The 144179-nt window shown below is 50.9% G+C and overlaps 1 protein-coding gene across 2 annotated transcripts; it reads left to right on the forward strand.

Moving 5' to 3' along the window:
- Nucleotides 1-22808: 22808 nt before the first annotated feature.
- ALAS2 (5'-aminolevulinate synthase 2) lies at nucleotides 22809-108679 on the forward strand. 2 transcript variants are annotated; one of them, XM_085629830.1, is made up of 11 exons: nucleotides 22809-22937; nucleotides 45172-45355; nucleotides 64839-65024; nucleotides 70431-70565; nucleotides 74258-74480; nucleotides 75554-75738; nucleotides 78475-78654; nucleotides 84237-84401; nucleotides 93708-93976; nucleotides 107854-108016; nucleotides 108211-108679. In XM_085629830.1, the coding sequence occupies exons 2-11, from the start codon at nucleotides 45172-45174 to the stop codon at nucleotides 108372-108374; spliced, it is 1854 nt and encodes a 617-aa protein (XP_085485956.1). In that variant the 5' UTR covers nucleotides 22809-22937; the 3' UTR covers nucleotides 108375-108679. The 2 variants fall into 2 exon arrangements, with proteins under 2 accessions (XP_085485956.1, XP_085485957.1); XM_085629831.1 differs by lacking the exon at nucleotides 22809-22937 and adding an exon at nucleotides 24575-24661.
- The last annotated feature ends 35500 nt before the right edge of the window (nucleotides 108680-144179 follow it).

Below are 144179 nucleotides of genomic sequence, written 5' to 3' on the forward strand. Positions count from 1 at the left end.
ACGTCCGGTGCGTGGGGCAGGGTGAGGGGTACATAGGTATCCCCCAACCCTTTCTCTGCCTCTTTGTGCACTGGACGCGCTGCGGACACCACACTTCCCTCACGCTCTCCCACCCTACCGCTTGCCCGGCGTGTTGGCAGTGGGAAGCATAGCTAGAACTTTGTAATGTTGTACTTTTTTGTTGCAGGCGGAGGTACAGGGCGATCTGGAAGCATAAGGGTACAAAACCGTACTGCTGCGCGGCACACAGGGGTGCCAGAGCTGAACCCCAGGAGCCTCATGGGAGGTTCACGGATTCTATGTCGGCGCCCCGTTAGTCCTTCGGGCGGTTGTGTGCCTGAGCAACCGGGGCCTTGCCTAGCTACGCTCCGTCCAGAAGGGCGTGAGTATAATGGACCTAGGGTGGTCAGGTGATCCAGGAAGGGGATCACCAGAAGGTGCAGTACTAAGTGGTTCGCCACGGTGCTGCTAGGCTCATCAGGCGGGCAGGTGGCGAGAAGGATGCCTGTCCTTGGATCGCCTGTAAGCTAACCCACCAGATTACATAACATTGTATGGAATAAACCTGCAGCAGTTTGTTTCCCAAGTATAAACTTGTGTGGTGTGTTTTATTTGCGGGCATGCATGCCTTGTGGGGGAGACTTTTGCCATGATGGTGCTACAAGCGCTACAACAAACCAACCTATAACATAAATGAGGGATAACACATGGTACAGCAGGGTGCATGTGTGTGAGGGTGCACAGGGTCACACACTTCCACTCACGCCCATCACTGCAGGGACCTCCCACTGACCATCTCTAAGGGTGGTTAATTACTCCAGGAACTCCAGTTACTCTTAGAATTACACAATTAGAGCGAAACACGTTTTCTTGCATTAAACCCTTGAAAGACGTAGGGACACACTGCGCGAGCACTGCAGGCAGTCTCCAGAGCTCACGCACATGCTCAAGGCCGCGCAGAGACAGCCACTGCCTACAGCCGCACACAGACACCAACAGAACACAGCACAATGGGTCTGTGGTCTAATGATGTCACTTCACCCTTCTAACACAAGTCCACACATAGAGATGCACAACCATAGACAGAAGGGTGTAGACACCACTCACTCTGTCTAGAGACACACACACTGGCAAAGACACACACTGACAGACACAGATACACACACACACACACACTCTCGCTCTCTCTGGAACTATACACACTGACAAAGACACACACTGACAGACACACACGTCCACTCTCGCTCTCTCTGGAACCACACACATACACACTGACAAAGACACACACTGACAGACACAGACACACGCACACACACTCGCTTTCTACAACAACACACTGACAAAGACACACACTGACAGAAATAGACACACACACACACACACTTGCTCTCTCTGGAACCACACACACATGCACACTGACAAAGACACACACTGACAGACATCCACACACACAAACACACATACACACAATTTCTCTTTCTCTACCAGCAGCTCACGAGCCACTTGATGGAGAACCACGGTTCACACTGATGGAGCGTAAAGCTACCAGCAGCTCACTGGCCACTCGATGGAGAACCAGGGTTCACACCGATGGAGCGTAAAGCTACCAGCAGCTCATGGACCACTCGATGGAGAACCAGGGTTCACACCGATGGAGTGTAAAGCTACCAGCAGCTCACGGGCCACTCGATGGAGAACCAGGGTTCACACAGATGGAGCGTAAAGCTACCAGCAGCTCACAAGCCACTCGATGGAGAACCCGGATTCACACCAATGGAGCGTAAAGCTACCAGCAGCTCACAAGTCACTCAATGGAGAACCAGGGTTCACACTGATGGAGCGTAATGCTACCCATAGTTCATGGGCCACTCGTTGGAGAACCAGGGTTCACACCGATGGAGAGTAAAGCTACCCGTAGCTCATGGGCCACTCGTTGGAGAACCAGGGTTCACACTGATGGAGCGTAAAGCTATCCACAGCTCACAGGCCACTTGATGGAGAACCAGGGTTCACACCGATAGAGCGTAATGCTACCCGTAGCTCACAGGCCACTCGTTGGAGGGCTAGGGTTTACACCGATGGAGCATAAAGCTACCAGTAGCTCACTGGCCACTCGATGGAGAACCAGGGTTCACACCGATAGAGCGTAAAGCTACCAGCAGCTCATGGGCCACTCGATGGAGAACCAGGGTTCACACCGATGGAGCGTAATGCTACCCATAGCTCACGGGCCACTCGTTGGAGAACCAGGGTTCACACCGATGGAGCGTATAGCTACCAGTAGGTCACGGGCCACTCATTGGAGAACCAGGGTTCACACAGATGGAGCGTAAAGCTACCAGTAGGTCACGAGCCACTCAAAGGAGAACCAGGCTTCACACCAATGGATCGTAAAGCTACCAGCAGCTCACAAGCCACTCGATGGAGAACCAGGGTTCACACCGATGGAGTGCAAAGCTACAAGTAGCTCACAGGCCACTCGTTGGAGAGCCGGGGTTCACACCGATGGAGCATAAAGCTACCAGTAGCTTATGAGCCACTCGATGGAGAACCAGGGTTCACACCGATGGAGCGTAAAGCTACCAGTAGCTCACGGGCCACTCAATGGAGAACCAGGGTTCACACCAATGAAGCGTAAAGCTACCAGCAGCTCACAAGCCACTCGATGGAGAACCAGGGTTCACACTGATGGAGCGTAATGCTACCCGTAGCTCACGGGCCACTCATTGGAGAACCAGGGTTCACACTGATGGAGCGTAAAGCTACCAGTAGGTCACGAGCCACTCAAAGGAGAACCAGGGTTCACACCAATGGAGCGTAAAGCTACCAGCAGCTCACAAGCCACTCGATGGAGAACCAGGGTTCACACTGATGGAGCATAAAGCTACCAGCAGCTCACTGGCTACTCGTTGAAAAACCAGGGTTCACACCGATGGAGCTGTCACTGCTGTGCCCTCTATTGACTCTAAACAGAGCGAGGGAACCACAATTGTGGCGTGGTGAGTGATTTACAGCAGTACTCCCAACCGGCCCAACATCTGAATAATACACTCGCTCCCTTACTACAAATCTCTGAATTTCATCTAAAACATCATCTACTAAACCTGAAGTGACTCCTCACATCCTAAAAATGTCATCCAGCAGCTACCCAACTGCTGCTTAACTACTGCATACTCTACTGTTTCTAGAGTGTGTATTCCTGCGGATTAAAATTCCAGAAGATATTCACTTGCACTACAGTGTTGCACAATATCTCATATTCATGTTGCCTCACAGGGGTCTGAGGTAGGCACCTCATTGGCCACCGGTACTTGCTGCATTCTTGTTATTATTGTCGTTAGCCTTGCTTCCTACAGATGCCAATATATTTACATGCCCGTCTAATGCACTGCTGCTGTATGAAAAACGGTATATCTCTTATGCGCCATCTTTTATGTGATCCAAATTAGAGTTAGGAACCTCAGAGTTATCTCCCACATATCTGCAATCCTCTGAGGCAGAGCAAAGGCCTTCATGAGAAGGTGTTGAGCACCACCATACAATGGTCAGTCTTTGTGTTGGAGAGAGGTAGGATGTAAGGACATTTATTGTATAGCAAGGGTTGTATCTGGGGGTCATTGTCCACTGGAGATGCTCCTGGGCCTTGCACCTTCACCAGCCGGTCATCCAAGTGTGGAAATACAAGGACTCCTGACCATCACAGTGAAGCCACCACAGCTACCAGCCTGGATTCCTTGGTTTAGTCGTGGAGGCTGCTGTGCTGGGGAGTTTACACCAAGAGCCTGCGCGTAGCTCGACTCTTCCTAAAGTGTTCCAGGAGCAGCCCGCTGTTACTCAAACAACGGCTTGGCATCAAAGACTGGGAATGTTTGCAGGAGTCCCTGGAGATCAGCGCTTACTGGGCTCCGTTTGTGTGGATCTGAGCTGTTTATCGCTGTTGTTCTGGGGCTCAACCCCACTATTGGACCCACAACTGGACACCAAGTATGTGACTCTCAAGGTGAGGAAATCAAGTGTCCAAGGCTTACTCAAGGAGGTGGCGAGCAAGCACCAGAGAACAATTAATGGATCCCCCCAGCTCTTTGGTTTATTAAAAGAAAAGTACTTTATTACACCTCATCCAGTGAAATACCGTGAATAACCAGCAGAGGGCATGTTCTTCAGTCACTAAGGGGAGCAGTGCCTATTGTAGTATGGGGGAGATGCGTATCCCTGTGGTTGTAAAGTGCATTGCCCGTTGCCCTATGAAGGAGAATCTCTAGGCACTAGGTGGATAATCTCTAGGCACTAGGTGGAGATTCTCTAGGCACTAGGTGGATAATCTCTAGGCACTAGGTGGAGATTCTCTAGGCACTAGGTGGAGATTCTCTAGGCACTCAGTGGATAATCTCTAGGCACTAGGTGGATAATCTCTAGGCACTAGGTGGAGAATCTCTAGGCACTAGGTGGAGCGCCTGTAGCTCAGTTCACTCAGTCACTAATTAGTGCCAATAGATCAACCTCCCCCCCACTCCGGTCTGTCCACCCAAGTTCATATAGTTCTTTTTGAGAAGTCTCTTCTCAGCAAGAGCAATCCATCTCCCAATGGGGACCTGGTATTCCATTCTATTACAAAACAACAGTTCTCAGGGGTCTCATTTTGAAGAATCATGTCACAGTGAAGTTCCTGTGTGCATTGAATTCTTATTCAAACATGATGGCCCAAACAAATTTTTGTCCTTAGAACAAATACCTGATACATGATACAACAAAGAGGGCCATAAGTGTGTCTCTAGTAAAAAAACGGCCACATTGGGGACCGAAGATTGACGTGTACACACGCCAAAGCACAAAACTGCACTATACTGAACTTGGATTTCAAGGAAGAAATGACTGCAGCGAACTTTTATGCACAGGACACACCCTTTCCTGATGGACCTATCTTTCATTCCCTGCCTGTATGGCCGGGACGGAATTATAACTGGTCACAAGGTTGAACCATCATCACATCATATTCATTAGCCCGGAGGTAGTCGCGGGTACGGATGTATGACGTAACAACGCGAGTCATTACAACGCGTGCAGTTACATCGCGGTCGTTACAACGACTGCGATGTTACTACGCTATGCCATTACAACGCAAGTCTTTACATCGACTTGCGCTAGATGGCGTGCTAACATTAGAAAAGCGTAATTTACTATTCCAACTCCAGTCCACTTAACAGTAGGGAAGGTGTTGGGATAGTAAACTACACTATTTGTAATGTTAGCACGCCATCTAGCGCAAGTCGATGTAAAGACTTGCGTTGTAATGGCATCGCGTGGTTACATCGCGTTCGTTGTAACGACCGCGATGTAACAGCATCGCGGTGTACTGAATGCGATGTAAACGATGTTTCCCCGCGGGTACTCCCGGGCGACGAAACACGTGTTGGCTGGACCAACGGAAAAAATAAAATTAAAGTGCAACCACTACGAAGTTGTCCTGTTTCATATTGTTATATGATAATAACCAGTATTTGATATTATATGTGTGCTCGGGTACGGAATCTACATTGTGTGTGATCCCTAGGGATTACAAATTGGAAGGGGTGGGTGACCCCTGTTCCTTTGAGCACCTACAGATCGACTTGCACGGATTAGATACCGGAAAGAGGAAGCGCCACTACCAACCAGGGACTTATCATCCATCCATTAAAGTTGATAGAATGTGTTTAGGTTATACAGGCGATTTTTTACGAATATTTGTAAGTTTGCAAAATCGAAACTTAGGTGCCGATTCAGATCCGGGTCGGAAAAGACTCCGACTGAGCCGGATCCGGAGTGTTTTCTGACCGAGCTGGAGTCCTGTTCTGACCGAGCGAGTACAATGCGGCCGTATGCTGTCGGACTCGGTTCGGTCGGACTCCCATAGAAGTCAATGGGAGCCGGTTGTAGGACGCGTACATGGGCTCCCATTGACTGAATGGGTACGTCGCGGACAAGTGCGCCCCCTACAGTGAGTACGCGTCTGTGCCATCCGCACCGTACATGCCTGTGTTGGGGGGACCCTTGGGTCTCCCCTGTGTCTGAGTCGTACGGCTGCGGGTGACAGGGGGTCCGACGCAGACCCCCAAAGGCAACAACCCGGACGATTTGCGAGCCAGACACTCCAGCTCCCACAGGCTGTCCGACACATGCATTGTACTGGCTTGGTCGTGAATCACACCCATTGCACGCCACGGTTAGCTTACGACCGAGACGTACGGAGCGGTTCGGGCCCGGAAACGACTCGGTCGGTGAATTTCATGTAGCTCGCATCGTACCTGCTCGCTCGTACAGCTGTATGAGTCAAGCGTACGGCTCGTAGTTTTTCTGGCCGGATCGCATTCGGTGCCCTTCTGACCCGGATCGGAATCGGCCCCCAAGAAGAAATTTCACAGAAAACTAGTCAATGGTTTCCTATGGGAGAAAGTTCAAGTTACCGGTAAAGTATGTTCTCGTTAGTTTTGTAATCCAGTGCTGGGCTCCTAGGCTCAGTACTGGGACATCTAGCTAAAACAGGTAAGTAATTAAGTTTTCACAGTTGGTATGATTTTTAAAGAATATTTGTAGTTTGCAATAATCGACAAGAAATTTCACAGAAAAACAGTCAATGGTTTCCTATGGAAGAAAATTGAGTTAGCGGTAAGTATGGTTTGTAATTACTTTTCAGGGTCAGTGGTGGGCACCAAGATCCAGCACTGGGATCTCTCCTAATAGCAGGTGAGTATTTCCGTTTTCGTTACTCGGTTGATTTTAGGTGAATATTTTAAAGTTTAGAAACTCCACACTTAGAAGAAATTTCAAGGGAAACCAGCCAATGTTACCCTATGGAAGAAAAGTGAGTTATTAGCTTTTGGGTAAGTACTCAGCTGGCAGAGTTAAGGTTCTGGGCATAGACTCAGGGGTCTCCCAGGGTCAGGTAAGTACAGTTGTTACACCCTCAGCGGCACAGGGGCAGCCAGGTGCAGAGTGAGTTAGGCCCATGTTATCCTATAGAAGGCAGGGGGCCCTTGGTTGGTGGCTGCTTGCTAGCAGGCTACGCGGCTGTGGGAGCTGGGCTCCTGGTCACTTGCTCAGTGCAAATGGGGAAGTAGATAGGAGTAGAAGTTGCACTGCCAGGCCCACTCGCACGGCTGGGTGCAGGGCGCTTTTGAGCCGTCGGGCGCTCATTTGATTGCAATGGAAAAGCTCAAGAACAAACAAAGGCTGCAAGCTCGGGGACGAAGATTCTTCAGATGCGACCACCACTTCGAGAGGTAATTTGGGTAGTTGGAGGATAGGTAGGTACCCAGGAGTTGGGCACAGGGGGCCGCAGGGTGCCGGGTGCAGGGGTGCCTTTTGGTGTCGGGAAATCTTACCCTCTGTTGATCGCGGTTGGGGGGGGTCCCTAGTTCTGAGGCTGCAGGCGTCGTCAGGAGCATCGAGGTGGGTCCTTGGGTGCCGGATTTGGGGTCACAGTCACTGGGGGGACGTCCTTGGGGTCTTTGTCCACTCCAGCACAGGCCAGGCTTAGCGGGTGCAGAGTGTGCAGGGTTCGCGGTTCCTGGCTGATGCCAGGGGTCAGTTCCTTGCTTTGAGCAGTGCTACTGCTTGTGGGAGTCCCAGATGCTCAGAGTCACAAGGTAGCCAGGTCCTCCGGGGTTTGTGAGGTTGTTGGCCACGGAAGATGCCGGGATTTAGCAGGAGCAGCCTCGAGGGTCAACAGGCCGGTAGGGCTGGGGCCAAAGCAGTTGGTGTCTTCCTCTTGTTAGCAGCTGAATGGCAGGTCTTCTTTCTTCTTGATCTTCTTTGCTGTTTCAGAATCTGTAATCTAAGGAAGGAAGGTTCAGGGTGCCCCTAAATACTAAATTTAGGGGCGTTACAGGTAGGTAAAGGGCAGGGACCACTGGGTCCCTGCCCTGGGGTGGGTACAGCCCCTATCCTGCCACTCTCCTGTGGGAGGGGGGCAGTGGCCTAGTCCTGATTGGGCAGGGCTCCCCATCTTCAAGATGGCGAGAGCCCGGAGATGTGCTTCACCTCGCCTCCCCCACCTGAGGGGTGGAGTTGGCAGAGGCTGGCACACCCCCTGTCCTTCCTTGGGGCTTCCGGCCAGTCTTCCCGCTAGAGTGGGGGTTTAGAACCGGTAGGGGCCAGTTGCTGAGTACAGCAGCAAGTGGCCTGAAAAAGCTCACAAAGGCGGCATGCCTTTGAAGCTTCCCCTGCCCATCCGGGGGGAGGAGACCTAGCACCTCGCCCAGGATGTGCATTGTTTCAGGCCCAGGAGAGCGGATGGCTCTCTACCCAGGGGTCCAGCAACATATCTGCTGTGTGGCAGCCTAGGCAGCTCCTCAGACCAGACGTGGATTGTAGGTTAGGTTCAGGGAGCATCTCTCTGATGCCCTCTGTCGTGCATTGCACATTAAATCCTGCACTGGCATCAGTGCGGGTTTAATGTGCTGTGAAGTTTGATACCAAACTTCTGAGTCTTCAGTGGAGCCATCATGGTGCTGTGGAGTTCGTGTTTGACGATCTCCCAGCGCCATATACTCTTAAATGGCAGCACTGCACTTACAATGCCCACGAATGGACCTGGGTACTGTAGGGGCACAGGGCTCATTCTCCTGTACCCACACCACTGGCATAGGGCACCCAGCTAGAGGGGTGGCTGATGTATGCCAGGGCAGTGTATGTTGTGGGCATGGCACACAGGGATGTGTGCCATGTCGACTCTCTGTTTTGTCCTATACCCAGACACTCAGCCTGCAAGGGCAGTGTGTTTGTGTCAGGGTACAGGGCCTTTAAGGGTGGCACAATAACTGCTGCAGCCCTGAGAGGCCTTCCCTGGTCACAAGGCCCTGGGTACCTAGTGTACCATTTACCAGGGGCTGACATGTGGCCAAGGTTTGCCAATTTGGGTTTTAGGTTTCAGCCCAGTTTTTAGGGAAGGAACATAGGCCCTGGGCACCTGATTGGCAGGAGCCCAGGGCACACTCAGTCAAAGTACATTCAGCAATTCAGCAAAAAGTGGGGGCATACCATGCAAGAAAGATGGCACTTTCTCACAATGTCTCATGAGGGTGTAATGATACAGTAAAATAACAAATAAAAAACACCAGTACAAAACATCCACATTCTGTAGTATTTTAGCATCTGTATCCTGTAGACAATAACAACCAAAAACACCAATACAAAACATCCAAATTTCGTAGTATTATAGCGTCCGTATCCTGTAGACAATAACAACCAAAAACACCAGTACAAAACATCCAAATTTCGTAGTATTATAGCGTCCGTATCCTGTAGACAATAACAACCAAAACCGTTAGTACAAACATCCACATTCTGTAGTATTATAGGATCCATATCCTGTAGACAATAACAACCAAAACCGTTAGTACAAACATCCACATTCTGTAGTATTATAGCATGTGTATCCTGTAGACAATAACAACCAAAATACTAGCACGCTCACAACTTTTTTCTGTAGTTCTACATCATCCATATACTGCAGTACAATAACATCCACATTCTGTAGTACAATAAAATCCATGCTCTGTAGTAAAACAATATCCCAATTCTGTAGTGCACTAATATCTATAATATGTAGTATTATAGCACCGGTATCCTGTACACAACTCCATCCAAAACACTAGCACACTCACATCCTTTGACTGTAATTCTACATCATCCATATCTTGTAGAACAATAGTATCTATCTTCTGAGGGATTTTAACATCCATATTCTCTGGTAGAATAATATCCATATCCCGTGATACAAAAACATGCATAGCCTGAAGAATACTAACATACATGTGTTGCGATACAATAGAGTCATATCCTCTCATACAATAACATTCATATGCCATAGTAAAAAGATATGCACAATTTGCAGGACAATACTATCCCTTGTCTGTGGTACAACCATACTTGCTACACTCATATCCTTAACCTGTGAACTACAGCATCCATATTATGTAGTACACTGTAGTACAATAACATCCATATACTGTGGTACAATACCATCAACATTCTGTACTACAACAAAATCCATGCTCTGTATTACAACAATATCCTCATTCTTTCTGAAGCACAATAACATCCATATACTGTAGTAAAATAGCATTTATATACTGTAGTACAATAACACCCACATTCAGTAGAGCAATAACATCCACATACTGTAGTACAATAACATCCACATTCTGTGGTACAATAACATTCATATACCGTAGTACAATAACATCCATATACCGTAGTACAATAGCATTCATATACTGTAGTACTATAACATCCATATACCTTACTACAATAACAACCACATTTTGTTGTACAATAACATCCATATACCGTAGTACAATAACATCTACATTCTGAAGTACAATAACATCCATATACTGTAGTACAATAACATCCACCTTCTGTAGTACAATAACATCCATATACTGTAGTACAATAACATCCACCTTCTGTAGTACAATAACATCCATATACTGTAGTACAATAACATCCACCTTCTGTAGTACAATAACATCCATATACTGTAGTACAATAACATCCACCTTTTGTAGTACAATAACATCCATATACTGTAGTACAACAACATCCACCTTCTGTAGTACACTAACATCCATATATGTAGTACAATAGTATTCATATACTGTAGTACAATAACATCCACATTCTGTAGTGCAATAACATCCATATACTGTAGTACAATAACATCCATATACCGTAGTACAATAACATTCACATTCTGTAGTACAATAATATCCATATACTGTCGTACAATAGCATTCATATTCTGTGGTACAATAACATCCATATACCATAGGACAATAGCATTCATATACTGTAATACAATAACATCCATATACCGTAGTACAATAACATCCACATTCTTTAGTACATTAACGTCCATATACTGTAGTACAATAGCATGAATATACTGTATTACAATAACATTCATACACCGTAGCACAATAGCATTTGTATACTGTAGTACAATAACATCCACATTCTGTAGTACAATAACATCCATATACTGTAGTACAATAACATCCACATTCTGTAGTATAATAACATTCATATACTGTGGTACAATAACATCCACATTCTGTAGTACAATAACATATATATACAGTAATACAATAGCATTTATATACTGTAGTACAATAACATCCATACACCGCAGTGCAATAGAATTCATATACTGTAGTACAATAACATCCACATTCTGTAGTACAATAACATCCATATACTGTAGTGCAATAGCATTCATATACTGTAGTACAAAAACATTCATACACCGTAGCACAATAGCATTCATATACTGTAGAACAATAACATCCACCTTCTGTAGTACAATAACATCCACATACTGTAGTACAATAACATCCACATTCTGAAGTACAATAACATCCATATACAGTAATACAATGGCATTTATACACTGTAGTACAATAACATCCATATACCGCAGTACAATTGCACTCCTATACTGTAGTACAATAACATCCACATTCTGTAATACAATAACATCCATATACTGTAGTGTAACAACATCCACATTCTGTAGTACAATAACATCCACATTCTGTAGTACAACAACATCCATATTCCGTAATACAATAGCATTCTTATACTGTAGTACAATAACATCCAGGTTCTGTAGTACAATAACATTTATATACTGTAGTAAAATAATATACACATTCCGTAGTACAATAAAACCCATGTTCTGTAGTACAACAATATCCCCATTCTGTAGTACACTATTATTTATAATCTGTAGTATTTTAGCATTCACATTGTGTAGTAGAACTATTCATATTTTGTGATACACTAACATACATGTTCCGTAGTACAATAAAATTGACATTCTGTAGTACAACAATATGCAAATTCCATGGTACAATTGCATCTATATCCTTTACTACAATAACATTCATATCCTTTAGTACAGTTACATTTACATTGTGTGGTACCATACAATCCCAATCCTGTTGAACAATATTACCCACAATCTGTAGTAAAGTAACATCCATACTCTGTACTACAATGGCATCTTTGTTCTGTAGTAGTTCTTTAGTACAATAACATTCATATCCTTTAGCACAGTTACATTTACATTGTTTGGTACCATACAATCCCAATCCTGTTGAACAATATTACCCACAATCTGTAGTAAAGTAACATCCATACTCTGTAGTACAATGGCATCTTTGTTCTGTAGTAGTTCTTTAGTACAATAATATCCATATCCTGTAATACAATATCATCCATATTCTGTATCACACTAACACCCTTTTCCTGAAGCACAATACTATTTATGTTATTTAGTAGTTTAGCATTGATATTCTGTGGTACAATAACAATTATAGCTGCTAGTACAAACACATCTATATCCTTTAATACTGCAGCATCCATATCCAGTAGTATAATAACACCCATGTAGTGCACTAACATCCATGTTCTGTAGTGCAATAGAATCTTTAGCGTGTGGTACAATAACGTTAATATCCGTTAGTACACTAACACAAGAGCTTTAAGTGGGCAGGTACTGTCCAGGACTGTGTACCTGCACTTGTTTAATTTGAATGGGAGAGTACCTGCACTTCTCAGCACTGCTATAACACATTAAATGGGAGAGTAACTGTACTTCTCAGGAGCAAACAGGTTCTCTAAATAGTGAGTACCCACACTTTTATATTTCTATTTATATTACTAACACCCATGTTTTAGCACAATACAATGCAAATCATAGGGTACAATAACACCAATATCCTGTAGTACAATAATAAACACACTCTGCAGGGCAATACTATCCATATTCTGTAGTACAACAGCAACAACCATATCTGTAATTGCACAGATATCTTTATTCTATATTGCTACAGCATCCATATTGTGTAGTACTGAATCCTCAATATAATTTAGTACAGTAGCATCCTTACACTGTAGTACAATAATATCCATATTCTGCAGTACAATAAAATCTGTGGTCTGAAGTACATCCATATCCACATTCTGTAATACGCTAACATCTATAATCTGTAATACTATATCATTCACATCCTGTAGCACAATGACAATCATATCTTGTAGTATGATAACATCTTTATTCAGTAGTACAACGGTATCCGTATTCTCTGGGATAATAATATCCATATTCTGTGGTAAAATAGCTTCCGCATCCTGTAATACAATAACATCCATATCCAGTAGTAAAATGATATCTACCTTGAGAAGAACAATACTATCCATATCCTGTAGCACAATAAGATCCACATTCTGTAGTACAATAACATCCATGTTCTGTGGTACAGCGATAGTAACACCCTGTCGTACAACTATATTTATATTCTGTAGTACAATATCATCCATGTCCTGTAGTACAATAACATTCACATCCGGTAGAACAGGGATACCTACATTGAGTAGTACAATACTACCCATATTCTGTAGTACAATATTATCCATATTTTATGGTATTACGATGGTCATACTGTGTAGGTAAACATCGCAGTACACTGATGCCCATAGTTTCTAGTTCAATGATGTTCATTTTCTGTAGTGCAACCATGTTCATAATGTGTAGTACTGCAATGTTCATGCTGTGTAGTACAGTGACCCTCATATTGTGTATTATGATGATGTTCATATTGTGCACTCCACTGGCTATTCATATTGTGTAGTCCAGTGGCACTCAGACTCTGTGGTGCAAAGCGTTCAGATTGTGCAGTACAGCGATGTTCTGGGGTGGGCGTAATACGTGTAATTCAGTGTAGCAGAATCATGCAGAAATACTTAAGCATTAAACACATTCTGCCTAATTATGCAAGAAGAGTAATTCTGTGTTTAGCGTTATTTCTTAGCACAAAAATGTCCTCTCACATCCAAAATCGATGCTAGAATGCATCTTGCGTTAAGAAATAGCTTTAAATGCAACAGAGCACAAATAGCGCACATGAGTGGCAGCTCGCACTCGCTAAATGTGCTCTCGGGATAGGAATGTTTCCCACCACATTACTCTTATGAGAGCTGGTGTAAGTGCATTATTATTGGTAATTCCGCATCAAAGAGTAATACAAAATGACTCTGATTACTTGTCATAATTGAAATTCCGCCCAAGCCTTTGTAGTGCAACGATGCTCATACAGAGTAGTACAACAAAGTTCATTTTGTGTAAAACAATGATTTTCATATTGTGTGGTGCTACAATGCTCATACTTTGTAGTGTAATGATGCTCATATAGTGTAATACAACATAGTTCATTTTCTGTAGTATGACAGTATTCTTATTGTGTAAAACAACGATGTTCGTATTGTGTTGTGCAACAAGGCTCCTATATTGTAGTACAGTAATGTTCATAATGTGTAGTACAACAATGTTTACATTGTGTAGTATAACGATGCTCATATTCTGTAGTAAAGTCATGTTCACATCTGTGGCACATTGAAGGCATATTATACACTGTGGTGCAATCACAGGGGGAAACAGCGTTTACAACGGTGTTGCCACAACGCAGTGCTATTACAACGAGGTTGTTACAACGACCGCGTTGTTAGTACGCAATACCTTTACATCGCAAGTCATTACAACGACTTGCTGTAGGGGACACAAAGGTATTCTGTAAGGAAGTGGGTTTCTTTTGCGGTAACCCACCTCACTTTTTGCCTGATGACTGATGCACTTTTCCTTGTTGTGCCCTGGGCTCCTGCCAATCAGGTGCCCAGGGCCTGTGTTCCTTCCCTAAAACTGCCTAACAGCCAAAACCCAATTGGAATCTCTGGTCACATGTCAGCCCCTGGTAAATGGTACCCTAGGTACCCAGGGCCTTGTGACCAGAGAAGGCCCCTAAGGGCAGCAGCACTTATTGTGCCACCCTTAGAGGCCCTGTGCCCCTGACACACACACACTGCCTTTTCAGGCTGAATGTCTTGGTGCAGAACAAAACAAAGAGTTGACATGGCACACATCCCTCTGTGCCATGCCCACAACACACACTGCCCTGGCATACCTCAGTCACCCCTCTAGCTGGGTGCCCTATGCCAGTGGTGTGGGCACAGGTGCATGAGCCCTGTGCCCCTGCAGTACCCAGGTCAGTTCCTGGGCACTGTAAGTGCAGTGCTGCCATTAAGAGTATATGGTGCTGGGAGGTCATCAACATGAACTCCACAGCACCATGATGGCTTCACTGAAGACTGAGAAGTTTAGTATCAAACTTCTCAGCACAGTAAACCCACACTGATGCCAGTGTGGGATTTACTGTAAGATGCACGACAGAGGTGCATCTTAGAGATGCCCCCTGAACCTAACCTACAGTCCACGTCTTGTCTGTGGGGCTGCCTAGGCTGCCACACAGCAGACATGTTGCTGGACCCCTGGGTAGAGAGCCACCTGCTCACCTGGGCCTGCAATAATGCACATCCTGGGTGAGGTGCTAAGTCTCCTCCCCCAGGATAGGCAGGAGAAGCTTCAAAGGCATTCCGCCTTTTTGAGCTTCTCCAGGCCACTTGCTGTACTCAGCAACTGGCCCCTACCGGTTCTGACCCCCACTCTGGCGGGAAGACTGGCCGGAAACCCCAAGGAAGAAAAGGGGGTGTGCCAGCCTCTGCCAAACTCACCCCTTAGGTGGGGGAGGCGAGGTGAAGCACATCTCTGGGCTCTCGCCATCTTGAAGATGGGAAGCCCTACCCTATCAGGACTAGGCTACTGCCCCCCTCCCACAGGAGAGGAGCAGGATAGGGGGTGTACCCACCCCAGGGCAGGGACCAATTACCTACCTGTAACTCCCCTAAATCTAGTATTTAGGGGCACCCTGAACCTTCCTTCCTTAGTTCCAGAAACCGAAACAAGAAAGAAGATCAAGGAACAAGAAGACCTGCCGTGCAGCTGCTAACAAGAGGAAGACACCAACTGATTTGGCCGCAGCCCTACCGGCCTGTTGACCCTCGAACCTGCTCCTGCTAAACCCCGGCGTCTCCAGTGGTCAGCAACCTCAAAAACCCTGGAGGACCTGACTGCCATGTGACTCTAACTAAATGGGACTCCCTCAAGCCGTGGTACTGCTCAAAACAAGCAACAAGCCCCTGGCATCAGCCAGGAACCGTGAACCCTGCACACTCTGCACCCGCCAAGCCTGGCCTGTGCCGGAGTGGACAAAGACCACGTGGATGTGCCCCCGGCGACTGTGACCCCGAATCCAGCCCCCAAGTACCCATCTTGACGCTCCTGACGACGCCTGCAGCCTCAGAACCAGGGACCCCTCCAACCGCGACCAGCAGGGGGTAAGATTTCCCGATGCCAAAAGGCACCCCTGCACCCGGCGCCATGCAGCCCCCTGTGCCCAACTCCTGGGTACCTACCTATCCCCCAACTACCCAACTTACCTCTCGAAGTAGTGGTCACACCTGAAGAATCTTCGTCCCTAGCTTGCAGCCTTTGTCCGTTCTTGAGCTTCTACATTGAAATACATTGAGCGCCCGACTGCTCAAAAGCACCCTGCACCCAGCTGCCCGAGTGCCCCTGGCTGTGCAAACTCTACTTCTACCACCTTCCCCATTTGCCCTTAGCAAGTCACCAGGAGCCCGGCTCCCACAGCCGTGTGGCCTGCCAGCCAGCAGCCACCAACCAAGGGTCCCCTGCCTTCTATAGGATAACATTGGGCCTAACTCACTCTGCACCCGGCTGCCCCTGTGCCGCTGAGGGTGTAACAACTGTACTTAACCGACCCTGGGAGACCCATGAGTCTATGCCCAGAACCTTTACTCTGCCGGCCGAGTACTTACCCAAAAGCCGATAACTCACTTTTCTTCCATAGGGTAACATTGGCTGGTTTCCTTTGAAATTTCTTCTAAGTGTGGAGTTTCTAAACTTGAAAATATTCACCTAAATTCAACCGAGTAATGAAAACGGAAATACTCACCTGCTATTAGGAGAGATCCCAGTGCTGGATCTTGGTGCCCAGCACTGACCCTGAAAAGTAATCAAAACCGTACTTACCGCTAACTCCATTTTCCTCCTTAGGAAACCATTGACTGTTTTTCTGTGAAATGTCTTCTAAGTGTCAATTTTTGCAAACTACAAATATTCGTAGCGCGCTGGCGTCTGGACAGGGCAGGTCTCTTGTGCCGACACCCGAGTTAAACCCCCAAGAAGGTGCGGGCACCCTACCCCTCTAGCTCAAGGAGCATTGTTAGCTTCCCCTTTAGGTCACGATCAAGAGGGCATACCTAACTCTTAGTCTTAGCCGCGACCCTGAATACAATATGGAGCGGTCCCCCCCTTGAAAATTGAGAGGGCTAATGGCACCCCTCTAATGTTACTACTTTCGTGCACTCACATCATACCAACTTCACCTCTGGTCCTGATGAAACACCTAGGATCTTTTAGACCGACATAGGCGTGAAACATGTCGACCTTACTGTAGTTATCCGGGCACATTACGCCTCCACTGGTAACTCACAACTTACAGGTTTTTTACCCTGCCACGGGTACCTCTTTATTAAACTCCTTTTTCGGTAACCATTAGGCAGTTTTAGTACGCACTGCACGCACAATATCACCTTTCACAGAGGACTTTTACCCACACACCCACATGTGCCCATCGACAGTTCTCTAAAAGATCTCCACTAAAGAGGCCCTTTGGGGGACCCGTAGGGCATTGGCCCGACGAGGAGCAACTGCCCAATGATGAAGCATGACATCCTTCGGGGTGTGTGAGGGCAACAAGAGACAATTTGTGTCTATCCCCACCTCTCTCACAAAGTCCTTGACCTCGTACCCTTCTTTCCAAATTCCGTTTCGGCTTTTTCTTTTTGTTCAGGGAGGGTTTGACTTTCTGCAACACTCACTCTGGAACAGTGCTCCCCCTTTGATTACTTCATGGTCTACTTTGGAGCACGGGCACTGGACCATTAACTAGCTCCTGGCCCCCCCCTCTCTTTTTGATTTGGTATATCTAACTTTAGCCTCTGACAAACCTCTGGGGACTGTGGACTCTGCACACACTGTACCTATTTGGGAACAGTATATACAGAGCCACTTTCTCACATATTCCCTGCTGTTGCGCAAACTGGAGTAGGAATATTAAATAACACTAATTCCTAAGTCCAGCGCGCCCTCCACAGCAAGTCATTGTAATGACTTGCTATGTAAAGGTATTGTGTACTAACAACACGGTTGTTGTAACGACTGCGTTGTAATAGCATGCAATGTATTTGCATGCGTTGTAACATGCTATATTCAATCATAGGTGTCCTGCCAGGTCCATGCCCAATTTATTTCTTCAAAAATGGTTCTTTGGCATGAGGGGTGATACACCTACCACTCTCCCCCCACACACACACACACACATACATCATCACCAGGGTGGGGAAACCAGACATTCTCCATTACCAGCAATAATTGTAAGAGCAGATCCTCGCTCTTCTGGACTGATGACGCCGCCTGCCTCTACGGCCTAGTCTTCCTACATGCATGCGTGGCCCCTGGTTATGGCTTCATGGCTATGCACCCCCTCCCCCCCAGGGCCTAGAGGTTCACCCAAATGAATGAAAGTTTTGGTTCAGACTAGGATGCCTTGGTTCAGGCTAGGATGCCTCGGTTATGGGTGGCAAGGCTGTGGCTGCATGGAGGGAGGAGGATTCCAAGGCTGAACGCGGGTCATGGCTAGAGTTATTGGATCCAGATGTCCCGATGGAGGTGATATGGCATGTTTTATGTGTTCCCGGGGAGGAGATTTGGCCTAAATATCCTAAAATATGGCTGATGTTGGTAGCCAGGGTGGCAAAACGTAATATAGCGAGGGCATGTGGTGTGGTCCACCCTCCTAAAGTTTCAAATCAGGAAGCAGATCTGGATTGGTGTCGGCAGGTTGAAAAGGTGGTCTATCAGAGCCGGGGATGCCCAAAAAAAATGGGAAAGGTATGGGGGGTATAGGGCCAACTGGGGGACGACTTGAAGGGGTTACGTGCATGTTAAAAATGAAGTCTGAGTCTTGACCTGACCAGTGTGGAGAGGTGTCTATTATATGATTATGAATCCTGGTTGTTCATGATTTTAACAGATATTGCAGAGGTGGTGTGTTGCACATTCTCTATTGCTAATCATGATTTGCATGTATGCATATGATCTTGTATGCTGAGCAATTGTTTAATTAAAAGATGTTTAAAAAAATGATTCCAAGGCTGACCACCACCCGCCACGCTATAATACTGATGCCAGACTGTATTTGTACTCACAGACAACCAGTGGCCTGGATCAGCATTCCTTAAGCTTTTGACTTCTGGGGAACCCCACTTAAGCATTATTGGAACCCGGGGACCCCAATTGAGTCATTACTGGAAGCCGGGAACCCTAATTTAAGGATTTCCAATGACTTAAACCACAAAACTATACAAAAAAGTACAGAAACAAGCATTCCTCAAACAAATACACAAATGATTAAATGTGTACTTTAATTCAGACACAGATATAAACGAAACAACAGTTTAACTTCAATTGGAAGGTCGCAGCGCTTCTACATTCAGTTGAGGCCGCTCATCGTCCACGGTGTATTCAGTTCGATGCACCCGCACTGCTCCCAAGAATCAATCTGAGGATGCGAACTTTAACCTCCAATTTCAAATCCCTTCACATTTGCATCACATTTTACATTTTTCAGTTGTACATTTAGCTTTTTTATTTATTTACACTTTATTAATCAGTTAATAGTGTTTACATTTCTAAGCAGTTTAAGATCACGTGAGTAGGATTCGTGAACCCCAAGGGTCCCAAGACCACAGGTTAGGAACGGATGTACTATAGGATTCTGAAGCTATGGTGCTGCCGGATATGGGTATTATTGTACTAGTGGTTTTTGTTGTTATTGTACTACAGGTTACGGATGCTGTGGAACTACAGGAAATGGACTTGTAGTGTTTGCTGTCATTGTACTACAGGATAAGGATATTATTGTGCTAGCGTTTTGGTTGTTATTGTCCTATAGGATGCGGAGGCTGTGGTTCTACAGGATGTGCATATTACGGTTCTAGCGGTTTTAGTTGTCATTATAGTACAGGATATAGATACCATGGTTCTACAGAACATTGATATTATTGAACTAGAGGTTTTAGTTGTCATTATACTACAGGATGCAGATGATATGGTATTACAGGAAATGGATGTTATTGTGCTAGCAGTTTCCTTGTGCTACAGGATACGGATGCTGTGGTACTACAGGAGATGGATGTTATTGATCTAGCGATTTCCTTCTGCTACAGTATTTGGACGCTGTGATACTACAGGAGATGAATGTCATTGAGCTAGTGGTTTAGTTGTCATTATACTCCAGGATATGGATGCTGTTGTACTGCAGGTTATGGATATTATTGTACAATCGGTTTCATGCTGCTATGGGATATGAATGCTGTGGCACTACAGGAAATGGATATTATTGTACTAGCGATTTCATTGTACCAAATTATATCGATGCTGTGGTACTACAGGAGATAGATATTACTGTACTAGCAGTTTTATTTTGCTACTGTGTACGGATGCTGTGGTACTACAGGACATAAATATTATTGTACTAGTGGTTTTGGCTGTCGTGCTACAGGATACAGATACTGTGGTACTACAGGAGATGGATAATATTGTACTAATTATATTAGCGGTTTCATTGTGCTACAGGCAAGACCACTGGAATAATGTGGCACAAGAGGGCCAAATTATGCAGCAGGGTTGAGTAAAGTGTGCTGCAAGAAAAGGCAAATTATGCTGCATATTACAGCACATTCTGTAATATTATTACATCATTATTTTGTCATTTTTAGGTCGAGCCTAGCGCAGCGCACAATCGGTGCTCTAGGAGATGACCTTTTGGAATCGGTCTGCACTTTTCCAACACTTGTGCGTGTGGCGGCATCCACCTTGCAGGAGCGAGCAGTGGCGTGCAGGGGCCATCTGTTCCTGATTTGCGTGGCCATACGCGGTTGTTTACATTTGCCTGTCTCGAAACAATCGGTGGCACGCTTCACTTTTCCTCTCTGGCCCCTAGCGCATGGTGAGCATTTTATCTCTTTACTTTAATTGTGCCCTGCTCGCGTTGCTTTCCTTTTAGTCCTCGCCCGCACCGCTCTCCGAGAAGCGGGACACCTCTTTTGTTCTCCATTGTGACTGCGAGCTCAAGACTTGGTTCAGTTCCCACGCTGCTCTGCCAGGGGCGGGAAAAGCCCTCCGTTTGGGTGTACTAGTTGCTGATCATGCTCTAAGTTGGGTCCCCAAGGCAGTACGCGGTGCACCTCGCCTTTTGGGAGACATAAAGTGGCCTTGCATTTTCAACGGTCAACTAGGAGAGATCACCGGAGGTCTCCGACGCATGCAGTTCGACCATTATTCCTACAACTCCTGCAGCTGCCGTGCACGCTCGCGGGCAGCTGCACGTGGCTTACTTGCACCTCGGGGATTTTCAGTGTCTGTGCCCTCCCCCCACCCACCCACTGTGCTGTGGCCATGCCTCTATGGCCATACCCTGGGGCACTTGAGGCACTAGGTCTTGTGGATACATGACTGGTGACTCCTCCACGGAGGCCCCGCGTCATCATATTGGGACTCAGTAACTACTACAGCCCATGTAGGAGGCGCCCAGAGGCTTCTGCAGGCTACATGGCGTATTGGGTACCGCAAAGGGTATAATAGAAGCGCAAGAGCGCTATGGCCTGTGTTTTTATGGTGATATATGCATTATGATTCACGTGTTCTTATTCCCTAAACTGCTGCATTCCATGCCCCGATACTATGACGCATATCGTTTTGATTCCTGTTTATTCAGGATAATGAGTACCATTTCCGAACCTGCGCCATGCTATTAATACACGGTGATTTATATTTTTTCTGCTATAATTATATATAAGGTAACAAAAATGCTTATAACGCTTTTTATTATAACTTTGCAACATGCTGCACAACAGCCACACGACTCTACAACATAGCTTAAATACACTGGCGAAGCCAATAGCTCTGACTAAACACTTATAAGATCCAAAAGGCGAGACCTATTGGCTATGCCAATGCTTGTTAAACTTGGTAACACTGTCTGGGTATTGGTTGCACCTCTTTAGAACCTATTTAACACCCAAATATAGCAATAAGCAACAGAAAGATGAGCAGTCCAGCTTTGCAAATGGCCTTCCACTGCGTGGTAACTCACGTCGCCTCATTTTTTACTAACTTTTGAACCATTTGAGCTAGAAACTAATGTTTTTGGGGATAAAATGTACCTATGATGTGGCAGTTGATGAATTGTGTGGTAAATGCGGCAAATCTGTAATCATGTGAAAATTCTCGCAGCAGCACAATCGCATAATTCCAGAGGCCCTGGTACAGGATATGGATGCTGTGGTCCTACAGGAGATTGATATCACTGTACTAATGGTTTTTGCAGTCATTGTGCTACAGGATACAGATGCTGCGGCACTACAGGAGAGGGATATGATTGTACTGGCGGTTTCCTTGTGCTACAGGATACGAATGCTGTGGCACTACAGGAGAGGGATATGATTGCTCTAGCGGTATGGCTGTTATTTTACTATAGGATATAAATGCTGTGGTACTACAGGTGATGGATATTATTGGACTAGCAGTTTCATTGTACCACAGGCTACATATGTTGTGGTACTACAGGAGATGTATATTATTATACTAGTGGTTTCCTTATGCTCCAGGCTACGGACGCTGTGGCACCACAGGAGATGTCCTCATGGTCACCCAGAATAAGACGTGTCTTGTAACTCCCACGGGCACTGCAGATGTCCACGCCGGCACAGGTTGTGAAGTTGAGAAGTGATGAAAGTGCAGCGGGAGGGGCGTGTTTGGGAGGCCCCCACCCGGCTCCTCCTCCGCCCCCCAGGGTAGAAAAGGCTGAGGCGGGGCCGCCGCTGTGTTCGTCCTCAGTGCAGGTCAACGGGAAGAGGTAGGAATCCTCGCGGCCTCCGCTGTCGCCTCGTCTCCCCCTCGTCTCTCTCTCTGGGGGGCTCTTTCCTTCTCTGGCTCCTCGTCTGCTCCTCGTCTCTCTCACTCTCTCTGTCTGGGGGTCTCTTTCCTTCTCTGGCTCCTCGTCTCTCTCACTCTCTCTCTCTGGGGGGCTCTTTCCTTCTGTGTCCCCTCGTCTGCTCCTTGTCTCTCTCACTCTCTCTGGGGGGCTCTTTCTCTCTCTGAAGCCTCCCCTCTCTTTCTTTACTCCCTTCCGTCCCCTTCGCATCTCTCTTAAGACAGTGTCTCTGGCTTTCTCTCTTTAGTCCTTCCCTACAGCCGGTGTCTTCCTCTGAACTGCGCTGTCCTTTCACTGCTGTCAAACTTCTTCTCCCGTCCTCTACTCGTCACGAGTCTGTCACTCTCCGACCTTTCACCCACCTCTCTCTCTCTCTTTCTCACTTTTATTCCTTTCTCTCTCTCCTGCTCTTTCTTTCTGTGCCTTTAATCCTTACTCTCTCTCCTTCTCTCTTTCTTCATTTGTGTTTCCTCCTCTTACTTCTAATCTTCCTCATTCTCTCGCTTCCTCCCTCCTCTCTCTCTCTTTCTACCTGTGTTTTGTCCTCCTCTTTTGTTCTTCTAATCTTCCTCTTTCTCTCGCTTTTCTCCATTTCTTGGCCTCTCTGTGTATCACCAGTCCCCTCTCTCTGTTGAGCAGCTCGTTTTGTTCCTTCTTCCTCTCTCTCTTCCTTTGTGTTTCCTCCTCTTTCGTTCTTATTATCTTTTTCTTTCTCTCTCGTTTTTCTCCATTTTTTTGTTCTATCTGTGTAACACTAATCCTGTCTTCCTGTCGGGCAGCTCGTTTTCTTCCTACTTCTCTCTCTGCCTCCGCTCTCTTTCTTGCTTTGTGTTTCCTCCTTCTCCTCTTACTCCATGTAATCTTCCTCTTTCTCTCGCTTTTTTTCTCCATTCTTTGATCTCTCTGTGTAACAGTAATCCTGTCTTCCTGTTGGACAGCTCGTTTTCTTCCTACTTCTCTCTCTGCCTCCGCTCTCTTTCTTGCTTTGTGTTTCCTCCTTCTCCTCTTACTCCATGTAATCTTTCTCTTTCTCTCGCGTTTTTCTCCATTCTTTGGTCTCTCTGTGTATCGCTACTCCCGTCTCCCTGTTGCGCAGCTCATTTTCTCCCTCCTTCTCTCTCTGTTTCGTGCTGTGTGTTTCCTCCTCTTCGTCTTTCGTTCTTATCATCCACTTCATTCTCTCGCTTTTTGCTCTATTTCTTGGTCTCTCTGTGTATCTCTCGTTTTCTTCTCTTTCTCCCGCACGCGCGTTATTTCCCCTCTCTCCATTTCTCCATTTCCTCTTCTCTCTCCACTTTCTACCTCTGCCACTCTCTTTTTCCTCTGCCTCTCTAAGGTCTCCGTCTCTTTCTCCGTCTCCCCTCCTTCACTCGTCCTCGCCCCCTCCTCTCCCTCTCTCCCCACCCTCCGCCGTGCCCCCCTCATAGATGTCACTCACATCTGTGGCACTTGGGAGTTCACGGACTGGGCTCTGTGCTTTTTGGCAGGTTGTGTGGTCGAGGGGGGGGGGGGAGGTGAGAAGGTGGGTATCACCCGCCCCCGCTTTTTGCTGCTTCATTGGGTGAGTGGGGGCTCCGTTCACGTCACCAGTTGACCCCCGCAGGCGCCCCGTTTAGACTGGGCAGTGAAGATGTATTTATTTGCAGGTACGCGGCGCTTTATTTGAGTGTCTGTGCAGCGCGTTATTCCTTCACACGGCGCTATATTTGAGTGAGTGCACGGTGCACAGAGAGGCTCCTGCGTCAGGTGTGGCGCCGTGGGTTGGAGCGGGGGCAGGAGACCAGAAGGCTCTTCTGAGAGGCGCTATCTTTTTCGGCCGGACACGACACGCTCGGCTGGGGGGCTGGTGGGGGTCTTTGGATCTATATTGCACCATAGCAGCGACGGGGAGGGGACGGCGTTGCACATATTACAGAAGTCTCCTCTCTGGGGGTCATCCGCCCCCCGCCGGCTCTTGGGGGCAGTCTGGGGGTCTGTGTGATAAGATCTGTAAAAGAGCTGTGTGCGGCAGGTACGATTCCTGCCCCTATATTCGGGGGTGCGGGGGCTTGTAGTGTGCGCCCTAGTAGACCAGGGTTGGGGCTCTCATAGCAGTGTCCATGGAAAAGGGGCTCCACCTGCCAGAGCTGGACCGGCCTCTAGCGCCTCGACAGGCTCCCGCCGGGTCAGTGAGGCTGGTTCAGTGCCAGCCTTGTGTCAGTTTATGCCTGGCTCGGGGCAGTGCCCCCTCCCCCCTCCCCACACGTCCCCGAGTACATATCACTCCCTTCGTCTGTCCTGCTCGGGCTGCACCCTCTCCACCCGCCTTCGGGACGGGGTCTGTAGTTGTGTTGGGGGGTGGGGGAGGGAGCAGTGGCGTAGGAAGGGGGGTGCGGTGGGTTCCGGCCGCCCTGGGTGTCATCACTGAGGGGGGTGACAAAAGGGCAAAAAGATGTGTTTTAAATACACATTTTTGGCATTTTGTCAAGTCAGGGGTGACATGAAATTACTCACCGGGTACCACCTGACCTTGCTACGCCACTGGGAGGGAGCGGTCGGGAGGAGGGAGCGGTCTGGGAGGGAGCGGTCGGGAGGTTCAGGGGCGTTTGTTACAAATAGTGGGGCAGATTTATGTTTGACTTGCGCCTCATTTACGCCGCCGCTGTGTCACTTTTTTGACGCAGTAGCGGCGCAAATCCTGCGCCATGGTGCGGGGTATTTACAACGTGACGCATCGGGGAGATGCGTCATGTTGTAAAGCCCTGCGCCACATGTAGGCGTTCCAGGGCAGGTGGGGGCGTTCCGGCGCAGGAACGCCTCCTAAAAGTGGCTGAGTGAAATCTACAAGATTTCACTCAGTCACTTTTGAGCCCATGCTGCGTCAAAACCCTGCGCCTGCTTGAAGAAGGCGTAAGGATTGACGCAGCATTGTGCAGATAGGGCCCCCCAGAGCATTGCTAGAGCTGCGTCGTGCTTGCGACGCAACTCCAGCAATGCGCCACTTTTACGGCATAGATGCGTGACGCATCTGTGCCGTTTTGCCCAATGGTGCGCCGCATTATAAATGTGGCTCATCCATGATGGCGGAGCTGGGGCGCAAAATAACTGGCGCATCCCTGCTGATATGCAGGGATGCGTCAGTTATTATAAATATGCCCCAGTGTTTCTGGTCGGCTAGGGTATGCGCCTAAGCCAGGTAGAACCCACCACTCCAGTCAGGGTAACGGGGTCACACCCCCAAGACAACCCCTGCTCACCTCCTTGGTTGCTTGGCGCAGAGCTGGCCGGCTTATCACAGAGGGAATGTGTAAAGCGTTTGCGCAAGACACACACCAGTGATACACTAGGCACACCACAAAAGAGACACCACGCAGCAGTAAATAAAATACGTATCTGTGTCGCTTGTTAACATAGAACAAAAACAAGAACCAGGAGCCACTTCGACAACGAGGCAATTGTCGTAACTTCAAAGTTAGAGCTGCTGTTGAAAAGCTTTATTCGAGTTCTTCAAGCGAGAATCACAAAAGCACAAAACAGATAATACATTAATATACACAATTTATACAATTAAAAAAGGAATCACATTTTTACCGTAAAAAAATCGGCTATTTTAGAGTTCATACACAATTATATTGTTATAGATTTCCTACATTTTACCACATTTTTCAAAAAATGTATCAGACAACATGTAACAAATTCATTATTTAAAAATTGCAAAGCTAAAAACGCGGGTCGGCATCTTTTAAAATCTAATTTCTTTAAAATTGGTAAGAGCCATTTTTTTCTTAGCAAAGTAGAACATTTACAGAAGAATTCAGAATGAACTGTAGACTGTCCTGATGTGTCGTCGCAAGGGCATAATTGCATCTCCTGCGTCCATTCCACCGTTTTTGGGAAACTTGTGATACGATGGAAGATGTCTAATCTAAATCTCGCTACAAGTAATCCTTCGTATTGGCTGGGTACAAGTATGAGGTCGGGCTGCATACCGTATGTAGTCATTGTCAGTCGGCGGTGCGCTGCAGGGGGCTTTGCTAGTTCTTTCGATAATCGTCGTGAGTCTAGTAGTGCCATACAACTTCTTTCCAGCTCTTTCCTAGATATCTCTCTCATGGTGCTGGGTTCATTACAGAAATGAGGATAACCGAAATCATTCAGAAAATCCCGGACATATCCTAACCACTTCAAGTTCAATACATTGGTCATTCCCATGACATCCTTAAAAACCTCCTGGTTTACAAGGGTTTCCTCATTTGTCCACAGCCCGTGCCACAGCATGACTGGTTCTGTTTTAATTAAATCGGTTAAAAATGGGACACCCAGTTCTGCATGGCAGATATAGGATGGTACACTTCTAGGAAGTGCCGATATGTATCTTAAAAACTGATTTTCTATCAGCTGAAGTGGTTGAGCATTACAATGCCCCCATAATCCAGAGCCATACATAGCTGTGGATTTGCATTTAGCCCTATACATTTGTAATAATATTTGCGGGGGCCTTGTGCCTAATTTCTTTAAGAAGTTAAATAGGGCAGCAGTAGTTTTTATAGAAGCGAGTCTTCTCATTTGCACCGCCTGGACCCATGTGGAGTTATAGTCAAATAGTGTGCCTAGGTAGCTAAAAGTATTAACAAAGTTCATTTTCTGTTTATCTATAAAGATGTCTCTACATTTTTTGCTCCCTATACCACATCTCGTAACAAAGGGTTTTGACGTATTTACCCTTAACCCCTTGCATGCCCGCCCCTTTCCCCGCCCAGTGCCGCGCCTTCCATTAGCGGGCGGAGTTCATGACGAGCTGGACTCGTCATGGGCACAGCGCCACCGCAGCCAATGACGAGTCCAGCTCGTCATGGGCACTGAAGGGGTTAAGTAGTATAAACAACAAAAGGGTGTCGCTTCTCGCCTTCTCGCAGGAAGAGCGCGCAGGAAGAATCTCTCTAGATTCTTTAAGAAGGCCCTCACTCACCAACCTGGTCGGTGACATGCTTCATCATGGGGCCCCACCAGGAGAGGCCGAGTGCCTCCCCGGGGTGCTGCGATTCCATGGGAAATAGCTGAACAATATATTCAGCCCTTTTTCCCACACTTTGTTTTTAGTGTGTCAGATTTGGCCATTTAATAAACCTTTTTTTGGACACAATCCTGACATGTTTAAAACACCTTATTACACCACCACTTGTCACCACATAGTCCAGCTCCGCAGTAATTCTGGCGTCGCAGCACGCCGGGGAGGCACTCGGCCACTCCCGGTGGGGCCCCATGATGAAGCATGTCACCGACCAGGTTGGTGAGTGAGGGCCCTCTTAAAGATTCTAGAGAGATTCTTCATGCGCGCTCGTCCTGTGAGAAGCGACACCCTTTTGTTGTTTATAGTACTTCGATTGGGGGACCGAGAGTGTTCCTATGTGCCATCCCTCACTCTCTTCTTGATACTTGGTATTTACCCTTAAACCCAGCCCACGCATAAATTCCACATAACCATCTAGTAATCTTTGTAACCCCACTTGAGTACGACACATTAAAACGGCGTCATTCGCATACATTAAAGATGGGATGGCTCGGCCATTAATTATTGGGAAATCTTGGCCTGTTTGGAGCAGTGCTTTTTCTAAGCCATTTGTGTAGAGATTAAAGAGATGGGGGGCCAGGACCCCCTTTTTTATTGGAAAAAATCCTGTACATTCTCCGTCATTGCCATATCGTACTCTGGCCTTGGCATTCTGATAAGTATCTTTCAGACTGTATATGATGGTATCATCCACCCCTAGTTCGTGAAGGACCCCCAAAGCCTTTCATGTACCACACAGTCGAAGGCTGCGGTTAGGTCTACGAAGGTTAGAAATAGCCTTCCTTTTTTTAGGTTGGCATACTTCCCAATTAGAGGGCTCAAATTAAGGCTTTGTTCAACGGTTCCCACACCTTTACGGAAACCGTATTGTAGATCTGACAGGATTTGTTTTTCCACACCCCATTCTTGTAATCTCCCTAATATAATACGCCCTACGATTTTCGCAGAGGAATCCAATAAGGATATTGGGTGATAACATGTCGGGTCATGTCTATTCCCCTTTTTAAAAATTGGGACTAGAATAGATTCAGTCCCGGTCTCAATGTACTTAGAGGAGAAGCTAGCCCTTAATTTCTGGGTCAACATCGGGCCCCATAGATCTACATTTGCCTAAGCAGGTCTACAGGAATCCCATCAGGGCCGGGTGCCTTACCCCCTTACTTGCCAATATTGCCCTGTTAACCTCTTCTAAGGTAATTTGGAGATTGTTTGTATGTGTTTGCTGTGGAGAATTAATCTTATCACCTCCCTCGTCTGTAATTTCTGTCAGGTTTATAGAATCGTGATTACTAAAGATTGTAGCGAAATGTTCAACCCACTGATCTTCCGTTATGGCTATTTCTATGTTTGGGATATCCCCTTGGTCCAAAAAGGGTGCCCGAACAGCCCTCCAGAAAGCCGCCCCATCCTTAGACTTAGCCGCTTCTTGTAGGGTTTGCCAGAGCTCCTCCCTAAGTTCCCTTTTACGTTCTTTTATTACATTTGTGTAGTCCTTCCTTGCCCCCCTCAGTGTAGTGGGGTTCCTTGGGATATTGTGGAACTCTTTTCTCGATATAGAGTACGCTTTAGTGCACTTTGAATCAAACCAGCCTTTATCTTTTTACACAGACTTATTATTCGTTTTCCATAGTGCTTCATTCATTACTCTGGTAATCTCTTGGAAAGATGCCAAGACTGTCTCGTAGGTTGCATTTTCCTTTAATATGGCTTCTATTGATGAAATACTTTTTACCACTACTTTTTGTGTTACTTCTAGTGCACCCACCAACTGCCATTTTAGAGCATAGCCATTTTTCCTCTTCATTTTCAGCTGTTCTGGGGGATATACAATGTTATGATCTTGGTTAGCTTTAATTGTCGGCAGGTTCAACGATAAACTCAACGGGAAGTGGTCACTCAGTATGATGTCATGTGTAACAAATTGGTTCGTATTTTATGCCAAATTCGTAGAAAGTAGAATATAATCTATTACACTAGGGCACCCTCTCCCATTAAATGTACTCCGAAAAGGCGCCGGATAATTACTTAGTTCGCTTGCATAGCCTACATCAAGCTCACATACCAATTCATTTAGAGCATTCCCATATTGTGTGAGTGTGAAATGCGCTTCACACTCTCCATCTTCGTTCATGATCCCACAAACATTGGTACCATTTTTTGAACATAATGCAATATTAAACCCCCCTCCCCCCCCAAATGATGTACATATCCCCTCTATCTTCTCTTCACATTTTTCTAGGACATTTAATAAGTTCATAAGAATTCCAACTATCTTATCCGGGGGTGCATTATTACAGAAGTTTATCAGTATCACTCTTTGCTTACTTCCCATACACATCTCCATCAGTTGGTAGTTTACATCTTCGAGTTTTAATATGATTTTCCCACTATTTATCATATTAGAGACATATATAACTAACCCTCCCTTTGCCCTCCCCTGTTTTCCTCCAACTGCGGGCATATGATAGGTACGGTAACCACTCAAATGTACGGGCTCCTTTAGCCACGTTTCTTGCAAACAAATAATTTGAAAGCCTGCTACAAATTCACGCCACTCCGGGATATCTATCTTCGTTTGTAAGCCTGCCACATTCCCAAACCTCACTTCACAAGGTTAGTGCAATAAAGTGAAGACTTATATTGTATTGTAATTGCATTTATATATCGCTTCCTTCCCCTGACGAGGCGTCAAAGCACTTATTCGGCAAGTTGCACGCTACTCCGGAACCCATAAAGGATTAGCGTTGAACTAGTATAGTGAAATATGAAAGTAATTTCAGTGGTGGATGTTAGTCAGTTATTTGGATTCAGAAGGATAGCGGAGGGATAGAAGAGGGAAAAAGGTTTGCATTTATATAGTGCTTATTACCCCTGATGGGGTGTTGAAGCGCTTTTTTCGGCAAGTAGCACGTTACTCTGGAACCCATAATGGATTAGTGGTGAATCAGTTTAGTGAACTACGAAATTTGAGAAGTGGACAAGTTAGTCTGTTATTTTGCTTGAAAAGGATAGTGGAGGGATAGAAGAGTGAAGGATTTAGACTTTTTTTTGGAGGTCCTAGCAGTAGGAAGAGGCTTTAGGATGAGTAAAAAGGGGTTGTGGAGGAGAAGAGTCAGAGGGAAGAGTTTAGAAAGGTTTGTTTTAGGGGATCGGAATAGTAAAAGAGGTGTCAGATGGTGCAAGGAGGGGTAGAGTAAGGTAGAGTCTAGAAAGGGCTATTTTGGGGATCATAGTAGTGGTATGGGGATTGAGATGAATGAGAGAGTGAGTGTAGATGATATATTGATAGATGTATAGGGTGAGAAATACGGTAGTGCATGGGATATGCTTTTTTTTAGGGGGGGTGTAGTAAATATATAGATCCAAGTTCATGGAAGGTATATAGAGGCATAAAGGAAGGAAGTATATGTAGATCAGTGATACTCAAAGTAGGGCCCGGGGGCCGCATGCGGCCTCCTGTCCTTTTTATGCGGCCCCCTGGGCAGCAGAAGCACCGGGTTGCCGTTTACTCGACTGAGCACTAACATGATAAAAAAGTTAAATATACTGCAAACACTTGCTTAAAGGTTCATTGCAGTTAGGGAAAGGTAGAAACGAGGCCCTTAACTTTAGGAACACCTTCATTTGTAGGATTTATCACCACTATTCTAAACATGCCAAACATGGCAACGCCGCTCCTTTCACAACAGAGATTACCACTGAAAACCTATCAGGGAATTTCCAATGCAAACCTATGAGAGGAGCCGCCTCACAGCAGTGAGAAACCTGGGGCCGTATTGCAGATGGTATCCCAAGGGGCGCAACGGGCGTTTGTGCCCACTTTGGGCACCCCCGGGGCACTTTTGTATTATAGAAGGGGACGCAGATGCTTGTGCGTCCCCTTCTATAATATCGATAGCCCTGGCACAGTTAAAGCGCCAGTGTTCTCAACAGAGGGTGTTCCCTCATTTGCATAGGGGCGTGCATTATGCAAATGAGGGCATTCCTTTCGCTCTGCGCCCGCGCCATATTACAGACTGGGGCGCAGAGTAAAAGAAGCCCTCAGGAGGCGCACTGACAGTGCACCATTTAAAAGGGGACGCATTGTCAGTGCGCCTCCTGACAGCAGCCCTCTGCACCCACCTGCAAGGGGATCTCTAAACCTCTTTGAAAGTGGTTTTCACATGAATGTGCTGCCCCCCGTGCAGCGCGAGTTCGCGGCTGGCCTTGGGGCAATGCATACACCATAACAGGGCGCATTATCACTGTTTGCATCCTGCGCACCTTTTGAAAGGTGCACTGGCTGCAAACAGTGATAATGTGTAATATGGCACCAAATTGGCTGCTTGTCACTACCGGGACATGCCACACATATAGGCAGGTGTCCCACCTTTTACTTACACAGCACCCTGCCCAGAGGGCTACCTAGGATACCTTAGGGGTGACTTATATGTAGTAAAGGGGGAGTTTCAGGCTTGGCAAACATTATAAAAGACACATCAATGTGGCAGTAAACTGTGCACGCAGGGCCTGCAGCGGCAGAGGCCGGAGACAGGTTTGTAAGTCTACGTCTGTGGGTGGCGCAAGTAGCGCTGAAAGCCCACCGGTAGCATTCAGTTCGCAGCGCCAGGGTACATAGGACACCACTGTACAAGGGACGTACAGGTAAATTAAACATGCCAAACAGGTGTAGACCAAACCTACCAAGTTTAAGGGAGAGAGGACATGCACTTTAGCACTCATCAGCAGTGGCAAAGTGCCCAGACTCATAATGACAACAAAAACAGGTCAGAAAAAATACAGGAGGAAGGCAAAAAAGGGCCCGGTCGAACAGCTTGTCCTCAACATAGCACAGGGCCCATACGTCACCAAAGCACCCCCTGAGTGTCAGGGTGCTCATAAAAGCATATGCGTCTCGGTAATCAGTGAACAGGCCCTTAGACTGCAAGATTACTGTTTGCCGTACACCTCCATAGGGTGTCAGTGTGCCGTACAGACATCCATGAAGTGTCAGTGTGCCGTACAGACATCCATGAAGTGTCAGTGTGCCGTACAGACCTCCATAGGGTGTCAGTGTGCCGTACAGATATCCATGAAGTGTCAGTGTGCCGTACAGACCTCCATAGGGTGTCAGTGTGCAAACAGACATCCATGAAGTGTCAGTGTGCCGTTTAGACCTCCATAGGGTGTCAGTGTGCCGTACAGACCTCCATAGGGTGTCAGTGTGCCGTACAGACATCCATGAAGTGTCAGTGTGCCGTACAGACCTCCATAGGGTGCCAGTGTGCAAACAGACATCCATGAAGTGTCAGTGTGCAGTACAGACATCCATGAAGTGTCAGTGTGCCGTACACCTACATTGGGAGTCAATGTGCCGTACAGACATCCATGAAGTGTCAGTGTGCCGTACAGACCTCCATAGGGTGTCAGTGTGCTGTACCGACCTCCATAGGGTGTCAGTGTGTCTTACAAACATCCATGAAGTGTCAGTGTGCTGTACAGACCTCCATAGGGTGTCACTGTGCCGTACAGGCATCCATGAAGTGCCAGTGTGTCGTACAGACCTCCATAGGGTGTCAGTGTGCCGTACAGACCTCCACTGAGTGTCAAGGTGCAATGTCTCTTACAGACCTCCACGGAGTGTTCAAGTGCAGAGTGTCTAACATACCTCCACTGAGTGTCCCAGTGCAGCGTGGATTACAGACCCCCATGACTGTCCTGGTGCAGAGTGCCATACAGACCTCCCCTGAGAGTCCAGGTGCAAGTGTCTCATACAGACAAATGGGGGATGGGAGCACACTGCCTCACCTCCCAGCACAGTTCGCCCCTTAGCATTGTGGTAAATGCAGTTCACAGTGATTTCTTACTTGAATTTTTGCTGTAGTGGTTCACCAAAGTTGGTGCAGGTTAGTGCTGTGAATCTCTAGACACATGTGTTTCTGGATATTATCCGTCTTCAGTAGAGATAAAAAACGAAAATTCCTTCTGGGGTTGCTGGAAAGGCTGCCATAGTCTCTCAGGTCTCAGTACCTCTCTCTGGCGCACAGGTGCATCGCCACAATGGTAAGGGGCGAACTCTGCTGGGAGGTGAGGCAGTGTGCTCCCATCCCCCATTTGCAAGTGTCTCATACAGACCTCCACTGAGTGTCCAAGTGCAGTGTGTCTTACAGACCTCCACTAAGTGTCCAGGGGCAGTGTCTTCAGACCTCCACTGAGTGTCCAGGTGCAGCGTATTTTACAGACCTCCACGAAGTGTCCAGGTGCAGTGTCTTACAGACCTCCTCAGAGTGCCCAGGTGCAGTGTTTCTTACAGACCTCCAATGAGTGTCCAGACCAGGTGCAGTGTGTCTTACAGATCTCCCCAGAGTGCCCAGGTGCAGTGTGTTGTACAGACCTCCACTGAGTGCCCAAGTGCAGCGTGTCTTACAGGCCTCCACTCAGTGTCCAGATGCAGTGTGTCTGACAGAGCTCCACTGAGTGTCCAAGTGGAGTGTGTCGTACAGACCTCCACTCAGTGTCCAGTCCAGGTACAGTGTGTCTTACAAACCTCCACTCAGTGTTCAGTCCAGGTACAGTGTGTCGTACAGACCTCCTCTCAGTGTTCATTCAGTCCAGGTACAGTGTGTCTTACAGACCTCCACTCAGTGTTCAGTCCAGGTACAGTGTGTCTTACAGACCTCCTCTCAGTGCTCAGTCCAGGTACAGTGTGTCGTACAGACCTCCACTCAGTGTTCAGTCCAGGTACAGAGTGTCCTACAGACCTCCACTGAGTGTCAGACAGGATGCACCAATGCGTAACGTTTTTACGCGTCTGACCTCCGCACGCTCTCCAAGCCCCCCCCCCCCCCACGCCTCCCCTCCCCCAAATCTCTCATATAAACGTCAGAACATGTCACCGTGTATGAGCTGGAATAGTTGTTACCAGTTCCGACAGTCCGAAACCCACCCCGTAAACTAAACTCCTGTGCTGGCGAAGGTCAAAGGGTCATGTCCAGGAGGCCGGATGCCCCCCATGCCATGGCTCAGAGTCCAGTTAATGGGGCAGCAGGGACCTGGGAGCCGGGGGCGCCAGTGAGAGACCAGTTGTGGCTCTACCTGGACTCGATGCTGGAGGGGGCACACACACACTGGCCCCCGGGGTGGTACCTGGAAGGGATGCTGCGTGGGCAGGAGCAGCCATAGGGCCCAGGTGCCCTCCTGGCACACAGGCTCGGCCAGTGGGGAGGAGAAGCGGGGCCTTGTTTTCATGTAAGTTCATCTGGTTGTCGATGAACATTGGAGGTGTCTGGGGATCTGTGCGTGCGCACGCACGGACGCACGCACTCACACACCTTTAACGCGGACAGTCTCAGGTGGGCCAGGTGCTAACAAGCTGGGGCGAGGAGCGCCCTGCGCTGGGCCAGGCGGACAACACCTGGCAACCACTGGCGCTTCCTACAATCACCCCCCCCCCCACCTGTCTTCTGACCGGGAGGGGGCCTTGGAACGGACCCTGCGGTTTCTACGTCTACCCCACCTTCTGACCCTCACTGTCTCTACACCTCTGATCTCCCTGGCACCCCTCCTGTCCCGGGGTGACTCTGTCATCCCTCACTGTCCCTACACCTCCGCTCTCCCTAGCGCCCCTCCTGTCCCTGGGTGACTCTGTCACCCCTCACTGTCCCCACACCTCTGCTCTCCCTGGCGCCCCTCCTGTCCCTGAGTGTCTCTGTGACCACTCACTGTCCCCACACCTCTGAACTCCCTGGCACCCCTCCTGTCCCGGGGTGTCTCTGTCATCCCTCACTGTCCCTACACCTCCGCTCTCCCTAGCGCCCCTCCTGTCCCTGGGTGACTCTGTCACCCCTCACTGTCCCCACACCTCTGATCTCCCTGGCACCCCTCCTGTCCCGGAGTGACTCTGTCATTGCTCACTGTCCCTACACCTCCGCTCTCCCTAGCGCCCCTCCTGTCCCTGGGTGTCTCTGTCACCCCTCACTGTCCCTACACCTCTGCTCTCCCTGGCAGCCCTCCTGTCCCGGGGTGTCTCTGTGACCCCTCACTGTCCCCACACCTCCGCTCTCCCTAGCGCCCCTCCTGTCCCTGGGTGACTGTCACCCCTCACTGTCCCCACACCTCCGCTCTCCCTAGCGACCCTCCTGTCCCTGGGTGACTGTCACCCCTCACTGTCCCCACACCTCTGCTCTCCCCATCACCCCTCCTGTCCTGGGGTGTCTCTGTCATCCCTCACTGTCCCTACACCTCCGCTCTCCCTAGCGCCCCTCCTGTCCCTGGGTGACTCTGTCACCCCTCACTGTCCCCACACCTCTGATCTCCCTGGCACCCCTCCTGTCCCGGAGTGACTCTGTCATCCCTCACTGTCCCTACACCTCCGCTCTCCCTAGCGCCCCTCCTGTCCCTGGGTGTCTCTGTCACCCCTCACTGTCCCCACACCTCTGCTCTCCCTGGCACCCCTCCTGTCCCGGGGTGTCTCTGTGACCCCTCACTGTGACACCTCTGCTCTCCCTGGCGCCCTCTTGTCCCCGAGGTGTCTCTGTGACCCCTCACTGTCCTCACACCTCTGCTCTCCCCATCGCCCCTCCTGTCCCTGAGTGTCTCTGTGACCCCTCACTGTCCTCACACATCTGCTCTCCCCATCGCCCCTCCTGTCCCTGGGTGTCTCTGTGACCCTTCACCGTCCTCATACCTCTGCTCTCCCCATCGCCCCTCCTGTCCCTGAGTGTCTCTGTGACCCCTCACTGTCCTCACATCTCTGCACTCCCTGGTGCCCATCCTGTCCCTGAGTGTTTCCGTGACCACTCACTGTCCCTACATCTCTGCTCTCCCTGGAACCTCTCTTGTCCCTGTGGTTCTCTGTGACCCTTCACTGTCACCACACCTCTGCTCTCCCTGGCGCCCCTCCTGTCCCTGGGTGTGTCTGTGACCCTTCACACCTCTGCTCTCCCTGGCACCCCCCCCCCCCCCGCCCTGTCTTTGGGTGTCTCCATGACCCTCACTGTCCCTGACACCCTGTCCTCAGACTGATGCGCCCCCTCTCGGGCCTTGAGAGCTCACTGGCGCGGCCCTGCTGTCCCCGACGCCCCCTTTTCTCCCTGGCACCGCACTCATCTTCTCTTATCCGGGGGTGTCTCTGTGACCTCTGCTCCGGAGGCACCCCCAGGTCTCCCTCTAGCCCGTGTCACCTCTGCCCTTTGACCCCTGCCTCTCTGAGCTCGCTGCTCCCCTTCCTCAGCTCAAGTCAGCCCCAGTCTCTACGTGCGCCAGCGCCCCCGGGCAGCGCTGCTGCTGGCACCCAGGGTGGGCACGGCCGACGCAGGGGCGCTGCTGGGACAGGCAGATAACTGTCCACCCCTTATCTGCAGCCGCACGCAGGGCTCGACCCTCCCAGATCTAGGGCACACCCCTCCCAGCCCCGCCAGCACCGCAGGAGCCTTCCTACCCCTGCACCCAGAGGCCCTCTCCCAGCGCTCACGGGAGACCCCGAGGACAGGGCCGATGAGGGTGGGAGGGGTAAGAGGTGCGTGGGGGGGAGTGGAAGAGACATGCATGCAGGCTCACACGTCACACCCCCTCTCAGCACCGCATGGCCCAGCCTGTCCCTGCACCCAGAGGCCCTCTCCCAGCGCTCACGGGAGACCCCGAGGACAGGGCCGAAGAGGGTGGGAGGGGTAAGAGGTGCGTGGGGGGGAGTGGAAGAGACATGCATGCAGGCTCACACGTCACACCCCCTCTCACAACCGCAGGGCCCAGCCTTTCCCTGCACCCAGATGCCCCTCTCAGAGCCCCCACCGCAGACCCAGAGCACAGGATTACCACAGTGGCCCAAAGCTCCTGGAGGCGTGTGTTTGGCGGCTCGGACAGGCCAATGGAGAAGGCTTTGTCGAGCATGGAGGGCACGGTAGATGCACCAGCCCCAGGCATCTTCTGGGGGCAGGAAGAGGCGTAGATGTCTGAGTGGGCTGCCGTGCTGATGGCATGTCCACCTGGCACTGAGGGGCATTTCTGAGCTGTGGGCACTGCGGCAGTGCCTTAGACCCCGTAAAACACTGGCCTTCCTTGCACACCGGAAGTCGTGCCAGTACAGTGATGCCAGCTGGCTCTGGAGGGGTCATCTGGGCTGAAGCTAGTTTGAAGGGAGTTGAGCCGAGGAGAGTTAATACCACCTAAGTGGGGCTAAGCTGAGCCGAGCGAGGGCTCGATTGAACTGACGTGAGTTCATATAACTATAGTAGGTGTGAACCCCCTTGGTGTGCCTTGACATGGGCTGATTTAAGCCCAGTTTATATAAACTGATATGAACTGAAGCCCCTTGACCTGGCTGGCGCCGCCCACCCAAGCACGCCATCGGTGGGTCGTCTCTGGGCTTAGTATAACTCCCACAGTGGTTGGTGAGACAGCTTTTCTAACTGCCCCTCCACACCTGGGCTCATGTGTGTGGACAGTTGGGTAGGTACCTTTGTTCTGTGTCGTTATCAACTTAACACAAATAAAACTTGATTCTAAAAAAAAGGATATGAATTGAGTGGAACTGAGCTGCGTTGATTCGAGCGGAGCTTTATTGCGACGAGCTGTTCTGGGTTGAGTTGAGCTGGTTTAAGCTGACTTAGGGTGAGCTGAGGTGGACTGAGATGAGATGCCTTAAATTGGTTTGGGTTTAGCTGAGTTGATTTGAACTGGGCTGGTTTGAGTTGAGTTGCATTGAACTGGGTTGAGTTGGTTGGTTTGTGTAGAGTTACGTGTGGTTCCGTTGAATTCTGTTGGACTGGTTTGAGTTTGGTTAAGGCGAGCTGAGTTGCCTGGAACTGGCTTGAGTTGTCTTAATCTGAGTTAGGCGGAGTCGAGTAGCAATGAATTGATTTGAGTCTAGCTGAGTTGAGTGTGGCTGCAATGAACTGGGTTGAGTTAGGGTGGTTTGAGTTGAGCTAAGTTGGGTTGGGTTGTGTTGAGCTGGGTTGAGTTGGGTTAAGTTGAGCTGAGTTGCAATGAGTTAGGTTGAGTTGAGTTTAGCTAGGTTGAGTTAGGTTGGGTTGATTTGATTTGTGTTAGGCTGGGTTGACCTGTGTTAACTTGAACTGAGTTGCCTTGAAATGGTTTGAGTTGATCCGAGTTGGGTTGTGCTGAATTGCAGTGAGTACATTTGAGTTGGATTGAACCGAGCTAATTTGAGTTGAGCTAGGTTGAGTCGAGCAGAGAGGCACTGAACTCGGGTGAGTTGGGTTGAGTTGATATGAGTTACACTAGGTTGAGATGATTTGAGTTGACCTGAGTTACATTGGATTAAGTTGAGTTGAGTTGCCCTGAACTGGTTTGAGCTGAGTTTGGCTGTGCTAAGCTGCAGTCAGTTGATTTGAGTTGCACTGAGTTGCACTGAGTTGAGTTGATTTGTGTTAGGCTAGACTGAGTTAGGTTGAGTTGAATTGAGTTACATGGGGTTGAGTTGACTTGAGTTGGACTGGGTTGCTTTGGGTTAAACTGAGCTGAGTTTCCTAGAACTGGTTTGAGTTGATCTGAGTGGGGCTATGCTGAGTTGCAATTAGTTGATTCGAGTTGGACTAGGTTAAACTGATTTGTGTTAGACATGGTTGAGTTAGGTTGGGATGGGTTGAGTTGAGTGCGTTGGGATGATTTGAGTTGGGCTGAGTTACATTGGATTCAGTTGAACTGAGTTGCCTTGAACTGGTTTGAGTTGAGTTGAGGTGAGAGGGGCTGTGCTGAGCTGCAATGAGTTGATTTGAGTTGGAATGGGTAAACTGACTTGTGTTAGACCTGGTTGAGTTAGGTGGGGTAGAGTTGAGTTGCGTTGGGATCATTTGAGTTGGATTGAACTGCACTGGATTAAGTTGTGCTGATTTACCTTGATCTGGTTAGAGTTGATCTGAGTTGGGCCGTGCTGAGCTGCAATGAGTTGATTCGAGTTGGAGTGGGTGAAGTTGATTTGTGTTAGACCTGGTTGAGTTAGGTTGGGATGGGTTGAGTTGAGTTGCGTTGGGATGATTTGAGTTGGACTGAGTTACATTGGATTAAGTTGACCTGAGTTGCCTTGAACTGGCTTGAGTTGAGCTGAGGTGAGTGGGGCTGTGCTGAGCTGCAATGAGTTGATTCGAGCTGGAGTGGGTGAAGTTGATTTGTGTTAGACCTGGTTGAATTAGGTTGGGTTGAGTTGAGTAACATTGGGTTGGGATGATTTGGTTTGGACTGAGTTACATTGGATTACGTTGAGCTGAGTTGCCTTGAACTGGCTTGAGTTGAGCTGAGGTGAGTGGAGCTGTGCTGAGCTGCAATGAGTTGATATTAGTTGGAGTGGGTGAAGTTGATTTGTGTTAGACCTGGTTGAGTTAGGTTGGGTTGAGTTACATTGGTTTGGGATGTTTTGTGTTGGACTGAGTTACATTGGATTACGTTGAGCTGAGTTGCCTTGATCTGGCTTGAGTTGAGCTGAGGTGAGTGGGGCTGTGCTGAGCTGCAATGAGTTGATTCGAGTTGGAGTGAGTGAAGTTGATTTGTGTTAGACCTGGTTGAGTTAGGTTGGGATGGGTTGAGTTGAGTTGCGTTGGGATGATTTGAGTTGGACTGAGTTACATTGGATTAAGTTGACCTGAGTTGCCTTGATCTGGCTTGAGTTGAGCTGAGGTGAGTGGGGCTGTGCTGAGCTGCAATGAGTTGATATGAGCTGGAGTGGGTGAAGTTGCTCTGAGTTCTGCTGATCTGACCTAACTCCTAGGCGCCTCCTCCTGGTGCTCGGGTGCTTAACAGAAGGAGAGTTTGGATGGGGAGTGATTGGTGGTGGATCTGGCCCGGGGTAACAGAAGGTCAGTTTTACTAACACTGAGTATCACAAGAGCCTTTCCATTCCCACAAACATGCTCTTTTGCAGGAGAATTGTCCATCGGTAACTGGTCTTTTCTTCTACATACTAAGTGCAGAGTTGTTTTACTCACTAATGCCACAGATTCTCCACCATAGACCTGGTAAAAGCTGGACTGGGTGGGACCAGTCTGTGCCACTAAAGTTAGAGACAGAGGACAGAATGATGCCAACCAGTGGGAAGGAGAGTATGTGGCCCTGGCAGCTCCCAGGAGGCGCAGCAGGGCCTCTGATGGAGGAGCAGGGACTGTGAGAACCAGGAGGACAGCGTCACACCCTAGGCTTCGAGGAGCTGCCCAGAGTTAGGGGAGAGCTGTTTCTGTGCCGCATCTAAGTAACAGCTGGGCGGGATGTGGGGATGGAGGCTGTGGTTGTTCAAGTGCGCCTAGAGGCATGAAGTGGGGATCAATGTGCTTTGTAGATCAAGGCTAAGTGTGTAAGTAACCATTTGAGGGTGGTACCCTTCAGGTGGTCAGAGCTCTTTCTAATTTAACTAATGTATTCAGCCAAGTCTAAACGTCCCATTCGGCAGTTGGTTTTGGTATTGTCAGGGGGATGTCAACCATTTTTATGAGATTTAGCACCAATAACTTCTTCTCTGTTCTCTCCAAGATGAACCTATCAGAGCCTGTGTGACGGCTGGTTGTGTAATGGCCCTTCCTATGGACCACATCTGGATGCTGCTGATGGTTCTTCACAGCATAAACCATAGCGGGCTGCACATTACCTTCTCCTATGGATCACTCCCAAGGGCCCCCTCGCAGCATAAACCATAGCTGGTTACATTATGCCTCTCCTATGGATCACACTTGGCTACTTATTTGGCTTTCTCACAGCCAAAACCATAGCGGGTTTCATATAATCCACCCCTATCGATCACTCGCGGACACCCCTGGGGCTTCTCAGTGCATAGACCATATCTGGTTGCATTGTCCTCACTCCTATGGATCACTCTTGGCCACTCTTAGGCTTCCGCAGAGCATAAACCATGGCTGGCTGCTTAATACCCCCTCCTATGCGTTGCATCTCTACCGGCTCTGGCTGTAATTCAAAGCACAAATGGTTTAAGAGATCAAATCTACACCACTAGAGGTACAACACTGACCTCTAGACCATACCACTTGACCGCTAGTCCTCCCACTCCACCTCCGGTCCCCACAACCTCGATCCGTACAACTCCACCTCTGGTCCATACCGCTTGACCACCGATCCTCCCACTCCTCCTCTGGTCAATGCCACTCCAATTCTGGTCCATACCACACCACCAATCCACCTCTGGACCATACCACTTGACCTCTAGTCCTCCCACTCCACCTCCAGTCCATACCACTCTACCACTCCACCACTCCACATCTGGACCATACCACTTGACCCTCTAGTCCTCCCACTCCACTTCCGGTCCATACAACCTTGGTCCATACAACTCCACCTCTGGTCCATACAACCTCGGTCCATACAACTCCACCTCTGGTCCATACCGCTCAACCACTGATCGTCCCACTCCTCCTCTGGTCAATTCCAATCCAATTCTGGTCCATACCACACCACCAATCCACCTCTGGACCATACCACTTGACCTCTAGTCCTCCAACTCCAGTCCATACCACTCCACCACTCCACATCTGGACCATACCACTTGACCTCTAGTCCTCCCACTCTACCTCCAGTCCATACCACTCCACCACTCCACATCTGGACCATACCACTTGACCTCTAGTCCTCCCACTCCACCTCTGGTCCATGCCACTCCACCTCTGGTCCATACCGCACCACCACACTCCACATCTGGACCATACCACTTGACCTCCGGTCCTCCCACACCACCTCTGGTCCATGCCACTCCACCTCTGGTCCATACCACACCACCACACTCCACATCTGGACCATACCACTTGACCTCCGGTCCTCCCACTCCACTTCTGGTCCATGTCACTCCACCTCTGGTCCATACCACTCCACATCTGGACCATACCACTTGACCTCCGGTCCTCCCACTCCACCTCTGGCCCATGCCACTCCACCTCTGGTCCATACCACTCCACCTCTGGACCATACCACTTGAACTCTAGTCCTCCCACGCCACCTCCGGTCCATACCACTCCACTTCCAGCTCATATCACTTCACCTACTCCAGTCCATAACAGTTAATGGCAGTTGATGGTCTAATATCAGGCAATAGTGGTAATCGATATACTCATAATCAGGGCAATAGTGGGGCGGGGGGGTTTAGATAGTCTCATCATCGCCAGTAGTGTGGGGAAGGCGAGAGATATTCTTATAATCAGGGTCACAAAGGTAAACAGCATTTTTCTAATCAGAGCAAGAGAAGTAATCAGTCGTCTCATAATCAGGGCATAAGTGGTAATTGATAGTTTCAAAATCAGGTCAATACAGGTAATCAATATTATTATAGTCAGGGCAACACTGATAATCAATATCCTTATACGCAGGGCTATGCTGGTAATCAATATTCTTACACTCAGATCTACACTCATAACCGATATTCTTATACTCAGAGCTACACTGATAATCAATGGACTTATAGTCAAAGATACACTGATAATCGATATTCTCACACTCAGGGTTACACTGTTAATCAATATTCTTATCCTCAGGGCTACACTGATAATCAATATTCTGGAGTACCTATTTTTGCAGGACGGTGTTTCTTGATGCTGGGGCATTCACCAGAACCAGGATCCTGACTCTAGACTGATGTGGGCCCTCACCAGAACCAGGGTCCTTACTCTAGACTGATGTGGGGCACTCGCCAGAACCAGGGTCCTGACTCTAGACTGATGTGGGCTCTCACCAGAACCAGGGTCCTGACTCTAGACTGATGTGGGCCCTCACCAGAACCAGGGTCCTGACTCTAGACTGATGTGGGCACTCACCAGAACCAGGGTCCTGACTCTAGACTGATGTGGGCCCTCACCAGAACCAGGGTCCTGACTCTAGACTGATGTGGGCACTCACCAGAACCAGGGTCCTGACTCTAGACTGATGTGGGCCCTCACCAGAACCAGGGTCCTGACTCTAGACTCATGTGGGCACTCACCAGAACCAGGGTCCTGACTCTAGACTGATGTGGGCCCTCACCAGAACCAGGGTCCTGACTCTAGACTGATGTGGGCCCTCACCAGAACCAGGGTCCTGACTCTAGACTGATGTGGGCCCTCACCAGAACCAGGGTTCTGACTCTAAACTGATGTGGGCCCTCACCAGAACCAGGGTCCTGACTCTAGACTGATGTGGGCACTCACCAGAACCAGGGTCCTGACTCTAGACTGATGTGGGCCCTCACCAGAACCAGGGTCCTGACTCTAGACTGATGTGGGCACTCACCAGAACCAGGGTCCTGAATCTACGCTGATGTGGGCACTCACCAAAACCAGGGTCCTGACTCTAGACTGATGTGGGCACTCGCCAGAACCAGGGTCCTGACTCTAGACTGATGTGGGGTACTCGCCAGAACCAGGGTCCTGACTCTAGACTGATGTGGGCACTCACCAGAACCAGGGTCCTGACTCTAGACTGATGTGGGTACTCACCAGAACCAGGGTCCAGACTCTAGACTGATGTGGGGCACTCGCCAGAACCAGGGCCCTGACTCTAGACTGATGTGGGGGACTCACCAGAACCAGGGTCCTGACTCTAGACTGATGTGGGTACTCACCAGAACCAGGGTCCTGACTCTAGACTGATGTGGGCCCTCACCAGAATCAGGGTCCTGACTCTAGACTGATGTGGGTACTCACCAGAACCAGGGTCCAGACTCTAGACTGATGTGGGGCACTCGCCAGAACAAGGGTCCTGACTCTAGACTGATGTGGGGCACTCGCCAGAACCAGGGTCCTGACTCTAGACTGATGTGGGTACTCACCAGAACCAGGGTCCAGACTCTAGACTGATGTGGGGCACTCGCCAGAACCAGGGTCCTGACTCTAGACTGATGTGGGGCACTCACCAGAACCAGGGTCCTGACTCTAGACTGATGTGGGCGCTCACCAGAACCAGGGTCCTGACTCTAGACTGATGTGGGCCCTCACCAGAACCAGGGTCCTGACTCTAGACTGATGTGGGGCGCTCGCCAGAACCAGGGTCCTGACTCTAGACTGATGTGGGCACTCACCAGAACCAGGGTCCTGCCTCTAGACTGATGTGGGCACTCACCAGAACCAGGGTCCTGACTCTAGACTGATGTGGGTACTCACCAGAACCAGAGTCCAGACTGATGTATGTTTGTATTTCACCCTCCCACAGATGGCCACCATGAGCACCATTCTGCAGCGATGCCCCTACCTCAACCGGGACCCCCGCATCTTCCTGCGTGCCATGCGCCCCATGTTGGTGCGCAGCGCCGAGAGGTGCCCTGTGATGGTGAGCCGCAGCCTGTCCGTCTCCAGCGTGGGCCAGCAGCGGAGCAAGGAGACCACGCCCGTCACCGGTGAGTGGGCACCGTGAGGGCACGCTGCCTGTGCCATGGGTGGGCAGGCAGGGTTGGATTGGGATTAACAATCGACCCGGGCATGCTAAAGAATAAGGGGCTCATATTTGCATATTGCCTTTCCGCAAAACACTGCTTCGGTGATATTTTATAAAAAAGGAGGGGGGGTGGTAACAAAAATGCACGGATTAGTTTACACTGGTGAAACACACCTGAAAACAATTGAGGCAACTTTTGCTCAGGCCCCCTGCCGCCTCTCAACATGCATACATTAATGGACCAGGCCAGCGAGAAAAAGAGAGTGACACCTCTGCCCGTCGATAAAGGGAGGTAATGGACGCCCATTTACCTCCAGAAAGGCCACTCGAGCACCTACTGGGCCGCTGGCGGCATCAAACAACGCAGAAACCGCCCAAATCGGCCCCAGGCTGCTAAAAAAAAGCAGCCCACAGCTGGAACTCGGATACGGGCCCCGCGGACACTGCCCGATGGCCCGCATTACCAATCCGACGCTGTGGGCAGGGTAGAGGGCAAAGCATCCCAGAGGTAGATCTGCAGACACTGGAAGATTCCCCAACAGGCCTGTGGTGCTGGGGCAGCCAGGTACCTAGCTATGCCACCCTGTCCACTAGCTCTGATGTGGTGCCAGCGGTTGTCACAACATCTGTGCCCAGGGTCCCCGGTGACTCCCTTCGTAGCATGTGGAAGGGGAGAGTGCAAGAAAGAAGGTGCAGCCTGGCCACAAGGGGCGCCTATGGCCCTCAGTCCACAGGGGAACCTCCTACCGCCTGACCGTGAAACATGACCCCTCGGCTTTGCAGGCTGGTGCCCACACTCATAAAAGGCCTTTAGATTCTGAACACCAATAGTGAGGTACACTCCTGCACTTGAGCACTAGGGACAGGAAGGGCTCACGTCACTGACCCGGAGCCCAGTGGCGTCCTTTGCCTTTGGGGGGACAGCGTAGGGACCCCCAGGAGGGAAGGCTGTCCTCTCAGCACTAGGAAGGGAGTGGACCCTGGTCCTGTGTTTCTGGACACTGCAGCTCTTGTGTGAGTGGGCCTGCCACTGACCGGGGCGGCCTAATCGCTTCAGAGCCCTAGCTTTAGCATTCTTGTAAAAGTGCTATTTAAAGTCACTGCCCATATTTATAAAGCCCTCCTGTGAGAAATGTGTTTTTTGATTGAGGGGTGGGGGGGGGGGGGAGGGGTGATCCTCTAAAAGCAACAACCACAATCCTTGTCAGAGTGAACCACAAAAGTCAGTAAGTTAACCAGTGCTTAACCCACTGGTAGTTTGGCATAAAAGCAGTCAGGCTTAGATTAGAGGCGCTGTCTTAATAATGTATGTAGCACACAAACAGTAGTAAGTGAAAACAGAACACAAGAGATAGCCCACACCAATAAAACATAAATAAATAAATAAATATCGTAAGATTTAATAAATAACAAGAGATAAAATTGTCACAAATCCAATCGGTAGAACCAGAGATATGCAATCTTAAAGATTTAAATAAAAAAAGCGCAAGAAGTAAAAAGTGCTAACTGTGGGTATCCGGTCGCGCTTGACTGGGACAAAGGCACAAGTTCAGGTCGACCGCGATAGAGTGTGGGCTGGATACAGAGACCAGGCTACTCCACCTGAAAAAGTTGCCTTCTCAAAATTCGGCACGAGGAGTTCAAAACATCAGGATATCACAGGAGAAGCTCAACCGATGCCAGCCAAGGGTCCAGGACCTGGGGAGGCAACTGTTGGGGGTCAGGAGTTCACTCAGGTCCAATTAGCTTGTTGTGTCCCTGTAGCTCAGAACAGGAGAGTAGCCAACTGGCCCTTGGAGTCACTCCGGTAGCCCTGGGTTCAAGGAGATGGTCCTCTCTCCTTCAAGCAGCAGGCAGTCCTCTGGACTACAAGGCAGGCCTCCGCAGCAGGGCAGTCCTCTGAAGAACACGGAAGGCCTCCGCAGCAGGGCAATCCTCTAAAGAACACGGAAGGCCTCAGCAGCAGGGCAGTCCTCTGAAGAACGCGGAAGGCCTCAAGCAGCAGGGCAGTCCTCTGAAGAACAAGGCAGGCTCCAAGCAGCAGGGCAGTCCTCTGAAGAACACGGAAGGCCTCAGCAGCAGGGCAGTCCTCTGAAGAACGCGGAAGGCCTCAAGCAGCAGGGCAGTCCTCTGAAGAACACGGAAGGCCTCAGCAGCAGGGCAGTCCTATGGGGAACAAGGCAGGCCTCAAGCAGCAGGGCAGTCCTCTGGAGTACAAGGCCTCCCTTCTGTAGTCTACCACAGGTCCAGGAGTGTACTGAAAGAGTTGATCTGAGGGTCCACTATTTTATACCTGGTGCCAGCTTTAAAGTGGAAGCAGCTTTAGGAGTTTTCCACCCACAGTTGGTTCTGGAATTTCTTTCCTCCCTGTCCACGCTCCTTGGTGCTTGAGGTGACAATAGACTAGTATGAAGTCCCTTGTGAATGTACTAAAGTAGCTCCTTTGAATGTAAGTGGTGCTGTGCACAACTCCGCCCCTCCCATCATGCCAACACCTAATACTCTTTTGTGTCACTGTTAGGGAGGACTACACAAATACCAACTGCCATGCAAAAAACAGTCATGTGACCCAGGACAAGCTGCATGTCCCAATTGGTTAGGACAAGAAAATGCCAACTTTCTAAAGTGGCATTTTCAGAATTATGACTTAAAACCCGACTTCGCTTTTAAAGGGGATTTTAAATTGCAATTGTTTAGAGATCAAACATGATATTTCTAACTGTTCCCAAACAAAAGTTATCATTGATTAAGGAAACCCAATGTTATCCAATGAGAAAGGTAGGCCTTGCGATAGAGAAAAAACAATTTGGGGGGTTTCACCACTAGGACATGTAAAACTTAAAAGTATATGTCCAACATTTTTAATACAATGCACCCTGCCCTATGGGCTGTTTAGGGTCGCCCCACCGTTTGACCTATATGTATTAAAAAGTGGAGTTTTAGGCCTAGCAAAGAGGATATTTTGCCAGGTCGAATTGACATTTTCAAACTGCACACAGGCTGCAATTGCAGGTCTCAGACATGTTTTAAAAGACTGCTTAAGTGGATGGCACAACAAGTGATGCAGGCCCACTAGTAGCATTTTTAATGTACAGGTCCTGAGCACATGTAGTATCACTTTATTAGGGACTTAAAAGTACATTAAATAGGCCAATTGGGTGTGTGCTAGTTTTACCATGTTTAGTGGAGTGAGCACAAGCACGTTAGTACTGGTTAGCAGTGGTAAAGTGCACTGAGTCCTAATGTCAACAAAAAAGAATTTCACAATAAAGGGCGGGGTGAAGGCAAATCGCTTGAGGGTGACCCTGCAGAAAGGGACAAGTCCAGCACGTCTATATCCACTCAAAGAAATAAGGATGCTGCTTGAACATTGTATTTACTGCAAACGGTGCATGCGCTGTTTGGTGTCGTGGTTCTAAACACACCACACTCTAAGAGTAATCCGGACTGCTCGACTTAACCACCCCTGCAAGTCATGTGAGTTCAGTGAGCTCGCAGTACTGTCTGGACCTTGGAGTAGGATACTGGGAGACCTTGTCCAAGCATGTCCACAGTGCCTTGAGCCTCACAGGCGTAGACGGTGGGCAGAGGTGGAGGGCCTGGACCTTGGAGCTGGTCGAGTGCCCTCCAAGCAGGAAGTCCAAGTCTTTTCTTATCTAGTGCTTACTAAAGGTGGCAGAGAAGTGAAGTGGTGTGTTAGAAAAGGTAGACGGACCGGGAGGGTCGGCCGGGGTCAGGAGGAGAGGTCTCCGAGGAGAACCGTCTCCAGCGATCGTACAGACAAGTAACTTCCCCCCCACAGACAGATACCACACACGGATAAGGTTCAGTGTTCTTTATAAGCACTTCTTAAGCTACGGTTGAATGGTACAAGGAGGTCTGGACTCAGGGGTCCCCTCGATTCGAGTCTCGCAAGGTAGGAAAGGGGGTAGCGGGACAGTCTGTTTACCAGTCAGGTAGTTCGGATGAGATGATGAGCTCACAATCCTCGAGCTTGGTGGTTAGGTGGTACGGGCCGCGGTAGCGCCAGCAGGTCCCGGTGATGATGGTCGTTACAACGGGCCGCGGCAGCGCCAGCAGGTCCCAGGAAGATGGTCGATCTACGGTCCGCGGCAGCGCCAGCAGGTCCCGGTGAAGATGGTTGGTACAACGGGCCGCGGCAGCGCCAGCAGGTCCCAGGAAGATGGTCGATGTACGGTCCGCGGCAGCGCCAGCAGGTCCCGGTGAAGATGGTTGGTACAACGGGCCGCGGCAGCGCCAGCAGGTCCCAGGAAGATGGTCGATGTACGGTCCGCGGCAGCGCCAGCAGGTCCCGGTGAAGATGGTTGGTACAACGGGCCGCGGCAGCGCCAGCAGGTCCCAGGAAGATGGTCGATGTACGGTCCGCGGCAGCGCCAGCAGGTCCCGGTGAAGATGGAGATTGCAGAAGGCCGCGGCAGCGCCAGCAGGCAGAACGATGGGTCACAAGAGCGGGCTACGGCAGCGCCAGTAGACCGTCAAGGCTGAGTTCACTCGGTGTCTCTCGACTCCAGGATACAACTGCCTTCCTGCTCCGGAGCTGCCCCAGTTATAGGGCTGGTGCCCTTTGATGTCCGGACCCTCGCACTTGGAGGTCGGAGGGTCCGGGATGAAGGTGTCCAGACACCCAGCAGGGGGTGGAGCCAGTGCCTGGGGGAGCGGGAGGCGATCGGCACCTGGCGGGGGAGAGCCTTTGACACCTCGTCCTCCCATTGACCTGCCAAGTGGTCCGCTCACCTCCTGGGTGGATGGTGGTGCCGGGATGTCGGGGCCGGCCAGGCCCGGGGTTGGGGTCGGGGTGCGGCCACGCGGCCGCGTGGTGCAGGGCCCAAGATGGAGGCTTGACCCGGCCGGGGAAGCCGGAGGGGCTGGACCCCGTGAGGAGTAGTGGTCCGAGGGCAGGAGATCCGTCGGGAGACGGGGTACAGGTGCTTGTCGCGGGGGTATGCCTGGTGGGCCGGAGCTTGGGCCCTGTCGTGCGGGGAGGGAGCAAGCCCCCTGTGTGGCCTGTCCAACATGCGTCCCCCCCAGCTGAAGGCGGGGAGAGTCACCCATCTCCTTGGGGGCTCTCTTCGTCGAGGCGGAAAAAGCGGGACAGGCCATCCGCGTTGGCGTGGTCTTGGCCTGGTCGGTGCTCCACGGTGAAGTCCATTCCCTGCAGGGAAATGGACCAGCGCAAGAGCTTTGGGTTCTCCCCCCGCATCTGCATCAGCCATTGCAGGGGTCGATGGTCGGTTTGTACCCGGAAGTGGGTACCGAAGAGATAGGGTCGGAGCTTTTTGAGGGCCCACACTACTGCAAATGCCTCCCTCTCGATGGTGCTCCAACGCTGTTCTCGGGCCAGGAGACGTCGACTGATGAAGGCCACCGGCTGGTCATGACCTTCGGGGTTCAACTGAGAGAGGACGGCCCCGATGCCGTGGTCGGAGGCGTCGGTCTGCACCACAAATTCCCGACTGTAATCGGGGGCCTGGAGCACAGGGGCGGTGCACAGGGCGGCCTTCAGCTTCTCGAAGGCCGCTTGACAATCAGGAGTCCAGTTAATCCGCTTCGGTTGGTTCTTGGACGTGAGACCCGTGAGGGGCCCCACGATGCTGCCGTAGTCCTTCACGAACCGCCGGTAGTAGCCGGTGAGCCCCAAGAAGGCTCGGACCTCGGTCTGGGTGACGGGAGGCTGCCAGGACTGGATGGCCGCAATCTTAAGTTGTAGGGGGGCCACCAGCCCGCTCCCCACTTGGTGCCCAAGGTAGGTCACAGACCCTTGGCCAATTTGGCACTTGCCGGCCTTAATGGTGAGGCCGGCCCGCTGGAGGGCTTGTAGGACCTCTTGGAGGTGACGGAGGTGGTCGGACCAGTGGCGGCTGTATACAGCGATATCGTCCAGGTAGGCAGCGCTGAACTCTTCGAGCCCCGCCAAGACCTGGTTCACAAGGCGTTGAAACGTGGCGGGGGCATTCTTCATGCCAAAGGGCATGACCTTGAATTGATAGTGGCCATCTGGGGTAGAGAAGGCTGACCGTTCCTGAGCCCTGGGTGTGAGGCCGATCTGCCAGTAGCCCGCTGTTAGGTCGAAGATACTAAGGTAGCGGGCGGCCCCCAGCCGGTCGATCAGCTCGTCTGCTCGGGGGATGGGATGAGCGTCGGTCCGGGTGACAGCGTTCAAGCCCCGGTAGTCGACGCAGAATCTCAGTTCAGGTGCGGTGCCGGGGGCAGCGGCTTTGGGAACCAATACAACCGGACTGGCCCAGGGACTGTCCGAGGGCTCGATGACCCCGATCGTGAGCATCTTGGCCACTTCCTCTTGTATGCAGGCCCGTACCCGATCTGGTACGCGGTAGGCCCGGTGTCGGACAGGGGGACTGTCCCCGGTGTCTACGTCGTGCAAACACCAAGGGGTGACCCCGGGGGTGAGGGAGAACAGGGCAGCGAACTGCAGCAGGAGGTTCCGGCAGTCCTGGCGTTGCTCCGAAGTGAGGGCGTCAGAGAGCCGGACCCCGTCCACGGAGCCGTCATTCTCCTGAGTCTTCAGAAGATCCGGGAGGGGTTCGGAGTCTTCCTCTGCCCCACTGTCCGTAGCCATCAGGAGGCTGAGTTCTGAGCGCACAAAGTGTGGTTTGAGTCGGTTGGTGTGGAGGACCCGAAGAGGGTTCCGGGAGGTCCCCATGTCGATGAGGTAAGTGACGGGGCTTTTGCGCTCGACCACTTTGAAGGGCCCCGTCCACTTATCTTGCAAGGCACATGGTTCGGTGGGGGACATCACCCATACCTGCTGACCAGGCTCGAATTCAACGGAGGAGGCATTGTGATCATACCACCTCTTCATGTCCTCCTGGCTGGCCTCGAGGTTCGCCTTGGCCATCTCCCTGAAGTGCCGGGTCTGGTTTCGTAGGGCCAGGATGTATTTGAAGACGTCTGGAGGGGTTGTTAGGGGGGCCATCTCCCAACCTTCCTTGACTAGGCTGAGGGGCCCTCGCACAGGGTGCCCGTACAGGAGTTCGAAAGGGCTAAAACCGAGGGACTTCTGGGGAACTTCCCGGTAGGCGAAGAGGAGGCACGGGAGTAGTACATCCCACTGGCGACGGAGGGGCTCTTCCAATCCCCCAATCATCCCCTTGAGAGTGCGGTTAAAACGCTCCACTAGTCCGTTCCCTTGGGGGTGATAGGGGGTCGTGAATCTGTAGGTGACCCCGCATTGTTGCCAGAGGGACTTCATGTATTTGGATATGAAATTTGTGCCTCGGTCGCTGACGACTTCTCGGGGGAAGCCTACCCGGGAGAAGATCCCCATTAGGGCCCGGCCAACCACCGGAGCTGTCACGGTCCGTAGGGGCACCGCCTCGGGGTAGCGGGTGGCATGGTCCACTAGCACTAAGATGAACCTGTGTCCTTGTGCCGTGCGGGGGTCCAGAGGCCCCACAATGTCTATCCCCACCCTCTCGAACGGGGTGGTGACCACAGGGAAGGGTTGCAGAGGGGCTTTCAGCTTCCGACCACTCTTCCCGCTGGCTTGGCATGTGGGGCAAGATCGGCAGTGGTTCAGGACGTCATTCCTCATTTTTGGCCAGAAAAAGTGGGTCACCAGGCGACTGTACGTTTTGTCCTGGCCCAGGTGTCCAGCCAGGGGGACATCGTGGGCTAAGTTGAGCAGAAAGTCTCTGAAGCGGAGAGGTACCACCAGAACTCGACCGGCCCCCAGCTCGGCGATTCTTTGCTCGCTGTAGAGCAGGTCGTTATCCCAGTAGACCCAGTGAGTTCCGGCGGCGTCCCCTGCGTTTTGGGCGCTGGCTTGTTGGCGGAGTCCCTCGAGGGAGGGACAGGTCTTTTGTTCCTGGCGGAACTGTTCTTGGGTGGGCCCCCCTTCTTGACGCCACTGAGCCAGATCCGGAAGGTCCTGGGGTTGCGCGTCCTCTTCGGTCGTCGGGTCCGGGAGGCCGGCCTCGCAGTTGCCCTCTACTGGGGCGACCGGGGGCGGAGGTGCTGGCCATTCGGGTTCTTCTGATCGGGGGGCGGCACGGGCGGCCATGGACCGGGTGGTTATGCAGGCCCAGTCCGGGAGGCCCAGCATCCCCAGGTGCTCTCTTCTCTCGACGGTGGCCCACGGGGAACTCTCGAGATCATTCCCCAGGAGGCAGTCCACGGGGGCATCGTCCCGGACCGTCACTTTCAGCAGGCCGGAGACCCCTCCCCATTCGAATGGGACGCAGGCCATTTTACACATACTCTCAGAGTTATCTGCCGAGCGGACGGGGCAGAGAAGGTTCGGCAGGATCTGCTCGGGCTTCACCAGGTGACAGCGGACGGCCGTCACACTGGCGCCGGTGTCACGCAGGGCCTCGGCCCTCTGTCCATTAATGCTCACCCACTGACCGTATTTCCTGGTGTTGGCGGGTAGGGGAGCCCGCGGGACCATGTCTCTTCCCCCTAAGCACGCCAGGACCATGGCGGCCGGTTCCCACCCTTGCCGGGCCGGCTCATACTCTTCGGGTTCCTCCGATAATCGCTCTTCCCCCAGGGCGGCGGCCGCTACCTGGCGGGGCTTGGGTGTTTGGTTTAGCGGGCAGCTCGGGTCATTGGCGTAGTGGCCCAGTCGCTGGCACCGGTGGCACGTGACGTTGGCTCGGAACCCGGGCCGCAACGGGGGGTTGCCCCGGCCGGCCGGAGGCGGGGTGCCGGCCACGGGTGTTGCTGGCAAGGCGTCTCTCCCTCGACCCTGGCCCCCTCCTCCTCCCCGAGGACGGTGCTGGCCTTGGCTGCTTCTGTTCTGGTCGTGTGGCCCCTTCCGGCCCACTCGGGTGCTTTCCCATCGGTCAGCTTCGGCGGCGAGCTGCCGGGGGTCAGTCAGCTTACTGTCGAGGAGGTGCTGCCTGAGCTCGACGAAACAGTTGTTTGACAGGTGCTCCCATACCATAAGGTTGAAGAGTTGTTCGTAGGTGGTGACCTGACTCCCCTTGATCCAACCCTCGAAGGCACGGCTGAAATAGTTCACGTATTCTACCCAAGTTGTACCTGGGATCCGGGTGCAATCTCTGAACCTCTGGCGGTACATCTCGGGTGTGAGGCCGTAGCGGGTGAGGAGGGCAGCCTTCATGTGGTCGTAGGACGACATTTGGTGATCTGGGAGCTGCAGTAGGGCATCGCGACCCTCGTTGATAAACCTCCCCCAAAGTCCGGCTCCCCAATCACTCCGGTCGATCCGGTGGGAGGTCATGGCGATCTCATAGGCTTTAAACCATTGCTGTATGTCGTTGTTGGACAGGCCACACAGAGGGCTTGCTCCCCCCCCTCACGACAGGGCCCGAGCTCCGGGCCACCAGGCATACCCCCGTGACAAGCCCCTGTACTCCGTCTCCCGACGGACCCTCTGCCCTCGGACCCCTACTCATCACGGGGTCCAGCCCCACCGGCTTCCCCGGCCGGGTCAAGCCGCCATCTTGGGCCCTGCACCACGCGGCCGCGTGGCCTCACCTCGACCCTAACCCCGGGCCTGGCCGGCCCCGACATCCCGGCACCACCATCCACCCAGGAGGTGAGCGGACCACTTGGCAGGTCAATGGGAGAACGAAGCGTCAAGAGCTCTTCCCCCGCCAGGTGCCGATCGCCTCCAGCAGCCCCCAGGCGCTGGCTCCACCCCCTGCTGGGTGTCTGGACACCTTCATCCCGGACCCTCCGACCTCCAAGTGCGAGGGTCCGGACATCAAAGGGCACCAGCCCTATAACTAAGACAGCTCCGGAGCAGGAAGGCAGTTGTATCCTGGAGTCGAGAGACACCGAGTGAACTCAACCCTGACGGTCTACTGGCGCTGCCGTAGCCCGCTCTTGTGAACCATCGTCCTGCCTGCTGGCGCTGCCGCGGCCTTCTGCAACCTTCATCTTCCTGGGACCTGCTGGCGCTGCCGCGGCCCGTTGTAACGACCATCCTCACCGGGACCTGCTGGCGCTGCCGCGGACCGTCATCTTCCTGGGACCTGCTGGCGCTGCCGCGGCCCGTTGTAACGACCATCTTCCTGGGACCTGCTGGCGCTGCCGCGGCCCGTTGTAACGACCATCTTCCTGGGACCTGCTGGCGCTGCCGCGGCCCGTTGTAACGACCATCCTCACCGGGACCTGCTGGCGCTGCCGCGGACCGTACATCTTCCGGGGACCTGCTGGCGCTGCCGCGGCCCGTTGTATCAACCATCCTTACCGGGACCTGCTGGCGCTGCCGCGGACCGTACCACCTAAACACCAAGCTCGAGGATTGTGAGCTCATCCTCATCGCATCCGAACTACCTGATTGGTAAATAGACTGACCCGCTACCCCCTTCCCTACCTTACGAGACTCTAATCGAGGGGACCCCTGCGTCCAGACCTCCTTGTACCATTCTACCGTATCATAACTAAGTACCTATAAAGAACACTGAACCTTATCCGTGTGTGATTTCTGTCTGTGGGGGGGAAGTTACTTGTCTGTACGATCGCTGGAGACGGCTCTCCCCGGAGACCTCTCCCCCTGACCCCGGCCGGCCCTCCCGGTCCGTCTACCTTTTCTAACATTGGTGGCCAGCGGCGCGATCCGAATCAACGCGTAATCGTACAGAGAGTAGCTCACCCCACGACAAAAACACGATGTCGACTAAAGATAGCAGCTCCACCGAGAAATTCCAAATGGAGAAATTAGAAGAATACAACCACCGCGAACTGAGACAATTTTGCATAGAACTTGGCATTGCTACCACCGGCCTGAGTACCAAGGATGATCTAAAGCGCGCTCTGGAGTCATGGACAGAAACGGGGGTCACAGGACCCTCCGACCAAAGCAGCGTCACACCAGACCAAACCAGCATCACACCAGAGGGGAACGCCACGGCTCCCGAGGAGCGGGGAACGGGCCTCCCGCAAGAGGAGATCCGAGAAAGAGACAGAGTCAGATTACACGAGTTGGAGATGGCACGACTCAAGATGGATGGGGAACTCAAGTTAGCTGAACAGAAACTTAACCTCGAGCATATGCGGCTTCGAGAGGAACGAGAAGAAAAGCAGAGACAGAGAGAGCTGGAAGAGAAAAAAATAACGCTCGAGCACGAGCGCCGACTAGCGGAAATAGAACTGCGCAAACAGAATAAGGAACTGGGGGTGCCTGAGCGACCACACACCCCGGGGCCAAGTGAGAAAAAAGTTCACATCCCCAAGGATGTTGTCCGCGAATATGTCCGAGAAGACGACATACAACAGTGGTTTAAAGCCTATGAGATCGCAATGACCTCCCACCGAATCGACCGGAGTGATTGGGGAGCCGGACTTTGGGGGAGATTTATCAACGAGGGTCGCGATGCCCTGCTGCAGCTCCCCGATCACCAAATGTCGTCCTACGACCACATGAAGGCTGCCCTCCTCACCCGCTACGGCCTCACGCCCGAGATGTACCTCCAGAGGTTCAGAGATTGCACCAGGATCCCAGGTACAACTTGGGTAGAATACGTGAACTATTTCAGCCGGGCATTCGAAGGGTGGATCAAGGGAAGTCAGGTCACCACTTACGAACAACTCTTCAACCTTATGGTATGGGAGCACCTGTCAAACAACTGTTTCGTCGAGCTCCGGCAGCACCTACTCGACAGTAAGCTGACCGACCCCCGGCAGCTCGCCGCCGAAGCTGACCGGTGGGAAAGCACCAGAGTGGGCCGGAGAGGGCCCCACGACCAGAACAGAGGCAACCAAGGCCAGCACCGTCCTCGGGGAGGAGGAGGGGGCCAGGGGCGAGGGAGAGACGCCTTACCAACAACACCCGTGGCCAGCACCCCGCCTCCGGCCGGCCGGGGCAACCCCCCGTTGCGGCCTGGGTACCGAGCCAACGTCACGTGCCACCGGTGCCAGCGACTAGGCCACTACGCCAATGACCCGAACTGCCCGCTAAATCAAACACCCAAGCCCCGCCAGGTAGCGGCCGCTGCCCTAGGGGAAGAGCAATCATCGGAGGGACCCGAAGAGTACGAGCCGGCCCAGCAAGGGTGGGAACCGGCCGCCATGGTCCTGGCATGCCTAGGGGGAAGAGACATGGTTCCGCGGGCTCCCCTACCCGCCAACACCAGAAAATACGGTCAGTGGGTGACCATTAATGGACAGAGAGCCGAGGCCTTGCGGGACACCGGCGCCAGCGTGACGGCCGTCCGCTGTCATCTGGTGAAGCCCGAGCAGATCCTGCCGAACATTCTCTGCCCCGTCCGCTCGGCAGATAACTCTGAGAGTATGTGTAGGATGGCCTGCGTCCCGTTTGAATGGGGAGGGGTCTCCGGCCTACTGAAGGTGACGGTCCGGGACGATGCCCCCGTGGACTGCCTCCTGGGGAATGACCTCGAGAGTTCCCCGTGGGCCACCGTCGAGAAAAGAGAGCACCTGGGGATGCTGGGCCTCCCGGACTGGGCCTGCATAACCACCCGATCCATGGCCGCCCGGGCCACCCCCCGATCAGAAGAAACCGAATGGCCAGCACCTCCGCCCCCGGTTGCCCCCGTCGAGGACAACGGCGAGTCCGACCTCCCGGACCCGACTATCGAAGCAGACGCACAACACCAGGACCTTCCGGATCTGGCTCAGTGGCGTCAAGAGGGGGGGCCCACCCAAGAACAGTTCCGCCAGGAACAAAAGACCTGTCCCTCCCTCGAGGGACTCCGCCAACAAGCCGATACCCAAAACGCAGGGGACACCACCGGAACCCACTGGGTCTACTGGGACAACGACCTGCTCTACAGCGAGCAAAGAATCGCCGAGCTGGGGGCCGGTCGAGTTCTGGTGGTACCGCTCCGCTTCCGAGACTTTCTGCTCAACCTGGCCCACGATGTCCCCCTGGCTGGACACCTGGGCCAGGACAAAACATACAGTCGCCTGGTGACCCACTTTTTCTGGCCAAAAATGAGGAATGACGTCCTGAACCACTGCCGATCTTGCCCCACGTGCCAAGCCAGCGGGAAGAGTGGTCGGAAGCTGAAGGCCCCTCTGCAACCCTTCCCTGTGGTCACCACCCCGTTCGAGAGGGTGGGGATAGACATTGTGGGGCCTCTGGACCCCCGCACGGCACAAGGACACAGGTTCATCTTGGTACTAGTGGACCATGCCACCCGCTATCCCGAGGCGGTGCCCCTACGGACAGTGACAGCTCCGGTGGTTGGCCGGGCCCTGATGGGGATCTTCTCCAGGGTAGGCTTCCCCCGAGAAGTCGTCAGCGACCGAGGTACGAATTTCATATCTAAATACATGAAGTCCCTCTGGCAACAATGCGGGGTCACCTACAGATTCACGACCCCCTATCACCCCCAAGGGAACGGACTAGTGGAGCGTTTTAACCGCACTCTCAAGGGGATGATTGGGGGATTGGAAGAGCCTCTCCGTCGCCAGTGGGATGTGCTGCTCCCGTGCCTCCTCTTCGCCTACCGAGAAGTCCCCCAGAAGTCCCTCGGCTTTAGCCCTTTCGAACTCTTGTACGGGCACCCTGTGCGAGGGCCCCTCAGCCTAGTCAAGGAAGGTTGGGAGATGGCCCCCTTAACGACCCCTCCCGACGTCTTCAAATACATCCTGGCCCTACGAAACCAGACCCGGCGCTTCAGGGAGATGGCCAAGGCGAACCTCGAGGCCAGTCAGGAGGACATGAAGAGGTGGTATGATCACAATGCCTCCTCCGTTGAATTCGAGCCTGGGCAGCAAGTATGGGTGATGTCCCCCACCGAACCATGTGCCCTGCAAGACAAGTGGACGGGGCCCTTCAAAGTGGTCGAGCGTAAAAGCCCCGTCACTTACCTCATCGACATGGGGTCCACCCGGAACCCCCTGCGGGTCCTCCACACCAACCGGCTCAAACCACACTTTGTGCGCTCCGAACTAAGCCTCCTGATGGCGACCGACAGTGGTACAGAAGAAGACTCCGAGCCCCTCCCGGATCTCTTAAAGACTCAGGAGAAGGACGGCTCCGTGGATGGGGTCCGGCTCTCCGACGCCCTCACTTCGGAGCAACGCCAGGACTGCCGGGACCTCCTGCTGCAGTTCGCTGCCCTGTTCTCCCTCACCCCCGGGGTCACCCCTTGGTGTTTGCACGACGTAGACACCGGGGACAGTCCCCCTGTCCGGCACCGGGCCTACCGCGTACCAGATCGGGTACGGGCCTGCATACAGGAGGAAGTGGCCAAAATGCTCACGATCGGGGTCATCGAGCCCTCGGACAGTCCCTGGGCCAGTCCGGTTGTATTAGTTCCCAAGGCCGCTGCCCCCGGCACCGCCCCTGAACTGAGATTCTGCGTCGACTACCGGGGCTTGAACGCTGTCACCCGGACCGACGCTCATCCCATCCCCCGAGCAGACGAGCTGATCGACCGGCTGGGGGCTGCCCGCTACCTTAGTATCTTCGACCTAACGGCGGGCTACTGGCAGATCGGCCTCACACCCAGGGCTCAGGAACGGTCAGCCTTCTCCACCCCCGATGGCCACTATCAATTTAAGGTCATGCCCTTTGGCATGAAGAATGCCCCCGCCACATTCCAACGTCTTGTGAACCAGGTCTTGGCAGGGCTCGAAGAATTCAGCGCTGCCTACCTGGACGATATCGCTGTATACAGCCGCCACTGGTCCGACCACCTCCGTCACCTCCAAGAGGTCCTCCAAGCCCTCCAGCGGTCCGGCCTCACCATTAAAGCCGGCAAGTGCCAAATTGGCCAAGGGTCGGTGACCTACCTTGGGCACCAAGTGGGAAGCGGGCTGGTGGCCCCACTACAACTTAAGATTGCTGCCATCCAGTCCTGGCAGCCCCCCGTCACCCAGACCGAGGTCCGAGCCTTCTTGGGGCTCACCGGCTACTACCGGCGGTTCGTGAAGGACTACGGCAGCATCGTGGGGCCCCTCACGGGACTCACATCCAAGAATCAACCGAAGCGGGTCCACTGGACTCCTGATTGTCAAGCGGCCTTCGAGGAGCTGAAGGCCGCCCTGTGCACCGCCCCGGTGCTCCAGGCCCCCGATTACAGTCGGGAATTTGTGGTGCAGACCGACGCCTCCGACCACGGCATCGGGGCCGTCCTCTCTCAGCTGAACTCCGAAGGTCATGACCAGCCGGTGGCCTTCATCAGTCGACGTCTCCTGGCCCGAGAACAGCGTTGGAGCACAATCGAGAGGGAGGCATTTGCAGTAGTGTGGGCCCTCAAAAAGCTCCGACCCTATCTCTTCGGTACCCACTTCCGGGTACAAACCGACCATCGACCCCTGCAATGGCTGATGCAGATGCGGGGGGAGAACCCAAAACTCTTGCGCTGGTCCATTTCCCTGCAGGGAATGGACTTCACTGTGGAGCACCGGCCAGGCCAAGACCACGCCAACGCGGATGGCCTGTCCCGCTTTTTCCGCCTCGACGAAGAGAGTCCCCAAGGAGATGGGTGACTCTCCCCGCCTTCAGCTGGGGGGGACGCATGTTGGACAGGCCACACAGAGGGCTTGCTCCCCCCCCTCACGACAGGGCCCGAGCTCCGGGCCACCAGGCATACCCCCGTGACAAGCCCCTGTACTCCGTCTCCCGACGGACCCTCTGCCCTCGGACCCCTACTCATCACGGGGTCCAGCCCCACCGGCTTCCCCGGCCGGGTCAAGCCGCCATCTTGGGCCCTGCACCACGCGGCCGCGTGGCCTCACCTCGACCCTAACCCCGGGCCTGGCCGGCCCCGACAACCCGGCACCACCATCCACCCAGGAGGTGAGCGGACCACTTGGCAGGTCAATGGGAGAACGAAGCGTCAAGAGCTCTTCCCCCGCCAGGTGCCGATCGCCTCCAGCAGCCCCCAGGCGCTGGCTCCACCCCCTGCTGGGTGTCTGGACACCTTCATCCCGGACCCTCCGACCTCCAAGTGCGAGGGTCCGGACATCAAAGGGCACCAGCCCTATAACTAAGACAGCTCCGGAGCAGGAAGGCAGTTGTATCCTGGAGTCGAGAGACACCGAGTGAACTCAACCCTGACGGTCTACTGGCGCTGCCGTAGCCCGCTCTTGTGAACCATCGTCCTGCCTGCTGGCGCTGCCGCGGCCTTCTGCAACCTTCATCTTCCTGGGACCTGCTGGCGCTGCCGCGGCCCGTTGTAACGACCATCCTCACCGGGACCTGCTGGCGCTGCCGCGGACCGTCATCTTCCTGGGACCTGCTGGCGCTGCCGCGGCCCGTTATAACGACCATCTTCCTGGGACCTGCTGGCGCTGCCGCGGCCCGTTGTAACGACCATCTTCCTGGGACCTGCTGGCGCTGCCGCGGCCCGTTGTAACGACCATCCTCACCGGGACCTGCTGGCGCTGCCGCGGACCGTACATCTTCCGGGGACCTGCTGGCGCTGCCGCGGCCCGTTGTATCAACCATCCTTACCGGGACCTGCTGGCGCTGCCGCGGACCGTACCACCTAAACACCAAGCTCGAGGATTGTGAGCTCATCCTCATCGCATCCGAACTACCTGATTGGTAAATAGACTGACCCGCTACCCCCTTCCCTACCTTACGAGACTCTAATCGAGGGGACCCCTGCGTCCAGACCTCCTTGTACCATTCTACCGTATCATAACTAAGTACCTATAAAGAACACTGAACCTTATCCGTGTGTGATTTCTGTCTGTGGGGGGGAAGTTACTTGTCTGTACGATCGCTGGAGACGGCTCTCCCCGGAGACCTCTCCCCCTGACCCCGGCCGGCCCTCCCGGTCCGTCTACCTTTTCTAACAGTCGTCTTCTCGGACATACTCGCGGACAACATCCTTGGGGATATGGACTTTTTTCTCAATTGGCCCCGGGGTGTGTGGTCGCTCAGGCACCCCCAGTTCCTTATTCTGTTTTCGCAGTTCTATCTCCGCTAGTCGGCGCTCGTGCTCGAGCGTTATTTTTTTCTCCTCCAGCTCTCTCTGTCTCTGCTTTTCTTCTCGTTCATCTCGGAGCCGCATGTGCTCGAGGTTGAGTTTCTGTTCAGCTAACTTGAGTTCCCCACCCATCTTGAGTCGTGCCATCTCCAACTCGTGTAATCTGATTCTGTCTCTTTCTCGGATCTCCTCTTGTGAGAGGCCCGTTCCCCGCTCCTCGGGAGCCGTGGCGTTCCCCTCTGGTGTGATGCTGTTTCGGTCTGGTGTGACGCTGCTTTGGTCGGAGGGTCCTGCGACCCCAGTTTCTGTCCATGACTCAAGGGCGCGCTTTAGATCATCCTTGGTACTTAGGCCGGTGGTAGCAATGCCAAGTTCTATGCAAAATTGTCTTAGTTCGCGGTGGTTGTATTCTTCTAATTTCTCCATTTGGAATTTCTCGGTGGAGCTGCTATCTTTGGTCGACATCGTGTTTTTGTCGTGGGGTGAGCTACTCTCTGTACGATTACGCGTTGATTCGGATCGCGCCGCTGGCCACCAATGTTAGAAAAGGTAGACGGACCGGGAGGGTCGGCCGGGGTCAGGAGGAGAGGTCTCCGAGGAGAACCGTCTCCAGCGATCGTACAGACAAGTAACTTCCCCCCCACAGACAGATACCACACACGGATAAGGTTCAGTGTTCTTTATAAGCACTTCTTAAGGTACGGTTGAATGGTACAAGGAGGTCTGGACTCAGGGGTCCCCTCGATTCGAGTCTCGCAAGGTAGGAAAGGGGGTAGCGGGACAGTCTGTTTACCAGTCAGGTAGTTCGGATGAGATGATGAGCTCACAATCCTCGAGCTTGGTGGTTAGGTGGTACGGGCCGCGGTAGCGCCAGCAGGTCCCGGTGATGATGGTCGTTACAACGGGCCGCGGCAGCGCCAGCAGGTCCCAGGAAGATGGTCGATGTACGGTCCGCGGCAGCGCCAGCAGGTCCCGGTGAAGATGGTTGGTACAACGGGCCGCGGCAGCGCCAGCAGGTCCCAGGAAGATGGTCGATGTACGGTCCGCGGCAGCGCCAGCAGGTCCCGGTGAAGATGGTTGGTACAACGGGCCGCGGCAGCGCCAGCAGGTCCCAGGAAGATGGTCGATGTACGGTCCGCGGCAGCGCCAGCAGGTCCCGGTGAAGATGGTTGGTACAACGGGCCGCGGCAGCGCCAGCAGGTCCCAGGAAGATGGTCGATGTACGGTCCGCGGCAGCGCCAGCAGGTCCCGGTGAAGATGGAGATTGCAGAAGGCCGCGGCAGCGCCAGCAGGCAGAACGATGGGTCACAAGAGCGGGCTACGGCAGCGCCAGTAGACCGTCAAGGCTGAGTTCACTCGGTGTCTCTCGACTCCAGGATACAACTGCCTTCCTGCTCCGGAGCTGCCCCAGTTATAGGGCTGGTGCCCTTTGATGTCCGGACCCTCGCACTTGGAGGTCGGAGGGTCCGGGATGAAGGTGTCCAGACACCCAGCAGGGGGTGGAGCCAGTGCCTGGGGGAGCGGGAGGCGATCGGCACCTGGCGGGGGAGAGCCTTTGACACCTCGTCCTCCCATTGACCTGCCAAGTGGTCCGCTCACCTCCTGGGTGGATGGTGGTGCCGGGATGTCGGGGCCGGCCAGGCCCGGGGTTGGGGTCGGGGTGCGGCCACGCGGCCGCGTGGTGCAGGGCCCAAGATGGAGGCTTGACCCGGCCGGGGAAGCCGGAGGGGCTGGACCCCGTGAGGAGTAGTGGTCCGAGGGCAGGAGATCCGTCGGGAGACGGGGTACAGGTGCTTGTCGCGGGGGTATGCCTGGTGGGCCGGAGCTTGGGCCCTGTCGTGCGGGGAGGGAGCAAGCCCCCTGTGTGGCCTGTCCAACATGGTGCTTTATAGAAGCACAATAGGAGGCACCTCCAGGAGGCTTTGCTTAAGATCACACGTGCACACACAGGTGCTGTGACTGAGAGTGACTCCGGCTGTGAACACCGTCCAACCCCCTGCTCACCAGATCAACTCAGTAATTACATTATAGACAGTCCTACCACATGCATTCACCTAGCGCGTGGCTAGCAGTAGCGCAGCTGGTGCAGTGGCACCGGGTCTCAAGATGTCAGAGGGGCAACGTCACCCCGATTATAGCAGTTTTTTTTTAAACTATGAAACCAGCAGATGAGGTGCATGTTCCTTGTTTGTGTCAGACTCCGTGGCACGATCGCTATGCAACTGCATGAAATGCCAGCCTGCCCTGCCACGTCTGGGCTTTCACAAGACATCTGACAGCAGGAACACAAGACAACCCCACTGATGACACTTGTTTCAATTATCCACACTGAGCAAAACCCTCTAAAATCATGCACATCTGTACACCCTGCACAGTTGCACACACAAAATACACCCTAAAACCTGCAGATCAAAACACATCATTACACAAACAGCCTGACGTCATACATGTCCCACCTGCCTTGTGATGTGCAGGAAGCAGCTGCTGCATGTGGGGTCCATTCAGAGAGGTCCTGCAGGGCCAAGAACTCTACGGAGGTATTTGTGGTTTAACTTGTTCACATCTTTGTGCCTCCCTCTTCAGTGTCCTCGCCCCTGAATCAGCCTCCATCCAATACTCGCTCCCTGGCCCAGGCTGCAGCCGCCGCCGCTGTGGCCCCTGAGGCTGGCAAGTGCCCCTTCGTGGAGACCGAACTGAGCCAGGAGAAGAGCAGCATGGTCAAGCGAGCTGGGCCCGAGGTGCAGGAGGACGTGAAGCCCTACAGGGCAGGTAAGGATGCTCATGTCCCGCACACTTTCTGCACATGCGCTTCACACACCCTGCCCACTTAATGCACACACCATTCATACACCCTGCACACATTCTGCACACACATTCTGCACACACCCTGCACATGCCATTCACACACTCTGCACACTTACTGCATACATCAGTCATACATCATGCACATTTCTGCACACGCCATTCAAACGGACTGCACCCGCGATACATTCATACATGTTACACACTTACTGCACACGCCATTCATACTCCCTGCACATTTTCCCCACACCCTGCACACACCATTTAAACACCCTGCGCACTTTCCGCACACACCATTCAAATCCCCTGCACATTTTCTGCCATGTAAACAGAGCCCTAGCACTGGTGACAGGCGAGTACCACAAGCAAAGCAGGACTTTCATCTGTGAGCTCACCATCCTCGCACCGCTCCTGACCTTTTTTTCACATTTCATTATTTCTTTCCCACTCAACAGCCTGGGTATTGACATCAACCTGCAGTGATATTTATAGGTCAAGCCTAGGCAGCGCTTGTGCGGTCTCTTCGAGACATGTTGTATATTCTTTGTGGGCTTGCAGCCCGTCCATTGCTTTCATTTGTTTTTTTGAGAATCCTTTAAAAAGCCTGGCTTCCAAGTGGCTAATCCATCCTATTTGTCCCTCCTTTCCATGGGCTAGTCCCTCCCATGGAGCACTGCCCCATTACTTGTAGCCTTATGCTTGTCCCAGTTAGGAAATGCTGTTGGGCCTACTTCTTACTTTGTTTAACAGAGCTTTTCACTCGCTCCCTTGTCTGCACGTGCACTAATGCACACAAAGCCACAGCTGTCTTAGCGCTGGCTGTGCGGGCTCAAAGCCCTACCCTCTGCTCTCTTGGCCCCTTCAGCCTGATTCAGTTGCAGCCTTCTTTTCTGTGGCAGGCTCCACTGTCTCATGTGTCACAGTCACTTGACAGTGCACTACCACTGTATCATGTGTCACAATCGCATGACAGTGCACCTACACTTTTCCATGTATTAGTAACATGACAGTGCACCTTCACTCTATCATGTGTCACAATTACATGACAGTGCACCTTCACTGTTTAATGACAGTGCACCTTCACTGTATCATGTGTCACAATTGCATGACAGTGCACCTACAATGTATCATGTATTAGTCACATGACAGTGCACCTTCACTGTATTATCTGTCACAGTCACATGACAGTGCACCTTCACTGTATCATGTATAACAGTAACATGACAGTGCACCTTCACTGTATCATGCATCACAGTCACATGACAGTGTACCTTCACTGTTTTATATATAACAGTCACATGACAATGCACCTTCACTGTTTCATGTATCACAGTCACATGACAGTGCACGTTTGCTGTATCATGTATTCGTCACATGACAGTGCACCTTCACTGTATCGTGTATTACAGTCACATGACAGTGCGCCTTCACTGTATCATGTATTACAGTCACATGACAGTGCACCTTCACTGTATCATGTGTCACAATCACAGGCTATACTTGCACCACAGTGCATCTTCACTGTATCACGTGTCACAATCACATGACAATGCACCTTCACTGTATCATGTGTGTCAGTGTCTCATGCCCATGCTCCAATCGCAAGAGAGTGAACCTTCACTGTATCATGTATTACAGTCACATGACAATGCACCTTCACTGTTTTATGTGTCACAGTCACGACAGTGCATCTTCACTGTATCATGTGCCACAATCGCATGACAGTGCACCTTCACTGTATCATGTGCCACAATTGCATGACAGTGCACATTCAGTGTTACTTGTATTACAGTCACATGACAATGCACCTTCACTGTTTCATGTGTCACAGTCACATGACAGTGCACCTTCACTGCATCATGTATTACAGTCACATGACAGCGCACCTACACTGTATCATATATTACAGTCACATGACAGTGCAACTTCACTGTATCATGTGTCACAATCGCATGACAGTGCACCTTCACTGTTTCATGTGTAACAGTCACATGACAGTGCACCATCACTGTATCATGTGTCACAATGGCATGACAGTTCACCTGCACTGCATCATGTATTACAGTCAAATGAGAGTGCACCTTCACTGTATCATGTGTCACAATCGCATCACAGTGCACCTTCATTGTTTCATATGTCACCGTCACATGACAGTGCACCTTCACAGTATCATGTGTTACAGTCACATGTCAGTGCACCTTCACTGTATCATGTGTCACAGTCACATGACAGTGCACCTTCACTGTATCATGTATTACAGTAACATGACAGTGCACCTTCACAGTATCATGTATTACAGTCACATGACAGTGCACCTTCACTGTATTATGTATTACTGTCAAATGACAGTGCACCTTCACTATTTCATGTGTCACGGTGACATGACAGTTCACCTTCACTGTTTCATGTATTACAGTCACATGGCAATGCACCTTCACTGTTTCATGTGTCACATGACAGTGCACCTTCACTGTCTCATGTGTCACAGTCACATGACAGTGCACCTTCACTGTATCATGTGTCACAGTTACATGACAGTGCACCTTCACTGTATCATGTATTACAGTAACATGACAGTGCACCTTCACAGTATTATGTATTACAGTCACATGGCAGTGCCCCTTTGCTGTGTCATATATTACAGTCACATGACAGTGCACCTTCACTGTATCATGTATTACAGTCACATGACAGTGCACCTTCACTGTATCATGTGTCACAATTACAGGCTATACTTGCACAACAGTGCATCTTCACTGTATCACGTTTCACAATCACATGACAATGCACCTTTACTGTTTCATGTGTCACAGTCACATGACAGTGCACCTTCACTGTATCATGTCACAGTCACATGACAGTGCACCTTAACTGTATCATGTATTATAGTCACATGACAGTGCACCTTCACTGTATCATGTATTAGTCACATGACAGTGCACCTTAACTGTATCATGTATTATAGTCACATGACAGTGCACCTTCACTGTTTCATGTGTCACAGTCACATGACAGTGCACCTTCACTGTTTCATGTGTCACAGTCACATGACAGTGCACCTTCACTGTATCATGTCACAGTCACATGGCAGTGCACCTTAACTGTATCATGTATTATAGTCACATGACAGTGCACCTTCACTGTTTCATGTGTCACAGTCACATGGCAGTGCAACTTCACTGTTTCATGTGTTACAGACACATGACAGTGCACCATCACTGTTTCATGTGTCACAGTCACATGACAGTGCACCATTACTGTATCATGTGTCACAATCGCATAACAGTGCACCTTCACTGTATCACGTGGCACAGTCACAGGCTACTCTCACATGACAGTGCACCTTCACTGTATCATGTGTCACTGGCTACACTTGCATAAAAGTGCACCTTCCCTGTATCATGTGTCACAGGCTGCTCTCGCATGAAAGTGCACCTTCCCTTTATGATGTGTCACAGGCTACACATGCATGAAAGTGCACCTTCACTGTATCATGTGTCACAGTCACATGACAGTGCACTTTCACTGTATCATGTGTCACAGGCTACATTCGCATGTCAAGCAACTTCACTGTATCATGTGTCTCATTCATATGCTACACTCGCATGGCAGTACACCTTCATTGTATCATGCTTCACTAGCACATACTACACTCATGAGACAGTGCACCATTACTTCTACACGGGTCACAGTCAATTCCTTCACTCACATGGCCATGCACCTTCATTGTACCCTGTGTAACATTCACAAGCTCCACTCACGTGACAGCGTTTGCTTACTGTCCCATGTGCCACATAATTATGCAACAACCACACAATGTTGGATTCAAGGTACACCTGCATCAGACTTGGTGCACAGAGCATTGTGGGAAGAGCCCTGTCTCCTAGGAGTCATTGACCTCATAGTAGTTCCTCTCCCTGTGGATGTGTTTCAACCCTGTTTTTAGATGGTGGAGTCTGTTTCAGGCTAGGATTCAGTCCCATTCACCAGCAGCATCAGAACTCAGCTCTTCTGACAGTGGAAGGTCTGGATTACATTTCACAGGGATGTGATCCGAGCAGCCACCAAAAATGATTTTCCCAAATGATATATAGTAATTATGGTGCCACCGGCACCCGTGCCTAATTTGCACCGGTGTATGCAGGCGATAGGCACAGGTACTCGTTTTGGGGCCGGGACACACTTTTCATCGTCAAAAAACAAAGGGATCCACCCATATGGGAAAGTATAGAAGTGTTCCTCCAGACTACGTGTGTCTCCTACAATGGTGGAAAGCACACAGCTCTGTTTAAATACCCCTCACCCACCAAAAGGACCCTTGGTGGCATGCTTCTTCATCGGGGTCTTCCCGCCCCGCTGCGGGACAGGGCGTGCTGCGACCTACAACTACGTGGCAGCACTGATTATGAAAAACAATACTTTGTGTGGTGTAGGAGTGTGAGTGGAAGGGTTAGAAGTGAGTGAATAGTGAATGGTGAAAAATTCAAAAATACCTGGCTCGGTGGAAATTTTTGTAATGTTCCTTTGAGCTGGTATCGTTAAAAGAGGGAATGAGATGGAGATACTATGCTTTAATGAGCAGTGTCTCCTGTGTTGACATGTTTCAAAGCCTTACCCTGGCTTCTCATCAGGACCTAGAAGAGATCCCTTCTACACTCAATTCAAAACAACTGTGCATTTACATATAATCCTAACTAAGTGGTGCACATAAATTCTACATGCACAGTATACTATACTCCAGTGGGTGCGTTTCTGATTGGGTTTCTTATATCGCCCAGATAATGCCCCATCAGCCTTCAAAACGGGAGGGAAGGGGCACCTATCGTCACACAAATCTCAAGGTTACCTCCTCACCAGGACACTGCCTCGCCGCGGCTCCATGGGACACTTTTCATCATCAGACTTTGACCCAGCGCGAGAGAGAGTAAGACAGAAAATGGAGAAAGGAGGGGGGTGGAAAGATAGGAAAAGAGGGACTAAGGGAGAAGAAGGCATGGAAAAACACCCAGAGTCGTGAGATAAAGAGGCGGGGAGTGTCTGGTGTCAAGGGATGGAATGAAGTCCAGGCAGCCTTGGTGTTCAACCCCTCTGGTGTATGACCGCACCGGCAGCATGCTTTTCAGAACAACTTTAGACCCCTTGATTTATGTTGTTTTTTAAACAAATTCAGCACTGGGCCCCAGCCACAGGACATGTCACTCGCCTGGAGGGATTACTCTGGAAAGTGATCAGTCACACTTTATATCTCTAGGTCAGCAAATGTGAAACGTGTCAGAGACCACTCCATTTATGAGGTTCAGACTCCCACAAATACTTCGCCATCTTCTGACCTGTCACACCCTTTACCGCTTTCCCTTTCCTATTTCCCTGCAGATGCCCTGAGCTCTCTGATCATGGAGGTTCAGTCGAGCCTGAAGAACAGGTTTCTAAGACCAGCTCCGTCCAAGGTGAACCTGGGCACCGGCGCCCCCCTGACTCCTACCCATCTACTGAAAGAGAATCTGAGAGGTAAGCTACCTTGTGTGACCCTGGGCACCGGTGCCCCCCTGACTCCCACCCATCTGCTGAAAGAGAACCTGAGAGGTAAGCTACCTTGTGTGACCCTGGGCACCGGTGCCCCCCTGACTCCCACCCATCTGCTGAAAGAGAACATGAGAGGTAAGCTTCCTTGTGTGACCCTGGGCACCGGCGCCCCCTTCACTCCCATTCATCTGCTGAAAGAGAACCTGGGAGGTAAGCTACCTTGTGTGACCCTGGGCACCGGCGCCCCCTTTACTCCCACCCATCTGTGAAACAGAGCCTGAGAGGTAAGCTACCTTGTGTGACCCTGGGCACTGGTGCCCCCCTGACTCCCACCCATCTGCTGAGAGAGAACCTGAGGGTTAAGTGACCATGCGTGACCCTGGGCACGTGGGTCCCTTAGTCTACATTCACCATCTGATGGACAGCCTGAGAGGTAAGCGACCATGTATGTCCCTGGGCACTGGGTTGCCCTGGTCCACACCTGCATTCTGATGGACAGTCTGAAAGGTAAGAGACCATGTGTGACCCTGGGCACTGGGGTCCCCTGGTGCACATCTGCTTTCTGATGGACAGTCTGAGAGGTAAGCGACCATGTGTGGCCATGGGCACTGCGGTCCCCTGGTGTGTCCACTGTCTGAAGGACAGCCTGAGAGGTAAGAGACCATGTGTGACCCTGGGCACTGGTGTCCTCTGGTCCACCCTGACCTGCTGATAGAGGGCCAGAAAGATAAGTAACACTGTGTGACCCTGGGCACTTTGGTCCCCTGATCACTATGTACTTGTGATGGAGAATGTGAGAAGAAAGTGACCCTGTGAGAACCTGGGCAAAGGCGTCCCCCTGATTACCACCCATCTGCTGCAGGAGAACCTAAAAGGTAAGTGACTGTGCGACCCTGGGCACTGGAGTTCCACCGTCCACCACCCACCTGCAGATGAATATCCTGAGAGGTGACACTGTGTGAACATGCAGTAATAAGGTGCGATCAAGGGAATTATTCAACAGAATATTTGTGACATCAGTTCAACATCTATTGAATATAACACCTATACATAAGGGCATATACTGAATATAAACAAACAAGTACAATAAAAAAGAGAAATGTTTGACAACTGGGTGTATAAAAGAAGGACTCTTTACTAACATAACAAAGGAAGAAAAAACTAAATAAATGCCAAAAATAATAACGTGAAAAAGCTAGGGGGTGTAGATGTTCTACACACAACACCAGTTCGCACTGCAATGGTGAGCCAGAGGGGAGACTGACGTCAGAGCTGATCCACTCTCCCGATGAAGTCATAGTCCTGTGATAGGTCCGTGGGGGAGAAGATCACTCACATGAAGACACACACAGTCTTCTTACTAAAGAAGCAAGCAGCGGCAAGGTGTTGACGTTTCGGTCTCTGTTATACTTAATATGTGAGACCTTCATCAGGACAATGCTTAGAGTACATTATTTAAACCCCGTTGATTTTGTGACTGCCCAGTGTCAAACTGCAGGGATTTGACAGCAAGATGAGATCCACTGGTTCTCTAGAAGAGTAATAAATACTGTTTTTATTAGGGGTGGATTCATTGTTCCAATGTGCGGTTCCGCGTCGCTGCTCATGGTTAATACCACATACTGCAATACAACCCCCCACTTTTTAATGTGATATTGTTTGTTATTTGTTTTGTTTTTTCATTTGTTGTGTTAGTGAAGAGTCTCTTTTTGTACGCTCAGTTCTCGAAAACGTTCTTTTTTATTGTATTTGTTTACATTCAGTATATGCCCTTATGTATAGATGTTATATTCAATATTCAGTAGACTTTGAATTGATTTCATAATTCGTATATTGAACGATTCCCTTGTTTGCACCTTATTACTGGTGTGTAGATATGCCCAAGCTCACAAGAGGTTATTGAGTTGTCCTCATCTGTTGTCATACATTGTGCATGTTTTAATTCACCTTGCATTCCCTAAAAGTGTTTGCTTTTTCCATGACGTCTTCCTGTGGTTCCTGTGCCACCTGTTACTCTTGTGTAGTGCGTAGTGTAAGCTGTGCCGCCTCTAGGTGCCTCTGTGAGTTTATTTTGTGGGTCAGTGTCTGTACCCGACCACACTTCAGAGCTGTGGAGCTGAGGCCGAAGGCAGTGCGAGTTTCTTGCAGCGCTTGTCAAGTGGGACATAAAGGCGTCCAGGATACATGCTCATCCAATCCTTGGCCTCTCACGCAGAGCAATGGTCACGTGTGCCAACTGTAATTGTGATTCTGTGCGAAAGTGTGTGGAGCAGGTAACCGGCGTAGGGCGAGGTGAAGGGAAGGAGATATGAGGGAGTGCATTCAAGACAGACTGAAAAGTGTGTGCTGAAAAGGAAAGAGACGAAGTGTGAGACAAGCAAATGGAGGATTTCAGAAAGATGTGTGGAGCAAAAGGGCGTAAGTGTCTAACAGAGTGAGAGACGGCAGCGGAAAGTGCAGAGAGGGAAGAACAGGAGTGACCGAGACACTGAAGACCACTGCCCCGTCCACAGACCTTATGTGTCTCTCACACTCTCATATTTATGGAATATTTTCAATTGCAAATATTCAAAACAACATCATTGTTGTTCCTCATTTATCTGACAGCGCTCACAATAATATGCAAAGCTCATGGCTTTGACTTGCTTCAGGTGCACGTCCCTCACACTGTGATACGTCTGGATGTAATAACAGAAAGCTCACAGAGGCGGTACAATACTGGTCACGTGCTACGCTAGGGAAAGCACAGGATGTTAGTTTACAGTTTATTCTTTGAGCCACGCCCTTTATTACACAGGGTACACCTCTTGGAAATGATTCCTAGCTAAGCTTCTTAGAACACCCTCCTTTTTAGGTCGAGCCTAAGCCATCGCGTATGCGCTGCAAGACTTATTGTAGACGAGTAGCGAATAGAAGCCCCGCCCACTCTCCGCCCATGTTTGCCATTGGCTTGTGTCATTGTCTGTCCTAAATGCTGGCTTCTGATTCAGCAATAGGCTTGTTAGTCCCTCCTTAGTACCGTCTCCTCTTCATTTGTCACGTCCCATGGCGACTGGCCCCTTTACTTTGAGTGTTACACAGGACGTGTTATTTAGACTGTGAGCACTAGTTTCTTTAACGAGGTTCTATTACTGCCTTCTTTACTCCCCCCTCCTTCCCGTTGTCCGTGCCTTTTCTACCCTGCCCGCCCGTGTCCGTGCCTCCCTCGCCCTCCCTCCCGTTGTCCCTGATGACTACCATTTGGAATGCAATAGGTCTCATGTAAATTCTAGACCTTTTGCATTACAAATGCTTGTTTAGATTGCCACCACGTTTTTCACCCCATTTAAAGCTACCTAGCTCCCAAATAGAGTATCATTCAGCCAGAAGGCGCTCTAGTGATTCTGACAGCGTGCAGGAGACACCTACAACAATCCTAGACCACCCCGGGCACTACCCTTTCACTGATAGGTGCCCCATGAATTCTGACCCCTATATTATGCTGTTTGTTATTCTGTGCAAAAACTGTATAAAGAGATATTTCAAAATAAAAAAACTTCTGACCCCAACCAGGGTCCTCCCTGTACTGAAGCCTCACACCCAGAGCGCTAATGCCTTGAGTCAAGGCCCTCTTACCAGTGTATGGCCACCTGGCCTGAGTTGTGGGTCTAGGCTCATTTCTGACCCTTGCCTTGCAGGTGTTGGGGCCTTCGGCTACGACGAGTACTTCGCCCGCAGGATCGACGACAAGAAGCGGGACCACACCTACCGGCTCTTCAAGACGGTCAACCGCCGGGCGGACGCCTACCCCTACGCCGAGGACCACTCCGAACTACACAGTGAGAAGAAGGAGGTCTCTGTCTGGTGCAGCAACGACTACCTGGGAATGAGCCGGCACCCCAGGGTGCTGCAGGCCATCTCGTGAGTACCCCAGGCCGAGGGGCCTCCGTCGAGTAGGGGTGATGATTGTAGGAACCTAAAATCAACAAAATGAATACGCAGTGAGGGTTCAAAGAGAAAGAATTATCAAGACTGCTGCAGCATGAGACCAGACTCGCTCAGAGGCTAACCCTCACACCACAGTTTTACAGGGGGTTTATACCTTTTAGCACATCTCTCTATATCAAGACAGCCAATAGGGGCATTTCCCCGCCATAAGGTGATGGTGGCTACCAAGCACTTCATCCAACCAAAATTGGCTACCCACATCAAACTATATTTGGGCATGATATTACAAAATGTGCGACTGAAGCAAAGAAGCAGGATGACACGTAGGCATACAACTCTTGATTCCGTTGTTTCGCAAAGCCATGCGAGTTCAGCAAACAGGTCAACCGGCCTGTGGACGATTTGCAAGCTCCACTTATAAAATGTCACAGAACAGGCCTCAAAGAAGATGGCATCTACATTGAGGACATACCCTGGCACAAGCCCTTTGACTCCTCAAGGGGGCAGCCTTGGGTGGAAGGCCTAAGCCCACCCTATTCAGTCTGAGGGCTGTGATCCACACACAGGCACTGGTGTCTCACATCATGCTCACAGACCAGTCTAAATCTGGGGGCCCTTAACCCCAGAGGCACAAAGGAGACGGGGGCCTCTTTATTGGGGTCACATGAGACTAAGCCAAGAGAAAGGGCTTCTGCCTGCTGGTCTTAGGTGAAGGGCGCTGCCCACCCATTGTAGAAAGGGGGTGGGTCTTTGACACATCCTTCTACCAACACACACTTTACTCTAGTTTGAGCCTTCTGTGATGTTCCTGTTTAATGAGGCCAGAGACGGTCATGTTGGCCAAGAGGAGAACAGCCCTTGATGTGTTGTGCCTGACGGTGGAGTTGTGCCCCCTGGTACTGTGTGGTGTCTTGAGTTGGGGAGGAGTTGTAAAGCGCCTGCTAATGTTGATGCCTCAGAGATGGGATGTCTGGTATGGAGCCCGAATGCTTGCACTTTTGAAGTTCTGCCCGCCACTGATGTTGCTTGTCCTGTCTCTTTCTCAGGGAGACCCTGGAGCAGCATGGAGCCGGAGCCGGTGGAACCCGCAACATATCTGGTACCAGCCGGTTCCACGTGGACCTGGAATGCGAGCTAGCCGACCTACACCAGAAGGATGCCGCCCTGCTCTTCTCTTCGTGCTTTGTGGCCAACGATTCCACCCTCTTCACCCTGGCCAAGATGCTTCCAGGTGCACCTTTTCACTTGGTGGGGGTATCCTGGGGGGAATTGGCTGGGCCATTCTGTTGACCATGAGCGAGACCCTGAAGGGCTGAAGCCAAACACACAGGGGGTCTCCCCCTCACATCTCGTTATAGTGCATCACGCAGGGTGGAAGTGCAGGTTACTCGGTCACTGCACTGTCCAGGTCCTCCTGTGGGGGTTGCAATAGTTACAGTCCTGGCATAAAACTTGAAGGAGAATGGCAATTTCAAGAATTGGACGAGGCGGGCTCACTCACGCGATGTGACATGCTTCATCATAGGGCAGCTCGTCCCACCCTGGTAGGTCGAAATCACCAGGGCGGACTCAACCGAGGGACGGGCTGTCCCGAGGGAGTTCTTAGTTATTCTTCTCTTTTCTGGATAACAAGGGTCAAGTTACTAACTAAAAATATCTCAGGGCATACCACTAAGTGTCATTTTATTAATGTGGTACTCTGGGTGTAAATAAAATAGATTACCGTAAGGTAATAAAGGGGTTTGGCAGCGGATATTATGATCATCGCTTTAACAAACACGTATCTGCCATTCCTAACAGCCTAACAGGCCTTGGGCATTCATCGGGGTTGTTAACTGTAACTCTATCCTATCAACAAGTGAAGGCAGGCGGCGTTAATAAAAAGCAGAGATAACCTACCTCTCTGAGGTTAAGACATCTGATTTAGAAACCTATATTTTTGTAGCTCTTTGCCTCGTGGTCTGTTGAGGGGGGGCACCTCCTGTAGCCATGCATTCATCAAGGAGTGGTGCCCTCTTAGACTCTACCTGCTCCCTTATCAACAGCCGATCCTACCAGTCGGCTATTGGTGCAGGAGGGCTATGAGGATGCAAGTCGCATTACGTGAGTGAGCTCACCTCGTCCAATTCTTGGAATTGCCATTCTCAGTAGGAGACACACAAATATTATACTGTTCTGTACATAAATAATATTGGACCCATATGTGTGGGCTTCTGGTATTGTCCTCCAGAGGCTTCTGGTGTAAGGATACCACGCCATATTTGTGTTATATAGTTCCTTCAGAAGCAGGTGTGGTCATTTCTCAGCCTCTTTTCTTCTCCCTTAGTGTTCTGTATAAAACTGGTCCATCAGGGGAGCAGCTTCCTGCGGGTGCACCTGGGCAGTTGCCTTGGGACATGTCTGGTGTCCGGATGTGGCAATCTCTAGGTTGCGTCAAAGGAAGCTGTGTAGGGGATGGTACAAGAATGTCTCAACCCAGAAGTATCGTGTACTGACTACGGTCTACAAATATATCGCCCCCATTGAGATAATCGAAAAAACAACGTATGGGATATTTTTGTGATCAATATTTAGTACATGATATTTCAGTCAGATGACTTTTTGTTTTTTGCTGATAGTCGTGACATACCGCTTGGTCTGTGTGCAGATATCTTCAAAGTGCTGTATTACGATCAAGTGTAGTTGGCCTGCGAGTTGATATCTCCAGAGTGCTGCCTTTTAATCAGGTATAGTTCAGTGTGAATATTGCTGGAGGACTGTGTTATTACCAGGTGTAGTTACTCTGGGTGGGAATATCAGTGCTGCACTGGTTTGAGTGTGGCTATCTTCATATTGCCATCTTATAATCAGGGGTAGTTGGTCAGGGTGTTGACATCTCTGGAGTGTGGTCTTGCACTCAGATGTACTTGGTTATGGATTCCCAGTACTGCTAACTTATAACGTATAGCTGTGACGTGGGGAAGATATTTGTGGCTGCTGGCTGATACAGTCAGGTGTAGTTGACACTGGTCTTGAGCTCTCCAAGGAGTGCTGCCTTGTAATCGTGTGTAGTTGACACTGGTCTTGAGATCCCCAAGGGATGTTGTGTTGTAATCAGGTGTAGTTGACACTGGTCTTGAGAACTCCAAGGAGTGCTGTCTTGTAATCAGGTGTAATTGATACTGAGTGCTGTCTTGTAATCAGGTGTAGCTGACACTAGTCTTGAGATCCCCAAGGCACGTTGTGTTGTAATCAGGTGTAGTTGACACTGGTCTATAGATCTCCAAGGAGTGCTGTCTTAAAATCAGGATAACTTGACACTGGTCTATAGATCTCCAGGGAGTGCTGTCTTGTAATCAGGTGTAGTTGGCCGTGCGTGGATATCTTTGAAGTGCTGTCTTATAATCAGGACTAGATATGTCAAGCTTGGATGTCCCCGCACTGCTGCCTTTTAAGGTGTCGTTGGGTTTGGATTTCACAGTGCTGCTATCTTATAACGGACAGTTGTGACTCGGTGCACCTACCACGTGAGTGTTGGCTTATAATCTGGTGCAGTTGAGTGTGGATAATCCTGTACTGTTATCTTATCATGAGTTGTAGCTGGTCTGGGCGTTAATGTCTCTGGGTCACTGTCTTATAATGAGGTGTGGATAAGTCCAGGTGTGAATTTCCCAGTTTTGCTGGTTTTATAATAAGTTGTAGTTGGTCTGGGTGTTCATACCCCTGTACTGCTGTCTTACGCTCAGTTGTAGTTGGGTCTGAAGGCCCCTGTACTGTTCTCTTAGAATCAAGTGTGGTTGTGGGTGGGTAGAGATATTTCTGGCTGATGTTTTACAGTCGGGTGTTCTTAGCTCTTGGTGCAGATATGTTAGTCATGGCGTAGATGGTCTCCCACTGTTCAGTAGCCCAATATCTTCCCATTGGGTGGGTATATTTTGGTTGTAGATTGATTGACATGTGCTAGACTTTGTTATCTTCTCATTCTCAGGCTGCGAGATCTACTCGGACGCTGGGAACCATGCCTCCATGATCCAGGGGATCCGGAACAGTGGTGTACCCAAGTATGTGTTCCGCCACAACGACCCGGTGCACCTGGAGGAGCTCCTGAGGGACTCGGACCCCAAGAAACCCAAGATCGTGGCCTTTGAGACGGTGCACTCCATGGATGGTAAGCCAGAGCCACGTGTGATCTTGTCCAAGCTGTGTGGATTCAGGTTCTCTAGACCACATTGAACCCTGATTTAGATACAGCCAGTCACCAGGGCACAAAACATGGCTGTACCCACCCTGCCCGCTTTTTTGAGAAAGGGGTATCTGTCCCCCTTAGCAAGGCTGAGAGGGGTCCCCTTGTGCCCCAGCACTGCAGCTGCTTGCATCTGCAAACACTACATGCTTGTGAGCTTGTCTCGGGATGGTTGTAAACCTCCACCCCACAACCAGCATCCCAGGCGCATTGATTTTTGTTATGTTCATTTTTTGTTTTTGTAAAATACCCCTTGACCTTTTTAAATGAGGATAATTATAAGGAGATGTAATTAGAGTGGAGTGGACTATTTATGACCTCCCATCCCCACATGGCCCGGGAGGGGAAGGGACCACACCAACAATAGAGGATGGACGGGAGAGCCAGGAGCTGCACATGGTCAACAGACGGCAGGAGGGAGGGACGGGGGGGCAAGCTACAACAGAAGGCAGGAGGGAGGGGCAGGGGCAGAACAGAGGGCACAAGAGAGGGGCAGCAAGCTGACAACCGAGGGTAGGTGGGAGGGGCAGGGGCAGCAAGCTGACAACCGAAGGTAGGAGAGAGGGGCAGGGGCAGCAAGCGGACAACCAAGGGTAGGAGAGAGGGGCAAGCTACAACAGACGGTAGGCGGGAGGAGCAGGGGCAGAACAGAGGGCACAAGAGAGGGGCAGCAAGCTGACAACCGAGGGTAGGTGGGAGGGGCAGGGGCAGCAAGCTGACAACCGAAGGTAGGAGAGAGGGGCAGGGGCAGCAAGCGGACAACCAAGGGTAGGAGAGAGGGGTGGAGGGGCAAGCTACAACAGAGGGTAGGAGAGAGGGGCGGAGGGGCAGGGGGCAAGCTACAACAGAGGGTAGGAGAGAGAGAGGCAGGGGCAGAACATGATCCACAGAGGGCAGGAGGGAGGGGCAGCAAGCTGACAACCGAGGGTAGGAGAGAGGGTGGAGCGGTAAGCTACAACAGAGGGTAGGTGGGAGGAGCACGGGCAGAACATGATCCACAGAGGGCAGGAAGGAGGGGCAGGGGGGAAAGCTACAACAGAGGGTAGACAGGAGGAGCAGGGGCAGAACATGATCAACAGAGGGCACGAGAGAGGGGCAGCAAGCTGACAACCGAGGGTAGGTGGGAGGGGCAGGGGCAGCAAGCTGACAACCAAGGGTAGGTGGGAGGGGCAGGGGCAGCAATCTGACAACCGAAGGTAAGAGAGAGGGGCAGACAACCGAAGGTAGGAGAGAGGGGCAGGTGTAGCAAGCTGACAACCGAAGGTAGGAGAGAGGGGCAGGGGCAGCAAGCTGACAACCGAAGGTAAAAGAGAGTGGCAGGGGCAGCAAGCTGACAACCGAGGGCAGGCAGGAGGGGCAGGGGCAGCAAGCTGACAACCAAGGGTAGGTGGGAGGGGCAGTGGCAGCAATCTGACAACCGAAGGTAAGAGAGAGGGGCAGACAACCGAAGGTAGGAGAGAGGGGCAGGTGCAGCAAGCTGACAACCGAAGGTAGGAGAGAGGGGCAGGGGCAGCAAGCTGACAACCGAAGGTAGAAGAGAGGGGCAGGGGCAGCAAGCTGACAACCGAAGGTAGGAGAGAGGGGCAGGGGCAGCAAGCTGACAACCGAAGGTAGGAGAGAGGGGCAGGTGCAGCAAGCTGACAACTGAGGGTAGGAGAGAGGGGCGGAGGGGCAAGCTACAACAGAGGGTAGGTGGGAGGAGCAGGGGCAGAACATGACCCAAAGAGTGGTGGAGGGAGGGGCAGGGGGGCAAGCTACAACAGAGGATAGGAGAGAGGGGCTGGGGCAGCAAGCTGACAACCAAGGGTAGGTGTGAGGGGCAGGGGCAGCAAGCTGATAACCGAAGGTAGGTGGAAGGGGCAGCAAGCTGACAACTGAGGGTAGGCAGGAGGGGCAGGGGCAGCAATCTGACAACCGAAGGTAAGAGAGAGGGGCAGACAACCGAAGGTAGGAGAGAGGGGCAGGTGCAGCAAGCTGACAACCGAAGGTAGGAGAGAGGGGCAGGGGCAGCAAGCTGACAACCGAAGGTAGAAGAGAGGGGCAGGGGCAGCAAGCTGACAACCGAAGGTAGGAGAGAGGGGCAGGGGCAGCAAGCTGACAACCGAAGGTAGGAGAGAGGGGCAGGGGCAGCAAGCTGACAACTGAGGGTAGGAGAGAGGGGCGGAGGGGCAAGCTACAACAGAGGGTAGGTGGGAGGAGCAGGGGCAGAACATGACCCAAAGAGGGCTGGAGGGAGGGGCAGGGGGGCAAGCTACAACAGAGGATAGGAGAGAGGGGCTGGGGCAGCAAGCTGACAACCAAGGGTAGGTGTGAGGGGCAGGGGCAGCAAGCTGATAACCGAAGGTAGGTGGAAGGGGCAGCAAGCTGACAACTGAAGGTAGGCAGGAGGGGCAGGGGCAGTGAGCGGACAACCGAGGGTAGGAGAGAGGGGCAGGGGCAGCAAGCTGACAACCGAGGGTAGGTGGGAGAGGCAAGGGCAGCAAGCTGACAACCGAGGGTAGGTGGGAGGGGCAGGGGCAGCAAGCTGACAACCGAGGGTAGGTGGGAGGGGCAGGGGCAGCAATCTGACAATGAGGGTAGGTGGGAGAGGCAAGGGCAGGAAGCTGACAACTGAGGGTAGGTGGGAGGGGCAGGGGCAGCAATCTGACAACGAGGGTAGGCAGGAGGGGCAAGGGCAGCAAGCTGACAACCAAGGGTAGGTGGGAGGGGCAGGGGCAGCAAGCTGACAACCGAGGGTAGGTGGGAGGGGCAGGGGCAGCAATCTGACAACCGAGGGTAGGAGAGAGAGGCAGGTGCAGCAAGCTGACAACCGAGGGTAGGAGAGAGGGGCGGGGAGCAAGGTACAACAGAGGGTAGGAGAGAGAGGCAGGGGCAGTAAGCTGACAACCGATGGTAGGAGAGAGAGCCAGGGGGAGCAAGCTGACAACCGATGGAAGGGGAGAGAGGCAGAGGCAGCAAGCTGACAACCAAGGGTAGGCAGAAGGAACTCGGGGCAAACTGGCACTGTTCAGGCAGGAGCAACCGAGGGTAGGCGGGAGGGGCAGGGGCAACAAGCTGACAAACGAGGGTAGGTGGGCAGGGGCAGCAAGCTGACAACCGAGGGTGGACGAGAGGAACATGTGGCGAACCGGCACTGTTCAGGCAGGAGCAGCGGTGGTGCCGCTTGCAGTGGTCTGGGCACAAGGCCAATGCAGGGCTGCACATAGCTGAGGGCCGCGCACTGAGGGGTTGTTTGCCCGCAGCAGGAGTGGCGCAATGCCTGCCGCAAACCTCCGTTGCACACAGCATGGAATCTGGGCTGAATGTGATTTTCAAAAACTGGAATTTATTGCCAAAAACAAAGTTTAAAGCGACATTATACTTTTGTATGGCAATATGTTCTTACCTCAAATTTTAAAAATAAAAAAAAGAAATTCAACGAAAAAAAGGATAAAGTGTTGTTAGAGTTAGGTTTGGTAATAAGATATTAATTTACATTAAAGCAACATTAGAAATTCATTGAAAACAAACTAAAGTTAAAGTGACACTATATTTAGGCGGTGTACTGGAATAAAAACTGACCTTTAAAAACCAATAAAAACACTATAATTCACCAGTTGTAGTTCAGTAAGCTAACTATAACTTGAACCTGCACTGCCTATGACCTCACATATTGCATCACTCATGACATGTTCTATGAGATCATTGATAACACCACTGATGACATCTCGAATTACATCATTGATGATGTCACAGATTATGTCATCCAATGAATGGGACTCTTTGCTGTATGCTTTTCATACTGAAAGGTATCACTGTGCTATACTTAGACCCCATTGTCTGTCACCTCAGTAGTGTAATGTCCGTAGCTTTGTGCAACATCCGGGTTATGAAGCATAGGTGTGAAAGCAGCTCCACGGAGCAGAGATTTTGCTCTTTTGTACTGGATTATGGTGCATAACAAACAATGTCTCCGTAGTCTTCAATGCGACCTGCAATTTATGAACCCCTTCGCCGCGGCGCGAATTCCGCCGCGACGCTGGATGGGTTTTCGGTGAGCGCGGCGCCGCTGTGCTCATGACGGAACCACGCCGTCATGAGTCACGGGCGAGCTGTGCTCATGACGGAGTGGTTCCGTCACGGCGCCGCCCACTTACGCTACACGCCCGCACAGGCGGGGAAAAGGCGCCGCGTGGGCGGAGCGCCCGCCAACGGCCGCGGCATGACGGAACCACTCCGTCATGAGCACAGCGCGACCGTGGCTCATGACGGAGTGGTTCCGTCATGAGCAGGGAAGGGATTAAACTTTGAATATCGCTCAAGAAAGTGTTTGATGATTATTTACTTTAATAAGATGCACTTGTTAAATACCTCTTCTGACATAGAATTTTAAGTTAACGGCTTTACTACTATGCTTGCGTCACTGACAAGGCTTGCAAAACCAAGTCACAACCCTCCAAAGTTTGTAAAAATAACTCACATATAGTCCTGAAATAGGCATAATGGTGTGCACTGTTAGAACAACGCTTACAATTATGATGCAACTAGATCCGTTTGTGAGTCACCACTAAATTATACATTCTTCAAAAGATTTTCTCTGGACTTCCGGGAATAAATACATACAACATATAAATCTCCAGTTACATAGAAATTGTCAATAGTACCACAAGACATCTCTTTATTCGGCAGCTGCGCACAGAAATCCACAGGTGAATAATGTATTGTAAGGATATGCTTTAGTTTCTCTCACATATTTTGGCAACATTACATTGATTTAAGCCACAACCTATAAGTGACGTAGTCTGCAAATCACACCAGTTGCACTCAGTCTTTCCCTATTTTAAACAAAGTTCTGTTTGTACTTAAAGGTTTAGTGGCAGTTAAACGGCGCACCATATAACTTTTACCATACCGAGTCCGACTTGTCTCAAGGACTACATTATTCCGAATTTGTACACACCAGCATGGACAGACAGACACTCTACAGCTGTGTATGCTTGTGGCCATTTGCTACCTACTTTGTTTTCTAAAATGATCCATGGGTTTATAGAGTAATTTGAGGAGCAGTAGGTTGAATGATGTAATCAGTGACGTCATCAATGATGTAATATGAGATGTCATCAGTGATGTCATCAATAATGTAATTTGAGATGTCATCAGTGATGTCATCAATAATGTAATTTGAGATTTCATCAGAGATGTCATTTAGCATGTCACGAGTGATGTAATATGTGCAGTCCTCAGCAATTGATGACCGGGGGCGCAAGTTATAGTTAGCTCATGGAACTATAACTAATTTAAGTGTTTTTTGTTTTTTTAATGTTAGGTTATATCTCATTACATTTTTTAACTATAATGTTACTTAAACTTTTGATTTTTCTCCAGTGCATTTCAATGTTTTTAACGAAAGCTAAGATCTTATTACCATACTTAACTATAACGTCAGTTTAACGGACAGACGGACGGCCGTATATCTCTCAAACACATGCCTGCCTGATGATCCGGTCTCTTTTTCTCCACTTTCACAGGGGCCATCTGCCCACTCGAGGAGCTCTGCGATGTGGCTCACAAGTACGGAGCCATCACGTTTGTGGACGAGGTGCACGCTGTGGGACTGTACGGCACGCACGGAGCCGGGGTCGGCGAGCGTGACGGAGTCATGCAGAAGATGGACGTCATTTCTGGAACGCTGGGTAGGGACCGATGGCCTATTGCGTTAGCTCCCAGAGGTGGCAGCGCCCGTGGCGACTGATGTCGGACAGGCCAGTGCCTTCTGAAGGACAGTACAGCTGGAGCAGCATCAGTGACCTGTTGGGCACCACCTGACAAGTCACAGATCTTGCTGCCACCCTACCAGGCGGCAAAAGGCAATAGATTGTTGGGTAACTTTGCCACTTTTTTAATAGCCCCATCCGCAGTGGCATAAAACCAGCAAAATTGAGAAAAAGTGACGGTTTAAAAAGCTAGTGGTTGAAAGACATATCACTCAACTAGAGACAAGTGGTTATTAAGCACTCAGCATAAGACATGGGGGCTAAGACAACAATACTGTACTGTGCTTTACCCTAGACAAAGGGGCTAAGATGGGAACACCGTGCTCTTCTAGAGATGAAGAGATAAGGATAGCAGTGCTGTTCTAAAGATAGAGGTATGATGTTAATACAGTGGTAGAGATGAAAGAACTACGTTAATACTGTGCTCTGCTTGAAATGTAAGGGTTATGATGTTAATACTGTGCTCTGCTAGAAATTAAAGAGTTATGATATTAATACTGTGCTCTGATAGAGATGAAAGGGTTATGTTAATACTGTGCTAGAGATGAAAGAACTATCTTAATACTGTGCTCTGCTACAAATGAAAGGGTTATATTAATACTATGCTAGAGATGAAACAACTATGTTTATACTGTGCTCTGCTAGAAATGAAAGGTCATGATGTTAATACTGTGCAAGAGATGAAAGGACTACGTTAATACTGTGCTCTGCTAGAAATGAAAGGGTCATGATGTTAATACTGTGCAAGAGATGAAAGGACTACGTTAATACTGTGTTCTGCTAAAAATGAAAGGGTTATGGTGTTAATACTGTGCAAGAGATGAAAGAACTACATTAATACTGTGCCCTTCTAGAGACTAAGGTAGGATGTTAATAATGTGCTGTGGTAGAGAAGGGGTTAAGTAACCGATACCATGCTACAGACGAGGTGGTTATGACCTCAATGTTGTGATCTTGTAGAGACAACGAGATTGCGATGACAATACTCTGCTCGTCCAGAGACACAGGGGTTGTAGTAGTAACACTTAACTGTGCTTGAGATAAAGGAGTCAGGACTGATCAGTGCTCGTGATAAGGGGTTAAGATTTTTATGTAGCTCTTTGTTAAAGACAAAGCATTAATTATCCGCTTTAGAAGTGATGAAGTGGTTCAGATGGAAGTACTTGCCTCTACTACAGACGAAGGTGTGAAAATGTGTACTACAGATAAAGAGCTTCTGATGTCTGTGATGTGTCTACTAGAGATGAAAGGTTTCAGATGTCCATACTGTGCTCTACTAGAGTCAAAGGGTTTCATATGTCTATACTGTGCTCTACTTGAGATGAAATACTTCATATGTCTATACTGTGCTCTACTAGATACACAGGGTTTGATATGTCCATACTGTGCTCTACTAGATACACAGGGTTTCATATGTCTATACTGTGCTCTACTAGAGACAAAGGGTTTCATGTGTCTATACTGTGCTCTACTTGAGATTAAATACTTCATATGTCTATACTGTGCTCTACTAGATACACAGGGTTTGATATGTCCATACTGTGCTCTACTAGATACACAGGGTTTCATATGTCTATACTGTGCTCTACCAGAGACACAGGGTTTCATATGTCTATACTGTGCTCTACTAGAGACAAAGGGTTTCATATGTCTATACTGTGCTCTACTAGAGACAGGGTTTCAAATGTCTATACTGTGCTCTACTAGAGACACAGGGTTTCATATGTCTATACTGTGCTCTACTAGAGACAAAGGGTTTCATATGTCTATACTGTGCTCTACCAGAGATGAAGGGTTTCATATGTCTATACTGTGCTCTACCAGAGACACAGGGTTTCATATGTCTATACTGTGCTCTACCAGAGACACAGGGTTTCATATGTCTATACTGTGCTCTACCAGAGACAAAGGGTTTCATATGTCTATACTGTGCTCTACTAGAGACACACGGTTTCATATGTCTATACTGCGCTCTACTAGAGATGAAGGGTTTCATATGTCTATACTTCGCTTTACTAGAGACAGGGTTTCAAATGTCTATACTGTGCTCTACTAGAGACACAGGGTTTCATATGTCTATACTGTGCTCTACTAGAGACAAAGGGTTTCATATGTCTATACATTGCTCCTCGAGACATAGGGTTTCATATGTCTATACTGTGCTCTATAGACAGAGGGTTTCATATCTCTATACTGTGCTCTACTAGAGACAAAGGGTTTCATACGTCTATACTGTGCTCTAGAGGCGAAAGGTTTCATGTCTATACTGTGCTCTACTAGAGACACAGGGTTTCAAATGTCTATACTGTGCTCTATCAGACACAAAGGGATTCATATGCCTATACTGTGCTCTACTAGAGACTGAGGGTTTCATATGTCTATACTGTGCTCTAGAGGCGAAGGGTTTCATATGTCTATACTGTGCTCTACTAGAGATGAAGGGTTTCATATGTCTATACTGTGCTCTACTAGAGACACAGGGTTTCATATGTCTATACTGTGCTCTACCAGAGACAAAGGGTTTGATATGTCCATACTGTGCTCTTCTAGAGACAAAGGGTTTCATGTGTGTATACTCTACTCTACTAGAGACACAGGGTTTCATATATCTATACTGTGCTCTACTAGAGACAAAGGGTTTCAGATGTCTATACTGGGCTCTAGAGAAGAAGGGTTTCATATGTCTATACTGTGCTCTACTAGAGACTAAGGGTTTCATATGTCTATACTGTGCTCTAGAGACGGAGGGCTTTATATGTTTATATTGTGCTCTAGAGACAGGGGGTTTCATATGTCTATACTGTGCTCTACTAGAGATGAAGGGTTTCATATGTCTATACTGTGCTGTAGTAGAGACAAAGGGTTATATATTTATACTGTGCTCTACTAGAGACAAAGGGTTTTAGATGTCTATACTGTGCTCTATTAGAGACAAACGGTTTCATATGTCTATACTGTGCTCTACTAGAGATGAAGGGTTTTAGCTGTCTATACTGTGCTCTACTAAAGACAAAGGATTTCATATATCAATACTGTGCTCTACTAGAGACAAAGGGTTTTAGATGTCTATACTGTGCTCTATTAGAGACAAAGGGTTTCATATGTCTATACTGTGCTCTACAAGAGATGAAGGGTTTTAGCTGTCTATACTGTGCTCTACTAGAGACACAGGGATTCATATATCAATACTGTGCTCTACTAGAGACGGAGGGTTTCATAGGTCTATACTGTGCTCTAGAGACAGAGGGTTACATATGGCTATACTGTGCTCTACTAGAGACACAGGGTTTCATATGTCTATACTGTGCTCTAGAGGCGGAGGGTTTCATATGTCTATACTGTGCTCTAGAGGCGGAGGTTTTCATATGTCTATACTGTGCTCTACTAGAGACAAAGGGATTCATATGTCTATACTGTGCTCTGCTAGAGACAGGGTTTCATATGTCTATACTGTGCTCTGCTAGAGACACAGGGTGTAGGAAGGTGGAATCTGACAATATGGTTGCCCCAACTTTTTTCCTGGTATTTGAATGGTTTCTGACTCTAGCCAGGCTGTGGCCCTGCTATCCAGGACCCCAGCCTATCTGCTCCCTCTCTAAACCGATGTGTGTACCCTAGGTACATACCAATTGGATACTGAGGACCCTATGAGGCCCTTGTAGATGGTACCCTAGGTACCCAGGGCATGGGCCCCTCAGAGGCCTACCAGGGGCTGCAGCACTTATTGTGCCACCCTGGGACAGCCCTACCACCTGACACCACCAGACCACTACTGTAGTCTGGGTAAGGTGGTGCTGGCACCCCTTACAGGGATATAGGTACCCTGTATCCCACTTAATTACAACACATATACTCTCATAGGTCACCCCTAAGGCAGGCCTTGCTAATCCTACAAGGCAGGGTGCTGAGGTATGTGTGAGGGAGGACCCCTACCTGAGTAGGGCCTCTCTGCAACCTTTGTTAAAACTAGTACAAGGTTGTTTGCAGTGCAGCCATACCATATACTCTTAACCGCATTATAAGTAATCGCGATAGCGTGATAACTTGAGAGTGGCTGCACAGAATCATGTAGTGTTTGGTGTCAAACATGTAGGAATCATACCCCCAATCCAACCATGGGAGTGAGGGCATGATTCCCCCCTGCTAGAGGGGTGATATGGTAAAAGCGGCCGAATTTAGACACCAATTTAAAAGTGCACACATAGTACAAAATGGATGCTACCCGCCACCCACACGACTCTGGCTGCCTGTTGCTGGGCAGAACTCCAGCCACGGCAGCTGGACATTAGGGATTTTGTTGCAGGGAGGTGCTCCCACCTCCCCAGACAGACTATGTGCATTGGAACTGGGTGGGTGCACCATAGGATGTCTTTCAAACTTGCACGTAGGCTTCTCCAGTGCCTACTTCTGCATACACCGCCTCAAACCGGTTCAGGGGCATCTTGTCCCCTGCCCAAGTGGGAAAACACACAAAGGGGAGAGGGTGTAGCCACCCTTTCCCGCCTGAACTCTCATTGGCGGGCTCTGAATTAGACACTCCCCTAATCTCTGGATAAAGGTGGGTGCAGGGTCCCCAGAGCCTCAGATTAATCTTGGACTTCACAGACTTGAACCTTCGACTTGCTGCCGCACAGCTGAATGAAGAAATCTCCCTTGGGGTAAAGGAGTTACCCCCCTGCTTGGCAGGCACCTGAAAGACTGCAAGTGACCCGGTTGGACCTCCGCTGCTCCTACAGACATCGAAGACTTCTGCCTACCTTGATGTGGGTTTCCAAGCATCCCAGAGGCCAGTGAGTGTGCACAGCAAAGCTCAGCACCGTGGACCCCGTGGGTGCCGAGATCCCCAATACCCCAGGACACCGGCCACCTCTTGCACAGCAAATGAACCCGACGAGTGGGGAAGTTGTGCTTTGGCCCATTATTGAGCCAACCTCTCAGCATCATCTGTGCCAAAGATTGACGCCCTAGCCTGCTCCGGCGACCCGTGGGCACATCTTTACGCACGCCAAATTGCTGCCTCCCGCGGTCCCTTGTCTCTCGACTGGTGGGCCCTAGCAGAGGTCAATCTTCACTTTCAAGGGCTCCACTGGTTGCTCCAGGCCTGCTCTTCAGTCTCCTTGCTGGAGACCTCGCTCAGACCTCGTGGGTCTGCACCAGTAGCAGTTTCTTGATTCTTGCGTGGGTTGCGGTTGCCAAGGCTTAGTGGATCCAATCCGGACACTAACACCGCAGCGACCCTCATCCTTCGTGGGACAGTCGCCCTCCAGCAGCTGGCCTTCCTTGATGCCTCCTGGAACCCGTGGCTGCTGATCCAAGCTATTCCTCTTCTACCTGGAAGCACCCGACATTGAAGGGCTCTTTCTCCTGAGCCCCCTGGTCACTGTGCCGTGACCCAGACTCTGTCCCCTCTGCTTTCAGGTCCTTCTCTTCAAGATCTACATCTTCAATCTGCACGACATCGTCGACGTTTCTTGCTAGCAGCAGTTCTTCACATTTTTCCATTGAAAACGAGATCGCAACCCGACACCGAAAACGACCTATGCACCTGGCTTCCCTAGGGCAGGTAACAGTGGTACCTCGGTGCTCTCGTGGGTGTGGGCTCCTCAAAAGCTTAACTCTAAGCTCTTGAACTTGAACTCCTCCTAGAAGTGTCTAGATCCTTGCAAATTCCAACCGCGACATTCCCCATAGGGTTTAATAGAGATCCCGACAGTAGTTTGTACCACTGCACGCGTCTCCCGAGGGTCCCCTTCTTCACTACCTTGGGTGGTTTCGTAAGGGGCCAGCGACCCTAAGTGCCCTAGGCACTGTCTGTAGAATTGTCGTGGTTCTTATACCACTTTTTTAATATATGGTTTGGTCCCGCCCTGGGGCCCAGTGATTCCAGTACTATTTATTGTAACTATCAATGCTTTTTTGAATTGTATCTTTACCTCCAGCCTCATAAAGAGACTAGTGGGATTATTCTTAGAATAAATACATATATTTTGAATATATACCTGTGAGGACTACTCTTTCATTTGGTCATTCAAGAGGTTATCTATGGTAAAACAATAAGCTTAACACTCCTTCAAGACTTAGCCTGAAGGCTGCTCTCCACAGCTACCACTAGGATAGCTTTCTTTAAAGGTTGTCTTTTAACCTATCACCTTAAGAGTCGAATTGGACTGGTGCAAGGTGTCCCTATAACTAGTGGACAGCATATGCCATGCCAACTTCTCACACAGGGTTTCGGGTGTCTATACTGTAATCTACTAGAGACGAAGGGTTTCATATGTCTATACTGTGCTCTAGAGAGAAAGGGTTTCATATGTCTATACTGTGCTCTACTAGAGACGAAGGGTTTCAGATGTCTATACTGTGCTCTACTAGAGACAAAGGGGTTCAGATGTCTATACTTCGCTCTACTAGAGACACAGGGTTTCATATGTCTATACTGTGCTCTAGAGACGGAGGGTTTCATATGTCTATACTGTGCTCTACCAGAGACACAGGGTTTGATATGTCCATACTGTGCTCTACTAGAGACACAGGGTTTCATATATCTATACTGTGCTCTACTAGAGACGAAGGGTTTCAGATGTCTATACTGTGCTCTACTGGAGATGAAGGGCTTCAGATGTCCATACTGTGCTCTACTAGAGATGAAGGGCTTCAGATGTCTATACTGTGCTCTGGAGATGAAGAGTTTTATATATCTATACTGTGCTCTAGAGACAAAGGGTATCATATGAATATACTGTGCTCTACTGGAGACACAGGGTTTCTTATATCGATACTGTGCTCTAGAGAGAAAGGGTTTCATATATCTATACTGTGCTCTAGAGACAAAGGGTTTCAGATGTCTATATTGTGCTCTACTAGAGACAAAGGGTTTCAGATGTCTATACTGTGCTCTAGAGATGAAGGGTTTCATATATCTATACTGTGCTCTACTAGAGACGAAGGGTTTCAGATGTCTATACTGGGCTCTAGAGAAGAAGGGTTTCAGATGTCTATACTGTGCTCTAAAGATGAAGGGTTTCATATGTCTATACTGTGCTCTACCAGAGACACAGGGTTTGATATGTCCATACTGTGCTCTACTAGAGACACAGGGTTTGATATGTCCATACTGTACTCTACTAGAGGCAAAGGGTTTCATATGTCTATACTTCGCTCTACTAGAGATGAAGGGCTTCAGATGTCTATACTGTACTCTACTAGAGACACAGGGTTTGATATGTCCATACTGTACTCTACTAGAGACACAGGGTTTCATATGTCTATACTGTGCTCAACTAGAGACAAAGGGCTTCAGATGTCTATACTGTGCTCTAGAGACAGGGGGTTTCAGATGTCTATACTGTACTCTACCAGAGACACAGGGTTTGACATGTCCATACTGTGCTCTACCAGAGACACAGGGTTTCATATATCTATACTGTGCTCTACTAGAGACACAGGGTTTGATATGTCCATACTGTACTCTACTAGAGGCAAAGGGTTTCATATGTCTATACTTCGCTCTACTAGAGATGAAGGGCTTCAGATGTCTATACTGTACTCTACTAGAGACACAGGGTTTGATATGTCCATACTGTACTCTACTAGAGACACAGGGTTTCATATGTCTATACTGTGCTCAACTAGAGACAAAGGGCTTCAGATGTCTATACTGTGCTCTAGAGACAGAGGGTTTCAGATGTCTATACTGTACTCTACCAGAGACACAGGGTTTGACATGTCCATACTGTGCTCTACTAGAGACAAAGGGTTTCATGTGTCTATACTGTACTCTACTAGAGACACAGGGTTTCATATATCTATACTGTGCTCTACTAGAGAAGAAGGGCTTCAGATGTCTATACTTCGCTCTACTAGAGACACAGGGTTTGATATGTCCATACTGTACTCTACTAGAGACACAGGGTTTCATATGTCTATACTGTGCTCAACTAGACACAAAGGGTTTCACATGTCTATACTGTGCTCTAGAGACGGAGGGTTTCATATGTCTATACTTCGCTCTACTAGAGACACAGGGTTTCATATGTCTATACTGTGCTCTAGAGACACAGGGTTTCATGTCTATACTGTACTCTACCAGAGACACAGGGTTTGATATGTCCATACTGTGCTCTACTAGAGACACAGGGTTTCATATGTCTATACTGTGCTCTACTAGAGACACAGGGTTTCATGTCTATAATGTGCTCTACTAGAGACAAAGAGGTTCATGTGTCTATACTTTACTCTACTAGAGACACAGGGTTTTATATGCCTATACTGTGCTCTAGAGACGAAGGGTTTCATATGTCTATACTGTGATCTACTAGAGACTGAGGATTTCATAAATCTATACTGTGCTCTACTAGAGATGAAGGGCTTCAGGTGTCTATACTGTGCTCTACTGAAGACTAAGGGTTTCAGAAATCTGTACTGCGCTCTACTAGAGACGGAGTTTAGACATCTCTACTGTGCTCTACTAGAGACGAAGGGTTTCAGACGTCCATACTGAGCTCTACTGGAGATGAAGGACATCAGACATCTACACTGCACTCTACTGGACATGAAGTGTTTTGGAGGCGAGGCACTTCGGTGTTGGTGCTTCAGCTCCGGCACCGCTGGCTCCAGGCCCTGTATGTCCCTATCTGAGGTGACAGAGGGACAGTGTACCCAGGGAGCCCTTTATCTCTATTGGAGCCTGTTGGTGAGTGCGTCACTGCAAGAGACCACACCCTAGCACTGTCAAGCCTCAGAAGAATGTGTGAGAGTAAAATGGAGCAGACCTAGACACCTACCTCACCCCTACATCCACTTCTTCATATGTCATTCTCACAATATCTGTAGACATGGCCAGAAGGGCTGAGGGCAGAGAGTGGCTCTCTCCAGCTCGCACTCACTTTAACCTGGAGTCTCCTCACGCTCAAGAGGGAAGAGTCGGGCACAAGTCCAGGAGGGGGAGGGGGAGGGAAATGAGAAAGAAACGCGCTGACACGAGTACAGGGAGAGGAAGGCAAAGTGCTTCTCCTGCAGTGTGGCTACCCATTCCTGTTTGGATGTGTAGTAAGCGCCATGGTTAGGACTGGCTAGGAAAGATAATGCAGAAGTAAGAGTATTTGTTGTTGAGGATCCGGCAAGACTGTCATAGCGCCAAGATACCTGCAAGATGAACGTTTGCGCTTTACAAATGTTAGTTATTTACTAACATCATGTAACATCAATGTCCCTTCCTCCCCACAGGGAAAGCCTTTGGCTGTGTCGGGGGCTATGTGGCCAGCACGGCAGCCCTCATCGACACGGTGCGCTCCTATGCCGCTGGCTTCATCTTCACCACGTCGCTGCCCCCCATGGTCCTGGCAGGCGCCCTGGAGTCTGTGCGAGTGCTGAAGAGTGAGGAGGGGCTTGCCCTTCGCCGAGCTCACCAACGCAATGTTAAGCACATGCGCCAGCTCCTGATGGACTCGGGCCTGCCCGTCATCAACTGCCCGAGCCACATCATTCCTATCCGGGTGAGTAAGTGAGAGTGTGTCCGAGCCACGTCATACCCATCCGGGTGAGTGAGTGAGAGTGTGTCCGAGCCACATCATACCCATCCGGGTGAGTAGGAGTGAGCGTGTCCGAGCCACATCATACCCATCCAGGTGAGTGAGTGTGAGTGTGTCTGAGCCACGTCATACCCATCCGGGTGAGTGAGTGTGTCTGAGCCACATCATGCCCATCCGGGTGAGTGAGTGTAAGTGTGTCCGAGCCACATCATACCCATCTGGGTGAGTGTGTCCGAGCTACGTCATACCCATCTGGGTGAGTGGGAGTGATCGTGTCTGAGTCACCTCATACCAATCGAGGTGAGTGAGTGTGTCCGAGCCACACCATACCCATCCGGGTGAGTGAGAGTGAGTGTGTCTGAGCCTCATCATACCCATCCGGGTGAGTGAGTGAGTGTGTCTGAGCCACATCATGCCCATCCGGGTGAGTGAGTGAGTGTGTCTGAGCCACATCATGCCCATCCGGGTGAGTGAGTGTGTCTGAGCCACATCATGCCCATCCGGGTGAGTGAGAGAGTGTGTCTGAGCCACATCATACACATCCGGGTGAGTGAGTGAGTGAGACAGATGAGACAAGCCTCAGAGAAAACATGTGTAGGAAATGTGCCAAACAAAGCCACAACACAATGATACACTGAGAAATAAAGAACTTACAATAGCAACACTGAGTAAAAGAAAAAATAAAACAAAAGAAAATATAAAAACTGAAGCAAGCATTATCAAAATGAATATTTCTGGCACAGACTGCCAGCCCTTTGGTTTTGTCAATGCTTTTGTTTACTAAGGTTTTTGCAAAAAGTTATTGTTGAGGAAGCTGCTGGGCCCTCACCAATATAGAAAAAAGAAACGTGGGCTAAAAGTAAAAGTAAAACATAAAATAAAGGCACAGACACACATTACCAGAGAAGCCCCTGGCACTAAAGAGATCCACTTTGTGTGAGGAGGGTCTCCTTGTGCAAGGGCAGGATGCTGCCACTTACACTTACAGTGAAGTGAGTCAGTCCTTGAAGTGAACTCACCCACTGACCCAAGCTGTACTGGCGGGAAGAAAAGTGGGAATGACAGACCAACAGTTCTGCGGGCGAAGAGAGCTCGCTTAAAGCCCCTATATGTATAGATTTATTTACATAATTTTTATTAAAATCAAAAGGTCTTGGCTAAAGGCATACCTAAAAACAAGCATTGGTAAAGCCAATAGGTCTTGTCAACCGACTGGCTTTGCCAAAGGTTTCTGGGATGTTGTGTAGCAATGGGATCCAATAACTCCCCCCAGGCTGTGCAACATCTGCAAAAAAGCAGAAAAAAGAAAACAGATTCACTTGTGTGTGCATGTGTGATGACGTGTGCAAGCATTTCACCATGCATGCATATGCCCGGGGAATGATGTGGGTGCCATTTCCTTTGATTGATTTATATCGAAAGCACTTTCTGTACTGAGGATTGACCCGGCAGCAGCTGCCATGCACTCCAAAACAATAAGCACATCTAAATAATATACACCGGTCCGCGAGGGGTTCAGGGAGCTATGGAGGAGTGGCTTGTGGGGAACAAGGGGGAAGTGGGTGGGGAGAAGAGGGGAACAGAAGCACATGAGGAACACAACAATGTGAGGTAAAGCACACAAGGAATGGGGCAACATGGAGTAGTGTGGGGTATGGAGAGAAGCAAAAGAGAGGGCAAACAGCACACAGGAGAGAGAGTAACATCTAGAGTGGGGCTGGGGAGAAGCACATGAGAGAGAGAGCAGCACAGGCGGGAAAGAGCAACACGGAGCGAAGGGAGCTTGGCAGGGGAGAATCCCACAAGGAAGGGAGCTGGAAAACACATGCACTTCCATGGAGTGCTTAACCAAGAACTAAAAAGTAGTTCCCTAAAAGTGACCAGCGGAAGGGTGCAAGCCAGCCAATCAAAAGGATGGTAAAAAGGCTATGCTGCATGGGAGGAACAAACACAAGAAAAAGAAGGCAAGCTAATGATTAGAAGTAGGTAAATAAGAGTGACAATAAAACCAACCAATGGGAAGCGATGTTCAGGCTGCAACCCCTGAAAGTTGTTGGTAAACTCATAAAAGATCTTTCGTAATTCAAAGCTTGTGCTGCTGCCTGGTAGGAGAGACCTAATCAATCCCAAAAATGGGTATATCAAAAACGGCCACTGGAGGGCAGCAGCTCACAGCGAACTGAGACGGAATGAGAGGATTATTCAGCATCACTCAGGAGGCCTCCAATTGTCCTCGGCTATAATGTAGTTGGGAGCCTATATCACAATGACACCCCAAACAGTTGGACACAAACTAATTTGGACACCAGTAATAATTTACATCTAGCACTTTGAAAAGCAGACATTGTAATTTCTAAAACGCGCCCAGTTATTATTTTTTTTTTTAAAGAGGGTCAGCTTCAGTGGTCCTTTGTTGCTGCGTAAGGGCCGGACGGCCCTTGTGGGCAGCTTGTACCTTTTATTTTATTTGTATTCATTTATTTTATTAATGCGTTTTTATATAGCGCAGACTTTACCCGAAGGTGTCAGAGCGCTTCACAATAGGAACAGTAACGTTACATGAGGAGAAAATTACAAGTGAGCATGTTACAAAAGCAAACGTTACGTTACATGAGGCAAAAGTGACAATTGTGCAGGTATCAGGAGCAAACAAAATACAAGAGGTAGCAAACGATACGTTACAAGAGGAAAGTGACATGTGTGCAGGTTACAAAAGCGTACAAAGTACAAGTAGAGGTAAAATACTGAAATAAATGGCAGACACTCAGAACACAAGAGCAAACGTTATGTTACATGAGGCAATGGTGGCAGTTGTGCATGTATCAAAATGTGTAGAAGGGATTGAGGGGGGATGCGGCTCCCGGTTACGGGGGGGGGGGCTAGTAATGACGATGAAGAGGGGAGGGGGTCTTATCAAAATTGCTGAATGCAAAATTTTTATTTCATTTATTTAGTGCATTTTTATAAAGTGCGGACATTACCCGAAGTTACGTTACAAGAGAAAAGTGGTACAAAATAGAACATTACAAAGACTAAAAATGAAGGGTACACAAACACAAAATCCAACACAGCACGCAGGTGCGAGGAATGCACAGGAAAAATACAAATTTACAATAAAGAGCGAACTTCCTAGAGGGGCCTGAGAATGAAGGTATTAGTTCTGAAAGTGTCTTTGGAAGAGAAGAGTTTTGAGTTCAGCTTTGAAGATCCGGGTAGAGGAGGTGGCACGGAGCAATGGGGGAAGTGAGTTCCATATTCTCACCGCATTGCCTGAGAAGGATTGCGCCATTGATATTTCCCTTTTGAAGACGGGGGGGGGGCTCAAGCAGAAGCTTTTCCGCATTACGAGAGAGTCGAGAGCCTCCGGACAATTTCAATTTATTCGCCAGGTAACGAGGGGAGGACAGGTGCAAGGCTCTGTGGGTGATGCAGGCAGTTTTGTAAATAGATCTTGTCTCAATCGGAAGCCATCGAAGAGAGGACAGGATAGGAGTGATGTGGCTGCTTCGTTTAGACCCTGAAATGAAGCGAGCTGCTGAATGGAGGATGGATTTGGGAGGGGAGAGGTGGGATTTGGGGAGGCCCGTCAGAAGAGAATTGCAACAATCCAGTCTTGAGAGAACAAGCGATTGGACCAAGGTTTTTAAGTCTTTCTCCGGGAAGAACCGACGGATCCCCCACAGAAGGCGCAACTGGTACCGTGCGTTCTTGGCAATGGAGTTGATGTGGGAGATTAAGTTGAGTCTTTTGTCAAGAATAACACCTAGGGATTTAGCGCTGTCGACAATGATGGGTTTGTTGTTGAGCAGGTTCAGCGGATCCATCCACGATTGAACAGGAGGAGGTGAGAGAGAGGTCGAAAGGAGGAGGAATTCAGTTTTGGCGGGATTTAGAATGAGTTGGTGAGCTAACATCCAGTTGTGGATGGAGTTGAGAGTAGAGTCGAGTAAAGTGAGATCGTGTGCGGAAGACACCTTGAGGTAGATTTGAGTGTCGTCCGCATAGAGATGGTAACGGATCCCAGCTTTGCTTAGGAGGTTCCCTAATGGTTCCAGATAGAGATTAAACAGAGGAGGTGCCAGGCTAGAACCTTGAGGGACGCCTTGACCTACAGCAAATGGGGGTGAAAGACTGTTAGCTATCTTGATCATTTGGGATCTATCTGAGAGGAAAGAGGCAAACCATTTAAGCACTGTGCCATCCAATCTCATTCTCTGTTGAAGAGTGTTGAGGAATGTGTTGTGATTAACAGTGTCAAAGGCTGTAAGAGTTCTAGAAGAATCAGAAGGCACGATTCCCCGGAGTCAAGTATATGCAGCGCATCATCAATCACTCGCAGCAGGGATGTTTCAGTGCTGCAATTTTGGATGAAGCCAGATTGGAAAAAGTCGAGGAGATTATTGTCCATAATATGTAGGGAAAGTTGTTTCGCAACATATTTTTCGGTGATTTTCGAAAGAAAAGGGAGGTTGGTGATAGGGCGGAAGTTGTTGAGGTCGTTCGCATCAGTGGAGGTTTCTTTTTAGAAGAGGGGTAACCTGTCCTGATTTAAGGGCAACAGGGAGGGAGCCTTGACTGAGGAAGAGATTAACTAGCCCGGTCCAGTAAGAGAGAGTATGGGTGTAGAAATTGATGGCGATGATGCTAGGGATGGGGTCAGAGGAATGGTTGGATGGTTTGGTTTCGAGGATGCATTGGAGGAGGTCATCTTCCGAGATGACGTCAAAGTATTGCCAGGTGACTAAGGATTTCCGCTGCTCAAAGGGGGTGGGGTGGGCGACTTGATCCACCAGTGCTTTGACCTTTTCATCAAAGGATATAGCAAAATCTGCTGCTTGCTTTGTGGAGTCCTCGGGCTTAGTAGTTAGGGGAGAACAGCTTGGGTTTTTGATGAGGTCAAAAAGTTTTTTGGGTCTGTTTTTGGCTGAATCAAGGAGGGATCTGAAATGGGATGCTGCCCTCTTTGCCTGGCACATGACCCCCCCCCTTCGGGCCCAGGCCGAGCCGCTCATTCTTCCATGAGGGTGGGTACCTCGGCCACACTCTGGCCGAAGTCAGGCACCACAGACCTCGCCGTCTGCACTGGCAGGATGAACGCGTTGCTAGGCCCCAACAGAAAGGCCTGTATGTAGAGACACCTCCAAAGGATGGAGGGGGGTGGGGGCCTAAGGACATGTCCGAGGCACTCTTTGGAGGCCTCACTCCCCCCGGGTGAAAGGTCGCGCTTCCCCCCACCCAGTAGATTCGTGTACAATGACGTCAGGGCAGTCTTTGTTCTGCTGATCTAGTCTGACAGGAGCATGAGTGGAATGTTTCATCGGTAAATTCTCAGAAACCAAAACGCGCATCTTAAATCGATTTGAAAAACTGTTTGTTTTCAGGAAACTCTGTACTTCTCTTTGGTAAATGCCGTCCCTTCAGGCACCACTAACAAGTTACACGTCTAGGGTCCCAGGCCATTGTCTGAGCTAAAATCCACACTGCAGAAGTGGATAAGCCTGTCCAGTGGAAGTGTCCGTGGGGATGTCCAGGTGCATGTAAAGTCCCACCGGTGCCCCCACACAGAAAGCAAGCTCCTACAGAACAGGTTTACCCCACACAACCGCATACTGTGCAGGGCCCCAGCCCTCCCCGCATAGGCAGCAGCTTCCATTGGACACACAGGGTCCTCCCAGCGGCCTCCACTGGACACACACGGCCCTTCCCAGCGCATAGCCCAAGGATGAGACATGCCCCGGGGCCACACACCCGGAAACAGTGCGGTTCATGACCCCAGCCCTCCCAGCACAGGCAGCAGCTTCCATTGGACACACACGGCCCTCCCAGCGGCCTCCACTGGACACACACGGCCCTTCACAGCGCATAGCCCAAGGAGGAGACATGCCCCAGGCCACACACCCGGAAACAGTGCGGTTCATGGCCCCAGCCCTCCCAGCACAGGCAGTAGCTTCCATTGGACACACACGGCCTCCCCAGTGCCAGGCCCAGGAGCACACATGCCCCAGGCCACACAAACTTACGGCGGACTTCGGGGCACATGCATCAAGGTAGGAATTTGCAAGTCCTTAATTGAGATTATTAAGGAATCGCAATTAAGGACTCGCAAAAGCATATGCATGTAGGAATCGCTATAAAGATAGCGATTCCTATACATTCCTTAATTGCGACTCGCAAACTGAGAGTCGCAATTAAGGAATAGCTTCCCATTCAGAATGAATGGGAGACTGTATGCGCAATTTGCGAGTACCAATAGGTGCTCGCAAATTGCACATGCAATTTCAAGGGTGCAAGGGGGCCAAAAGGACACCCTGTTGCACCCCTGAAATTTAACTGTGCACCTAAGGGCATGTGTGTGTGTAACATGAAACTTTGAAAAATGCACTTCAGTGCATTTTTCAAAGTGTTTTCAAATTACCGTTTTGTTTTATTTTACGTTAATTTGCGTCCACACATACTGAAATTGCTATTTAAAAGTGATTCTTGCATTGCATTTAAAGAAACGCAAATTGCGATTCTTTAAATGCAATCGCAATTTAGGAAATCCGAAATTGCGCATGCCAAATTGTTTTGCGAATCGCACCTTTTGCGCTCGCAAAAAGCCTTGATGCATGTGCCCCAATGTCCTCTGTAAGGCAGGACTTGAAGTCAGAAGGCAGGCTGGCACAGACCAGGACGTGGCCTCTCCACGAAGCATCGATGCCTATTCGCATCACAAGGACCGTCTCAGCTATAAATGGAACAGTATTCATTCTGTGTTTCCTCAAGTCACGAACAATGAAAGAGAGGTGTGGGGAGGTTCTTACATGACAATCCAGAGATCTCATTGGCTTAATGAAACTAGTAAAGCTAAATTAATTCTCACGGAGTACATTCCGCCTTTCCTAACAAACTGGGGCCATATTACCAGAGTGCTCTGGAGGCGCAAAGGGCATGTGCGCCCACTTTGCGCACCCTGGGAAACATTGGTATTACAGAAGGGGCCGCAGACGCTTGTGCGGGACCTTCTGTAATGCCAATAGCGCTGGCACACATGATGCATCAGTGCTATCTTTAGAGGGCGTTCCCTCATTTGCATGGGTGTATGTCCCATGCAGATGAAGAAATCCCTTTGCTCTGTGCTCACGCTGTGTTACAGATGCTGGCGCAGAGGCAAAGACGCTCTCAGGAGGCACACTGGCAGTGTGCCCCAAGAGCAACCCTCTGCAGTGGGTAAAGGGGGTCCCATGGCCCCTCCAGACATCGCTTGCAGGAGGGTGCAGTCACTCACTGCACCCGCCTGCAAGGGGATCTCTAATCCCCCTTGAAAGGGCAGGCGGGTGCCGCCTGCACGGTCAAACACGGAGTGTCTGCTTTAAAGCAGCCGCTGTTTTTCACCTGGATGCGCTGCGCCCAGGGCAGCACAAGTTCGCGACTACCCTGGGGGCAGCGCATTCACTATGTGGCGCATTTTGCTGGTTAGCGCTGGGCTCACCTTTTGAAAGGAAAATGCGCCACCTGCGTAATACGGCCCCTGGTGGACTCGAAGCCTTAGGGTAGCGGGTTACAGGAAGCGTGCCTCACAGGTGATTCCATGCTAAAGCATTATGGCACAAAAGACCACTGAAAAAGACTCTCCTAAATTAAAAAAAAAGTCAACGTAGACCAGAGTGTTCCTCTACGACGACATTCCTGGGGCCGTAATACAGAATGTGCCCCAGGGGCTCAACGGGCATGTGCACCCACTGAGCACACCCCCGGGGCACGTATGTATTAAAGAAGAGGCAATAGACACTTGTGCGGCCCCTTCTGTAATACAGATAGAGCTGGGGCACTAGAGGGTGTTTCCTCATTTGCATGTTGGCGTGGCCCCATCTAGATAAGGGAATCCCTTTGCCTCTGTGCCCGGGCCCTATCACAGACACAGCCGTGGAGGCACATAAGCTCTCCGGAGGCGCACTGGCTGCATCCCCTGATGGCAGCCCTCTGGAGAGGGAGGAAGGGGGTCCCATGAACCCCCAGATATCCCCTTGCAGGCGGGTGCAGTCACTCACTGCACACACCTGCAAGGGGATCTCTCCCCCTCGTAAAAGTGCAGGCGGGTTTCCGCCTGCACAGGGAAGCACGGAGCCGCTGTTTCAAAGCAGCTCCATCTTTTTCACTTGCATGTGCTGCCCCCAGGGCAGCACAAGTTTGCGGCTGCCCCAAGGGCAGCGCATTCTACATGATTGGGTGCACTTTTTCTGTTTGCAACCTATCTATAACTGGGCCCCTGGTATCGTGTTAGTGAAACTAGTCAGGCTTCACTAGTGTCTTCAAGACCCAAAGTCTCAGGCATGGGTCTAAGTGAAAGAGCTCACTGCAGGCTCTGATCACACCCGTCTGCCAGGAGGGCCGGTCCCTCCAGGTCTCTTCCCAGGTAGTGCGCCTTTTGTTCAAGTGGTTAAGGTGCATGGTAGAGGGTCGAACACTGCGGCCCCACTACCAGGCACCTTAGAATAAGATAACAAGCCTCAAGCCCAGCTCAGGAAGGTCATTTTCTACTTCATAACTTCCCACAGGCAAATATACTAAAGTGACCATTTCAACGATCAAAACTCCTATTTTAGACTCCTATCATGAGGCAGGATTTGAATTTTAAATCATTAGTTGGCATCATTAAAAGGTTAGACTTTAAGGGTACAGTTATTTTTTGAGAGATGTAGCACACTGCAGGAAGCAGGCGCCTTGCATAGTAATGGACACGCTACTTACCTTCGAGAAAACTGTGGTGCAGCGGTCGAGAGACCCAAGGAATATGCTGTGACCTGGCTCACTTTGAAGCATTCCAGGGCAGAATCAGTCTTTTCGCCAAGTAGGCGAGCTACGTCAAAAGGCACATCCATGACGAATGCCTTCACATACCCCAAAAATGCTGTGAATCTCATGCATGGCCACAAGGCACCATACTCAGCCCAAGCAACCCACGGAAGACAGGCCAAAACAAATTACATATTAGTCCGCATCCTGACCATCTTGGATGGTTTGAGCATGGAGACACATAATTCTCAAGGGAATGCCGGCAAGATCCAGTTGACCATGTCCCAAAGAGAGGTATATATCATCCAAGCAGACAGCTGGCACTGACCGACTTTAGGGCTAGGCTGGCTGATTAGAACATCGATTTCCCAAATGCCTCAATTCTCTTCGACTCTGTCTCGGGAGGAGTCGTAGAGAATGAACTGGAGTTCACCCCTTGCTGCTGGAAGCTTGTACCACCAAACTTTCTGGTGTAGGATGTTGCGTAAAATTAAAATCAAGGCCGCTTGGCGCCAGAGTGTGGAGTCTGCCTGTCTGTTCACAGTGGGCAAGAACAAGGCTTAGACCAGGTGCCCATTAATGTGTCAGTTGTGGCCCTATTAAACAGTATTAAAGGTATAGAGGAAGCCTGTCCAGCCTGCAAACTCTCTGTAAGCACAGTTCTGTTAACTTCCACAGAAGGAAGATGTAAGTCCAACACCTTCACTGCGCATCTTATCACCACAGAGAACGAAGCAGCATTGATGCTCTTGGGGGGGGAGGTGGTGGCCGTGAGGGTGGAGCCAACCCAGTATCGGTGGGAGTGCAAAATGTTCTGTAAATCCATGTATAGTTTATTGTTATCAAAATGTGGGAGCAGATCATCCCATCGTCTCCACGGTCATCTTCGAAGGCTGGCTGACTTTGATCAGACAGTAGACATCGTAGGTACCCAGCTAGTAGGAACCTTCCTTTTAGGTCTTCAGAGTACATCCGAACCTTCTTTGATATCGGAAGCAGACACTTCTCCCACTTTTTGTGGCGCGCTTCATCATGAGTGTCCCATCCACTGAGGTGGGTTAATACCACCCTGAGGTGCTGAACCCACTGCGGGAGTTTGAGGTCGAATATTTTCTGGATAGCATCGATGGTTCAATAACTAAAAAGTGGCTTACGGGTGTACCCCGAGTACTTTTCTCTTTATTATCGGGTACCCCTGGGAAGATTCAAAGTCATTCTCTTGGGATGGCTCCTGAATGTAAAGATTCATACATCCATGCACCAACACGATGTTAAGTGCTTCTGAGATGTAGGAACCTTCTCCTAATCAAATGCAGATTTTCAACCAGCCAATGTCACAAAATCAACTTAGAATTTTTCTTCTAAAAACATGGTCCCCGTGCACACTGATAGTCTTGGTTAGAAAAACGTTTTGAGAAGAAAAACCCTCGTCAACAACAGAGAAAAAGAGGGGGCGGAGATCCAGACCAGCATACGCCTGCACGGAAAAAAATAACTGATGTAGGCGCTGGAAGCGGTTGCGTATTTGCAGCTCCCTGCGTCACTTCCGGGGCGGAACAATGTCAGATTGGAGCAGCACAGCGCCACCCACTGGCGCACGGAGCCAATGCCGATTAGACCTCCCAGATCTAGTCTGGAGCCTGGGGATATTCTAAAGCTGTGGAATCTGCGGTTAGAAGTTTCCATCAGAAGCATTAAATATATAGATTTAGTTTATGTAACAGTCTTATATAGCTCTGCTGCGCCAAAAGGTATTAGCGTGCTGTACATCATCGCAACAGAATACTATCTCACAGGGGGGACACGTTTAGTAACAGCTCAAAGTATGAATGTCAGGTGAGCAAGGAAGGAGGATTCCACAAAGTTCAGACTCCCAGAAGAATCTAAGGTGAGGAGATGGAGGGCAAACGCAGAGGGGTAGTGAGACGGACGGAATACCAGAAGGAATAGAGTACAGATGAAGCAGAGGAGTTATACATTCCTGGTGAGGGAATATAAAAGATTATCCCGCCCCTTCCAACCTCACCTCTGTCCACTTCCAGTCCACATTCAGCCATGTAGCGGTACAGGCAGAGTGCACATCTGCAGATGAACTGAGAGGTGAACTGGTATAAGACTGTAAACATCTCCCAGGGCCAAACTAGTGCTCTGATCCAGTAGGGACTGAATTTAAGGCAAAAGACAAGTTTTAACACTGCATACAATGCCTGGGCCTGTCTCGCAGACCCCACACCCCCAGCAGAGGCCAGAATCAAGGTGTCTAAGAAGCAAATCAACTAGATTTCACCAAAGGAGGTGGAGCTTCTCGCATGAAGTGTGAGTGAGATTGTGTCAGTCATTGGATGGCCCAGCCACACATCATCGACCCAACATATGGCTGCACTCACGGCAACTCAATTTAACAACCTTGAAAGCATCAACAGCTAAAAATGGCCTGAGCACTATACACACGCGTAAACTGCAGGCTACACTGTAGGGTACGCAAGGCAGTAGGTGCAGCGACCACTTGAGATTTTCTGCAACTTTCCACACAAACATTCACATGTTCACCTTAAATAGACTCCTTTCATTAAAAAATCTCTTCCCTACTGACCACTGACTCTCCTAGAAGTCAGTCTAAAAGACACTGAAGACTTCACAGTTTTCAGATGTGCTTTAAAGAAGGCAACGTAACCTGCAACAGACTGGACTGCGGCTTTTTCAACCGCGCCAAGGTGTATTGATAACCAGTGTGTGTATTTGATCATTGTATAGCGCAGAGTTGACCATAGGGCAGCAGATCGCAGTGAAGGGTCAAAGGCAAATATACAGTCAATGAGCGACTGGAGGAGAGCTGGGATCTGACAACAGTGGTGGACTGTGATAAATTGCTGAGTACAGCATTGCTTATGGTTGTCCCTTTAACTCTGCGACATGTGGGGAAAAAGTAGCACCACCTTAGAGAAGGAGGACTGTGGAATGTGTGTTGTGGCCTCTGTTGTTGAGATACACCTCTTGCACCACCTTACAGAAGAAGGACTGTGGAATGTGTGTTGTGGCCTCTGTTCTTAGGATACACCTCTTGCACCACCTTACAGAAGAAGGACTGTGGAATGTGTGTTGTGGCCTCTGTTCTTGGGATACACCTCTTGCACCACCTTAGAGAAGGACAGTGGAATGTGTGTTGTGGCCTCTGTTGTTGGAATACACCTCTTGCACCACCTTAGAGAAGGACTGTGGAATGTGTGTTGTGGCCTCTGTTGTTGGGATACACCTCTTGCACCACCTTAGAGAAGGAGGACTGTGGAGTGTGTGTTGTGGCCTCTGTTGTTGGGATACACCTCTTGCACCACCTTATAGAAGGACTGTGGAATGTGTGTTGTGGCCTCTGTTCTTGGGATACACCTCTTGCACCACCTAACAGAAGAAGGACTGTGGAATGTGTGTTGTGGCCTCTGTTGTTGGAAAACACCTCTTGCACCACCTTAGAGAAGGAGGACTGTGGAATGTGTGTTGTGGCCTCTGTTGTTGGGATACACCTCTTGCACCACCTAACAGAAGAAGGACTGTGGAATGTGTGTTGTGGCATCTGTTGTTGGAATACACCTCTTGCACCACCTTAGAGAAGGACTGTGGAATGTGTGTTGTGGCCTCTGTTCTTGGGATACACCTCTTGCACCACCTTAGAGAAGGAGGACTGTGGAATGTGTGTTGTGGCCTCTGTTGTTGGGATACACCTCTTGCACCACCTAACAGAAGAAGGACTGTGGAATGTGTATTGTGGACTCTTTTCTTGGGATACACCTCTTGCACCACCTTACAGAAGAAGGACTGTGGAATGTGTGTTGTGGCCTCTGTTGTTGGGATACACCTCTTGCACCACCTTACAGAAGAAGGACTGTGGAATGTGTGTTGTGTCCTCTGTAGTTGGGATACACCTCTTGCAACACCTTACAGAAGAAGGACTGTGGAATGTGTGTTGTGGCCTCTGTTGTTGGGATACACCTCTTGCACCACCTTACAGAAGAAGGACTGTGGAATGTGTGTTGTGGCCTCTGTTCTTGGGATACACCTCTTGCACCACCTTAGAGAAGGACTGTGGAATGTGTGTTGTGGCCTCTGTTGTTGGGATACACCTTTTGCACCACCTTAGAGAAGGAGGACTGTGGAATGTGTGTTGTGGCCTCTGTTCTTGGGATACACCTCTTGCACCACCTTACAGAAGGACTGTGGAATGTGTGTTGTGGCCTCTGTTGTTGGAATACACCTCTTGCACCACCTTAGAGAAGGACTGTGGAATGTGTGTTGTGGCCTCTGTTGTTGGGATACACCTCTTGCACCACCTTACAGAAGGAGGGCTGTGGAATGTGTGTTGTGGCCTCTGTTCTTGGGATACACCTCTTGCACCACCTTAGAGAAGGACTGTGGAATGTGTGTTGTGGCCTCTGTTGTTGGGATACACCTCTTGCACCACCTTACAGAAGAAGGACTGTGGAATGTGTGTTGTGGTCTCTGTTCTTGGGATATACCTCTTGCACCTCCTTAGAGAAGGACTGAGGAATTTGTGTTGTGGCCTCTGTTGTTGGGATACACCTCTTGCACCTCCTTAGAGAAGGACTGAGGAATTTGTGTTGTGGCCTCTGTTGTTGGGATACACCTCTTGCACCACCTTAGAGAAGGAGGACTGTGGAATTTGTGTTGTGGCCTCTGTTGTTGGGATACACCTCTTGCACCACCTTACAGAAGAAGGACTGTGGAATGTGTGTTGTGGCCTCTGTTGTTGGGATACACCTCTTGCACCACCTTACAGAAGAAGGACTGTGGAATTTGTGTTGTGGCCTCTGTTGTTGGGATACACCTCTTGCACCTCCTTAGAGAAGGACTGAGGAATTTGTGTTGTGGCCTCTGTTGTTGGGATACACCTCTTGCACCACCTTAGAGAAGGAGGACTGTGGAATTTGTGTTGTGGCCTCTGTTGTTGGGATACACCTCTTGCACCACCTTAGAGAAGGAGGACTGTGGAATTTGTGTTGTGGCCTCGGTTGTTGGGATACACCTCTTGACAATCACTTTCTGAAACTCCCAAGGTGGGAAACGCCGCACTGAACACAAGGATCTGCGACCTCCTGCTTTCTGACCACAACATCTACGTCCAAGCCATCAACTACCCCACAGTCCCACGTGGAGAGGAGCTGCTCAGACTGGCCCCTTCGCCCCACCACACTCCACCCATGATGAAGTACTTTGTTGGTAAGTGATCCTGCACTTCACAGGGTGGCCAGAAGAAGGGGGCTGGTGGCTGGGTGACAGCTGCCATTAGGGTTACAGTTGGGGTTCATCCAGGGTTTTAGGGTGGATGGCTGTGCCCAAGGGTATTGGGGGTGTTCGGGACTGACACATGCACTGTATTTCATCATGTCCTCTTTGTGTTTTCCTATTTGCAGAGAGCTTGGTTCAGGCATGGAAGGAGGCGGGAATGCCCCTGCAGCAGCCCTCAGCAGCAGAGTGCAACTTCTGCCACCGACCCCTGCACTTTGACCTCATGAGCGAGTGGGAACGCTCCTACTTTGGGAACATGGGCCCGCAGTACATCACCATGTATGCCTAAAGACCACACTTGCGCTGTACCGCTGGGGCAACGCGAGCCGCCAACTCAACTGTGTGAAACTGCTTCCTGGCACTGCTCGTCACATTTAGGCTGCTTGGTCCTAACACACCTGCACTTGGACAGTGAGGAACAACCGTCACTTGAATAAACGCACCACAGGGCTTCCGGGGTTGGGTAGGCCTAATGCTGCATGCGCTTGCCTCGCAACCCCAAGAACGCTTTAGAGAGCACGTGTTGTGAGAACCAACCGCTCGAGCGGCGTGTGCCCCAGAAGAGGATGCTTATAATAAAGTATACCATTGGTACACCTTGCTTGAGTGACTCCACAATGGTTTCCACTGCTTATGACTGCGTAATATGCTTTGAGCAATCGCCGCCCTCCTTCCCCAAAAGCAGACTTGCTTATAGAACGAGCATTGGCAAAGCCAATAGGTCTCCCCTATGCAAGAGCTATTGGCTTTGCCAATATGTATTAGCAATGTTGTACACCAGAGTGACTGCTGTTTAGCATGGCTAAGAGTTAGTGGGATAAAGGAGAGCGATGTGGAGTGGCGTGGAGTGCCGTACAGTAGAGTGGAGTGGCGAGGAGAGGAGAGGAGTGAAGTGGAGTGTCTTGGAGAGAGTACAGTTTCAGAGTGGAAGGGCCCAGAATTGGGTGGTGAAGAGTGGAGTACAGTGTCAGAGTGGAGTAGTGTTGTAGAGTGGAGTGACATTAGGTGTTGTGGAGTGGAATAGAGCAGAGTGGCATAGAGGGTGTTGCATAAAGTGTTGTAGAGTAGGATGGCGTAGAGCAGAGTGAAGTAGTGTCATATAATAGTGGAGTAAAGTGCCATAGAGGGGCATAGAGGGAGTTGCGTAGAGTGTAGTAGTGTCGCAGAATGGCGTGGAGTAGAGTGCTGTAAAGTGCAGTGGCATAGAGTGGAGTAAAGTGTCAGTGGAACAAAGTTTAATGGAGTAAGTGCATTGGTGTAGAGTGCAGTGGCGTAGAGTGGTGCAAAGTAAAGTAGCAGAGTGCATTGGTGTAGGAGTGGCATACAATAAAGGGGCGTACAGAGGAGTGGAGTGGTGTAGGGTACATTGGCGTAGACTGAAGTGGAGTACAGTAAGTTGGCACTCTTTCAAGGAGTGCTTGATGCAAACATGCTCGTGGATCCATTCTACGCTGCACGGGGCTGGTCTAATGCGCTCTTTACTGTGAAGGATACACTTGTGTTATCTCTTGCATGAATTACCCCACCTAGAACTTGCATGAGCTTCTCAACATCTTCATTACTTTCACTCTGGGGCAATAAGTAAAGCCCCTGAAAGGTTTCACTAAGGAAAGAGGACATGAATCCCTGCTGGTAGCCACGGGACCCCTGTGACAAGACCCCGCTTTGAGGATATTGTAAAGGAACTCGTATACTCCCCAGAGAATCTACACTTCCTGCTTTTATGGTAAACAAGGGCGTTTGGAATGCCCCAGACTCTGTCCAGCCTGGCACTGCCCTCCTTCCTTCTATTGTAAAACCCAGAACATGCTCCTGAGGGACTTTTACACCTGTCACAACATCAGACAGAGTGTACGTAATGCTTTGAATAGTGGCAGCTAGCAAGCCAATCACAGTAGGGAACGACACTGGCCATCAGGTGTGATAAAAGCAGCGCTCACGTGAAATGGAATCGAAAAGCCAAAAATAAATGTACTGAAAGACTCGCCTCATAAGAAGGAACTCCTTTGTCTGGTGCTGCAAAGAAGCGTACGGCCGATAATGAGAGGTTAACCTCCACAATTCTACACGCAGGCCCTTATTACAACAGGGCGGAGTAGAGAGAGGTATTTACCACACCCGGTTAATATCATTACCCCTGGTGGAGTATTTACACTTCCAGGAGAATAGCACAAGCTTTTAACATGAAAATGAGGTTTACCATACTGAATTAAAACTCAACATCAACTTCTGCAAGTTTTGCCTTTTTTATGGATTTTTCTCCAGTTAAAAGATGAGTCTCTCAGGGGAAGACTGAGGGTGTGATCTTTGTCACACAACTCTGGACTTCTATCCCTCGACCAGTTCGTGTCTGCGGTACTTTCATTAGTTGTGACGCGCAAGCTATGGTGTCCCTTTGCCACTGGTTGTGCTGCAGTTGAGCCGCCCTGGATGAGGCGCGCGAGTGGAAATCTCTTTGTTTCTTGAGCGCTCTTTGCTCTTGTACCCATCAGGCAGGGTGTAGAGTCCCCACACGAGTGCGCGCTCACGGAGAGGGAGTCCTAGTCAGCTGCGGTGGGAAACTGGAAACTATTTATTTTCATTCAGCTGATTCTGTACTTTTTAAGCGCCCTGCTTTAGATCTTGGCGGACGGGTTACTCCGTCGCAACGGTGACAAATAGCCCGTCCGTTGAAGTATAATTTCCATTAGAACATTGGAATGATGGGAGCTCCGTTGCAGACAATGGAGTGGTCCCTGCTTCTACGGCCGGTAAAGGCCGCAGAGCAACATTCCAATGTTTTCACAAAGACTTCTGGGAGCCCAAGGGGGACTTAAATCCCTTCGAGAGGCCTTTGTTTTATTTGTTAGAACATTCTGCCCTCTAGTGGCAGAATGTTCTAATAGCCTTATAGCCCTTCGTAGCAGGGCTATAGCAGCTATTAAAGTCCCGCTCCCTTGTTAAAGTCCCTTGCCTTCGGCTTGGGCCATTAACGCGGGAGCGGGCCTCTAATAGCCAGTATAGCCTGCTACAGTGGGCTATAAGGCTATATTAGATCCTATGGGATTTACATTTCGGCAGATGGGAAAAACGTCACAGTTGTGACAGAGTAACCCGTCTGTCAAGACCTAAATCAAGCCCATGGTCCTGTGTCTGTTGTGAGGTTTTGTGCATCTGGATGTCGGAAGGTGTCACGTGCTCTTATATCCTGTGTACTAAAGTAGAGGACGTTGGGATGCGCCAAGAGGTCAGTGCTGTATTCAAGCGGCACTGTGCCGCTTTCCTACCTCATCCCAGTTACACAGGGCACTACAGTGTGTCTTCTGGACAGGAGCACCAGGTAGCAGGAACACTAGAAAGGCACAAAAGCCACCACCAGTAGTTTGCTGAGGACCACAGCACGCAATGCTGTGGAGGAAACATTGGCATTACACACCACAGGCTAAACCTGAAGCTCAGGGCAAAGGCAACAGGAATTCCAGAAGAGAAACAAAGCAGAAGAACAGAACAGTTCCTGTAATAAAAACCCTTCCAGGTCTCAAAAACGGAGCAAAAATACAGAGTGAAAAAAGGAAGCAAGGGGGTGACAGTAGGCAAGTACAGGGAAGCAAGGAGCTGCACTTTAAATACTCTAAGTCAAGAAATGGACTATACGACCTAGAAGAAGAAAAGGGAAGCCATGGTAGATGGGTAACACATGGACAGTCAGCCATGATGGAGCGGGGAGGACTATAAGAGTGGTGCTGCGTAGGGAAGCGGCAGGGTCACCGTTTGAGTTCTGCCTGGGATACAGGAATGAAAGCATTTCAGGAGGATGGTCTGAGCTCCTGTTCCCTTCGGTCTTTGAGGGGGCAGCCGATGGCCCACTGTGTTAAAGGCTGCGGAGAGCCCGTTTCATGAAGGTCTGTAGATCTAATTCCTACTCTGGTAGGAAAGAGATGCCTTACTGGCCGCATGGGCCCGTACGGCTCCAGAGGGTGCTAGAGGAATGTTCTTGTATATACTCTGACGGGGGTCGGCAGGTGATCCACGGATGCAATCAATGGACACCAAACTCCACCTGCACAACAGTACTGACTAGACTACTGGTTTTTTAGGTCTCGGCTCGAAGGCTGCGCTTGCGCAGTCTCGATCCGAGATTTAATGACTTGGAGAAGAGGGGCTTGAACCCGCCCCTCTTCTCCCCTGTTCTCCATTGGCTGGCCTCTTCAATGCTGGCCAGCCATTGGAGAAGAGGTCCCGTCATTCCGATTAGGCCCCGTCCTTTTCGGATCGGGGGGCGTGTTTTTTGCAGAAAGTCTAATTATCTCCTCCAGCCATTAAAAGACAAACACGCCCCCCGAATCCGAAAATGCCGCTGCCTTTCTCCGAGGCATTTCTCCTTCGCCTCGGAAAAAGGCAGTGGTGTGCTCGAGACCAGTGTTTCTGTTGTTCGATCGACCCAGCCTCAGGTAGATGTGCCCTAGCCTGAGCTCCAGCAGTAGTAGGCCGCAGCAGGGTGGCATGTTCCGGGCCCGCAGCAGCGTCACGGGGCAGCGGCAGCTCTCCTCCAACCACTCCGAATACCGCCGCTCGCCAGTCAGCAGATCAAGTAGCAGCAGGTAAGGGGGTCTCATGTAGAATCCGTCAGCGGTCGAACGCCCGGGCAGCTACCCCACCCCGCATCCACCGATGTCGCTTGTTACACTCCCCACCGACAGTGTCAATCTCGGGGTTCCGCCATCTTGTCCCGGCCTCTGTACTCCCAGCGGCTCAGCGTGTTATTGTCTGTCAGCGCTCGTGCCAGAGTCTTTTAAGTTGGATCGCTGCCACTATCTACCCCTCACTGATGTTTTGGAGCAGCTAGGGCCGACCCCGAAGTAGGATTAGGCCGGATTTAGGCCCCAGGCTTCTACTTTGCATCGGGGTTGCTTTGGCACAATCCTGATGCAAAATCTAATTTGTGAAATATTTAAACACGCTAAAATATACTCATGATCGAACTTCTAAACATATGTGTGAAGTCTTAGGATCTGATGTCACTTCTTGTGATGCCATTTCCTGTGAGCGTTACAACAAACAAATGATGGACGGAATGCTGACAATGCAGACATTCTCCCCCAGTCAAGAGATCTGGGTTAAATCCATCGTTCTTTTGCCCACTACGCCACCCTAGTTCAGACATGGCCATATGCAAATCAGTCTTGACCCTGTGCCTCATGGGAACAGTCCAGCCCGAACTGCCAAGCCATGTCTTCCCTGGACCGGAATCAAGCATCCTAGGACCGGTTTCTGGCTATCAGCCGTCATCAGCCAGGATAGCTTGACTCCAGTGACGTAGTGAGCACGGGTCCCACGTCTGGGAATACCCATCCCACTTAGGGCGAAAAGCGTTACAACAAACAAATGATGGACGGAATGCTGACAATGCAGACATTCTCCCCCAGTCAAGAGATCTGGGTTAAATCCATTGTTCTTTTGCCCACTACGCCACCCCAGTTGTTGTAACGCTTTTCGCCCTAAGTGGGATGGGTATTCCACAGATGACAGATGTGGAGTCAGGCGTAGACGCAAAATCAAAATAGAGCCACTTGGACAGATAATCCACCAGGACTAACATGTGCCTCTTGCTGCTGGGAAGCAGCTCAAAAGGACCAGCACAAGCAAGTGCACTTTTGTCCCAAGGAGCATCCGGTAAGGGAACCATGTGTAAGTCGGGTTCAGAAAGTTTCCAGTGTTTATCTGAAATTAAACATGTGCTGCATCCCGACACCCATCTGTTAACCTGGGCACCAAGGCCCGGCCACCAAAAGTCTTGTTTCAAATTGCGGATGGTAGCTGCGATTCCCAGATGACTCTCATGAGCTTTTTGAAACAACAATTTTCTCAAATTTGTGGTAGGTACAAGTAACTCATGGTGAAGCACAAATCCTTCAACCACAGACACCTCTTCTGTGACTTGAGCGAACACCTTAAGTCCAGGTGCTAGATTTCCGTCCTGGGGCCAACCTTTTTTAACGTGTTTGATGACTTGTTGAAGAAGTAAATCCTCATTAAGTGCATTTAACCAAGTCTCTCTCGAAATGGAAGGTTGTTCCTCAGCCAAATCCCCAATGAGGGCCACCACACATTCTACTTCTTCTCCAGACTCACACACTGGATCATTGAGGAGACGCATTCTGGACAAACAATCGGGCCAGGGATTTTTACCACCTGGGAGATAATGAATAAGAAAGTTGTGTTCTTGCAGTTTAGACAAAATACGAACTAGTCTAGCAGATGCCTTAACCGTGCTCGTACCACTGAGTAAATAAATGAGTGGCTTGAGATCTGTAAAAACTTGAAATTGTGTACCCCACAGATATGTCTTACATTTTTCGCTGGCCCATGCACACGCTAAAGCCTCTTTCTCAATGATGCTGTGGTTAAATTCAGCCGGGCTCAAGGAGCGTGATGCAAAAGTAATCGTCTGTTCCTTCTTGCCAACCCACTGAGAAAGGATGGCACCCAGCCTCAACTGTCTAGCATCCACAGTTACAAAACATGGTTGTCCAGCTCTGAAAGCTGATAAGATAGGTGCAGAAGTAATGAGCTATTTAATTCTAGTAAAAGAGTCATGCACTGTGTCTGACCAGACAAAAGCTTGACCCTTCCGTAAAAGATCACAAAGGTTGGACTATTAAGGCGTAACCATGTATGAAGCGCGAGTAATATTCACATAAGCCTAGAAATGAGCGAAGGGTGTCTTTGTTAGACGGGGGAGACGTATCCTGAATGGCACAAACTAGTGACATTTTTGGACTGATGTCTCGACCAAATACACTGTGCACAAGGTAGTCTAGTTGGTTAACCATAAATTTGCATTTTTCTTTCCTTAATTTGATCCCTATTTTTTCAAATACACTCAACGCTCGCTCAAGAATTAAATTGTGTTCTCTTGCATTTTCAGCAAATAGGAGTACATCATCCTGAAATGCTTGAACTCAGTGAATGCCCTTAATGACTGTGTCAATAAACTTTTGAAATGCATTTGCTGCAGAGGCCTGACCAAATTGCATGCATAAGAATTTAAAAGCTCCAAATGGTGTAACAAAAGTGGCGAGGTCCTGACTTTCTGCAGCATGTGGTATTTGACGGTGAGCAGACCGGAGATCAAGCAAAGAAAAAAACTTGGCCTCCCCAATGTTTGCCAACAGATCTTGCACTTTGGGGAGGGGATGACAATCATTAATAATGTTCTTGTTGTGGGTGCGTAAGTCCACACAGAGACAAATCTCTCCAGTCTTTTTCTTAACAATAACGACTGTACTGACCCATTCTGATGAGTCAGGAGTCCGAATAACTCCTTCATTGCACAGTTTATCCAGAAGATCCTCGAGATCTGACCTGATGCTCAATGGGACTGACCCTACTTTATGTATCACCGGGGTAGCATCATTCTCAAGTTTGATAAAATGTTCAAATTCCGCTATATTCCCAATCTCGTCACAAAAACAGCTTTGAAATTTGCTGATACAATTTACATTCAAGTCGGAGTCAGTCTAAACAAAGGACATAGGATGTTCAGCCAGAACAATTGGATTTTCTGCACCACGTATTAGGATGATCCCAAGTCTGGCTAGATCTTGCCATCCTATAATGTTCCTTCCTTGGATTCCTACACAGATTTGCGGTGGTGATTTGTCTCCCCAGGCAAGACAAAGAATCAATAAAATATCCCAGCATATCAACGTTTTCCTCACCAAAGGCTTTTGGATGAATGTCAGTTGTAGACAAAACTCTAGTGCTCCATTTCTCTGTGAATAGGACACCAGAAATGATGGCAATAGGTGTACCTGAATCCGCCATCATGTGGATGGCTTCTGGGGCTATAAAGGCTTTACACCAAGGGCCTTTAACCGGAACCTGAGAGCTTTCATCAGATGAAATAGTTAGGAAAACTCTTGATAAATCCTGAGCACACAAATCTGTGGTAACATCTATTGAGCTGATCCTCGTGGTATTTTTGACACTCCTGCACACTGATATAAAATGTCCCATTTTACCACATTTGGAACATCGTTTATTTGTAGCAGGACAACTTGGATTATTCCCAATATGCACGCGTGAACCACACCTGAAACATATACTGGGAGATTAATTGAAAGAACAGCTAGCATACTTGTTTCTAGCATCAACCAGAGCCACCGCTTCACTCCCTCCAGCTACAGATGATACGGGTGTACCAGTCATTGAAGTTTCTGCTGCTATCACTTTTGAGGAAATCATCGATCTTTCTATACCTTTTTGTTAGAATCCGGGTTCTCTGGTTGGCACAGGTAGGTACTTGTGTCAAGCAGGGAACCTTTCCTCCTGTCAGGGTAAGGGGTTACACTCTAACAATAACCCCTGCTCACCCTCTAGGTAGCTTGGTGCGAGCAGACAAGGCGTTATCTCAGACGTAATGGTTAAGCATTTGTGATCACATACAACAATTCAATGACACCCCCACAAATGGACTCCACACTGGGTTATCAAAAATATACTTCTTTATGTAAGCAGACTTATCACAAGACCCAATAACGTGTAAAACGGGCCCACAATACTATTTAGATAAAGCGTTCTTGGTTAAAGCTTAGTTCAGGAGGTCTGAGCGCTTCGTGCGCGTCGGCCGGTTCGTGTGGTGGTAAGAGGCTTGCGAGCGGGGCTCACAAGCGTTGGCAGACACTCCGGGTGACGCATGCACCTTACGGTGTGAAGGGGGCACAGCACCTTGGTCTTTGTAGAAGTTCGTCAGGGACGGCGCAGGGAATCCTCAGCGCGCGTGTACGGCGCGATGTCCTTTCAATCGCGGTGCGAGCTCCGGCTCGAAGGGGGCCTCAGTCGCGGTGCTCAGGGGGACGGTGCAGACGTACGGTGCGCTGGCTCTTCGTTGTGGCGTTCGAGCCGTACCTTTGAGGACGGCGCCTTTGCTCTCGGAGCGATGCGAAGCCGACAGCACGCTCCGGTGGGGAGCCACGTACCAACCACTCTGTGAGCCACAGCCTGCCCTCAGCTAAGGGTAGGGGGGTACGCAAAGTGGCAGGATGCAGAGAGGCAAATATCAAGTGTCACGAAGTCCTTCCTTTGCGTTGCGAGCTACGGCTCGAGGGGCCTTAGTCACGGTGCTTGGGCCGGGCAGGGGGGCACAGGTTTGCTAAAGTACGCGCCGAGTTGGGAGGCGCACACTTCTCTCGCCGTCAGTTTCACGGTGAGAACGGCAGTTCTCAAAGGAGGGGAAGTCCACTGGTCCTGGGACTTCGTTCGGGGGCAAGCTCAGCACAAGCCCTTGCAGACCTTAAACAGCACAAGTTGAAGCAAAGTTTATCAGCAATCTTTCTCCTCTCCTTCAGCAGCAAGGCAACCACTGCAAGCCAATACCCCAGGTCAGGGACAGTACTCCTCCTACAGCTTTCCCGCTTCCTTCTCCTCAGGCAGAGGTTCGTCTTGTAGCAGGATCTGATTTCTTAGGAGCAGGGCTCCTACCTTTATACTACATTTCTTTTGTTCTCCCAGGCCAGGGGGGCCCTTGCCTAGTTCAGTCCAGTTCTGGAGCACTTTGTTTACGCGATGCAGGCTTCTTCATTCAGGGTGCAGGGCAGAGTCATCAGACGCTCCACAGGGGGCGGAGCCGGCATTGTGGTGGCAGAGCACAGTCCTATTCAGAGTCCAGGTGCGCTCCTCCCACCCATCTACCTGTCAATCGTCCTATTCACTACCAGGCTACCTAGCCCTGCCCATCTGGGTTTCCCCAGCCCTGTCACTCACGCAAGCCAGACAGCAGATACACATCACGCAGAGGCGGGCTGAAATGGTTAGGCAAGCAAAGGCCATCTTTCTAAAAGTGGCGTTTGCGAACACAGAACAATAAAATAAACCTTGCTAACAGATGTATTTTATTATTCTGAGTTCAGGCATACTAAACACGATTTTCTACCATGATCCCTGGGCCTGTTAGGATCATAGGATGTAACAATCTTAACAGCCCATTCTGGCCTATGAGAACAGGGTAGCCTTACAATAATGAAAAACAAAAATGGCTGTAATTCACTATTAGGACATGCCAAACACATCAGGGCTTGTCCTACCTTATGCTTACAATGCACCCTGCCCTTGGGCCTACCATAGGGGTGACTAATATGAAGTTAAGGGAAGGTTTTAAGGACTGGCAAGTGGGTGCACTTGCCCAGTCAGCATGTCAGTACTAGACTGCATGCAGGTTCTGCAATGGCAGACCTTAGACACATTTTACCGCGCTGCTTCTGTGGGTGGCACAACCAGTGCTGCAAGCCCACCAGCAGCATTTGTATTTACAAGCCCTGGGCACTCCTGGTGCACTTTACTGGGGTCTGACAGAAAACCAAATAAGCCAATCATGGAATCCAACCAACATATACATTTTAAATAGGGAGCACTTGCACTGGTTGGCAGTGGCACAGGGCTCTGAGTAGCCAACACCCGCAAAATACATGAGGCACAGCGATAAAAAGTGGAAGGGAGACTCACGCCAAGGTGCCAGGTCTAACACGTGTCCCCTCCAGCTGAAAAGTGGGGAGAACTACCCTACCCCAGGGAGTTCCTCATCACTAAGGCGGAAAAATCTGGACAGACCGTCAGCATTGGCGTTATCTGTACCAGGGCGATGTTCCACCGTGAAATCCATACCCTGTAGGGAAATGGACCACCTCAACAGCTTTGGATTCTCACTCCTCATATGCATCAACCATCTGAGGGGCCTGTGGTCTGTCTGAACCCGGAAGTGAGACCCAAACAGGTAGGGTCTTAGCTTCTTCAGCGCCCAGACCACAGCAAATGCCTCACGGTCAATAGCACTCCATCTCTGTTCCCGTGGAAGTAACCTCCTGCTAAGGAAGGCTACAGGTTGATCTAGGCCCTCTTCATTAATCCGTGAAAGAACAGCCCACACCATGCTCTGAAGCGTCTGTCTGAACGATAAACTCTTTGGAGAAGTTGGGAGCCAAGAGCACGGGCGCCGTGCACATAGCAGTTTTCAGGGCCTCAAAAGATTTCTGACAGGTGTCAGTCCAAATCACTTTCCTGGGCTGCTTCCTAGAAGTCAGCGCTGTCAAGGGGGCAACAATGTTGCCATACCCCTTGACAAACCTCCTGTAGTACCCGGTGAGACCTAGGAAGGCTCTCACCTCGGTCTGGGTTTTGGGCGACTCCCAATTCAGGATAGTTTCTATCTTGGGTTGAAGGGGCGCCACCTGGCCGCCCCCAACCTGGTGCCCCAAGTACACCACGGAACCCTGCCCGATCTGGCACTTACTCGCCTTGATCGTGAGCGCCATCAACACTTCCCAAAGGTGGCGCAGGTGTTCTTCCCAAGTGGAGCTGAACACTGCTATGTCATCCAGGTAGGCTGCGCTGAACGAATCCAGTCCAACCAACACCTGGTTGACCAACCTCTGGAAGGTGGCAGGGGCATTCTTCATCCCAAAGGGCATGACCCGGAACTGGTAGTGCCCATCTGGGGTGGAAAATGCTGACCTCTCTTTGGCCCCATCGGTCAAGGCGATCTGCCAGTACCCAGACGTTAAATCAAACGTGCTGAGGTAGTTGGCAGCCCCTGGCCGATCTATGAGCTCATCAGCTCTGGGGATGGGGTGTGCGTCAGTCCTGGTGACTGAATTGAGTCCTCTGTAGTCCACACAGAACCGGAGTTCGGGTGTGGCTCCCGGCGCTGCAGCCTTTGGACCAAGACCACTGGGCTGGCCCAAGGACTGCTGGAGGACTCAATTACCCTGAGTGCAAACATCTTGGAGACCTCCTCCTTGATGCAGGCCCTCACCCTGTCAGTCACCCTGTAGGCCTTGTGCCTCACAGGTGTACTATCCCCAGTGTCCACATCATGGATGCACCAATCAGTGACACCGGGAACCCGGGAAAACAGATCAGAAAATTGCCCCAACAGCTGGTGACAATCTCTCTGCTGCTCAGGGGTCAGGGCGGAAGAGAGGATGACCCCTTCCACTGACCCATCTTGCTCCTGGACTGACAGGAGGTCAGGAAGAGGCTCGGTCTCCTCTTCCATCCCAGCGTCTGTTGCCAAGAGCATGCCCACTTGGGACCTCTCCAAGTGCGGCTTGAGGCGGTTGACATGAAGGACCCTTAAGGGGTTCCTAGGAGACTTCAGGTCCATCACGTAGGTAACAGGACTCTTGCGCTCCACCACCTCAAAGGGACCGGTCCACTTATCCTGGAGCGCACATGGCTCCACGGGGGCCAAGACCCATACCTTTTGTCCAGGCTGAAGCTCTACCAGAGTGGCATTCTGGTCGTACCACCGCTTCATCTCCTCCTGGCTGGCTTCCAGATTTGCCTCAGCAAGTTGCCTGAATCGCCTAGTCTGATTCCTGAAGGCCAGTATGCAACTATATACATTCTGAGGAGGTTTCCTGGGAGATTGCTCCCAGCCTTCCTTGACCAGACTTAGAGGTCCTCTCACTGGGTGGCCATACAAGAGCTCAAAGGGGCTGAACCCTAGAGACTTCTGTGGCACCTCACGGTAAGCAAAGAGAAGGCATGGTAAGAGGACGTCCCACTTACGCCTCATGGGTCCTTCTAGGCCCATTATCATGCCTTTGAGGGTACGGTTGAATCTCTCAACCAACCCGTTTCCTTGGGGGTGGTAAGGCGTGGTGAACTTGTAGGTTACACCACACTCTTGCTAAAGGGATTTCATGTATTTGGACATGAAATTGGTACCTCGGACAGACACCACCTCTAGAGGGAATCCCACTCTGGAGAAAATTCCCATCAGTGCACGTCCCACCACGGGGGCCGTCACTGTCCTCAGAGGAATGGCTTCCGGGTACCGGGTGGCATGGTCCACCAGGACCAGGATGAACCTATTGCCCATCGCTGTCCTGGGGTCCAGTGGCCCTACAATGTCAATCCCCACTCGCTGGAATGGGGTACCGACCACAGGGAATGGCTGGAGTGGAGCCTTCTGCTTCCTTCCACTTGCCTGGCAAGTCTGGCATGTCCTGCAGTGAGTGTCTGCACTCCTGCGCATTTGAGGCCAATAAAAGTGGGTGACAAGCCTTTCAAAGGTCTTGTCCTGCCCCAAATGTCCTGCCAATGGCACATCGTGAGCCAGCCCCAGTAGGAAGGCTCTGAAGTCCTGGGGTACCACCTGCGCACAGGCTGACCCAGGCTCAGCAACCTTAGGCTCTGTATACAGGAGGTCGTTCTCCCAGTAAATGAAATGTGACCCAGACTGATCACCTGCGGCCTGGTCTGCAGCCTGCTGCCGCATACCCACGAGAGAAGGGCATTCTTTCTGCGCCTTACAAAAGTCCTCCCTGGAGGGACCTCCTTCCTGCTGCCAATGGGTCACCTGAGGCAGGTCTCCCAGTTCAGCTATCTGTTCCCCTGTAGGTTCCAGGGCATCCCCCTCAAGGTCTGCTTCCTCCTGGACCGTGGGAACTTCAGGGGTCGGTTTCCCGTGCCCCCGGCTCCTTCTCTCCAAGGCCGGTCCCTGGGCCTCCCTCTCAGGCTCCTGGACCTCTTGAGCACCTCTACTTGCTGCCATGGATCGTGTGGTGACACACGCCCAATCCGGCATACCCAACATCTCCAGGTGAGCACTCCGCTCCACCTTAGCCCAAGGTGAGCTCTCCAAATCGTTCCCTAACAGACAGTCTACAGGCATGGCGGGCCTCACAGCTACCTGAAGAGTACCAGAGAACCCACCCCCCCCACTCAAAGGGAACCTGAGCCACCTTGCAGTGACTCTCTGTGTTGTCAGCGGCAACAACTGGATAGAATGCTCCTGGGACGACCTGCTCTTGAGACACCAGGTGACACTTGACAGCTATCACACTGGCTCCTGTATCTCTCAGAGCTTCCACTCTACGGCCATTTATGGTCACCCACTGCCTGTATTTTTTAGTGTTCTCAGGCAGTTGGGTTTGGGAGACCACTTCACAGTCTCCTAATGAGACAAGGGACATCTCTGTGGGAACCCACCCACCTTGGACACCCATCTCCTCCCCCAAGGCTACACTAGCCACCTGCCGGGCTGGAGCACCAGTGGGTGCTGGTTTACCAAACAAAGGACATTTTAAATCAGAGGCATAATGCCCTATGTTACCACACTTGTAACATTTGATGGGCCCCTTCTGAACAGGAGGACCTGTCGGGGCCCCGGTCGGTTTCTGGGGTGGGGGAGGCTGAGAACCTTTCCCTTGGTTCCCTTGGGGATTACTTTGGGGCCTTTTTGGGAACTCCCTCTGGTTACCACTGTTCTGTTGGGGACCCTGCCCACCTTTGGCGGAATCTCCCACGTGACCCTTGTGGACCCTGGTACTGACCCAGCGGTCCGCCTCCTCAGCAAGCTTCCTAGGGTTAGTCAGCCTACTATCAATCAGGTGTTGGCATAGCTCAGGAAAACAATTACTGGACAAGTGCTCCCATGCCATTAAATCAAGAAGCCATTGAAAATCATCAACCTTGCTACCCTTCACCCAACCATCCAGTGCTCTGCAAAAAAAGTTACATACTCAACATACATACTGTTTGGAATCTTTGTGCAACCCCTGAACCTTTGTCTATACAACTCAGGGGTCAACCCATACCTAGTCATCAATGCTGCCTTCATATGGGGATAAGAATTATAAACATCTGAAGGTAAGTCTAGCAGTGTGTCCCGCCCCTCACTAAGGAACCGTCCCCACAACCCCGCTCCCCAATCTTTCTCAGGGACCCGGTGGGAAGACATAGCTACCTCATAGGCCTTGAACCACTGCCCTATGTCATCATTCTTAAAAAATTCCTTAACCACATCCTTGGGTATGTACACCCTTGACTGACGGTGTGCTGCCACCAGAGGGAGTAGACTCTAAACTTTTAGCCTTCAGATCCAATTCCCTCAACTTCATTTCATGCTCCATTTGGATTCTTCTCTCTTCCAGAGCCAGCTTTTTGCTTTCTAGCTCCAGTTGCCCATTCAACTTAAGTTTTGCCATCTCCATTTCATGCATCCTGGTTTCTTTTCTGTCTGCCAACTCTCCTAGCGACAGGCCTCTTCCAAAACTCCGGACGCTTTCTGCTGGTTCAACAACTACCACATCTCCAGGTGCCCTCGACTCAATCCAGGCCCTCAGCGCCTTGAGCTTACATCCAACAGTGGGGACTTTGAACTTTTTACAGAAGCCCTTCAGCTGGGCCTTGGTGTAGCTCTCTAGTCTCTCCTCTTCCCAGTCAACATCCTCAATTTCAGAGACGACAGATGATGCTCTCTCCACAATGACTGAATTAGGCATGGTTTCTTCCAACACTGGCGATTTCCATCAAAACGAAAATTAAAAAAGTATGTGGTTAGGTTATGGGTCTGAACTCACTATGTGGTGTCTCAAAAAACTGCTGTACATAAATCACAAATGCAAAGTCAAAATCCTCACAGCTGACCACCAATGTTAGAATCTGGGTTCTCTGGTTGGCACAGGTAGGTACTTGTGTCAAGCAGGGAACCTTTCCTCCAGTCAGGGTAAGGGGTTACACTCTAACAATAACCCCTGCTCACCCTCTAGGTAGCTTGGTGCGAGCAGACAAGGCGTTATCTCAGGCGTAATGGTTAAGCATTTGTGATCACATACAACAATTCAATGACATCGCCACAAATGGACTCCACACTGGGTTATTAAAAATATACTTCTTTATGTAAGCAGACTTATCACAAGACCCAATAACGTGAAAGACGGGCCCACAATACTATTTAGATAAAGTGTTCTTGGTTAAAGCTTAGTTCAGGAGGTCTGAGCACTTTGTGCGCGTCGGCCGGTTCGTGTGGTGGTAAGAGGCTTGCGAGCGGGGCTCACAAGCGTTGGCAGACACTCCGGGTGACGCATGCACCTTACGGTGTGAAGGGGGCACAGTACGTTGGTCTTTGTAGAAGTTCGTCAGGGACGGTGCAGTGAATCCGCAGCGCTCGTGTACGGCGCGATGTCCTTTCAAACGCGGTGCGAGCTCCGGCTCGAAGGGGGCCTCAGTCGCGGTGCTCAGGGGGATGGTGCAGACGTACGGTGCGCTGGCTCTTTGTTGCGGCGTTCGAGCCGTATCTTTGAGGACGGCGCCTTTGTTCTCGGCGCGATGCGAAGCCGGCAGCACGCTCCGGTGGGGAGCCACGTACCAACCACTCTATGAGCCACAGCCTGCCCTCAGCAAGGGTAGGGGGGCACGCAAAGTGGCACGATGCAGAGAGGCAAAAATCAAGTGTCACAAAGTCCTTCCTCTGCGTTGCGAGCTACGGCTCGAGGGGCCTTAGTCACGGTGCTTGGGCCGGGCAGGGGGGCACAGGTTTGCTAATGTACGCACCGAGTTGGGAGGCGCACACTTCTATCGGCGTCAGCTTTACGGGGAGAACGGCGGTTCTCAGAGGAGGGGAAGTCCACTTGGCCTGGGACTTCGTTCAGGGGGCAAGCTCAGCACAAGCCTTTGGAGACCGTAAACAGCACAAGTTGAAGCAAAGTTTATCAGCAATCTTTCTCCTCTTCTTCAGCAGCAAGGCAACCACTGCAGGCCAATCCCCCAGGTCAGGGACAGTACTCCTCCTACAGCTTTCCCGGTTCCTTCTCCTCAGGCAGAGGTTCGTCTTGTAGCAGGATCTGATTTCTTAGGAGCAGGGCTCCTACCTTTATACTACATGTCTTTTGTACTCCCAGGCCAGGGGGGGGCCTTACCTAGTTCAGTCCAGTTCTGGAGCACTTTGTTTACGCGATGCAGGCTTCTTCATTCAGGGTGCAGGGCAGTCATCAGACGCTCCACAGGGGGGGGGGGGGGGGGGAGCCGGCATTGTGGTGGCAGAGCACAGTCCTATTCAGAGCCCAGGTGCACTCCTCCCACCCATCTGGCTGCCAATCTGCCTATTCACCACCAGGCTACCTAGCCCTGCCCATCTGGGTTTCCCCGGCCCTGTCACTCACGCAAGCCAGACAGCAGATACACATCACGCAGAGGCGGGCTGAAATGGTTAGGCAAGCAAAGGCCATCTTTCTAAAAGTGGCGTTTGCGAACACAGAACATTAAAATAAACCTTGCTAACAGATGTACTTTATTATTCTGAGTCCAGGCATACTAAACTCGATTTTCTACCATGTTTCCTGGGCCTGTTAGGATCATAGGATGTAACAATTCCAACAGCCCATTCTGGCCTATGAGAACAGGTAGCCTTACAATAGTGACAAACGAAAATGGCTGTAATTCACTATTAGGACATGCCACTCACATCAGGGCTTGTCCTACCTTATGCCTACAATGCACCCTGCCCTTGGGCCTACCATAGGGGTGACTAATATGAAGTTAAGGGAAGGTTTAGGGACTGGCAAGTGGGTGCACTTGCCAGTCAGCATGTCAGTACCAGACTGCACGCAGGTTCTGCAATGGCAGACCTTAGACACATTTTACCAGGCCGCTTCTGTGGGTGGCACAACCAGTGCTGAGAGCACTCAAGCGGCATTTTTAATTTCAAGCCCTGGGCACTCCTGGTGCACTTTACTGGGGTCTGACTGTAAACCAAATAAGCCAATCATGGAATCCAACCAACATATACATTTTAAATTGGGAGCACTTGCACTGTGGCACTGGTTGGCAGTGGCACAGTGCTCTGAGCAGCCAACACCCGCAAAATACATGAGGCACAGCGACAAAAAGTGGAAGGGAGACTCACGCCAAGGTGCCAGGTCTAACACTTTTGCAATCTCAATTGTGTCAGCCAAAGTAGGATCTCTGCAACCTGAAGGTCTTTCTTGACTTTTCTATGAACAACAAATGTAGACAAATTGGTCCTGTATGCATGTGTCTAATGCGCAGCCAAAATTGCAAGTAGAAGCTAAAAGTCTAAGAGCCAAAATGTACTCTTCCACTGTTTCATCAACACTCTGTTTTCTCCTCATGAAGTAGAACCGCTCCAGCAATATACTTAGTTCCTTCGAAAACGTTTTTGTAAGTTCAGCGACAGCCTCCGCATACACATTCCAAGCCTCTTGTGCACCTTCCAGTGCCTGGATTTGCGGTAGATTGTTAAAAACTTGCTGACTTTCATAACCTAAACGTTCAGATAAAAGGGCGAACTTTCTTTTCGAGCTGAAGTCTGTGGCATAATTTGCAACTAAATAATTCTCAAATGAATTAAACCAGTGTTTCCACTGCGTCTGTGGTTTTCCAGGAGCCGTGAGAAAATGTGAAATATTAACAAGTTGGTTATTACATGCCATATTGACTTTAAACTAAATAACTGAACAGGAAGAAAAAATTAAATAATTCAGCCGAATCACAGAAATAATGTAGTTGATTTGAAAGAGGCTTTAAAATGGTATTTTGGGGTTTTGAAAGTTTGCAAGCGAGGCAATAAATTGCTAATCTTGTACAATTATCTGGACCAATGTGAAAGGTGTGCCTATCACTAAATGCGTAGGTAAAACTATTAAACATTATATAACTGTAAAAACAAAGCAGTCACAGAAGAGAGGTGTGCCTATCACCGAGCGTGCAGGCAGAACTTGCAGAGATTGTATAAACACAGTTAAACGGTGTGCCTGTCACCGAGTTTGCAGGCGGCTAAGTAAATATTTGAACGAAGGGTGTGCCTGTCACCGAAGCTCAGGGAAGGTTTCACACTACCATACCAGGCGAGACGCGATGTCCGGTGGCAGCCGCTGCAGCTTCCGACAATCACTGCCGCTCGCGTTGCTAAGCAACAAAGAAACGAGTGGCTTGCGAGCGCATCAGCGAGCGTGTACAATGTATCCCCTTAAATTAGGGACTGACTCCTCCAAATGTGATGACCACGCCAGGGGCGTCTCCCAAAGCCAGCAAGAGACTTGGGGAAGGGAGGAGGAAGAAGCGAAGCTCGCCGGGTTCGTCTGAAGTCAACAGCCTTCCGAAAATCCAATTAAAGAATCACCGCTCGGTGGGTTCACTTGTATCCGCCCGTCCTCGTTCGCCATATGTTAAGTACGATTCTCCAGGCAGGGTAATTTTAAGAGCGTCGTTTATTTGTAGATAAAGTAAGGTTGAAAGGAACCCTGTAACTGCAAAACAGATCAGTTAAAGCAGAACACCGGGGACAGCAGAACATGAACCATGTTCAATTGACAATAAGAAACTCGTGCAGGAGCGCAAGAGCATAGCAAGGTGTCCTTAAAGTGGTAAAGGACAACTTGCTAATACAACACGGTGTCATAAACCTTCATGTGCGACTGCTAGTGTCGTGAGCCTCCTTGTACGGCTGCTGGTGTCGTGAGCCTCCTTGAGCGACTGCTGGTGTCGTGAGCCTCCTTGTATGGCTGCCGGTGTCGTGAGACTTCTTGTGCAGCAGCCGGTGCTGTGATATTCTCGTAGTAGCCACTTTGTGTAAGGTCTCAGCGAACCATAATTGGGAATCAGCAGCCCGTCGCCACAAGTTCTGATGGGAAGAGTTCGGTACCAAAGCTCCTCCATGGCATGTTAGGGTGCCATGAATCACTTGCACCTGGCTCTGGTGGTGGCAGGAGGGGGGTCAAGGGTGAAAGGTTCTGTAGGTGAGTGGATCAGTTCCTTAGATAAAAAGAAGATATTCTGCTTAAAAAGACCGCATTGGGAGGAGGAGCCTAGCACGCATCCAAGATGGTCGCGTGAGCACAGGGCTCCCCGGACCCTCGCTGCTCCTCGGAACTTATCCTGACTTTATCTTGACTTGGTTGACGGAATCTGGAAGATGAACGTTGGCTGAACCCTAAACTCTTTTCAGAAACCAAATTGGACCTGGGAATCCTGATCTATGGTGGTTTGAACTTTTGAGGCCCAACCGATGGATGTGCCCGGTGCGAAGGTGAACTGTGGAGCCGGGGCATAGTTGAACAACAACGGCATCGGGGCTGTGCCAGCGGCCGTCCCATCACTTTCGGTTTCACTTTCGGATCTCTGAGGGGCTGGACAGTGGAATTGCTTTGTGCGGCTGGGGTTTCACTCGGCCCTCGCTTGGTGCCTTTGCCTCCGCCTGATACCAGTGTGTCCATTGACTTTGATCCCCTCGCACCGCCACATTGCGGTCTCTGGTATGGCTTGTGCCTGCTTTGCCTGTGCCCCTTCGACGCTTGTTCGGTGGTCCCCCTCGGCGAGCGTGGTCCACATGGGGGGCAGGGGGGATCCCGAGAGGCGTAAGACCAAGACATCCCTACGCGGGGGGCTGGTCCAGACTAACAACATGGACCGCTACACTCAAGTCAGGGGGTCCCCTGGGACGGCCAGTGTTCTCCCGGATGATGCCGGTGGTGGCCCGTCCGTCCCTCCGGATTTGTCATTGCAGGACATCATGGGCGCCATTAACGGCATCAAGGAGACCATCGCTACGCGGTACGAGGCCTTGGCCCGTAAAATCGACACGGTGGCCATCGATATTACGCTAATTCGGGCGGATCTCTCTAAGACCAATGAGAGGGTTCAATCGCTGGATGTGCGGACGTCCACCCTTGGTACGGATGTGTCGGACCTGCAGACTGCTCTTGGCGACCTCAAGTCGGCCAACGATCTGATGGCCCGGCGGCTGGAGGACTTCGAGGGACGGGCTCGACGCAATAACATCCGCGTCATAGGTGTCCCGGAGACCTCCGACAACCGCCCGGTTGATCTTATGGTTGAGGAGCTTATCCTCAAACAGCTTGCCCCCGCTGGCCTGAGTAAGTTCTTTGCCGTGGAGCGGGCCCATCGAGTTCCAGGCGGTCGGCCGCGACCGGGAGCTCCCCCGAGGCCTATTGTTGCAAAACTTTTTCACTACAGAGACCGAGATGCGATTCTGCAGGCCTCTCGGGTACATGGCCCGGTCCGATATGAGAACTCATCCATTAACTTTTTCCCGGACTTCGCCCAACTTGTCCAGAAACAGCGGATGGGCTTCCAGGGGGTGAAGCGTCGTCTCCGGGACCTGGGTCTTAAGTACTCTATGCTTTTTCCTGCTAGGCTCCGAGTGGAATACGAAGATCGGACTACCTTTTTTGACTGTCCTGCGACTGTGAGTGACTGGCTGGATTCGCTGCCGGACCGAGGTGACCGGCCTGGGCCTTCTGCTGGTACCGAGGGTGGCGGGCCTCCTTCGGAGTGACTTTTGGTCCTTGACTTTGACATTTTGTTTTGTTCGGCTGGGTTCTACTTCTTTTGTGCATTTTGTTTCATTATGATCTGTGTGGGGGGCGGGCAGGGACGGGTCCCTTTCCTCCTCCGGGGTCTTTTCGTAGAATGGGGTTTGTAGGGCGACAGGCACACTGCAAGTTGGGGGGGTTTTTTGGACCGCAGGGGTGCAGGGTGGGGGGAGTTGGATTCGGGGGGGGGGTTGGTGGGTGGGAGGGGTTGTTTGGATTTGTGTTTTTTGTTTTCAAGGCGAGGTATTGGCTCTGGTTCAGTTTCGGGTGTCGCGCTATTTGCTGGGGGACCCTTGATCTACTGGAGGGGATGGGGGGGGGACGGGTTGAGATTGATGTCTTGGAACGTCAACGGATTGGGGGACCGTATCAAACGGGGTGTTGTGCTGCAATATTTGTGTCGTTTGACTCCTGATGTGGTATTCTTACAGGAGACGCATCTGGTTGGTAACGTTTGTCATGCCATGAACAGGGGGGGATACCGGCTCGTGGCCCATTCCGGTTTCACCACTGGCTCTAGAGGGGTAGGCATTCTCCTACGATCTTCACTTCCGCTAGAGATCACCAGGGTAGTCCTAGACGACAGAGGGCGCTATGTGGCTCTGACTGGGAGGTGGGAGGGACAGTCCCTTTCCTTGGTCTCGGTCTATGTTCCCCCGGGCCTCCAGAACTCCACTTTCTCAGACTTGGGTCGTATGCTGCTTGAGCTTCCTGACAGTCTTTTGCTTATGGGTGGGGATTTTAATTCGGTTGTCTCGGGTGATCTGGATCGCCACCCGCCCAGGGCCCTCCCTGCTGCCCAGGCGTGGCTCGGCGGACTCTTGGAGACCTTCGGTCTGGTGGATTGTTGGAGGTTAATGCATCCGACTCAGTGTCAGTACACATTTCACTCTGGGGCCCACTGGAGTCTCTCCAGATTGGATTATTTTCTTATGCCCGCGGCCCAGACTGCCCGGATTCGAGAGGTTAAGCACCTGGCCCGGGGTATCTCTGATCATTCACCACTGTGGTTGCTTTTCGACACCGGGACGCGGTCCGCTGGGCGGATCGCCCCTATCAACCCTTGGTACCTGCGAGACCCCAAGATTCGTGATAGCCTGGTTAAGTCGATTGATCAGTATTTTCTCGAGAATGAGGGGTCGGTGTTGTCCTCAGTGTCCCTGTGGGAAGCCTTCAAAGCAGTGCTCCGCGGGCATGCCCTATCCCAGATAGTGGTGGCTAAGAGGGTTAAGAATGAGGCGGTGGTAAAGCTGGAGACTGAAATATCGGGGCTGGAGGCAGCTTTGGAGACGGGTGTCACTCAGGATGGGCTTCATGCCCTCAGCTTGAAGCAGTTTGAGTATAAGTCTCTTGTTACTGACGCTGCCAAGACCATGTATAGGGAGCAGCAGGGTAGGTTGTATGATGCCGGGGACAAGGCGGGTAAACTGATTGCTTGGTTGGATAAGAAGGAGAGAGTGAATCGTGTGGTCCCGGAGCTTCGGGTTTCGGATGGAGTGTGTGTGACTGACCCTGGTGAGATTGTGGAGTGTTTTGCTGACCACCTCCGGGCGGTGTACTCCCCGGTGTCTGATAGAGATGAGGATGACTCTCGTCTCTTGCTGCGGGACATTGCCTTGCCCGGCTTATCCGTCGAGGACCGTGAGCAGATGGATGCCTCCCTGTGTCGACGAGATTGCTACCGCGATTCGTTCCCTTCGCTCGGGCAAGGCTATGCGCCCCAACGGACTGCCGATTGAACTGTATAAACTGCGCCCGGATAAAATCGCGCCTTTCCTCCGTAGTATGTTTCTGGAGTCGCTCGAGCGGGGTTCCCTTCCCGACGACCAGCGTCTGGCTACTACAGTTGTGATTCCCAAAGACGGTAAGCCACGAGACCGCTGTGCCTCATATAGGCCTATTTCCCTCCTAAATGCCGAACCGAAAATCCTTGCCAAGGTCCTCGCTAATCGCTTGCTGAGCGTTATATGTGATTTGATACATCCGGATCAATGCGGCTTTATCCCTCATCGTAATACCGCTCTCAACTTGCGGCGTCTGCATGGCGTCCTCGCTAGGGCGGAGTACTTCTCTGAACCGGCCATATTGGTTTCCCTAGACGCAACGATGGCCTTTGATACCATCGAGTGGCCGTTCCTTTGGGCCGTCTTGGCGAAGTTTGGCTTTGGGGAGGGATTTATTAGTTGGGTGAAGCTCCTTTATGCAGGACCAATGGCTCAGGTTGTTGTCAATGGGCGGGTTTCTCGGCCTTTTGCTCTCGGGAGGGGTACTAGGCAGGGGTGCCCGTTGTCCCCTCTGCTCTTTGCTCTCGCCTTGGAATCGCTCGCTGCCTGGCTCCGCTGGGAGCCCGCGATCAGAGGGATCCGGTGGGCCCCGGGTTTCGAGGATCGGGTCTCGTTGTACGCGGACGATATTCTTTTGTACCTCACCTCGCCGCGGACGTCGCTCAATGTGCTTTTTGATGTCCTTACTTCCTTCGGGAGAAAATCGGGTTGGATAATTAACTGGTCCAAATCTTGCGTGTATCCTATCTCCGGTGGCCTTCCTCTCTTGCCGCCTCGGCTCCCGATCCAAACATCTCAATCCGGCTTTAAATACTTGGGGGTGTACGTTTCGTTGGATCCGGCGGTCCGCTCCGAGCAGAATCTCCTGTCTCCACTCCGGCGTTTGAGGGTGGATACGGCTCGGTGGTGTAAATTGCCCTTGTCTCCACTTGGTCGCGCAGCACTGTTTAAAATGATGTCCCTTCCCAGATTTCTTTATGCACTCCAGAACTCCTTCGATGTCATTCCGGCGGCCTACTTTAGGGAAGTGGAGAGTTTGCAGAGGAGACTGGTTTGGGACGGTCGTGCGCGTATCGCTTTGGCAAAGCTGACTCTCCCCTGGTATGACGGGGGCATCGCGCTTCCTGACATTAGAAGGTACTATTGGGCCTCCCAGCTGTCTGCCATTAACCATGCTACGTATGCTCCTGGTTCGAACCCGGCATATGAGATGGATAAATTCCTGCTTCCCGGCGGTAACTATAACAGAGCGCTTTACTCTCGATCTGCCGGAAGGACCCTCACGGGCCCTACTAGGATTGCGGTACGTGTGTGGAAGACGGCGAATGTAGCGGTGGGCTGGAGTGAGCGTTTAACGTGTGCTACTCCGTTATTCGCCTCGGAGCGCTTGGGAAGCCTCTGGACAACGAAAGGCTTTGAGCACTGGGATACGATCGGCATTAGCAGAGTGGGGGACCTATGGGTTAAAGGCGCGGTTAAATCTTTCGCGGCGCTTCAGAGCGAGTACGAGCTTAGTGAAAGGGAGTTCTTCAGCCCAGGTTTGGCATGCCCTGCTCTCGGTCTTTGGGGAGGGGACCCCGGTCCCTGTTTCTTCGCCTCTCGAGGACCGCATACTCGACAGACACGTCCCCGACAGTACTATCTCCCTGATTTATAAAAAACTTATAAATAATCGGGCTGACCTCTTGGTGCATCTTCGGGAGGCATGGACGGGAGATGGGGTTGAGTTGGACGACGAGGACTGGCAGTCTGCGCTGTCATCCCCTAAGGAGGTTGCCGTCCCGGCCCGTCTCCGTCTGGTCCAGCTTAAGATTCTCCATCGTGTCTATGTGACGGGTCCCCGTCTGGTCTCGATGGGGTTTTCTGACGACGGGCTCTGTAAGCGTGGCTGCGGGCTCAGTGCCACCTTTCTCCACATCCTCTGGGAGTGCCGCGAGGTGGCGGAATATTGGCGCCAGGTGCATGAGGTTATGAGACGAGTCACTGGGGTCGCTCTGCTGCCGGAGGTGCGTCGATGTGTTCTGAATGTGTGGGAGCCCAATGACTATAATGCGGCCCAGGCTCGGTGGGCGGCCCTGGGGAACATGATCGCAAAGAGAGATATAGCGCAGCTTTGGGGTTCCCAACGGCCTCCCACCGTGTCCGTATGGAAGGAGAACATGGACTGGTGCATGTTCAGGGAGAAGACTGTGTATGTGGCTCGTGGTAAACCGGGGGCATGGGGTAGAATCTGGGGTCAGTGGAATGTGTATCGAGGGACTATCTGTTCTCCCCCCCTGGTGGATACGTCTGAGGTTGCCTTGTCCCCCTGATCCTTGAGGGTTCCTTGCTTATTTCGTTCATCTGAGTATAGATTTGGTTCTCCCGTGGCCCCCCCCTCCCTCTCAGACCTCCTTTTTATTGACCACCCTTGGGTGGTCGGGTGTGGAGTTCCCCTGCCGTGGTTAGACGCCCTTTCAATGTTTTTCGCCTTGCTTTTTGTTTTTCTTTACTTTTGTTGATATTTATGTTAAAAGGGTGTATCCTGACTTCCCTTTATGTGCAGTTTGATCTCCTGTAATTTAGCGGAGCCCCTGTGGGCCACTGTTAGAAATGGGATTTCTGGTTGGCTGAGGCTTGCGCCAAAGACAGGCAGAAACCACCACTCTAGTCAGGGCTGGGGAGTTACACGCCAAAGATAACCCCTGCTCACCCCCTTGGTAGCTTGGCACGAGCAGTCAGGCTTATCTCTGAGGCGATGTGTAAAGCGTTTGCGCGCGCACCCAGCAACAACACCCAAGGCCCACCACAAAGGAAACTCCACACAAGGTATTCTATAAAAATAGCCTTTGTATTATACACAACACATTAGATAAAAACACACACTCTACAATGTGCCAACAGGCACGGGCAGAATTTACAAGGGATTATATATACAGGGGACAGGGCCACCTGGACCACTGTCAGGAATTAGCACTTTTTAGAACATAGGAATAATACTGTAGTACAAAATAACATATGTAGCACACAACCAGTAACTACTGGTGTCAGGTAAGCACCACCTACGCAACCCTAACCACCTTAGGACAGTATTGCGCAGGGAATCAGGACCTCACTAGCACCACCTGTACTAGGGAGAAAACAACCACCTAAGTATCACTATACCTGTAGGGGTCTAAGCACATAAACACATGATGCATAACATTCAGAGGTGTAAAGCAAAGCACATGACGCAAAAACACCTTCAGAGGTGCAGAACAGGTACAATGGCGCCAAAACTCACATTCGCCACCACCTGTGGCAGTCCCTAGGCCAACTGGCCTTGTAGGGGCAAGGACGCCCTGTGTCCAGAAAAGTCAGGGGCAAGGCTGCGCAGGAGGCGCGGTCCAAAGCTCCGAGGGCCCCAACCTAAACGATGCAGCTGCCCACTAAGTGCTGGGCAGCTGGAGAAAGCAAACGTGGGCACCACTGTGCCTGGGAAACAACTCTTGTCGCTCCCGTGGAGCCTCGGGGCTCAAAACAACAACAAAAGCCCCCTAGAGCCTCTGTGGCTCTGTAAACTAATGTGGGGCAAGGTGGGAGTGGCCCGCTGCCATCTGGGGCCACTCAAACGCGGAAGAAATGCCCCGGTAACGCTGCTTCGTTGGAGCCTCGTGGGCTCGAGTACACGTTGGGGCGGCCCGCTGCCTTCCGGGGCCGCCCGACACCTGCACTGCCCCGGTGCCTGCCGGTGGAGTCCCGCTCTGGGGACTGGTGAGCCTCGCAGGCTCGTGCAGCAAATGGGAGAGGGCGAACCCGGTTCCCCCCTCAGCCCCCACTCACCCGAGCTTCCCCGGACTGCTCCGGTCTGGCGATGGAGACAGCTGCCAGGATCTCGCAGCGCTCCTACCTCCTCGGTGGCTGCGGGGCTCTCCTTTCTTGTCTGCCACTTCTTTCTTGGGCAGAGTGCCTCGGGGCGCAGGGTAGGCTCCTGCCTGCTCCGGGGCTCGGATCAGCCGCGACGCTCGGTAGGAGGCGGGGTAGGCTCCCGCCCTCCTTTTTAAGTTCCGGTTGTCCCGGAGGCCCGCCCTCGGCCCGCCTGACTTCCGGCTGAAGCCCGGCTGCGGCGGTGATTTCTGGATTGCGGTGATGCGGGGTGGGCACCCGCGAAGGCTGGCAATACGGGGTGGCACCCGCGTTCGTTGTCAAGGCCAAAGGCACGCAATGAAGCGGGGTGGGCACCCGCTATGGAGGTAACAATGCCGGGTGGGCACCGGCTTCCAGAAATACAGCGCTCCTAGCGCTAGGGAGAAAACGTGAAAGCGCTCTGAGCGCTAAAAGGCAATTACAAGCGCTTCCAGGCGCTTGAGGGACAAATAAAGCGCTCCCAGCGCTTAGGGCTGCAAAAAGCGCTCCCAGCGCTTTAAGAATGATAATAAAGTCCAGCAACAAATGGTCCTTCAAGAGCAGGGGGGCAAGGCTGGACCCAGAGCCAGCTCACTGGGCCTCCAGGCAGGGAGGTAGTCCAAGTGGCGGTCCTCTGGTCCAGCAGCAGCAGCAGCCCCCCTCAGGTAAGATCCTGGCAGAGAACAGTTTCTGTGGGGACACAGCCCCATTTTTATACAGGCAAACCCTTTGTTCTGGGTTCAGGGTGAGGGGGAAAACCAGTCGCAGCTGGTTGGGGAGCACCCTTGATGTGCTCAGCCCCTCACTCTATTCACTGGCAGGGCTAGGGTCGTCAGTCGCACCACAGGGGGCGGGGCCAGCATTGTGTTTGGAAAACCCTGTCCTATTCAGGACCCAGGTGGACTCCTCCCACCCATCTAGCTGCTGATCTCCCCATTCACCACTGGGTGACTCATCCTGACACTGGGGAATCCCTAGCCCGTCACATGACACGACCAGCCAATCACGCGACAGACACACTGCACACCGAAGTGCCCACTTCTAGAAGTGGCACTTCCACACTAGGTACATGCACGCCGCACACATCATCGCGCAGCATTCACTCCCACGAGTCCGCACATACCAAACTCGGGCCTGCACACCCCACGCATCAGGAACTACTAGGGACACATACATCCCCCATGCATTCCTATGGGAGGGCAGGCCTATCTCACCACATGCACTCAGAGCACGCACGCACTTTACCCTGGGACACAGGGAAAGTGCGCAGAGACCAAACAATCACCATACCAAGTCACCAATAAAAAGCCAAAAAGTCCAGGGGTGAACCTGCCAGAAGGGCCAAGTCCAACACAACCCCCTTCCAGCCAAAACGCAGGGCAGACCAATCACCACCGTGATGGACTTCCCTGCTTGGGGCGATAGAACACGGACGCGGGCCCGCAACTGCATGGACACCCTCCGGTTCTACGCCACGGTGAACCCATGGAATTCTTTTTAACACCACTGTCCGGACCAACTGGGCTACCCCACTGGTACTCCCAAGCTGTCCGCGGCCAAGACCAGGCCCTAGGCCACCCAGGTGCCACTGGTCTTTGCCTAACCATAGAGTGGGGGGTAGTAACCCCTGGCACATAGCGGCCATTCTCCACTCTTCCTCTCTGAAAGACAGGACTAGACTGCCCCTGGTTCTCCAGCCTAGGGTCTACACCCTCAGGCGGACCAGGAGTCTCAGGGAAGGCTCTCCTCCCCCTACCTCTTCTCCTAGGGTTCCTCCTCCTCTGGCGAGGGGTACACCTAGAACGCCATCCCAACCCAGGGTTTAACCCCTCAGGTTGTACCGGGGGCAGAGGTGGGCTCTCCCACCCTCTGCACCCCCTTCCAGAACCCTGCTCCCTACCAACTGGGGCGGTACCTCTGGAAGAAGAACTGGTCGGGACGCTGATTACAGACGTCCCACCCTTCAGGTCAGGCTGATCCTGAACCTGGCCTCCCAACCTCCGGCCTAGAACCTTTGGTGGGATAATTGTCTGGCACTCCAGGACTTCTGGGGATTTCCACTCCATCCCCCTGAGGCTATCAAAGGACACATACGTCAAGCGACTGTCTGTCTGGCGCTGATCTCCCGTCCCCTGTCCACCTGACAGTGCGCGGAGATCCCCCAGAACAGAAGTGGTGCCACCCTGGTCCCTACACGGGATCCTAGCCCAACTGGGTAGTCCCTGACCCACAGGCTCTTCCACTGGGAAACTCATCCCCCAATCACTCCTCACACTGGACTCCTGTACCCTCCCTACCGGAGCGGTACTGCCAGACTCCAGAACCACAGGAGCCCTGGTTACAGGTGCTCTAGGTCCTCTACTCACCAGGAGATCTTCCTCAAATGGGCTAACAGGACAGCCTAGGTCCCCAACTTGGTGTTCCCTCATGGAACCATCCAAGTCCTGAGGCAGGGTTTCGTACGTTAGGGGACCCTCGGTCACCCTCTCACTCCTGCTCCACTGAGCCAGGCAGTGAGCCCCTACACCCTCCTCGCTATCCTGGGACCTAGCTGGGCTACACTGAGCCTCTTCCACCACGCTGGGCTGGAAGATACCTGACCCACTACTTTTGGAGTCACTCCCTAATGACTCTAGAGAACCTCTAGCCCTTTCCCAGCGCTCTGCTTCTTCCGCAAGCTCAAGGGGCTCAGACAATCCACACCCCAACAGGTGTTGGCGCAACCCTGGCACACAACAACTGAGCAGGTGTTCTTTGAGAACCAGATTACACAGTATGTCAAAATCACTTGCTGTGGAAATCCAATCAAACATTGCATCCTCACATCCATCCACAAACTCCTCCCAAGTCTGGTGAGACAGTTTCCTACTGCCCCTGAATTTCAACCTTAACTCCTCCTCCTGGGGAACAGGTACCAGACTGGGGGAACTGGGACTGGGATTTCCTACACTGGAATCTACATCGCTACTACCACTGGACTCAACCCTCCCTGGGGAGCCCAGAAAATTAAAACTGCGCGCAGGGGATAGTCTACCCTCCAGAGCTACTTTGCCTCTGGTGGAGGCCCTCTCAGCCTCCTCTACCCTCTCCCGCGCCAAGACCCACTCAGTCTCTCGCTGTTGCTTCCTGGCCTCCAGCTGCGCCATAGCCTGAGCATGCTCTAACCTGAGCTTCTCTAACGCCAGCTGGTGCTCCCTTTCTTTCCTCCTATCTTCCCACTCCTCTGGGGACAGGGAAAGGGATGAGGCGCTGCCTCCTACGCTGGACCCAGCAAGGGACGCCCTACCTATGGGGTCCTCACTCTCTACTGGCGTCCAGGTATTGTCATCCTCTACCTCCTCTTCTGACTCTTCCTCTGTACAGTACCTTTCTAACTCCTGCCTCTGGCGCCAAGCTAGCTCATAGGGATCACAAGCAGGCTCCATTCTGGCGGACGTTATGGTAACAATTATACAGGGAACCTAGGGGTCTGAGTTTCACACAGGAGCACACAATTCACAAAAAGATTCAGCAAGCTCTCTAACCCAGAAAACTCACACTCACTTGCCTAGTGCCACACACCATTCATCCACACACACAACCCTCCCCTCGGACTGGTAAGGCAGTTTCTACCACCCCTGATTCCTCAACCTGACCACCACGTGACACAGGTACCAACTCTGGGCGCAGGGCGGGGGACAAATGTACTGGACACTATTACGCTGCCACCACTGGATCCCACCCTCTGGTGAATCCAGAAACACAATGCACTAAGGGGGATGATCTACCCTCCCGAGCTAGGGACTCCTAACTCACAGTGCACAAAACCACATTTCCAAAGAAATGACAATTAAAAACAAACTTAGAACAATAATCCCTATACCATGTGATTTATCTAAATGCAGAGTTTTGTAGTGCGGCCAGTTGCCGCTGCGGTACAGCGCAAACGCAAGTCCAAATCCCACCGCTGATCACCAATGTTAGAAATGGGATTTCTGGTTGGCTGAGGCTTGCGCCAAAGCCAGGCAGAAACCACCACTCTAGTCAGGGCTGGGGAGTTACACGCCAAAGATAACCCCTGCTCACCCCCTTGGTAGCTTGGCACGAGCAGTCAGGCTTATCTCTGAGGCGATGTGTAAAGCGTTTGCGCGCGCACCCAGCAACAACACCCAAGGCCCACCACAAAGGAAACTCCACACAAGGTATTCTATAAAAATAGCCTTTGTATTATACACAACACATTAGATAAAAACACACACTCTACAATGTGCCAACAGGCACGGGCAGAATTTACAAGGGATTATATATACAGGGGACAGGGCCACCTGGACCACTGTCAGGAATTAGCACTTTTTAGAACATAGGAATAATACTGTAGTACAAAATAACATATGTAGCACACAACCAGTAACTACTGGTGTCAGGTAAGCACCACCTACGCAACCCTAACCACCTTAGGACAGTATTGCGCAGGGAATCAGGACCTCACTAGCACCACCTGTACTAGGGAGAAAACAACCACCTAAGTATCACTATACCTGTAGGGGTCTAAGCACATAAACACATGATGCATAACATTCAGAGGTGTAAAGCAAAGCACATGACGCAAAAACACCTTCAGAGGTGCAGAACAGGTACAATGGCGCCAAAACTCACATTCGCCACCACCTGTGGCAGTCCCTAGGCCAACTGGCCTTGTAGGGGCAAGGACGCCCTGTGTCCAGAAAAGTCAGGGGCAAGGCTGCGCAGGAGGCGCGGTCCAAAGCTCCGAGGGCCCCAACCTAAACGATGCAGCTGCCCACTAAGTGCTGGGCAGCTGGAGAAAGCAAACGTGGGCACCACTGTGCCTGGGAAACAACTCTTGTCGCTCCCGTGGAGCCTCGGGGCTCAAAACAACAACAAAAGCCCCCTAGAGCCTCTGTGGCTCTGTAAACTAATGTGGGGCAAGGTGGGAGTGGCCCGCTGCCATCTGGGGCCACTCAAACGCGGAAGAAATGCCCCGGTAACGCTGCTTCGTTGGAGCCTCGTGGGCTCGAGTACACGTTGGGGCGGCCCGCTGCCTTCCGGGGCCGCCCGACACCTGCACTGCCCCGGTGCCTGCCGGTGGAGTCCCGCTCTGGGGACTGGTGAGCCTCGCAGGCTCGTGCAGCAAATGGGAGAGGGCGAACCCGGTTCCCCCCTCAGCCCCCACTCACCCGAGCTTCCCCGGACTGCTCCGGTCTGGCGATGGAGACAGCTGCCAGGATCTCGCAGCGCTCCTACCTCCTCGGTGGCTGCGGGGCTCTCCTTTCTTGTCTGCCACTTCTTTCTTGGGCAGAGTGCCTCGGGGCGCAGGGTAGGCTCCTGCCTGCTCCGGGGCTCGGATCAGCCGCGACGCTCGGTAGGAGGCCCTCCTTTTTAAGTTCCGGTTGTCCCGGAGGCCCGCCCTCGGCCCGCCTGACTTCCGGCTGAAGCCCGGCTGCGGCGGTGATTTCTGGATTGCGGTGATGCGGGGTGGGCACCCGCGAAGGCTGGCAATACGGGGTGGCACCCGCGTTCGTTGTCAAGGCCAAAGGCACGCAATGAAGCGGGGTGGGCACCCGCTATGGAGGTAACAATGCCGGGTGGGCACCGGCTTCCAGAAATACAGCGCTCCTAGCGCTAGGGAGAAAACGTGAAAGCGCTCTGAGCGCTAAAAGGCAATTACAAGCGCTTCCAGGCGCTTGAGGGACAAATAAAGCGCTCCCAGCGCTTAGGGCTGCAAAAAGCGCTCCCAGCGCTTTAAGAATGATAATAAAGTCCAGCAACAAATGGTCCTTCAAGAGCAGGGGGGCAAGGCTGGACCCAGAGCCAGCTCACTGGGCCTCCAGGCAGGGAGGTAGTCCAAGTGGCGGTCCTCTGGTCCAGCAGCAGCAGCAGCCCCCCTCAGGTAAGATCCTGGCAGAGAACAGTTTCTGTGGGGACACAGCCCCATTTTTATACAGGCAAACCCTTTGTTCTGGGTTCAGGGTGAGGGGGAAAACCAGTCGCAGCTGGTTGGGGAGCACCCTTGATGTGCTCAGCCCCTCACTCTATTCACTGGCAGGGCTAGGGTCGTCAGTCGCACCACAGGGGGCGGGGCCAGCATTGTGTTTGGAAAACCCTGTCCTATTCAGGACCCAGGTGGACTCCTCCCACCCATCTAGCTGCTGATCTCCCCATTCACCACTGGGTGACTCATCCTGACACTGGGGAATCCCTAGCCCGTCACATGACACGACCAGCCAATCACGCGACAGACACACTGCACACCGAAGTGCCCACTTCTAGAAGTGGCACTTCCACACTAGGTACATGCACGCCGCACACATCATCGCGCAGCATTCACTCCCACGAGTCCGCACATACCAAACTCGGGCCTGCACACCCCACGCATCAGGAACTACTAGGGACACATACATCCCCCATGCATTCCTATGGGAGGGCAGGCCTATCTCACCACATGCACTCAGAGCACGCACGCACTTTACCCTGGGACACAGGGAAAGTGCGCAGAGACCAAACAATCACCATACCAAGTCACCAATAAAAAGCCAAAAAGTCCAGGGGTGAACCTGCCAGAAGGGCCAAGTCCAACAGCCACTCATTGTTTTTTTAACTGTTTGATCATTTTGAATACTAGCGGCCGGCCCAGGTGGTTGTAGGCCCGTGCTTGTACCCCTTTTTTCTGCACAATAAACTTTTTGGTATAAAAAAAAAAAAAAAAAAAAAAAAGACTGCATTGATGGGATGGCACGTGCCATGCATCCATCCAGTGATTACTTACTGGCAATTTAGCATTACAGAGTTAGAAAGGGCTCTGCTGCCTGCTGAACTTCAGGTTCCCCAGACCGAGTCTTTACATCTCTGAAGGCGCATAGCTGCGTCCAGGAGCACCCCAGACACGACTGCTGTGTGTGGAGGTGGGTGAACATGATAAGGAAGGAGAGTGATGAACCAGGGGCAAGTAAGGATTCGCACTCCAGGGGTGAGTGGTGTGTAATGTTGCATTACAGCTAGCCCCCTGCTGCTCTTTCCATTTGAGATATGTCTGTAGGGGTTCAGTAGGCGGTAGGGATGCCTCTGCCAGCTATGGCTGTAGAGCTGCCTCCAAGTCACTGTGATAAAGAGGATGGAGTCAGGTAACGAGTCCTGCAGGTGGATTCTCTTGACCCCTAGCACCACCTCCAGACCAGGACCACGGTAGGTTAATGATGGGGGAGTGGCGGGATCATTTAAACCCCACTGTCCACTGTAGTTTTGACTTTGTTTTCTGCTGTAGGGAATGAACAAAATAGAAACATGGCGCAAATGACGTCAGGGAGCCTAATTTTGTTTGAGGGTTGGCCGATACACCTGCCACACTAGGTGGAAGCGGGAAGAGCTCTTTGATGATTCAAGCGAGGGCGCCATCAGTTCCTCTGGCCCATAGGACAAAAAGGTCAGTGCGGGGGGAGGGAGTGGGGGTGGGTAAAAAGGTACAGGCTGGTAAGGTTTACTCATGGTAATCTGAGAGCACCAATGTTTCCTTAGGATGGAGCAGAACCACAGTCTAATGGTGCACGCTGTGATGGCGCGGTCTTAGGGTTTATGTGTTGCAACCCATACAACTAGCCCCCCTGAAGGTCTCCCTCGCGTCCCCTGGACTGCTGGGACTGCGAATGATGCGTAACCCACCCTCCGTGGTGTAGACCGTAGCCAGGTCTCTTGGAATATACAGATGTCATATTTGTCCATTAACTCTCCCCACTCAGGATCAGAGAGTTTGGACTCTAAACCGGCCACATTCCAGGACCCAACTAATGGTTTCCGGGAAGATATACGGGGTGGGTTGTCCACCAAAGGGATGGGAGAGGGGGGGCTGTGGGAAGCAAAATGCACAAGGGGGTTCGACCCTGGAAAACCCACTGATGCGCTGGGGGACAGAGACGATGGGGAGGGGGGCCCAGGGCCACTCTCCGTACTCGGAGCTACAGAGGGCACCATCGTCAATATATCATGGACATCCTCATCCTGGATCCCCCCCACGGGCAAAAACTCACCCTTTCGAGGACTCAGGTGTGATGGTCAGTCCACCGCATTAAGCACACCAAAACGGTTTTCAACCGGGATGTTAAAGTAGGAATTGTGTGGGGCCTGGTGGAAGTATGGTAAATCAACTGGGTCCAGAGTATTGGAGATGGAATAGAAGTACCCCAAATGCGATGCCTCAATAGTACCCCTTCTGTGGAGCCCTCCCTGCGCCAGAATATGATCTACTACTCTGGGGTCCCTAAAATTAATCAGGACACAGTCCCCCCCTATGTCCTTTAAACGGGTCCCTAGCCAGCTAACCCTCCTAACATGAAGGATCTCCCCTCTCCCTGCTCCCTTCAGTGGTCTATTTTTGGACAGCCAGTGGATGACTTTGTTTTTTAGTTCAAGATAGGATTCCCCCCTTCCATTCATTACCGGTGGAACTCCTGTAAGCACGATCACATAAGGTGCTGCCTCCGGAGGAAGCTGGACTAAAAGATGTGAATCATCCACGCTCCGGTGGAGTCGATTCCCCCCCCCATGTAGGCAAGATCCATCCCCGTCTATATTCCGAGAACCTGAATCCCTGCAGCGGTTTAGCTGCTCATTTAATGGAACAACAGTAGGGACTCGGGGCATAGTCAGGGACAAATGAGGACCGGCGTTAAGGGAGGAGGCAGTTGGATGCACCATAGAAGGCTGGCCCGAATCCGTGGCCACCTGGATCGGGGGTAAAGGTGGCTGTGATTGGGGGGTGGAATCGGTAAGATTTACTTGAGAACTAGCACCCTCCGAACTGCCCAAAATGGGCATAGGATCCTGGGTTGGCTGCTTCTTCCCAAATCCTTTAGAATTAACTAAGGATACCAACCTGTCAATTTTAGATGACAGGGATTTAACCAGAAGGTTTAAAGACTGGTCTATGTGGGACTGGAGATCAGTTAGTAGGGTAGTCACCCAGGTCGGAGGGATAGAAGTAGGGGAATGGTGGGTCGGGGCCAAAAGGGGAGAGCTATCTACAGCAGGGGCTGGTAAAAATCTCCTTTTTCTCTGTTTCTGTTTAGTTTGTTTTTTCCTTGGCTTAACCTGCTTTATGGGGGCCACAATAGAAACAAAGGAGGATGATGATAACCCCTCATCCACTAGAGCTGGCTCATCTATTTGCGCCTGAGCGCACGGTAGTTGCGTAAATGAGGGCAACATGGAAGACATAGCTTCAGGATCCACCTGATAAGAAGAGAAATCAGACAATCCATCTACAGGGGGGGCCATATTGAATGCCGGTGTGATCGACAGCCGTTTTTCAGTATTTTCAATGGCTGTAGCCACCACCCCGAT

This window comes from Triturus cristatus, chromosome 10 (genome assembly GCF_964204655.1).
Source record: "Triturus cristatus chromosome 10, aTriCri1.1, whole genome shotgun sequence".
Taxonomy (NCBI): Eukaryota; Metazoa; Chordata; class Amphibia; order Caudata; family Salamandridae; genus Triturus; species Triturus cristatus.

Bases quoted from the DNA above. Each gene is read 5' to 3' on its own strand.
- ALAS2 (XM_085629830.1), top strand. From the start codon at position 45,172: ATGGCCACCATGAGCACCATTCTGCAGCGATGCCCCTACCTCAACCGG. The intron at 65,025-70,430 runs GTAAGGATGCTC...ATTTCCCTGCAG, and splicing joins CGTGAAGCCCTACAGGGCAG to ATGCCCTGAGCTCTCTGATC. The intron at 108,017-108,210 runs GTAAGTGATCCT...TCCTATTTGCAG, and splicing joins CATGATGAAGTACTTTGTTG to AGAGCTTGGTTCAGGCATGG.